The following is a 144,179-nucleotide window of genomic DNA, read 5'->3' as shown; positions in this document are numbered from 1 at the left end:
GATTAAAACTGAATGAAAGAGTAGGGCTTCCCTGGTGGCGCAGTGGTTGAGAGTCCACCTGCCGGTGCCGGGGACACGGGTTCGTCCTCCAGTCCGGGAGGATCCCACATGCCGCGGAGCGGCTGGGCCCGTGAGCCATGGCCGCTGAGCCTGTGCGTCCGAGCCCGTGCTCTGCAACGGCAGAGGCCACAACAGTGAGAGGCCCGTGTACTGCAAAAAAAAAAAAAAAAAACTGAACGAAAGAGGAAAGCTCTATATGACCATTTTGATAGATGCAGAAAAACATTTGGTAACATTCACCACCCATTCATGATAAGACTCTTAGTAAATTAGGAATAGAAGGAAATTTCCTTAACTCAGTAAGCAACATCAATTAAGAATTTAAAATAGACACCACTCTGAATGCAAAACCGCAAGAAGCATTCTCTTTAAAGTTAAGAATGAGAGAAAAATGTATTCTGTTATCATATCTGGGCAACCCTAAATTGAAGAGTTTAGCCAGTGCAGTAAGACCAGAAAAAATGAATAGTTTAGAGAAATATAGAAAGTTGGAAATAAAACTGTCATTTACCAATAAATGATTAGAAGTAGCAAAAGAGTTTAGCAAGGTGACTGTGCACAAGATCGATATAAAAATTTCAACTGCTATTCTAAACACAAGCTGAAACATATTGAAAACAGTTAAAGAGAAGGCACTATGTAAGCTACAACTGTCAAAAGAAGTTCAAGACCACTATAAAGAAAATTTTAAACATTTACAAAGAGATAATAAAAGAAACATATATAAATGGATAAATATATTCATGAGTAGACAGTTTTAATACTGTCAGTTCTCCCCAGTCAATCCACAGAGTCAATCAAAATCCCTACAGGGATTTTTTAAATGAATTATAAGAAGCTGATATATATGAAAGAGTTAAAGGCTTAAAGTAGCCAGGATACTTCTAAAAAAGAACAAGGATAAGGAACTTGTTTTCCCAAGTAGCAGGAACTCCATAGGGTCACCATAAGGGCAGCCCCAAGTTGATGAACTTCACATTCCTCATACACATGCACATCTGGCAATCCATCTTTTCATGCCCCATTCTTAAATTCAAGTGGAGAGCTTGAGTAGCACCACTGTCTTGTACATTTCAGCTTTGATGAACTTTCAACATTCTAATCAGCTTATGCCTCCTTCTAGCCTAATCAGACTTACATAGAAACAAACATTTAAACGACCAACTACTGTAGTAGAGTACATACAGGTCAAGTGTCGATAGAACAAAATCAGGAGGCAAGAACCATTTTTGCATCTGACATCACAGTTAAGACCCTCTGCATCTTAATGATGAATGAGATTGGTGGTCTGGGGCACTGTACTGAGCTGTCATTCAGACGTTGTGCCCTTGTGCAATCTCTAAAGGAAAAGATTGCCATAAAAAGAAACGAAATTGAGCTATTTGTAATGAGGTGGATAGACCTAGAGTCTGTCATACAGAGTGAAGTAAGTCAGAAAGAGAAAGACAAATACCGTATGCTAACACATATATATGGAATTTAAGGAAAAAAAATGTCATGAAGAACCTAGGGGTAAGACAGGAATAAAGATACAGACCTACTGGAGAAGGGACTTGAGGCTATGGGGAGGGGGAAGGGTGAGCTGTGACAAAGCGAGAGAGAGGCATGGACATATGTACACTACCAAACATAAGGTAGATAGCTAGTGGGAAGCAGCCGCTTAGCACAGGGATATCAGCTCGGTGCTTTGTGACCGCCTGGAGGGGTGGGATAGGGAGGGTGGGAGGGAGGGAGACGCAAGAGGGAAGAGATATGGGAACATATGTATATGTATAACTGATTCACTTTGCTATAAAGCAGAAACTAATACCATTGTAAAGCAATTGTACCCCAATAAAGATGTTAAAAAATAATAAAATAAAAAATAAGAGGAGGACCTAGTAATTTGTATGAGTACTTTGTATTAGGAGCAACTTCATAATTTATAAAACAACTGTTAACTACAGGAAGGGGGGATAATGGAGAGAACGGTCCCCCAAACTGCCCCTTACCCATCACAGTCAGTCTGTACACACTAATTCCTTTGGGTCTGTTGATCACAGGCTCTCTAGTGCCTGTGTTTATGTCTGATGTCTGTTGTGAGCAATCCTGGAGTGATGATGAACTCCTGCTGCTACTCCAGCCTCTTCATAGCTCAGTGGCGGGGGGAGACCAGAGTTGTCTGGAGGAGATGGGGAAAGTAGACAGGAGGACAGGTTAAGCCGTCACTGATCTCCTGTTCCGCTCCACCTGCCCCTGTTTGCCCTTGCACAGACAGAGAGGCTCTCTCCGCTTCCCTCCTGTGTGTTTTCCCCAAATAACCAACCAGACTTGTTTCATCAATATCCAAAATGGATCGAGTCGTAGTCTACACACGTCCTCTCTATTCGGAGCTCTTTCTCAAACAAAGCTTGGTGTGGTCTGCAAGGGTGGAGAGTGTGTGATAGGCCACAGACACATTTCATGAGCTCGACGAGGCCCAAGCTTTCGGATGACGTGTTGTGACTCCAGAGAAGCCTTAGGTATGTAATGGGCTTCTCTTTTCTTGGCTTCTAAAAGCTCCTAAGCGTAAGTATTGCAAGTCAGCTTAGCTCTAAAGGAAAAATATGGGTTAAAAGACAGAAAGCCTGCTCCCCACGTGGTACCAGGGAGTTAGTGGTGTGGGATCAGGCAAGTCCCACCCCCTTTAGATTTCACTTTTCTCATCTGTGGCATGGGAGTGTCTTGAAATCTTGTCTCTTTCTAGTGTTCTGTGATTCTAAGGAGGGTCCTTGAGAAAACTGAGATCCAGGCACAGAATGGCCACCAGGAAGGCAGGCCAGAAGGTGTCTGCCTGATGACCCTTTGGAAATTGGCAACAATGCATTTCTCCTTTTATACTTTCCAAGAATTCTAATGGACCATCAAGTATCAAATCAGGACCATTGGAACGTCCCTAAATGAGTTATCTTTAATCTTCCTCCATTCGTAAGTCTGGCTCATTTCAGTTCAGTTGAAATTGCATCCTACCCTGTGGTTTGAAGAAAAAGTCCACAGTGGTTTTGTCTCCTGGTTTCAATTTAGGGTCCACTCTCCACTAATCACTAGATGCCTGTATGTTTTCTAATAATTCCTGTTTTGCCAGGTTTTGAGTTAACATGCTTCCTCTGCCCTGGGTCTGAAGCTCTACCACATCAGTGGTAGCAGAGACACTTCAGCCTTCATTATAAGCTATGTTCCTAAGCCACGAATAAAGCCAAAATAACAATTAGCTTCATGTAAATATTGAGCCACACCGTTTCCTTCTTATGTTCTAGAGAAGGCCTGAGCTTGTCCTGGTGAAATGTCTGGATGTGATGGATTTAATCTCTTGTGGATAGTTGAATCTTATATCCTAATCAGGCTCCTGAAGAGGGTTCCCTGGGACTCTTGTGGGCTTACGGAGGGTCAGTTTAGTGGCTGGTCTCCCCACACCATTTGTGTTGGGCATCTTGTGGTGGCAGTAGGTCTCCCTCTAAGACAGTACCACTCCCACTCACCATCACATCTAGTGATGTTTGTGCAATATGGTGCCACAGTCTATGACCACATCTGTTTCAACGGTTTCCAAGCAGAACAAAACATTCCCCACGTTCACCAACGTCCCTAAAATTCAACACAAGGGCTCCTTTATTGTACAGGATCTTGTTGCTAATTGTTGCTAATCAGACAGGGCAAAACAAGAAGGAAATAGAGTGTCCCAGCCTGGGTACCCCAGCAGAGGACGCTGAGAGGGAGTCTGGCAAAATGTCTATTAGGGATGGATGCCTGTGAAGGGAAAGAGAGGCTGCAAGACTGGGCGGAGGGAGAAGCTGAGCCGGGATGCAGGCTGGGCAAAGCCTCCACCATCCAGTAGGGGACCTCTAGAGAGAGGGCTGTCCCTTGGAGGTCCCACATGGTGGGGGCACGACTGGGCCTCTGTGCTTCTCTTGGTTGGCCAATCAGCTGATACAGGCTGCCCCCAGAGGGTGTGGCCTCGCACGAGACAGCTCCCCGTGGCTGCCGTGGCTGCTGACGTCACTCCCGATGGCTGGGGCAACAGGTCCTTTCTCGAAGGGGGTCTGCCTTCGATAGGGATGTGCACTTGCGGTGCTACGTACTCACGGTCCCTGGGCCATGGCTCTTCATTCCACTAAAGCCTCAACTGGGCGTCCAGGGATGGAGTGCAACCAATCTTCCCTCTCCGTCAGACTGGGCTTCAAACCTGATGGAGGAGGCCAGCCAGAACAATGCTCCCTTCCTGGATGATATCTCCAGGGGGCAGGTTGCATCTGCGAACATGGTAAGCCGGCTCACCGCTCAGTCACCTGGGCCTCTGGCCAGTCCCAGAACAAACTTGGAGCACCTACACCCAGCACCACGCTGCGTACATCTCTTCGTTCAGCTCGTCTCTTTGCCTCTAACAGCCAACACTGCAGTGATCTTATAAAGAGGCAAACTTCTCTGCCTTAATTAGACATGACTCTTATTGCAAAACGCACTTGGAAATGAGCACGTTTTCAGTATCTACCAGTAGGCATTGTGTGATATGAAACGGATGACATTTGCTTTCCTTAGACTCCTACAAAAGTGTTTATTTTTACAGAGAGAGTCCGTCAAACTGCAAATTAGCACGCACGCGTCCCTTCCTGTTCTCCCCTCCCATCTGGCTTCCTCACAGAAATTACATTCTTCTCAGTTTGCCCAAACTGTTAGCACACAATTCGGCTCCCATTTGCTTGGTGTCAGTTTAATATTGCATTAATTAGACAGTTAGAGAAGGGCCCAAGAAGATTCCCAGCTAACACGCTTAAGGAGGGGGTCAGGTTGATTGGAAACGGCTCTTTTTAAAATTTGTTTGGTTCTGCCTTAGCACAAAAATGCAACTTGATTAAAATCGCAGGAGCTGCTGATAAATTGACTCCATGTGATTAAAGTATCGCCGTGGAATCAGAACTGGATTGGATCCAAGAAAAGGATCCAACCCTCCTGGCAGGTACCCTGTGCCACCTTGAAGAAAAGAGTAACTCGTAGCTTTACTGATACCACGCAAACTGCCGGATGAAACGTGAAAAATGCAGTCTGCTATGGGAGAGAAGGCAACTGTCGTTAGTTCCCACATAAAAACACCCACCTGGCTTTAGTCAAGGTGTGGGGGGATGGGTCCGTCAGCACGGCACGGTGGTCTACACTCTGATCCCCAGCCCTGCAGTGCCCGGCTGTGAGATTGGGAGCTGACTGCTTTCCTCCCCGGCCTCGATTTCCTCACCTGGGAAAAATGATGCTTAGGCCAACTTTGCAGGGTCAATACAAGGAACTCACAGAGAGGTTAGGTTAGACTGACATGGACCATTCCGATGAAACCGAATAATCTGAAAATGACATGGAACTTTATCAAAACAGGCTCCGGCGATGAAGTCTTTTCTTTCTGTTTTTATTCAAATACTTGGCAACCTGGGGACTATTATATTTAGTAATGATAATTAAACTATTCCATGTGTTCTGGTACTCTCATAATATCATGAAACATTCATTCTGGAACAGATCTTAAAGCTAATCTGTTCTAATAGCACCATTTTCTAAAGGCTCAAAGAGTTTGAGAAATTTAGGCATTCATATTTGGTATGTTAGGACACTAGCCTGGGTCCCGGAGTCCACAACCAGGGTTCTGGCCTCTGTGCTAGGCCTTCTCCAAACCTGTCTATGCTCAGACAAGCTTCACTAACCAGAGCTTTGCTCTAGGAATTCCTTCAAGGAGATGTCATGGAATTACCAAAGTTGAACATAGATCAGATTGAAAGATCTCCTGGACTGGTTTGGGATCTACTACTCCCTGGTCAGGGACCCCCATGCTGCCTTCCTGGGTCTCTCTCCCAAAGGACACTTCACCTTCTCTGGCTTCTTCTCAAACCCTTAGTCTGTTGAGATTTCAAAAACTGTAGCAGAATTTAGGTCACTCTCAAGCCCTGGGTTTTCCAAAGAAGTGAGTTGATTTGAAGGGTTTCCTGGTGTGAGTTGACATAGAGTTCAGCCTATTTTAGTGTCAGCTCATTACTCTGCTCGAGCCTGGAATGGGGTCAGATGCATGACTGACTCCCTGTGCCCCAAGAGCGGTGAGTGGCCCGCCCTGGTGAAGGCCGGCAGGGATGGCGTCTGAAATGGAAACCACCTTCAGGCAGGTGGGACCAGGCAGGCATGCCCAGCATCCATCAGAGGGTCCCTGCTGGAATAATGCTGATTTTCCACTTCAACTCCCACTCTTAAAGCAAAGAATATCAACTCTTCCCTTTCTCTGTGTTGGAGTCATTAATGATACAAAACATGCCAGAGAGAAAATGGATTAGATTCTGACGAGGGTCTCACCAGTGCCCAGTGTCTAAAATGTAACTACAGAGAGTCAAAAAAGGGTTGGGGGGGCTTCCCTGGTGGCGCAGTGGTTGAGAGTCTGCCTGCTGATGCAGGGGACACGGGTTCGTGCCCCAGTCCGGGAAGATCCCACATGCCGCGGAGCGGCTGGGCCCGTGAGCCATGGCCGCTGAGCCTGCGCGTCCGGAGCCTGTGCTCAGCAACGGGAGAGGCCACAACAGTGAGAGGCCCGCGTACCGCAAAAAAAAAAAAAGGGTTGGGTATTGACATTTATTTGGTATTTGTCAGGTATTTCTACCACATAACAGTGGCCCTTATAGGGGCCCCCAAGGGCCCCATGAGGCAGGAATTTTGCTGTTCTCTCCACCGACCACAAAGAATGTTAGAAACTTACAGTATTCATAAAACCAGTGCACAGGAGCACCCCGCATCCAATCCACAGGTGGCCTGGCAGCCCCTCCTCTTGCACGTGCATCCTGGGACGGGCACTGTGGTCTGAGGGGTCTGCAAAGTCCTCAGCGGTCAGCGCCTCACAGATGGTGGGATCCCCCTGACCACTCGCACCCTCACCTTCGGCAGCGTGGAGGAACGGAACTGCTTCCCGGTGCCCGACGCAGGCGCGCGCTGCTCTTCGGAGCCCGTGTATCCGAGCGCCCGCCCTGCCCCCTCCAGCCCTGCCACGTGGCCCATTCCTGATCACAAGCTCTCTGTCTGCAGACAGCACTCTCTCTCCTTCTCTGTCTCTCCTGTCTCCTTCCCCCTTTCTCCTCTCCGGTGTAGCCACGGGGCCTGGGGGCTCTCCGAGCACGCACTGTCTCGCAATTAGGGGCACAAACATCTTGCGTCCCTCTCACCCTCTGGCCCCCAGCGTCTGCCCACTGGTTTGGCTTCGTAGAGGTTTCCAACTCTAGGCATACGTACTCCATTAGAAATAAATTCATTTCCTTACATTCAACTGTGCTATTTATTGCCTTATTTTCTTGAAGAGAAGCACAGAGATCTGGGTCACATCTGACTGTCCCGGGAGCGTGAAGCCCTGGCTTATGAGCCCAGCTCTGCCGCAAGCTCCCTGAATGACATTGGGCCGGTCACTCGCCTTTTCTGGGCTTGGACTCGGGCTACAACACGAGGAGGTGAGACTAAAGGGTTACTCGGAGTCTCTTCTGACTGGAACACTCTGGGATTCAGAGATGGGAGGGTAGGGGAGCAACATTCCTGGGGAGTGACACAATTCCAAACAGGGAGATCAAAGGGGCTCCGCGGAGGGAGGCCCCAGCCAGGAGCTCGCAGGCCCACGTCTGGGGTCAGTGATTGGCTCCTGCCACCACCTTCCTCTCGATGCGCTCGGGGCGGCAGGGTGGGCCAGACTGTGGGCCCAGCAGCAGAGTTCCCCCCAGAGCAGAGGCAGGAGGGTGGCGGTGGGGTGGAGGGGAGCCGTGACATCTGTGTGGGACTTTCTGTTAGACAGATGCAAAGTTTAAACACTTTAACCAAAAGCAGTCCACTCCGGGCTTTCTCAGCACCAGTGTGAGAACCGCGCTGTGCGGATACCTCTTAAAGTATTTGATGAGCGGCTGAAAGGCTGACAGGCTAACACTTCACTTCCTTCCAATTAGGGGCCTTTAACATCAAAGGCCCAGGGCCCACTCAGCCTGGCTCACTTGAATGAATTAGGGAAGAGAATGGATCCAGGAGTTGCTTCCTTCTCTCCCTCGCAGAGACGTGGGGCTCTGGGGGCTTTAATAAGATGTTGGAGGTCACCAGGGTCAGGCTCTGACTGGGGGCAGCGGGAAACTGCCTGAGTGTTTCAATATGTGCGGTGTTTGTCCTGCAATCAGACCCCCACTGGAGCCTCCCCTGGTGGGGCCCGTCTTGTGAGGACCCTTCCGGAGACGGAGCATTCAGGCAGGCTGGGCCCTGGGTCCCACTCGGGTGGGTGTTCTAGGCCTGGGTGCAGAGAGCGCCAGGCCTGTTGGTTTCGCAGCGGCTTCTTCTGGAGACCCCAGACCTGCGATCGTGGTGGCGAGGTGGCCAGGAACACACCCACATCAAGGGCCCGTCCGTCATCTTCAGAGGTTCGTTGTGGCAACATGAGGCGGAATGAGGGCAGGAGAGATTCTCAGCACGGGGCTGGCTGGCCCTTGGCATCAATCAGAGAGAGAATGCAACTGTGTAAACAGTCAGAACCAGAGGAGAAAAGAGAGCTTCTTTTTCTATTTCATTTCACTTTGCTTGCAAGAGACCCGAATCTCCTTTACGGAAGCTCTGGCCAATCATTTTCAGCTCCTGCCTGTGAATCCCTGTGTCAGGCAACTCTCCATCCTAAAAGGCTACATCCATTCCACGATGAGCAGCTCTCAAGGTTAGCAAGAGCATCCTTCTGTCGAGTTAGAGGATGCAACGTCCACTCAACCAACCCCGTCCTGCTTCGCACAGTTGAACAGAGTAGGATCTCTGGAGCCAGATGAACCTGGATTCAAAGCCTGGCTCCAGCCTTCCACCGTCTATATACAGGGGAGTTAACTTTGACTTTAAGCTTCTGCTTCCTCTTCGGCAAATGGAGGGTTTCGCAGTATATGTAAATGTTTATAAAGCGCCTATTACTATGTAACTAAGTACATAGTCAGTACTTAGTGAGAGGTTCTTATTATCTATCACCTCTTATGCCCAATGAGGTTTCTCTTCTTCATAACATCCTCCACTCCACCCCCACTTCATTGCAGGATGAGAAATGCCTGGTGGGGTCCACAAAGAGAGAGGTCTCTGGTGACAGAGGAAGAAAGATGACCTTCTACACTGAGGATGGATTGAGCAGGTTCCACGTCCAGATGAAGTCTAGTAAAGTGGGGGGGCACGTGGCACAGAAAGGACCAACAAGCTCACAGAAGAGGAGTCTGAAATGAGCGAGAGACATTTAGAGGACAGTGGGGTAGTGCGATTCGTCTGGAACGTTGGATAAAAGACAGAGAGAAGGCTGTAGAGCCAGGGCAGGGCTCTTGTGGGAAGAGCTTTGAGAGTCATGCTGAGTCACTTCGGGAAGAACTACGAAACCCATAAGTTGGACTTTTGCAATAAACCCATGATCATTTTTGATCCTTACAACGAAGCAAAGAAGTAAGTATTTTTGTGCCCATTTTACGGATGTGGATACTGAGGCTAAGGGAGCTCCAGTGACTTATCTGAGAAGAAATCTCTAGAACCTAGATCTTCTAACATCAAATCCAGATTCACGAGATCTGTGGTCTTGCTGAAAACACAAAAGCAATACAAACAGATAAGAAAACGGTGATGGGGAGAGCTCAGGGTGGGCTGGACCAGTAAGAGAAACTTCCTGAAGGAGGTGGGCCTTACTTTAAGTCTCTTCCACATTGAACTCCATCAGCTCCTTAAAATCCTGCAAATATGCCATCAATCATCCAGTTCTAAGAAGAGACAGCTAGTGATGTGTTTAGAATCCAGCGTCTGTCTTTATAAATATTTGAGGGATCCACAAAATCCTGGAAATGATATTATGTACGTGTTGGTGATGGTAGTGGCTTTGGGGTGTGGACTAACATGTATAAGCACCTGCTGTTTGCAAGGAGCATTTTCCAAAGCTCTCTGTGTTCATCTTCACCCAACCCTGAGTGGTGGGCATTTTAATCTCCATTTTCCAGGTGAGGAAACTGAAATGACAAAGGTTAAGTGACACTCAGTCTAAGAAATAGGTCTTTCTGGCTCCAAATCGTGGATTCTTTCCACTCCATTTATTTTACTTCTAAACTAAAAACGGATGCTCTGTCTGGCATCACACATCCTGTGTCCGATGATCTCAAGGCCTCAAAGTCACAGATGGGAGACTGAGGGAATATAACCTATGTTTCCACCTCCTAGAGCAGAAGCTGAGAGCCGAATCTAGCTAACCAACCATGCCCGTTTTTAATTTGTGCTTTGAGTGAAAAAGGTCCTCAGGACATCTGCAGGATCTGTGTTATAATTCACCATTGATGAGCTGGGTCATTATTTTTAAGACTCCATCAATATCTCCCTGTGGCAAAGTCAGCTTTAAGCCACAGATATTTACATACAATTTGCAATGCATGCCTACACCTTAGTCACTTCCACTAGTAGGGGCCACTGCAATCATTTTTCTCCGTCCCCTTCTGCAGCAGCAGCAGTGAAAGAGGACTCCAACCAGAGTGTATGGAGCACGAACCGTGTCAGGATTCCGGGGCCCACGGGGGAGACAGGTCCCGTGTACGTTGACGTTCCAGCCCCCAAAGGGCTGTAGGTCTCACTGAAGTGGCAACGATCATAAGGGAACAGAAAGCAGAAGAGGACAAGCCGTGACTGTTTTCCTGTATTAAGTACGCCGATCCTAGCAGTTTCCCAGAATTCCATGAAGCAGGATTGCTTGAATAAGCTACAGCTTCCATCTCTGAGGCCCCATTAGACTGGAACAATCAGACAGCAAGGGAAGGACCGATTCCATAACTTTCTGCAGTTGACATAAAGCGCATTGCAATGATATCAAGCCACCAAGGCAAGAAGTGTGGTCAGCTTCCCTTCTCCTTTTCTCTGGTCTTCAAAGCGTCATCCACAGATCTAGGCCTTGTGTTGTATGCATGAATATAGCAGAGATTTCACATTTAGAAAATAAGAATGGTGTGAAGCCGTAAGAGAAGAAAGCATTTTCTGTACAAATTACATGTCATATATAAATTGGTACACGCTCTTATTATGAGCCTCGGTACATATTGGAAAAAGAGAAGAGGCTGTTTGGATTTGGCCATTGATTGTGTGGAGGTCTCAGAGATGTGGCAATCCAGATGGACTTCCTGGAGGCGTCGGGGCTTGGATTAGGCCCTGAAGGTGAGGCAAGAAGGAAGGGTAAGAGGAAGAGGGTGTCTTAAGACACAGAGGAAGGAATGAGCTGCTACGTGTGGGCAATGAGACCTGGCCACATGGCCCAGCAAGGGAAGTGTCTGCAGAGAGAGAAGCTGTGAGCAGACGACAGCCCAACCCTCGTCATGAGGAGGCGGAAGAAACCCCTGTTTCTTAGGGGTGCATCTGAGAGCGCCCCACGAAGGTGACTTTATGAGACCCTGAGATTCTTGGTGCGGTACTCCAGGCTCGAGTGCCCCATGGGACCACGGAAACCATGGGTTCCAGCCAAAGAGCTCCATCTCTGGCCCCTGCACACCTCAGGTGTCTGCTGCCCATGCCTATGTCACTGCGCTGCCTGCTTGTAACACCCTCACCCTCCCTTCTAAGCTCACCCAAAGCCCGTCACCTCTCCAAGGTTGGTTCACGGCATCCCCTCTACACCAAGGCTTATGTGATCCCATTCACCTCACCAAACCTCCACTTCTTCATCTGTGAAATGGGAGGCATGACCTGCCTCTTCCCTGTGTGAGAGGGCTGTTCTGAGCATGAGAAAAACGGCTCATGCCCTGTTTTGGGAGTAGCAGAGCTGAGGAAAGAGCTGGAAAGACCTGGACTGGAATCCCAGCTCTAGCTCTTCTCAGGACAGCCCTGGGAAAGTGAAATCAGCTCTTCCAAACTCATGCCCATCATCTGGCAAAGGGTGCTCTGGTGACCACTTGAAGAGTTATTGGCCAGTGAGGCGAGGTAAACAGTGAACTGACTTAGCTGCGTTCCAAGCAAGTCAGAGGTACCACTCTGTGTTGGTTTGCTCCCTGTTGCTGTCTGTTGTTACCTCTTTCTCTCTTCCTTTCTTTTACTCCCCGAGAACTGAGCCAGCCCTGTCTCCTGGTCTCCCAGCCCAGATGATCACACTGTTTCACAGATTACAGAGCGAGAGTGGCAGCTCCCAGTTTTTCCCAAACTCTGGGTGCAAACAGATGATTCACTGGGATGTTGGACTAATTACAAGATGTTGCTGAGTCTCTCTGTTCCCCTTCCCACACCCCACACCCAGTGAGGATGTGCTGGCCTCTATGGCAACCATCAACAGAGAGCTCATAAAGCGGGCTCGTCTTCCAGGGAGCGGGGCAGCTCCGGGAGCCATACTGCAAGTGTGTGACCTCCAGGTACCTCCAGGTCACGGGGATTTATTAGTTGGAGTCTGTGGTTCAGCAGATGACATTTTAAAAGGCGTTTTATTGCTTCATGACCTGTGTGCATTACAGGGTAATTCTGAGGCTTTGCGTCTGAGCAACTGTCCCCAAGGCAATGGCTCCCACCGAGCTGCTGCACTGCCTGCCCAGCTCGGGAAATCCAGGTGTGACCACTCCCACCCCCGTCCTCAGACCCAGTGTCCGAAATCCCAGGTTGCCCTCTCCTCCCAAGCTGGGGTTTGATGGCCAGCCCAGCGAGGGAGCTTTCCTGTAGAAAGAAGATTCTAATCAAGTCTCCCCAAAGGCCATAGAAGTCAGACTCTGCTATGCATATGGGGAAACTGAGGCTCAGAGAGGTGAGGGAGACTTAATCAAAGTTGGACAGCTCGTATATGGCAAAGTGTACACTGGAATCCCAGGGTAGACCCCATCATCATTCTATTCCACAAGCTACGTCTGCAAAATGCTTCCATTTGCTTTTAAAGCAATGATCCACAGAGCATGCCTTGAAGGGTGATTCCTGGATTAGCATCACCAGTGATGTGCTGCAGAAACTGGCCTGGAGACCAGGCTCTTAGGGAAATTCAGAGACCACTGGAAGATATGAACCCCTCTCTGAATGCACGGGGCAGCCTGGGCTGTCTGTGGCCTCTCAAGGCATCAGCGTGGCACACGTCATACAGCCTGATTCTAGCAGCCCTTTGAACATGAGTGCAGGAGCCCCTCCTCTAGACGACACAGTCTGACTCGGAGGCTTCCTGCCACCTCTCGGATTTTCCTTGATCACGGCACTAATGCCAAGTACAGGCAGACCTTGGAGATATTGCAGGTTCAGATTCAGACCATAGCAGTAAGGCAAATAGCACAGTAAAGCAAGTCACGCAAATTTTTTGGCTTCTCAGTGCGTATAAAATGTATGTTTACACTACACTGTAGTCTATTAAGTGTGCAATAGCATAATGTCAAAAAAGGCAATGTACGTACCTTAACTAGAAGTACTCTATTGCTGAAAAATGCTAGCAATCATCTGAGCCTAATCTTTGTGCTGGTGGCGGGTCTTGCCCCGGTGTTGATGGAGGCTGGCTGATCAGGTTGGCGACTGGAGCGATTTCTTAAAGTAAGACAGCAGTGAAGTCTGTTACCTCGATTGACTCTTGCTTTCATGAATGATTTTTCCATAGCATGCAATGCTGTTCGATAGCATCTTATCCACAGTAGAGCTTCTTTCAAAATTGGAGTCAATCCTCTCAAACCCTGTCGCTGCTTTATCAACTGAGTTTACATAATATTCTCAGTCTTTTGTTGTCTTTGCAACAATCTTCACAGCATCTTCACCAGCAGCAGATTCCATCTCAAGAAACCACTTTCATTGTTCATTCATAGGAAGCAACTCCTCATTAGTTCAAGTTTTAGCATGAGACGCAGGACTTCAGTCACATCTTCAGGCCCCATTTCTAATTCTAGTTGTCTTCCTATTTCCACCACATCTGCAGTTACAATGACGATATCAGAGATCACTGATCATAGATCACCATACAAATATAATAAAAGTAAAAAGTTTGAAATATTATGAGAATTACGAAAATGTGACACAGAGACACGAAGAGAGCAAATGTCGTTGGAAAAATGACACCAACAGACTTGCTCGATGCACGGCTGCCACAGACCTTCAATTTGTAAAAAAAAAAAAACCAAACAAACCAAGAAACAAAAACAACAGAACAAAACCTCAATATCTGCCAAACAGAATAAAACGAAGTATATCTGCATTATAATTATCTATACCATCTTCCAACCTGGTTCCTAAACAGTGAACTTCTATGGACAGAGACCAGGATGACTCACTCCCGTCTCCCCAGGACCTTCCCCAGTGCCTGGCTCAAAGTAGCAGCTCATTATATGTAGATTTTGTTGAGTTGAGCTCCAAAGCTGCTACCCTGGGGAAAGCTGTCTCTTCCTTTCATCATTTCTCTGGTGAGTATGGAAGCATTGAAAATATGCTTCTGGCCCTGGTACATGCATTTAATGCAGGTCATGCAAATTTTGCAAGACTCAGCCCATTCTTGGTTGGATGAGGTTTGGATGATAAAAGCCACACACACACACACACACACACACACACACACACACACACACACTGCTATTTTGTTAAACACCAGCCTTCTGGGAGCAGAGATGTGTGAACTCCTTTATCGGTTTCGTATGCAAGATCAATGAAACACATAGTTGAGCCTGAAACGATAAGGATCTTTTCCCCAGACTTCCAGCTGTTCCTTTTTCCCTGAGCCAACTCAGTCTTGGCTCAGTCCAACAGACTTCTACTGAGTGTCTACTCTGAGCCAATAATAGAGTGAGACATTAGAACAACAAAAACAAACAAGGTAGAGTGCCTACTCTCAGAAGTCCATTGTCTGGGGCTTCCCTGGTGGCGCAGTGGTTAAGAACCTGCCTCCCAACGCAGGGGACACGGATTCAAGCCCTGGTCCAGGAAGCTCCCACATGCCGCGGAGCAACTAAGCCTGTGTGCCACAACTACTGAGCCCATGTGTCACAACTACTGAAGCCCGTGCACCTAGAGCCCATGCTCCACAACAAGAGAAGCCACTGCAATGAGAAGCCCGCGCACCACAATAAAGAGTAGCCCCTGCTCACCACAGCTAGAGAAAGCCCACGCGCAGCAATGAAGACCCAACGCAGCCAAAAATAAAATAAATAAATTTATAAAAAAAAAAAAAAGAAGAAGAAGTCCACTGACTGCGGGAGGAGGAAAATGAGAAATCAGATCATTAGGGCATAAAATGACGTGTGCTGCGTAAGAGGCCCACAGTATATGGAAGCGTAGAAGTGGGTTCGTGAACTTGGGTGACCATGAGGTCAACATCCATTGGAGGTGATATCAGAGCTAGGCATTAGAGAGTAAATAGAAGTGGTGGTGTGAAGAGCTTGGGAGGACATCATAGGCAGAGTGGACAGCATCAGCGAATATATGGAGGTGAGAAAGTGTTTGGTGGCCACAGGGAACTTGATACTATTCAGAAGTTACAGAATGGCAGATTGGGGAAAATAGGACCCCATGACAGAGATTTTGTATGCCAGCTTAAGGAGATTTAACTCTATGCTGTGGGCAACAGGGAGCTATTAAATGACGTTAAGTGTGGTAGTAAAGACCCATCTATCTGCCTTAGGGAGATCCCTTTGGTGACCACATATAAGATGGCTTGACGTTACAGCTGATGGAGGAAAGGAGATTAGTTACAAGACACATGTAACATTCCAGAGGGAAGATGATGAGTCTTAGTTGAGGGCAGAGGAGATGGGATGGAAAGAAAGGAAAGTTTCCTGAGATTCAGGGGATATAGGACCACCAGGCTTCAATGAGCAATTAGATGTGCAGAACGTAACCTTCCTCATTGGAGCTGCCACTCTGGGGCCATGAGCTTATCCTGGCCTGAGGGGTACTAGGGGCCTGTGGGTGGGCTCACGGGCTTAACAGAGACCAGTTGGAAATACGTCAGGTGGAGCCGTAGCTTTGTCCCTTGGATTGGGCAGGACACAGGGCATCAAGCATTGAGGGGAAGTAGCCGACATCTTGGGAGAAGAACAGTAGATTCATAAAGCGCCCATGTGCTGGGCAGTCGGTGACTACCTCTGCAACCACCCGGCTCTCCAGAGGTGCACTTTAGTTATGGCCATGGCCGGATTCATTTAACTGGTAGTTTTTGAAATTTTTTTTGCTCTCCAATCTTCATAAAAAGGAAACTAGCGCTGTGGTGGGTGGCCAAGCTTTTCTAGCTACAAGGAGAGGGACTGGGCCTTTGATGAACCCCGTTAATAATCAGTAGCACGTGTTCGTGCTACCCTGCCTGACTCACATGACTGCTAGGTAAGGCAGTGAGGACAGGCAAGGGGGAAGACAAGGGCAGGTGGCTGATATAGTTTGCCAGTATCAACAGTGATCAACAGGGCTGGTGTACGGCAGTAAGATAGGAGAGCACGTGCCCTTGAATTTGCGGGGAGAGCAACATTGAAGTCCTGTCCCTACCGTTATTGTTGTTTGTTTGTTTGTTTTTTGCGGTACGCGGGCCCCTCACTGCTATGGCCTCTCCCACTGCAGAGCACAGGCTCCGGATGCGCAGGTTCAGCGGCCATGGCTCACGGGCCCAGCCGCTCCACGGCATGTGAGATCCTCCCGGACCGGGGCATGAACCCGCGTCCCCTGCGTCGGCAGGCGGACCCTCAACCGCTGTGCCACCAGGGAAGCCCCTGTCCCTACTGTTGAGTAGCCATTGGGCCCTGTGTAAAACCCTGCCTCTCTCTTGTCCACTCATCTCCTTAAGTGGGGACACTAGTACCTACTTCACAGATTTTCATTGACAATCCAGTGTGTGGCAGTAAAGAACAGCGGTTAAAGAAAAAGCGTAAGTTTGGGGTGACTATCTCCACTCAACTTCCAGTTCCATCACCTATAAGCAGTGTACCTTTGGCACGTCCCCTGAGCTCTCTGCATCTGTCTATCCTTCTAAAAAGTGGAGTGACAATGGTACTCAATCATAGGATGATATTAGGATTAAAGATGACACACGTGATGTTGGCACCTAGAAGGAGCCCATTAAATGGGAACGTGAGCATGATGTAACTGAGCTGAGCCCTTTATTCAAAGAGCGAGGACGCTTAGGGTACTCTGGACACCGACAGAGCAGGAGGGCGATAATTAACCACTGATCCAGTGGCAAGTATCTTCTAAGTGTGTACTCTTCTTGTCATTCCCGTAGGCCCAGCTCCATCACTTATTATTCCCATCTTACAGACAAGACTGGAGGTATGAAGAAATTCAGTGACTTGCCCAGGAGGATTTGAACCCTATATAATTCCTCCATGGGTTAAGAGCCCCTGCTCTTAACCACTACTTGGCATACCTCTTCCCGTCGTGGTGGCCCCTGGCTCCTGCACTGAACTGTCCTTTCAATGGCCTGGCATTTGTCGAGGACCTACCGTAGGCCAGGCAGGTGCCAGACACTTGACACAGTCTCATTGCATTGCCGTAACCATGTGAGCTGGCTACCTTTGCCCGTATTTCACAGGCTAGATGACAAACTTGAGAGGTCTTCACCCACTTCCTTGGGCCATGATGTGGACCTGGGTCTGCTAGCCTTTTGCTCTTGCCCTGACACCACCGTGTTCCTGCCACTGGGAAGAGATAGAGCAGAAGGGTAGGGGTGAAAATCCGTACCTTGCATCTTTGTTCATGGCCCTTTCACAGACCTTTTCTTTTCTCTTCAAAGAAGGTATTGTCATCCCGGTTATACATGGGGAACCTGAGGATGAAACAGATTAAGCAACTTGTCCAAGGTCACAAAGCAAGCCTGCAGCACCTATAGCTCATCACCTTCCCATCAGATGACACAGAGGGAGCGGCATTTAATTCACAGCTCGTTTCAGAAAACGAAGACGTTTTTCTGGGTCAGATCCCGGACAACCAGCCCTCATTTCAGAATTTGGGGAAGGGCCTTGGGAGGGGCAGGCCACGCACCTCCCGGTGACTAGGAGCTGCACGCACGGCCCCTACCTATGGGCTGGCGGCATTGGATGCTGCTTTAATTAGATCGCCATGGTAACGAGCTACAGGAGAACAATAGACAGTTGTGTACTTGTGAAAATCATCAGCAGAAAAGGCCCCGCTAAACTGTAATTATTCTGGAGCAGAAGCAGATCTTCATTTCGTTGAGAGAAATAAACCGCCGTCCTCACCTCGTTACTTTCGGATGGTATTTGAACATCAGAGTCTGGGATTCCAAACGGGCTTATTGTTTGAATGTATATTTTGAGCGTGTTAAAACCTCATATCAAGATGATCATCTTTACACCCTGGGCTCTGAGCTGTGTGCTCCCAGAGGGGAGCTGAAAGCGAGGTGAGGAAGGTAATAATAATCACATAGGTGGCATTTACTGAGTACAGAAGCGCCGAATGTCTTAGACGGTCTCCCCCTAATCATCACTGTAAGTGCCTGCCGGGGGTGTGTTAAGCCCCACTTTACAAGGCAGAAAGCCGGCTGAGGGTCCTTACTGGGGTCTTGACTCTGAGGCCCAGATGCTTTCCTTGAGCCACGTCGCTGTTCAAGGACAAAAGGAGATGTCCCCTTCCAGCTGCACTGCTAAGCAGCCCCGAGTCCCCCTTTGGATGAAATGTGTGGGTTTCCCCTTAATCCGGTTAGTTTTGCTAGTCTGATAAGATGCAGTTCACCCTGACCATCAGAGTCACCAAGACCCATAAATAACAGAAAGATCATTTAAAAATAAATTACAGACTGAAAGCAGGGAAAAACGCGATCCTTGCATTGTTGCTCTCCAGGCCCACCATAAATCTGCTGTCTTTTCGGCTCTGCAGTGGCCAGGGTCACAGACCGTAAAGAGCTTCCACAAAGAAATCTGAAAAATCCCAGCAAGATGGGGCATGTGGGAGTCATAGGAAAGGCATTTGTATTCTCCGCCATCAGCCCGGGTTGAAGGATGCAGCCTGCAGGCTGACCGGGCGGGATGGGAGGGTACATACGCAGAGGAGCCAGCTGCTGCCCTGCCTGCTGGGACTTTGGGGCACCACGAGAAGACCCCAGCCCTGAAAACGCCTGACCTACTTTCACAGAGAGGAACGAAATTTCCAGTGTCGCTGTAGCAGGAAGCTACATTTCCCTTTGGAAATGGGACCCAGTGACCTCAATTCATCAGACAGAGGATGAGTCTGATTTTAGATTTTGTTTTTCCGGAGAGATCATAGTTGTGTTGGCGGAGAGGGGAGGTAGAATGGGTCAATAGAGAGATCACAGGCCAGGGCTGAGGAGCAGCCCCGGGCGAAGAGTGGCCGAGGAGAGCGAACAGGGGGAGCTCCCCTGGCCCTGAAGCTGACCCTCGTTCTCTCACAGGACAGCAGGGTCGGGTGGTGGCCTCAGGGAGCCTTTGCACAGTTGACAAAGCAGTGTCAATGGCTGTCTCTGCATCTGTCACCTCTGGTTGTTGCGATGCTCCAGCAGACTGGTGTCCTCCAGGCTCCAGCATTTTCTCTGCACCTGTGCTTGGGGCAGCTCCTGGGGAATAGCTGTCTGCCTCCGGGATTGTGTCAGGACACCCTCCTCTTCCTCATTCACTTTTCACAGCCAGCGGGAAAATTCTAAGAATTTATGACTCCCTGGAGAGGCACAAGAACATCAAATCATTGGCAAGTTCAGCTGCAAGTACATTTCGAGATGGTCCAGATAGTGGTTTTAAACTCTGGAATTCTTCACATCTCAGAGAACGTGGTGAAAGCCGGGGACCCTTTGCCCTGTAGGACACGGGTATATGTGAACATACGTCCAACCATTTGTGAACAGTCTCAGAGGCTCTGCAACCCCCAACACCCACCCATGGACCCTTCTCAAGAGCTCATACCCCAGCTGAAGAATCCTTGCTCTGGTCTAACCTCCTCATTTTATAGATGGTTGACCAGAAAGACGGGATGACCAACTCCAGGTCACAAAGTGGATGACCTCATACAAAGGCGCATTCCTCTCTCTTTTTTCTTCCTAGAAAAACTGCTGCAACCACCTCCTAACTGGTTTCTTATTTCCACTTGGCCTCTCTCCAGTGAATTCTCCACACCCCAATAAAATAGCCAAATACAAATCACATTATGTACCTTGGCTCCTTAAAATCCTTTAATGATTCTCCATTACCCCCGAGATAATACCCAACACCTTTTAGATGGCCTACAAGCCAGGACACCACATGACATCCCTGGAGGAGAGGGGGGTTCACATCATGGCAACCCCTGGGAGAAGCCTGCGCCCTGCCTGCAAGACCCTCACAATATGGCCTCAGCAGCCCCTCTAGCCTCATCAGGCTCCACGCTCACTCCAGCTGTGTCAGTCTTCTCTCAACATCTCCAGCACTCCAGGGCCTTTGCACACGCTTTTCCATCTTCTGACACACTCTTCCTTCCTCTCTTCACCCCCCCTACCTTGTATTCATTCTCCCCTTATCTGCTTTGTCACTTTCAAGGCCTTCCCTGAGTTAAGCTTCCTTGAATCAGTCAGGGTCCAGCCAGGACCTGGAACCATGATAGGTTATTCCAAACAGAGGGAATTTAATCCAGGGGATTTGTTACACAGGTGATGAAAGGCTGAAAAAGTTTTTAAGGATTGACACTGAGTTAACTCAGAGATTCCTGTCTTCAGGGGGCCATCATTGGCCTTGCCTGTTCCTGGAACCTAATAGGAAGCCAGCTGGCAAGGGCGTCTGGGAAAGGTGGTCCACAGACTCCCAGCGGCAGCATCACAGAGCAGATTATGGAACAGTTTTGGCTGAGAGACCAAAGTAAACACCCGGCACAAACCCACGGCACATTGTTTATCTGTTGACCTTTGCATTCAACTATAGGCCCTATGAAGGGCGGCCCAACCACCTCGATCCCAGTGCTGGCACGAAGCCTCTGCAGCCAGCACTCAGTACAGTCCTTCTGAGCCTCAGCTTCCACAGCAGCAAAGTGGGGCTAAATCCCTCTCCCTAGAATTGTCGCGATGACTGCTAAGTTGAGGGACGTGAGTGGGCCGGGAGCTGTTCGGACTCAGGTCATGACAAGACATGAGAGCCCTCCATGGACAGTGTCTGGCTTCACCAGGAGCCATCTTCTGAGCTTGTTTTTAACAGTGTGCGAGGATGCTGAGGAAAGAGTGTGAAGCCCACGTACTGCCTATCTTCCCCTAAAGAATTTCCAAAGCCCCTTCTGCCTATTTTTGTCCTGTGGTGCTTGAGTGGTTATGTGGGTTATCACCTGTGACAAACATTTTTATATGAGTGTTGACGTTTCTGGTGTTTCCTGATAGGAAAACATCACCTAGGGAGCCCTGTGGAAAGAAGTCAGCAAACATTCTGATCACAGGGTGTTAGGGGTGGGGATGGCGGGCAGAGAGAGGACGACCTGGGGCTAGAATTCTTAGCTGGTGTCCAGAAAGCTAGGAACACAGTGAATTCCTTCTGCAAAGGCCACCGGGCAACTTGTGTCACAAAACATCTCAGAGATGAGAGCGTTTCGCACACACTGAGACACCTGATCAAAGATGGGTCTGAACGTGCCCTGTGGGTGTGGAATTCCTCAGGAGCCAGTTCAAGAGGCTGGCTGTCACCTTGTCATCTTCCTCAAGGAAAGGCCCCTGGACCAGGGAGTTTGGAGACTTGAGTCCTGACCTTTTCTTACTGGCTTCCTCCGAGAGCTTGAGCAAATCGCTCCTCCTGCATTTGTCTTGATTGGTTCTCAGTTGAGCTGTGCATTTGAATCATCTGGGTCACTTACTCCTAGAGATCTGATGAAATTGCTTGGGGGTGGGTCCTGGACATCACTTAGTTTTCAGAACTTTTGTGCCTCCATGGGTGAGAACCACTGTTCCAACACATTTCAGCATTCATCAGAATCACCTAGAGGATCTGTCAAAACACAGGTTGCTCAGCCCCACCCACCGAGTTTCGGATTCAGTGGGTCTGGGGTGAAGTCTAAGAATCTGCATTCCTAATAAGTTTCCAGGTGTTACTAATGCTGTCCATCTAGAACCACATTTTGAGGAGCTGTACCCTAGTCCAGTGGTCTCAATGGTGGGGTGATTTTTGCCTCACAGGGGACATTTAGAGGGTGTCTGGAGACATGTTTGCTTTTCACAACTGTGGAGGTAGTGCTACTGGGACATAGTGGGCAGAGGCCAGGGATGCCACTAAACATTCTACAAGGCACAGGGCATCTCCCCAAAACAAAGAATTATCCAGTCCAAATTGTCAATAGCGTCAATGCATCTGCAATATTAATGTGCCCATGAATCACCTGGAGGTTGTGTTGGATTGCAGATTCTGATAGAGCCGGTCTAGGAAATGGCCCATATTTTGCATTCTATAAACTCTCAGGTGAGTGATTCCCAAACAACTGATCTTTCAAAGCTCAGTTTCCTCCAGCTCTATAAAGATATCCTCCCACAGCCTGGAATATGCAAGTAACTATGCTATTCACTGCTATATCCTCTGAGACTACAATGATTGGATGACCACTGACATAGGAAGCCCTCAAGAAGTATCAGAAAGATTTAAGACACTCACCATGTATAGGCTGAGCTGGCTTCCCCCACGTACCACCATGCTTGGTCAAGGAGCCCTTGGGAGTGAGGATCTTGGCTGGTGCTTTTGTATTCCTCCGAAGCTGGATGCAGAGCTTGGCACAGGTCAGAAACTCTGTATATGTCTGTTGTACAAAATTAGATGGATGTAGCATTCTTGCAATGGCAGATTATCATTTTCCAAGCTACTGCTCTTGACCTCTCCTTCCAAACAAACCCTTTTCCCGGTCACAGTGCTTGTCATTTGCAAGATATTTCACTTGTATAATCTTGCCGGATCCCCCTCACAAAGTTATGAGGAGAACAGGGTCCATTCCCACTTACAGATGGGAAAACTGAAGTGCAGGAAGGTGTGGAACCTAGGCTAGAGGAAGAGTCTGTGTCCTGGCTATGACGTGCCACCCCATGCCCAGGTCACGCAGGCAGCTCTCTGCTCTGGTCCTCCTCCACACCCTTGACGCCTTCTCCCCTTTATTGTCCCATCTCTTCTGCCTTTCATTTCTTCCTACCCCACATACCAGACAACTATCTCCCCTGCCTAACTGGCTTTCTTTTCAACCTTTCTGTCTGGGACTGCTCAAGATGCCTAAGGGCGTCCTAAAATGCCAACCTGAGACATAGGACCTCTTCAGCTGGTGGAGGAAAGTCAAGATCCTACCTTATTTGCTGCCCTCTTTCCACCCGGTTCCACCAGGAACTTTGGGTGTCACCACTGGAGAGGATCCAGCCTACATGGTACTTTGTCTGGGATCCTTCTTACCATAATGCAGGTGTGGTACGTGACTGACATCTGCTCTGTGCTGGCCCTGGGATAGCCAGACAAGAGGCAGAAATTTATAATCCTCAGTTCTTCCTCTCAATATGGTGTTGAAAAGAAGTTTAGATTCAGAAAGATTTTGATCAAATCTCTGACACTTGGTCCTCCAACCAGTAGCTGCTCCTTCTGTCTCTTTTGCTGGTTTCTCATCCTTTCTCCTGACTGCTAGATACTGGAGAGCTCCAGGGCTCCATCCGCTGACCTCCTCTTTTCCATCTACGCTCACTTCACAGATGATCTCATCCTGTCCCCACTGATGATTTACTGATTTATATCTAAAACAACAACCTCTCTTGTGAACTCCAGAGTGATATATCCAACACTTACTCAACATCACAACTTTGATGTCCAGTAGGGAAAAAATATGTGTCTATATCCAAAACCAAAATCTTGATTACTCCCCACTTTCCCACACATGCTCCTCCAACAGTTATTCTCATCTCTGTTAATGTCAATTTCCTTCTATCTTTGTAGAAATCCCTGTCTCCACTCCTTCCTCCACAAGTCTCATTCAAACTTGGCTCTATGTTTGAAATACAAGCATCTACTTCTATCACCTCCACTTCACCATCCTGGCTCAAGCCATAGCATCTCTCACCTGGATAACTGCATGTGCATCCTATCTGGTCTCCCTGCCTCCATCCTTGTCTTCCTACAAACTATTCTCCACGAACAGAGAATGTAATTTGTTTACCATGTGTAGTGGCTTAATGGTCACCCTCTAAAAGATATGTCTATGTCCTAATAATACCCAGACCCTGTAAAGGTTACCTTATTTTGGAAAGGGGTCTTTGCTGATGAAATTAAAGAGCTTAAAATGAGATCATCCTGGGTTAATCAAGCGGGTCCTACATCCAATGACAAGTGTCCTTAGAAGACACAGAATAGAAGACACAGACACGCAGAGGAGGGGTGATATAAAGACAGATGCAGAGATGAGAGTGATGAGGTCACAAGCCAAAGAACTCCTGGAGCCCCCAGAAGCTGAGAGAGGGAAGGAAAGATTCTTCCCTAGAGCCTCTAGAAGGAGTGTGGCCCTGCTGACTCCGTAATTTTGGACTTCTGGACTCCAGAACTGTGAGAGAATACATTTCTGTTCCTTTAAACCACCAAGCTTGGCAGCCCTCAGAATGTGATACACTACATAAGTCAGACCACATTCATTTTCTGATCTGAATCCTCCAACATTATTCCATTTCATTTTGAGTAAAATCAGATTCTTTGCTATAAGGTCCTATGTGAGCTGACCCCCCCAATCTTCTGACTACACCTCCTGCCACACTTCCTCTCATCCTCCTATTTCAGCAACACTGGTCTCCTTGCTGTATCTTGACAACTAAACATAGGTCCCCACCTCAGAGACATTGTGGTTCTAGTTTCCTGCACCCTGGACAGCTTTTCTCAGACATCCATGGCTCACTGCCTCACTTCCCTCTGGCCTCTGTTAGAGAGGCCCTCTCCCATCACCTGATGCCCCATAGTACACCCTTCCCCACTTGCTTTATCCACCTTACACTGATGCCCTTCATAGCACATAGCACCATTTAATACGATACTTATCCGTCTGGTTGGTCATCTCTTCCTACTAGAAGGAAAGAGGCATGACAGTAAGGAAGTTGTTTTTCTTCATTTGTGCCCCCAATGCAAGCAAGCGCCTGGCACAAACAAGGCCCTGAGGAAACATCTGCTGAATGGATGCCTCTTGCCATCTGCGAGATCATGCGATTCACTCACCCTCTCTCAGCCTTAGTGGCAGAACAGGAGCCAGCAGAAGAAAGAACACATACAAAAGCACCGAAGTCCACAAGAGCCTGCAGCATCTCAGAAATGGCACAGAGCTCCCTGTTCCTGGAGCACAGGGTACAAATGGTGAACAAAAGGGTGGAGATGAGCAGAAGGGCCTGGCAAGAGGCGGGGCCAGAGAGGAAGCTTGGGCAGGTTCTCAGCATGTTATGATTCATGTCGAGGACTTTGAATTCCCTCATTATCTTTGAAAAATATGTTCCTGAAAAAAGTCACTTTTTAAAAAAAAAAAAGCAAGGACGTTAAATATTTCTTAAAATGTCAAGGCTATAGAAAACCTTTCTGATCATCTTGGGCTCCAGGTCAATTCCCTCATTTTGCAGATTCAAATTTTGAAACCCCAAGAGAAAAGGATCATATGTAAAATCAAGCAAAAAGCTTATGAAAGAGCCACTATCTGCTGACTTCTGGTCTAAGATTACTTCTTGTTCTAGGTGATAGTCTCTAAAAAGCAAGAAACATCCAACATAGGAAGAGCAGGAAGAATTGTCTGCCGATGACCACTTTCAGATCTAGGACAGGATGGCTCTGCTTAAAAGTCTCCTTAGTGCCTGGACTCCAGGCTGAAAAGACCCACAAATGGGACCTGGGTTTGACCCCTCCCTCCTCTGAGTTCTCAGAATGTGGTCAGAACTGTGGTCCAGTGTAGGCATCTCCCTGTCTGCACCTTCCCATCTCTTTATTTTATTTAATTTCCTGTATTGAGGTATAATTATGTACAATAAATGTCTAAGAGTAATGGGCACAGTTCAGTTACTCAGACTCTTTGATGACTTTGGCTCTAGACCTGCAAAGAACATTTCCGTCATCCCTCAAAGTTTCCTCCTCCTTCTTAATGATCCATCCTTTCCTTCACCTGAGGCCCGAGAAAACCATTGATTGGATTTTTGTCACTTTTAACCACATAGAATAATTTACATTTTCTAGAAAGTTATATAAATGGCATCATCCAGAACACATTTACTTTTTTGCCTGACAGTTTTTACTCAGCACGTTATTTTGAGACTCATCCAAATTGTTTCGTGTATCAGTAGTTTATTCTTTGTCACTGTGGAAGAAACATTCTTTTGTAAGGATGTACACAGTTTGTTTCTCATTCACCCATGGATGGACATTTGGGTTGTTTCCAGTTTTCAGCTATTACAAACAAAGCCGCTTTGAACATTTGAATATAAGTCTTTTTGGAAACACGTTTTTATTTCTCTTGGGGAAATACCTAAGAGTGGGTGTTATGGCATATGTTTAACTTTTTAAAAAAACTGCTACCATGTTTTCCACAATGAGGATATAATTTACATTCTCACCAGCAATGTCTGAGTATTCCAGTTACTCCACACCCTTATCAACAGTTGTTATTGTCAGTCTTGTTCACTCTTGCCAATGTAGAGTATGTGTAGTGGTATCTTATTGTTTTTAATTTGCAATTTCCTGATGGCCAGTGAGGTGGAACATCCCGGCATTTGTTTTTTGTCAAGTTTCTTTTCTTCTTTTGTGAAGTAAGTTTTCAAGCCTTCTGTCTATAGTTGTTTGTTCTCTTATTTTTTAATTATAAGAGTTTGTTATATATTCTGGATTCAAGTCCTTTGTCAAATACAGGTTTGCAAATGTTTTCCCATTCTGTGGTTTACATTTTATCTAACTTATCTTTCCAGATTTGGAACAGTTCCTAGTTCATAGAAGGTGCTTAGTAAAATGTACTGAATGGGGTTATGAATCTAGACGATACCATCTAAAATCAACGTGAATCCTTTTCATTGCCCAATGTTCATAAAAGCACTATTTACGATAGTCAAGACATGGAAGCAACCTAAGTGTCCACTGACAGATGAATGGATAAAGAAGATATGGTATAGATATACAATGGAATATTACTCAGCCATAAAAGAGAATGAAATAATGCCATTTGCAGCAACATGGATGGATATAGAGATTATCATACTAAGTAAAGTAAGCCAGCCAGAGAAAGACAAATATCATATGATATCGCTTATATGTGGAATCTAAAAGAAGATACAATTGAACTTATTTACAAAATAGAAATAGACTCGCAGACATAGAAAAAAACTTATGGTTACCAAAGGGAAAGACGGGGAGGGATAAATTAGGAGTTGGGGATAAATTATACATGCTACTATATATAAAATAGATAATCATCAAGGACCTACTGAATAGAGGAGGGAACTATACTCAATATCTTGTAATAACCTATAATGGAAAAGAATCTAAACTAGTGTGTGTGTGTATGTGTGTGTATATATATATATATATATATATATACATAAAAAAACTGAATCACTTTACTGTACACCTGAAACTAACACAGCATTGTAAATCAACTATATTTCAATAAAATTGAAGAAAAAAGAAGAGGATAAGAACACCTCTCTATCCCACACCTGAAGATAACAGATCTGAAAGCAGACAGACCTGAACTTAAATTTCAGCGTCACACTTTTTTAGCTGCATGACCTTGAACTGGGTTTTTTTTTTTTTTTTTTTTTTTTTTGCGATACGCGGGCCTCTCACCGTTGTGGCCTCTCCCGTTGCAGAGCACAGGCTCCGGACACGCAGGCTCAGCGGCCATGGCTCACGGGCCCAGCCGCTCCGCGGTATGTGGGATCTTCCCGGACCGGGGCACGAACCCGTGTCCCCTTAATCGGCAGGCGGACTGTCAACCACTGTGCCACCAAGGAAGTCCTGAACTGGGTTCTTTATGTCCCTGAACCTCAATTTTTTCTCATGGATAATGAAGATAAAACATTGTATTATAAGATATCAGGATTACAGCATAATTATAAATATAAAGGGCACCTGGAAGTGGGCAGAGCAAATAGCTGACCATGAAGGCGGGGAGGGTCTCCTATACTCTGTAAGATATCAGGGTTTTGTGTGTGTGCTGTTTTATTTGTTTCTTTTTAATATATAGTATATATAAGTACTTAACACAATGCAGGTGGTCAAAAAACTAGTCGCTGTTCATCGACATTATAATAATACAAAAAACAGTGTGCACCTCCATAGATATAACAGAGGCATGTGTGACAGAAGAGGAAAAGGTCCTGAGATTGCCGGTAAAAATTTGAACTTTGGTTTCAATGAAACTGCACTCTTGGTTTGCTGTGTTCAAAGACCCAACCACTCAACAGCCCTGTAAGGGGACTGGAGTGAAGCTTCTGCAAAGGCTTTTATAAGCTTAAAAACAAAACAAGGGCTTCCCTGGTGGCGCAGTGGTTGAGAGTCCGCCTGCCAATGCAGGGGACACGGAGCGGCTGGGCCCGTGAGCCATGGCCACTGAGCCTGCGCGTCCGGAGCCTGTGCTCCGCAACGGGAGAGGCCACAACAGTGAGAGGCCCGTGTACCTCAAAACAAACAAAAACACCAAACAAACAAAAAAAAACTGATGCCATCCATTGTCAAGTGTCCCAACGTACACCCCACTTCACATACACTGCCCCGGATCCCTGACTCAAAGAGAGCAGGATTCAAAACAGGGCCAAGGGGTCAAAGAGAAGCCATGGTTGGTTTTGCACCCATGAGAATCAAACATTCCAAGCCTCCCTCTTTCTGCTGCTGTTCTTTGAACCAGAGAAGATTTCACAGTTCTGCTGTGATTCTGCAGATTTAAATAAATTTAAATTTATTTAAAATAAATTTTTATAAATTTAATTTATAAAAATTTAAATAAAATAAGCTGAGGAAACATAATATGAAACTTGCTTTAATTCAAATAAAATAAGCTGAGGAAACATAATATGAAATTGCTTTCATCCATTCACTTACTCATCAGCTAATTCATCTCTGTATCTTATATTAGTTGTTACATTCTTCCATCCATCAATCCCTCTATCTAGTTAACATGTACTGAGAACTTGTTATTGTCTAGACAATGTGGGTACAGATATGCACAAGCCCAAATCCCTGAGCTGAATTTCTCACCACACTAAAACAGCAAATACTAATTTACTTTTTATAAAATAATTATTGAGAACCAATTATATTTTAGGTATGGCATTATTCTCTGGAATACAACATCAGTTATGATAGACCTGGAACTTGACCTCATGGAAGTAATATTTTAGTAAGAGAGGGAGATTACAAAAACATCAACAAAAAAGTACTAAATACCAGTTTGTTAATCTCCATGCACAAACATGACCATGCCATGGAAAACAAAAGTAACCGGAGAATAATAGAAGAGGGGTTTCTTTAGATCAATGTCTAGGCAGGCCTCTTTGAGAAAGTGAGTGCATTAGGCTGAATATTGAAGGATGAGTAGTTGCCAGACATGCAAAAAATGGGAAGAAAGCTCATTTTGGGTAGAAGAAGAGCAACAATGTCTCTAATGCAAATATCTCAGTGTGTCCTAGAAACTGGGAGCAAACAAAGCAAAAGGACAAGATGTGTGCAAAGTAAGGAGGAAAGGGAGCATAGGCAGGGGTCAGGTCATGCATTCTCCTACAAGCCATAGTAAAGGCACTACAGTTATTCTGGGCGCTGAGGGGACTTTATGAAAGGTTTTAAGCAGGGAAGTGACATAGCTTTGCTGTTGCTGTTTAGAGAATAGATTAGAAGGATACAAGAATAAAAGTTGGTAAACCTGTTAGGATGTGATAACAAAAGTTTAAGTGAGAGATGATATTGGCCTGAAGATAGAGCAGTGGCCCTAGAAACTGAGAAAAGTGTACAGATTCAAGATTATTTTAGAGATAGAACTAGCAGGAATTCACAGGACAGAGAAGCAAACTCTCTAATTCCTTTCTATCAAGAGTATCACAGGGTGAGCTGTGACAAAGCGAGAGAGAGGCATGGACATATGCACACTATCAAACGTAAGGTAGATAGCTAGTGGGAAGCAGCTGCATAGCACAGGGAGATCAGCTCGGTGCTTTGTGACCGCCTGGAGAGGTGGGATAGGGAGGGTGGGAGGGGGGGAGACGCAAGAGGGAAGAGATATGGGAACATATGTATATGTATAAGTGATTCACTTTATTATAAAGCAGACACGAACACACCATTGTAAAGCAATTATACCCCAATAAAGATGTAAAAAAAAAAAAAAAAACTCATAAAAATTGCACCAAAACAAAAGAGAGGTCAATTTCACTTAAGAATATCAAATAAAGCATTACCAAACAGAATCCACCAGCATAAACTGACAAACAATTTAAAAATACAAAAAGTGGTGTTTATTCCAGGAATTCAAGGATGGCTCAATATTAAGAAATCTATGAATGGAATTCATGGTATAAATATAGCTTAGGAGAAAAAATAACAACATGTTTCTCTTCCATTTATATATCTCAAATTTGCCACTCATTCATGGGGAAATAACTCAATAAATTAAGAGATGGAATATAATTTTGAGTATGATTATATTATGATTACACACACACACACACACACACACACACACACACACACACACACACACACACATACACATCTCAGTCCAAAAGCCAGCATTTTAACTTAGTGGGAAAATACAGAAATACTAGAAGCTTTCTCCCTAAACTCAAAAACAATACATGATATCCACCTCTCCACTAGTTTTTACAATTGTTTAAGTAATCAACAAATGTAAACAGACAATATAAAAAATTAGAAATTAAGAATTGGATCATATGAACAAAACCTTATCAATTACATTGAAAACCGGAAGAATCGATTCAAAACTACTATGAGAGAATTTAATAATTAATAACTCAACATAACAAAATTAATTACTTCATATATTAAAAGAAAAAGCTAGTTAAGACACAATAAAATAGAAGACTCCTTTTAGAATAGCAAATAATATGTGTTATAATATAAAATATTATATAATTATAGCATTACATACATAACGTAGGCACAAACTTAAGAAATATGAAAAAATCTATGAGGAAAAACCTTCTGAAAGATATAAAATTTGACTTAAACAAATGAAAGACATATTGGGTTGTCCAAAAATTTCGTTCAGGTTTTTCCATAAGATCTTTCCATAAGATTGGCCAACCCAATACTATATACTTTAACATGAAGAAAGTTATTTCTAAATTTGAGTCAACAAAAAATAACGTGAGATTTGTTTTTTTCCTGGACATAACTAAGTTGATTGTAAAGTTCATTTGAAAGGACAAGTAAGCAATAACAGCAAGAAACCCTGTAAAGGAGGAGCGATATACGAAACATACTGCTAGACTCCCTACAATAAAACCAGTGCAGTGTGAAACATGCCTAGATAGACAGTCCAATGAAACAGAACAGAAATCCAGAAGCAGACCCATTGCATATGGAAATGTAATACATGATAAAGGTGTCATTTTAAATTTATGGGGAAAAGACAGACTTATAAGTATTGTTGGGATAAGTAAATAGTCATATGGAGACAGATAAAATAAGATCTTCCCCTTACACTGTACACTGAGAATGTATTTAAATGTACAAAAAAAATTTTTTTAATAAATAAATAAATAAAATGGAAACACAAAAATGCTAGAAGAAAACATAAATGAATTCCTCTATATCTTGGTAGTTGGAAAAACTTTCCTAACTATATCCCAAAATCTGGAGGCAATAAGGGAAATACTAGATACATCTGACTACACAAATATTTTTTAAATGTCAAAAAAAAAACCTGATTGCACGGCAAAAACAACAATATAAGAGGTAAAAAGACAAATGCCAATTGGAAAAAATTATTTGAAACTTACACCACAGATAAGAGGTTCATATCCCTAATATATAAAAAGCTTTTACAAATAGAGAAGAAAAAACAGCCAATAGAAAAATTGGCTAGATATGAACAGAGAGTTTGCAAAGAACAGAAGGTATATTGCCCTTAAGCATATGAACAAATGCTCATCCTCATTTAGAATTAGAGAAGTGTAAATTAAAAGTACATTGATATATCAACTCTAAAATTCAAAAGTTGTTGAATCTGCGTGGAACGTGCATTTCCAGAACTTGCAGGTGGGAAAGGAAGTGGCAGAACCCCTCTGGAAAACAAGATGGCAAACTTTCAAAATTACATATATGTGTAATTTTACCCTTTGACCCAGTATCCTACTTATAGGAATCTATCCCAAATATATGATATACTGCAAAAAATTATATTTATTTTATATACACATATATGTGTATATGTACATAAATACAGGTCACAGAAAGAGCATTTAAATAAGAAGTCATGTAAGTTTGTTAGGATTTTAAGCATAAAAAAGAGATACAAACATAATATGAAAGAATTAACTATCCAGGAATTCCGAATTTGAATTTGAAGTAATAGTATGATTTCACGATATATTTCCAAGCTCTGCACACCAGAAAGGTCTTGGAAAAAATGGCAGACCCAGTAGCAGTGATCATCCAAACTGTGGTCTATGAATAACATTTCCCAGTAAAGGGAACCAGGATTCCTTGAAAAAAAGGCTCATCCCAGAAAATGTACAAGATAAACCTGGGGTATCTGATCATACAAAAAAAGCAAGGGCGTTATCACTGAGGCTCTGTCCATAAGGCAGAGGAGTCATTGAGATACTTTGAGCATCAAAAAGAATATTGATAGAAACATCAAATTAATAAAAATAGAGTCAGTGTGTCAGTTTCCTACTGCTGCTGTAACAAATTATCACAATCTAAAAAAACCCACAAATTTATTACCATGCAGTTCTGCAGTTCAGAAGTCCAAAATGAGTCTTCAGGGCTCTGTTCCTTCTGGAGACTCTAAGGGAAATTTGACTTCCAGCCTTTTCCAGCTCTGAGAGCCTGCCCACACTCCTTGGTTTCTGTCCCTGCACTGTTTCTGTCATGTTGTCTTCTCTGACTCTGGCCCTCCTGCCTCCCTATTATACTGTCTCTTGTGATTACATTGGGCCCAGCAGAATAATTTAGAATAATCTCCCCATCTCAAGATCCTTAATCACATATGCAAAGTCCCTTCTGCCACGTGAGATAGCATATTCATAGTTTCCCGGAGTTCGGACATCAGGGGCTCGTTATTCTAGCAACCACTCTTGATTGTGGGGTGCAAGGGAACAAACTCATTACTAGGAAAGCTGGTAGATAAAGGATTAAGTATTTATCCTGTCTTTTCTCTACAAACTGTACCTCAGACTAGCCAAAGGGCTGATAAAGAAAAGTTTCTTTTTAAAGAAATAGTCCAACAAATAAATTCTGAAGGAACAATAGATGAGACTATCACCATTATTCAACCCCTAGTAAAGTAATGCACCTCGGCAACGATCATCAATGACCTGAATGCACTGATCAATTTTAACATGATGAAAGGAGAGACAACGGAAGTATACAACGTGACGTTTGAGGTTATCCCTCCGAAAAATCAAACCTAGATCTAAAAAGGTCCCCTGACCTAACAACCAGTGTATAGGTAGTACGGGGTGGGGAGCATAGAAACAGGTCAAACGATAGCAGAGATATAAAGGAGCAAAATATAACATGTGGGAAACTATAGTACAAACCACTCAGTAGATTGCAAGGAAAAACAAGACAAAGAAGGGGGACTAAAAAGTTAAGAGACTTAAGAGGCCTGTCCACCTAACGAAATGTGTAGATCTTGTTTGAATACATATTGAACAAACCCAACATAAAGACTATTTATGAGATAAGCAGAGAGTTTTGAACACTGACAAAACACTTGATGATATTAAGGGATTGTGATTTTTTTAATATGGTAATAGTATTATGACTATTTTATAAACTCCACCTCTTTTAAAGATATACACTGACATAATTATGGAAGAAATCTTATGAATGATCTGATGCCTTGGACTTGCTTCAAAATAATCTAGCTGGGAAGGGGTTGCAAGGAATAGTTAAAACAACGTTGGCCATGAATTGAGAATTATTGAAGCTGGAGGCTGGGTCCATGGGAGTTCATTATTTTCTTCTATTCTTGTATGGGTTAGGAATTTCCCAGACGGACAAGTTTTTAAAAAGAAATAAATGTTCATTGCACCACTATTTACAATAGCCAGGTCACGGAAGCCACCTAAATGCCCATCGACAGACGAATGGATAAAGAAGATGTGGCACATATACACAATGGAATATTACTCAGCCATAAAAAGGAACGAAACTGGGTCATTTGTAGAGACGTGGATGGACCTAGAGACTGTCATACAGAGTGAAGTAAGTCAGAAAGAGAAAAACAAATATCGTATATTAACGCATATATGTGGAACCTAGAAAATGGAACAGATGAACCGATTTGCAGAACAGAAATTGAGACACAGAAGTAGAGAAAAAAACGTATGGACACCAAGGGGGGAAAGCGGCTGGGGGTGGAGGTGGTGGTGGGATGAATTGGGAGATTGGGATTGACATAAATACACTGATATGTATAAAATGGATAACTAATAAGAAAATAAATAAATAAACATTTTTTAATAAAAAAGAAAGAAACAATATGCTCCCAGAAGTAAAACTACTTGTTTCTAAGGCATTTAAAATTTACTGTCAAGTTGCTTTCCACTAAAGTGTAGTAATTATAGCCCCACAGGAGAGTGCTGAGGATATGATATTTTTAAGAGAATATATCATCGCTTGGGTAAATGCAGGAACATGTATTTCTCAGTTTGCCATGCATTTTAGAAAGACTAATGGCCTAGTATAGATATTTTGGCCCATTCATGACCACACACCTGGAAGCCTTGTTCCTGAACAGTAGGGGAAAAAAAATCAAGGACTAAGTAAAGTTCAGCATGAGAGTCTTGCAAGCACAGTTACATGCAAATCCAAATTCTCCTAAGGAGGAGCTTCTGTTATTTCTGACAGCATTGCAGCAGATCTTTTGGAATGTCCGCTGAGGTATTTGTTTAATGGGAAAATCTGCAATTGTATCTTCTCAGTGAAATCTGATTACCTTCAAGAGATTTCCTCATATAAAGATGAAAAAGAAAAAAAAAATCAATGCCCAGGTTTCTCTGCCTAGCATGAAAGAGAATGATCTGCTATAAGGTAATTTTGAGCTCCTGTAATCTTCCAATTATGTTTGATTGCACTGCCTCTTTTCCTGTCTCAGTATTAAAGGATAGTCAGCGCTTTTTTGCAACCAAAACCAACTTTCAGATGAAGCAGCCACTTATTTCAATGGCTCGTTTATAAGCGGCAGCTCCTGGGCCATGTGAAATATCACTGCCTTCAAGGAGGAACCCACCCCAGGGCTTCTGCCTGACCATTAGTCAGCTGACACGTAGCAGGTATCCAATGACCTGCCACATGTAGGTGACCCTTCAGCCACTGTGGATACCAAGAAAAGTGAGTGGTGATGCATGCCCTCTAGGAGGTCCCTGTGCTAGTGGGACAGTTATAGGTATATGAGTAAAAAGTCACATAACGATTCAGCCACTCATTCATTCCCCAGATGCTAAATGTCAGATGCTCTACTAGACACTGGTAGAGAGATGAATAAGTCAGAATCCTAAAGGGAGGCAGACATATGAGCAAATAATTAAAATACCACTTTGGTAAGTGTAGTGCTAGAGAAATCTACCAAGAAGATTTATGGCACAAAGGAGAGATAAACTCTGACTAGTTTAAGGATACTTCCTGGAGGATAAGAAGGTTGGGCTGTCTTTACGGCTTAAAAGATGAACAAGGAGGAAAGGGGCTTTCCAGGCAGAAAGAAGAGTATCTGGAAAGACCTAGAGACTTGAAAGAGTGTAGAGGTCTGGGTGGAAGGATAATTCATTTGGTCTGAATCAGAGATAGTGCGTGGGTGGGGAAGTGAGCGAAAATGAGAGTGGGAAGGTGGTAATGGCAGCTAACAGAGGGTCTTGTCTGCACGCAGAGGCAAGAGATTTGTTACATAAGCGCTGTTAAATTATCACGAGAGGTTATAGAGCTGGATAACTGAGCATAAGGGGCGGGCAGAGATGACCAGGGAGGCCCAACTGCTCTATGGAGCCAAGCATCTTGATTGAATCGGGCAGGGACGTCACACTGAGAATGATCCCGGAACATGGCAAATCAGGAGGAGAAGGAACAGATCTGTGCAGAAGAATCAACTGATACAAACCATGAATACAAATCGCTGATGTAGACCCTCTACGCTCAAGGAGCTGAAGCATAACTCCCTACTCTTTTGGTGTGTGTTGCATACAGTGACTTCTTTCCAAAGAGGACAGTATGGAAAGGGGGAGTGGTGAAAAATGTAACTTTAAAATTGAGAAACCTGGCTTCCCTGGTGGCGCAGTGGTTGAGAGTCCGCCTGCCGATGCAGGGGACACGAGTTCGTGCCCGGGTCCGGGAAGATCTCACATGCCTCGGAGCGGCTGGGCCCGTGAGCCATGGCCGCTGAGCCTGCGCGTCCGGAGCCTGTGCTCCGCAGCGGGAAAGGCCACAACGGTGAAAGGCCCGCGTACCGCAAAAAAAAGAAAAAAAATTGAGAAACCTGACAAACACTAACTCAAGGTCAACATCAACAGTGATAAGGCATATTGATAGCATGTACCCCTTGATACGATGTGATAAAAATGGTACTTCTCCTCTGTGGTCTTCCTCTCGATAGCCCATGACTGTAGTTCAATCATGAGAAAAAACATCAGACAAATCCCATTAGAAGGACCTTCCACAAAACATCTGACCAATGTTTCCAAAACTGTCAAGATCATCAGAAACAAGGAAAGTCAGAAACCGTCACCGTCAAGAAGAGCCTGAAGACATGTGACAACTAAATGTAATGTGCTATCCTGGAGGGCATTCTGGGAGAAAAAAGTCATTAGGCGACAACAAAGGAAGTCTGAGTAAATTATAGACTTTAGTTAATAATAATGTACCAATATTGGTTCATTAATTGTAAGATGTTGATGGTAAAGGAAAGTCTGTTCAAGGTATGTGGGAACTCTTGAAAATTTTTAGTAGACTTCAAACTGTTCTTAAAAAATTAAGTATGTTAATTAAAAAAATATAAAGCCAGAAGAACAGTGATTGAACAGTGAGGTTCAATCCATGAACGTGATCCCACGTGGACTTGCTGGGAGGAGCAGCAAGGTAACAGAAAGATAGAGTGTGAGGGAAGAGTTTGCAAGAATGGAAGAAGCACAGATGCAGGACCAGTGAGCAGGGGAGGGTCCAGAGCCAGAGAAGACTGCAGGCGGCTGGGTACTTGAGATGAGCTTTAAAGCATGGAAAGAATTTGAGCCGTTAAAAGGGGAGGTAGGCCACCTAGGAACTTCAAGAAATACCAGTGGTGTAAGTTCTGGAAAGGAGTGTGCCGTTTGACAGGAAGGATCCATAGCTTCACTGTGCTCTGTGAGGCTGTTTTATGTTGAATTGAGCTGGGGGCAAACGTTTTGGGTCACAGGGATGGCAGAAAGGGTCAGAAAGTGGAGTAGCAGAAGGAGGAGATATCATCCCACAAAGCTTTTCAACACACTCAGGACCTCGTTTCAAAATACTAACATTGGGTTTCCCTGGTGGCGCAGTGGTTGAGAGTCTGCCTGCTGACGCAGGGGACATGGGTTCGTGCCCCGGTCCGGGAAGATCCCACATGCCGCAGAGCGGCTGGGCCCATGAGCCATGGCCACTGAACCTGCGCGTCCGGAGCCTGTGCTCCGCAACGGGAGAGGCCACAACGGTGAGAGGCCCGCGTACCGCAAAAAACAAAACCACTAATATTGTAGAGGAGATAATTACTGGCAGCATGTTAATGTGAACAAATGAATTCTAAACTCTCATGGGGACTTCTGAAATCAGAATACCTTTTTTTCTTACTGGTGAAGTTTGAGAGATAGTCAGTCTTGGAAGAGGGAAAGGGAAAACTGGAAGAGGGAAAACTGTCTTGACATATGGTGGTCAAGTCTCGCTCTAGAGTTTTATAAGTAGAAACTGTTTGTTGAATGAATTAATGAAATAATAGCAATTGTCCGAAGCCCTAACTTTCCTTGACAGAGGCTTTGTAATTGGTGGTTACATCAAAACAGATCTACTTTATTCATTTATAAAAATCTGGGTCTAAAAGTTGGTACACGGAAATGTCTTATCAAAGGCAATAAAGAAAACAGTTCATTAAAACGATGCTACTATGTCTTTTTGCTAAGAGAAATAATTTTTGTTAAAAGAGAGTAATTACCACCGAAAACAATCTGTCTAATATGATCAAATTAGTGGTTTGCCTGTTTTTTCACTAAGCGGGTCCATCATAGATATTCTAGCCAAGAATCCATTCCTCTTTACATCACTGCAATTGGCTATTTAAATGCACCCAAAAGTTCAGCAGGTATGATTCGCAAATGCAACTCATCCATTTGACTTTTATGCTTCGTATGAACACTTATGTATTGAGACAGACAGAGTGGGATGCAGTGATTGTTATTCAGAACTGAATAAGGCTTCTAACCATCTAGAACTTCAGATTGTTTTTATTCCAATCTGAAATGATTAGCTCTAAGCAGTCCTGACATTTATCGGGTGGTTATGAAAAGAAAGCAAGATCGGTCATGACTAAAAGGCCCGTTTCTACATAACTTTACCACTCAGCACAACCCCGTCGGCAGCCCCCCTGGAGGAGAGGAAAAAGGAGGTCGGTGATGCAGTGGCCACTGGGTGATCAGACCGGTCGGAGGGCTGCTGGAGCTGAGCTGGTGTCCAGATAAATGTGGCATTCATGCTAGCCATCTGTCCACAGGTCAGCGGGGACAGAAACTCAAAATCATTATCTCTAATGAATGAATATACAATGACAGTCTTGTGTGCGGCCAAGGATCATCGCATAGGAGCATGGTTGGGGAAATCAGGCATTGGGCAAAGCGTCACTAATCTTGCGAGCGGAACAGCAGTTGTGTGTGTGTGTGTGTGTGTGTGTGTGTGTGTGTTCCTTGATACCCCCTAATATCTGAGCTCAACTTGCAAGTGTGGTGTTTCCACCCTTGTTTTTTCCTTGCCCAGAACAGCGCCGATATTTTGCAGAGACAGTTTCAGGTGAGAGGTTTCTGAATAGCATGCACTTTCTCCTCCAACATGCCTGTCCATCTTGTCGCCTCATTCTTGGTTTTGCTCTTGTGGGGCAGGAAGCTGTTTCACTTCCTCCTCTTTCTCTGCATGGTACCACACGTACTTAAAAAGTTAGAGCTTCTGATACTAGCTATACCACGCCTTTAACTGAAACAGCAACTCCCTCTTCTGTACTCACGTTCATCGTTTTCCAAGGTGAGTTCATAAAAGACACACATAATATATATAAAAAATATCACTTGAGAAATTCCACTTCCACTAAACAGATATTTACTGAGCACCTACTCCAGACCAGGCACAGAGGGGACTCAGGAGATGAAGAAAATGTTTCCTGACCTTATAAACTTCACAGCTTAATGCAGAAGATGAATTTGCATATCAATAAGAAAATTCAATTAGAGCCAATACAGAAGTAAAGTCAACATCCTGAAGGAATCAGAGAAAGGAAGGGGGGTGGGTGATGCATTAGGCAGATTATCTGTGCAAAGCACTTGATCTGAAGACGTCATTGCCTTTATTTTTTGACAACTTCCTTCCATGGTAGGAAGCACTGCCCTGCTTTGCAGATGGGAAAGTTAAACCACAGAAGGGTTAAGTGAGAAATGGAAGGTCACATGATAAGGACGAGGCAGATCTGGAATTTGAACTCAAGTCTCTGACTTCAAAACCCAGGCTGGTAAGAATCTCTCCATAGATGGTGTTTAGAAGATGGTGCTTAGCTGGGACAGCCAGCAAAGGCACATTTATTCCAGAAGGAGGAGCCAGATGATTTTGGAGACAAAGGATTAATCTCCAAAATATACAAGCAGCTCATGCAGCTCAAAATCAAAAAAAAACAAACAACCCAATCCAAAAACGGGCAGAAGATCTAAATAGACATTTCTCCAAAGAAGATATACAGATGGCCAACAAACACATGAAAGGATGCTCAACATCACTAATCATTAGAGAAATGCAAATCAAAACTACAGTGAGGTATCACCTCACACCAGTCAGAATGGCCATCATCAAAAATTCTACAAACATTAAATGCTGGAGAGGGTGTGGAGAAAAGGGAACCCTCTTGCACTGTTGGTGGGAATGTAAATTGATACAGCCACTATGGAGAACAGTATGGAGGTTCCTTAAAAAACTAAAAATAGAACTATCATACAACCCAGCAATCCCACTACTGGGCGTATACCCTGAGAAAACCATAATTCAAAAAGAGTCATGTACCACAATGTTCATTGCAGCTCTATTTACAATAGCCAGGACATGGAAGCAACATAAGTGTCCATCGACTGATGAATGGATAAAGAAGATGTGGCACATATATACAATGGAATATTACTCAGCCATAAAGAGAAATGAAATTGAGTTATTTGTAGTGAGATGGATGGAACTAGAGTCTGTCATACAGAGTGAAGTAAGTCAGAAAGAGAAAAACAAATACCGTGTGCTAACACATATATATGGAATCTAAAAAAAAACAAAAAACAAAAACACGTTCTGAAGAACCTAGCGGCAGGACAGGAATAAAGACGCAGACATAGAGAATGGACTTGAGGACACGGGGAGGGGGAAGGGTAAGCTGGGACTTAGGGAGAATGGCATGGACATACATACACTACCAAATGTAAAATAGATAGCTAAGCAGCCGCATAGCACAGGGAGATCAGCTCGGTGCTTTGCGACCACCTAGAGGGGTGGGATAGGGAGAGTGGGAGGGAGGGAGATGCAAGAGGGAGGAGATATGGGGATATATGTATACATATAGCTGATTCACTTTGTTATACAGCAGGAATTAATACAACAATGTAAAGCAATTATACTCCAGTAAAGATGTTAAATAAATAAAAAACTAAATTCCCCTATAAAAAGGTTAGGAGACTTGAAAGCACATCACATCTGCATAGGAATCAGAGGTTGGGTGTGCTGGACACAGGCCCAGTGCTGGGAAGTGTAGAGGCACGATGCCAGCAGACTAGTTGCCACCCATTGTAGATGCCTGGAGTGTGACGCTGAGGACTCTGGGCCTGATTCTGTGAGCACTGGAGACCCGCTGGAGAGGAATCTCAGAGCTCAGGACTAAGTCAGGTCCTCGTTGCAAATTCGGTCACGTCCAGAGATATCTGGACAGATGATGGAATAGACTCAGAGGGGTTTATGTGCATGTGGGACCAAAGAACCTCTCAGGATGGATGACAATGAAACTCGCAGAGGCTGACCCCTCGGCTAAGAGCATAAGGAGAGAAGACCACCTGCTAGCCCCCTAGCAGTGGATGGGGCTGCAGAAGGAGACCTTCCTGGGGGCAGATGAGACAGGTACGTAACTCAGATGGAGAGAACACTCAGGATTAGAGAGAGGGACCATTAAGTGCATCACAAAGTTCTGACATGCAGCATTTCTTCTGGCCCAGACCCCTGGGCTAAAATCAGCCTTGGGGAAGGGGCTGTGATGGAAGCCAGTGGCTTTCAGCACCTGGGGCATCAGAGTCTCCCTGTGAGTATGAAGGCAGGAGGCTGTCCTGCTCTTAGCCTTGCAGTGGGTTCCTCCCAGATGGGAAACATATATTCATCGTATACTCGCATGTGGGGCAGTGGGAATGGGAAAGGGGAAAACACGTCATGTGAGGAAAAGGTATGCACAGAATACCCAGACATATTCAAAGAATTGGGGAAGGTCCTCACAGCAGCCTTGTCATGGAAAGGCTGAAGATGGCTGAGGAGGAAAACATTGCCAGCCAGGGGGAACCCAGGGACTGCACATTTGAGCTTGATGATGCCACATGGGAAGGATGTGGTTCCACGTAACTCAGGATTTCTCCAAGTGTGGTCCGTAGGTCCCTGAGGTTTCCCAGTGGTCTTCCAAAATGGTCTACAGGTGGGGGTCATGGTTTTAACAGAAAAACCTGTTGAAACAACCATGTTCACATACAATTCACAAATTTGAAATAAAAGATTGCGATTTTTCAAATGAAAAAAATTATGTGACTTTAGGTAATCATTATCTCCTCAAAGGTTTTACATAGGCTGTGTGGATTATGTTGTCAGTTCAGCTAAGATATCATTCTATTAGTAAGATATCTTAGAAACTGTATCTTCACCTCATTGCATGCTATTGCCCATTTTGTGACGTGTATATATGTTACTGTTCGATTGTATTATTCTCCAAATCCCCAAAGTATGAATCAATGGTGCAAAATTAGTTTATAGAGGTATAAAAGTTGTGATGGTAACAGCAAATATTACAGCTCAGGGCAAGATCCTCAATGAATGACTGAATGTGACTCTGGAACATGATTCCATATGTGGTAGAGCATGGACGAGTTTTGCTCAAGCAGCCAAAAAGAGAAAATATGGCTAATAATTAAAATGATATATTCAAAAATTAGAGTTTGGGGATAAGGAATCCATTCATCCTTAGTTCCTAGCACACTGTAATAAGAAATTAGCCACAGAGTGTCATATAGTCAGATATGATCAAAGTTTGTTGATACTTCTACTAAGCCGATCTGAACATTTCAGAACACATTGAATGAAATACTTCCCTATAGGAAATTAATGAACTGTATCACTAAATGCAGAATAAAAAAAAAATTTTAAATACGAAAACCAAAGGAACATTATTCAAAGTTAAATTTTCATAGCACAAAAACAGGTACAATTACACGGTTGCCAAGGAGCTTGTAAAACCACCCACAAAGTTAATGACAAATATTGTGCTGAGGGAGAGAGCAGCAGACTTACCTTAGGGACTAATACTGATGGATGATAGACAGTATCAGCAGCTTATAATGCGAAGGAACTATTATTATCACTATCACCACGGAGAGGAAGGTAATGAATGAGCTCTCAGCATACTTATAGCACAGAGATGCAGTGCCCTATGACTTGTGTTTGTCGCTGAAAACCATGCTACAGGCAAAACGATTTTTTTCTCCTCTTGGGTTTTTTCCTGTTGCTGCGATGTAGACATCAAGCCGACAGAGGACTGACCATGGGTGCCACAAGAAAAGGCATGACCGCATCAAAATAAAAGTTTACACCTGTCAACCCAGCCATTGTTTATCCACAGCTGGAGGTCAGTGGTCTCCTGACCTCAATTTGGGATTTAAGGAAATAGTGAAAACTGGTCATTCTGCTTTTTCATATGTGATAAGAATCTGGTTGTGTAGGAAAGAGGTACTCATTCAAGCTTTGAAATAAGTGATCCGATTAAAATGGTTCTTCAGAGTACAGATAGTACAATTAAGGTCATTCCCATTATTTCAGATAGCTCCCTCAAGTGAATTATATCTTGGAAATATTTTGAAATCTTCAACCTATCACTTCAGGGACAGCATATCATGTGTGTATGTGTATGTCTTCATACTGAGAATAAGATACCAAGATTTCTTATAAGGCTGAATTTTGGTGTAAGTTTGGATGATTTCTTAATGATTTTCTTTATTTGTCTGAAAAAGTAACCAATGCTATGATATTTTAAAACTACATCTTAACCAACAAGGACCTACTGTATAGCACAGGGAACTATTCTTGATATCTTGTAATAACCTATAAGGAAAAAGAATCTGAAAAAGAATATATATATATATATATATATATATATATATATATAACTGAATCTATTTGCTGTACACCTGAAACTAACACAACATTGTAAATCAACTATACTTCAACAAAAAAATTTAAAAATAAAACTACATCTTAATACAATGCAGTGGAATGAATACCTTTCAAAGCCAAATACTATCAAAGAGTTGTTGAGAAATGTTTTTGCAAGTTGCAACACTGAGCCTACCAGAAACATTGATCTAACTGGTATGAAAAAAGGGGCCGGGTACAAAATTACTGTTTATCACTGTTTCTTGTTCTACATTGAGACTAGTTGCCAGGGAAACACCTGTTAGAGAAGGCTGTTCTGTAGCCTCTATGTTCCACACAGTACTTGGTATACAATAGTCACTCAGACACACATCATTAAATGCACAAATGAATGGACCATCTAAAGGACCCATAATATTCTGTGATAACAGAATCACAAATTAAAATAGTCTCCATCTTTATAACATTTCTTGTCACCAGGTCCTATATAAAATCTCTCCACTGCCCTCCCTTCTCTCTGACTTCCTGGGCTCACTTCCAAAACAAGATTATCCAGCATCTCTCAGGTACCAAGTGGGGCAAGCAAAGAATTTCCCCGCTGAGAGTCCTCCTGCCAGTTGTGCCTTCTGCGGACCACTCCTGACATGTCTCAGAACTGGCATCTACTCCATGCCCAACACACGACAGGCTCACGATAGATACTCATCTGTTTGTTTGTGCTGTTGCAAGCTAAGAAGGTGGGTTCTTCAGATTTTTATCCCTAGATCTAATCTCTTTAGAGTTTGGGCGATAGAAAGGCAGATCTTATTCTTGAGGAACTGATGAATGGATACTTGTAATTATTGAACGCTTCTCAAAACAGTAACAATCTGCTTTGTAACCTGTTCTAGAATTCTACAGCAAATCAACACCAGTCCCCTTCAACTATAGCTTCCAGAATTCTTGATTTTGTACATTGTGAAAAACAGACCATTTCCCAGTATTTAGACAGACCTCTAGCACTTGGAAATTTTGGACAGATTACAACATGGGCTCCAGAACAAACTTTCTAGCACCTTTTAAACCTCCAGTACAGAATGCACTTGGGCCGGGGTTCTTTAAATCATTCGCAGTGTTTGTGAGTGCTTATATCAGGGCCCATCCCGGCGACCTAAACTAGAAAATGATGTGGGCCTCATTAATCTGGAGAGGCCAGGGGTCTAAGGGAGAAGCCCATTCATGTTAACTAAACATACGAGACAAGGTGTTCTCTGGAGGGGTGCTGTGAAATGTGCTAGTCTCGAGGGAAAAGAGCATCTCAGTGATAACATTTTCCCAAGGAAGCTATCGTCTCATCTGGAATTCTTCTAATTTGACTTCAGTTCTAATCCCTTCCATCCAACTTCAATAGGTCCATACGACCTTCTAAAGCACAGACTGATAATTCTAATTCTTATTTAAAATGTTTTGATGGCTTGTCATTATTGAGCAAATAGGTAAATCCCTTGCCTGGCATAAAACATCCTCCATGATCGGACAGCGGTATTCCTCTCCAGATTCCCAGCCTCACGCTTTACGTTCTCTTAATGCAGAACCGAGCATGCCTCTGTGTGTTTATTCCTGTGATTTCCTCCGTCCTTGCCAACAGTCATCTGGCTGTGATCCCTCAAAACTGAACAGGGGGTCTTTCCTCCAGGAGGGTCTTCTCTGACTCACCCAGCTTGGTGACCTGCCCTCCGCTGGGCTCCCCAGGGACCCTGTACTCACCTGGACAGCAGAGCCCAGACATTCCCGAGGACTAGATCTGAGACCATCACAACCTCCCAAATTTGTAACTATCATTAGAGCGTATCATTTTCCCCCTTAAAATGCAGAAAATGCAGTGAAATGACTCTGCAGGTGTTACCACATACACGATGACCTATGGGGCTGTACCACTTAGGGGCACTCAGATGTCTGGCGTTGACCTGGTCCCTTGCTACCCTGGTGACATACCCTCTCACTATCATCATGTGCAGGATTCAGACTGAGCCCTGGACTAGGTTCCTTTTGCTGCTGTAACAAATTAATACAAACTTTGTGGCCTAAAATGACACAAAGATTTCGGTTTTGGAGGTCAGAAGTCCGAAATGGTTGTCACCGGACTAAAATCAAGGTGCCAGCAGGTCCATGTTCCTTGTGCAGGCTCCAGGAGAAAAACCTTTTTCCTTGCCTTTTCCACCTTCTAGAAGCTTCCTCCATGACTTGGTACATGGCCCTGCACTCACCCTGACTCCTGTTCCATCATCACATTTCCTTTTCTGACTTTGACATTCTTCCCTTTCTCTTCCACTTATAAGGACCCTTGTGATAACACTGAGATGACTCAGATAATCCAGAATAATCTCTCCTTCTGAAGTTAGCTTAAGTACACGTGCAAAGTCCTTTTTGCCACGTAAGGTAACATATTCACAGGATTTGGTATTAGTAGGTGGGGCCGTCATTCTGCCTACCACATGGCCCAATAAATTACAAGGAAGTACATATCATGAACCTTTGGGTTTTCTTATAATAATTTAAACCATGACAAAGCCAAGACTTTGGGAAGGGTGATCTCTCACCTGTTTGTCCCTCTCGATTACGAGCTCCCCAGTGGGGGGAGGACGATTCCTGGCACGTGGTTGTCTGCTCCATGAACACGCATTGAACTGAAAATGCTGGCTTTTCCTGGGAACGAGAGCTCTACCAGGTCGTTCAGGAAAACACTGCAAACGTTTGGCTAAGAAATGACCTGTATGATCTTTTCCCAAACACATGACATAATGAAATATACTTTAATTTCTAATACCATATTCAGCACTCTCTCTCTCATTCTGATCAGACCAGAATCTCTATTCTAGTTGCTCAGCGGGACCACGTTTCAAGCCTTCAGCTCTGTTCCTGGACAGAGCAAGACACACATGGCCATTCAAAATAACAGCTTCAGTCGGGGACTCAGCACCACTCGGAAGTGCCTGCCATCTGGAGATGTCTTGGGCTTGCCACGAAGGCTGCTTCACGGTGGCTTGGTCAGAACCAGCCCAGCTCTTCTCAGTGCCTCCAGCCTCAGAGCCCTCTCTACCTGCAGGGGAGTAGGACCACGTACCCTGGCCGGGCTCCCTGTTGGTGTCTAGAGCAAGGCTTTGTTTTATGAAGCCGCTCAATTAGTGTGCCCCCATGCCCTCGACATCTCAGCTTAGTTAACCCCTCACTGCAGCGACGTGGAGCCTTGTGCAGGGAGGAAGGCGCCAGGAATCACATCTCCCACGGACTCCAGCTGTACCGGAGAGGGTACAGCGCACTGTGCTAGGCCTGCCCGTCCCACTCTCTGCGGTCCTGGACTCTCCGAAGTGTAAGCAGACACGCTCCCATGTAGGCCACTGTCCCCAGGCATCACTTCCTTTGTGTCTGCTTCCCAAGCATTAGCCCCTCCTCTGTTTTATCTGTCAGCATCTCTCTTCCACGGGGGCCAGAACTGGGCATATGAATGCAGGAGCGGGATCTGACCTGCCCAGAGACTGGAGGGACCGTCACCATCTGGGGACCCACAATCGCATCTCAGACACCTATTTTCCTAAACTGCAAAATGGAGACAATTAATCCCTGAAAGGACCAGGGCACAGGATAAATAAAATAGTAGAAATGAATAACCTCACGTGTCACTTAAGACATAGCAGGTGATTGATACGTGGTAGGTTTATTATTATCCCTGTCCTTGTTATTATTCATATCAGCAGCATTTTACTCCAGTATCTCTTTGGGAGATAGGAGTCTGGATCATTAGGAATTCATCGCAGGGCCGGTCCTCCACCGTCGCTTCCTGGGCAGCACTCTGGCCACAGTGGCAACTTTCTTCACTTATTATTTGTCGGAGCTAATCTCTGGAAGAGAGAGATTAGCTGCGTCCATGCCCTCTCACCGCTGGGCCATATGCTCTTGAATGACAGATGTTTGATAGCCTATGCTGGGAGAACGCAGTCCTTTCAACCCAAATTTGATAAACATACATTTCTTCTGTCTGTCCTACTTTGGGCCATCTGTCAGTGTGGCATGGTGCCTTTGCTGGACTGGCAAGATGCTGAAATCAGACCACCAAGGAAGGTTCAAGGACAGTGCTGTCACCAGAGAGAGTTGGGTGTGTGGGCGAGATCCTCAGAATCTGAGAGAGCCGGGGCTCCGGCTGCCCAGCCCTCACCTGCAGGCACGAGAACCTTGTTCTCGCAACAAGAACCTGGCCTCCTCGGCTAGATCAGTCCCCAGATGGAGCCCTCTTGAACAAAAGAGATCGTCACAAAGTGTTATAAAGCAGTGCTTTTCCAAGTGCATAAACTTCCGAGTTGCCTGGAGGTCCTGTTCAAATGCAGATTATGATTCAGTGGGTCTGGGGTGGGGCCGGAGTTTCTGCATTCCTAATAGGCTCCAAAATGATTCTGAGGCTGCTGGTCTGAGGACCACAGTGGCAAGCTTATAAAGGACACCTGATTCAAGGTCAGGAGACATGGGTCCTTTCGATAGCGTACCGCCAAGAGGATGCTTCGTGAATGAGATTTCATAATGACAGAGATAAAAGGAGACTCGGAGGCCAAGCAAGCAAAGAGCCTCCTGAGTGAGCTTTCCCAGACTCCTGGAGCTGTCCCTACCATGGGGTATAAGCACTGCTAAATCAACCAGCTGGAAACAAAGAGCCTCATGGCCATATTCTCTTTGATAGCATCAACTACAGGCTCAGAAGAGGCACACAAGCTACAGGAAGTTAAGAGAAGAATAAGATGCTACAACACCCCTATCTGCTCAATGCCTGCAGATGTAGAGGGTGATGGGGGAGGGCACCAGGTTGTGAGAACAGAGGCTGGAGAGGCCAGACACTACAAAGCAGAAGCCCCAGAACCCTGAAGACAGAGCTTACCCCCTCCGACCCCGCCTAGCCTCAGGCTCCGGAGGACCGGGAAGTGCTTCCTTTCAAGGCGGTAGGAAAGTGTAAGTACTTGCCTGGAAGCAGCATATTATGAACAATTTCCCCAGTCCCCTTTGGCAGCCCAGAATTTCGGCAGAGATGTCAGATGGTGACATCCATCCACCTAAATTGGTCTTGAAGATGGATGCCAGAGACCTCATAATTCTTCTTTAATTGTTAAGGAACTAATTAAACCCATAGCATCTCTGTTAACTGAGCTTTATGATGTGAATTTCACTACTAGACAAGCAAAGTCAGGCATCTGTGGGCTCCACTGTGGGCTTCTGGCTCCTGACAAAAGACGTTAATGATATTTTCAACGAACACCGCACCCATACCTGCAGAATCCCAAGCGATTTACCAGCAGTCTCTTGCCAGTTCCCACGGGGCCGAGACCCGGCAGCTGGGCATCACCTTCTTGGCCTGGTCCAATGCAGCCTTTCCCATGGAGCACAGAAGCACACACGTGTGCCTCATGGGACAAAACAAACACGGACCACCAGCCTGGATGGAGATAAAGAAAAATTTGGATATCCTGGATGGAGATAATGTACAATCTGGAATTGTTTCGATGTCTCTTTAAATTGGCGATAATTCCTTTATTTTAATTGAGATCTGAGCCTTAATTATGGCCATTAGTGAGCCTCAGCCCCTGATCATATCCATCCCACTGGGTGTGTCTGCCTGCCCTGCATTTCCCCAGTACGATGGAGGCCCAGGCACCCACTTTGTCTCCCAGCATTGCACGTCCTACAAGCCCGGAAGCAGAGGGTAAGGTAAGACTCCTGCACATCCCTGCCCCCCTGCACCATTCTGAAGCACAAGGGCTCTGTGATGACACTCTTCAAACTCATGAACCCTGTAAGAGCCAGAAGGGTTACCTGACTTACAGGGGAGAGCAGAGTCAGAAAAAAAAAACCCATATCACTTAACCCCTAGGATCCTAGAATAATGGGATGGGGTGGAGCTTGTAACTCTTGACAACATTCCATACCTACTCTCTCCTTGAAGAAGAAGAAACTGTCATCTGCAGAGGGGAGGTGCTTGCTTAAGAACACATAGAGCGTTGGTTCCTGGTGACTCTGGAATCCGGTTGCCTCCCTGCCAGTCCAGAGTTTGTTCAGCAAATATCCCCAAATAAATATTAAGTGCACTTCCCGGAATTTAAAGCCACCCCTGGCCTCTCCTGTTTGGGGGCAGTTGGATTTCTCCAAGCTAGAAACGAGCCCAAACCCTGTCCTCACTGACAGTGAGCCCTGAGGGCAGGGCAATGAGCCCGCTGCAGCTGGGGGTGAGGTGGGCAAGGGTGGCTCCTGAGATCTGCTCAGGGGACAGGCCTCAGAGAGCAAAGGCCACATAGTCAGAGAAACCCTTTGTATTTCCCTCAGAGAGAAAAAACCACTAAGCACACACCCCGTCTCACATCCTCTTTATTGCTTTTTTTCAACCCCAATAAAACCCCCCAAAGTATCCAAAACTCTTAGAGCCTCTGAAACTTGACCACCCATTTGTTTTTCTGAAGCCTGCTTCTTTGCCTCAAAAATAAAAACAATAACAAAAAGAAGAAAGAAAGGAAAAAGGAAAATGTGCCGTGGACCTCATCTGTTCACGCCCTTGCTTCCTGATGGAACAGGTCCCTCATGAATTATGTACTTTCAGCGGCTGCCACCCAAGGCCCTCTGGTCTCTGAGCCACGGTGGGCAAGTCCCCGGGCTCCGGATGTGATCTCGGCTCTGGGAAAGCCACCAATACCATCCTGAGGGAAGGAGACTGGGTCCAGCCACAACCCACCCCTGACTCTGCCTGCAGCTTTGCAGAGAGATGCCCATACCCAGGGGGACCCGGCCTAGTCATCAGCTGTTCAGAAGAGACGAACCAAACCAAGAGTCAACATTGGCCCGAGGGATAAAAAAGGGAGTAAACTCACCACCAGAAGGTGGCGCTACACCTTAAGACAGGCCAGCCGGAAAGGAGGACCGCTGCGGAGACGGTAGGATTTCAGAGCTGGAAGGGTGTCTAGACATGAAATGCAATGAAATGAAATAAAGTCAGAGCCGGAAAGACCCTGGAATATCATTCTGGAATAATCCCATGTCACTGATGGGGAAACTGAGGCCCGCTGAGATTGGCTCACAGTCGTACACACCAGGGGGTGGAACTCACAGTCTATCACTTTTGCGTGCTGCCTGCTCTTTGGCAAATCTGAGATCAGAGAATAAAACACAACGATTGGCTGGACATAGAGAAGCCAGGTTTTGTAACTGAGTCTCCAACAAGGGAAAAGGACCCACAGTCCCCTCCTGGGGAATGACCATGATGCCCTCCTAGAACAGAGTAGAGGCAACAGGGGGGCTCGTCTCACAGGCCCTGCCAGCATCCCTGCTCGGACTCGTGAGTCTTGACAGGATAACAAAAGAAAGACCACGGGCTCCACCACTTACCAGCTGTGCAATGTGGATATTTCACTCAACGTCCCTGAACCTTCATATTTTCATCAGCAAGATGGCATAAAAATGTCTCCCACTCAAAATCCCGTCTGAGAATTAAAGGTCCTCATGTAGAGTGACCAGCACAATACCTGGTGCAGAGTAAGTTCTCATGATAGAAATTTTCCTTCTCTTTGTGACAGCACCTCTAGGAGTCTTCTCCTGGTAAGTATCACAAACTTGGATCTGAAACGCCCACCCGAAGTGCACTGTAGATGGAAGGCCTTGCTCTTATGACATGGCTCATGCCCAAGGACCCCAGGCATGGAAGGGTGGGGTCACAGGACCGATGGCAGGAAGAGGAGGGGGAAGGGCAGAGGCCACCTTACATGGGGCAGAGAGACACTGGCAAAGTTGTCAAGCTTTCCTGTCTCTGTTCAAAGGCCATTTGTAGAGAAATAATTCCCTGGTCTACAGACACCTGCACACACGTGCACGTGCACACAAGTCCAGAGCTGCAGAGGAGGGCACCATGTGGTGGCCAGAGGGCTGGGTCAGGACAGCCAGGCTTTCACGGCAGCTCAGGTCCAGCAGGGAACGACATTGCCACCGCTTTCCCACCCGAGCGGCTGCCTGATTCTCATTCAGGGCCCCCAGGAGCCGGGCTGCATTATGAACATCCTCTCCGCAAGCAAAAGGCCCAGGCCTTGAAAGTGTTTCCTTCGGAGCGCACGGCAAGGCAGCCCACTGAGGAGGTGAAGCCCACCGCCAGTGGACAAGGCCCAGGCCCCGCCCAGCTTCTCCTCCTGGTTCCAGAAAGAGCTCCGTGTGGCGTCTGAGCCTCAACTCCTAGAGAAGAGGTGACAGGGCAGAAGAAGGACCCTGCTGAGGTCACTCCCAGCCCTATGATCGTATGTGGACTCAGTCCCACCGGCCCCCTCGCCTCTCCCAAGGAAACACATTCTCCAGATCTCCAAAGGGCCCCTATCTAATCTAGAACACGTCTCATAGAGGCAGGACTTTCTGGGCCATCTTTCAGGGACACCAGGTGAGGAAGAGATGAGGTGACCCACAAGAGGGGGAGAAAACTGCTTCCTACCCCTCCCGCCCGCATCCGTAGCCTCCCGCCCGTCTGTCCACGCTGTCACGGTCACGTGTGCCCCGTGCTCCCGCTGTTGTAATTGGCCGATAAACAGTACACGGCTCGTGACACTCCCAGCCTTGCCCCAGTTATGTAGTCAGAGAAATACGGGCTCCCTGGGGATGAGCCTTTGTGTGATGCGGGTCTGTGCTCCAGAGTGTTCCACCCACAGCCGGCTGAACAGGGCGGTGATGAAGAGGACAAATCCTGATTCGAATCCTGTTTTGCCAACTGCGAGCTGCGTCAACGTAGGCAGGCAATCCTGTGCCCCCGGGACTTCGGTTTCCTCCGCGATAAACTGAGGGTGAAGAGAGACATCAACATCGATCTTGTAGACACATGACCCACGCGAAGGGCTTGCAGTGACTGGTTTGCAGTGAGAGCTTAATAAGTGCTAACGAAGATTAGCAGTGCTTTTGGCATGCACTCACTTGACAGTTACGGGGTGCCTAACGCGCACAGGTGCTGTGGAGGCTCTTCGAGCTGTGCCCACCCACCCCCAGGCTGTGTGACTGAGGAAGATGTAAGGTTGGCAGAGAGAAGCTGAGCAAAGGCAGACCCTAGTCTCTCCTCCCTCAGCCCCGTCGAGGATGCTCTCCGGACCTGCAGTCTCCACAGGTGGGAAAATTTTGTGAGGTCTCCGTAGTTTGTCCCTGGGATTCTCCAAACTCTCATTTCTATGCCCACTGCCTCTTCTATTCCTGAAGGTACAGGCTCCTCCTGAAGCCACTTGAGACCCATCCTAGTTCTATGTTCTGGGAAGAGTCCTCTTTTTTTTTTTTAGAATACTCCATTGCCACAAGGTGGAACTGTATTAAAGCATTATAAGGTGTAATAGTCCCTTTAAAACTATAAATTCTTAGATAATTGCACAATCAGAGAAAATTCAGTTGGTCAAGTTATGGTAGCACTTTTCAGTGTTTTATAATACATTTATATTTTAGCCAGCAGACAGTTAGTACTATAGGGAGATAACAGAAAGCTTAGGTTGACTTGTACAAAAGGGAACATTTATTATAAGATGAAGGGTGTCTTATGGGACTGGGGAAGAACCCTCCTCCTGAATCCTGCTTTCAAAAACCTTTTAGAGGGTTCCCGCTGCATGACAACAGGGTGGCAGACTTTGAAGGCGGAATAGAGACAACGGACACATGGTCCCTGCCCTTGAAAAGTCCTCATCCCTCTACACATTCATTCTCTCAAAATGTATTTACTGAGCATTTACTGGGTGCCAGACATGTGGCCAGGATGGCTGGTGTGTCTTTCCTCTCAGAGCTTACAATCAACTGGGAGACACCCTTCCAGCCAAGCATGATAACTGTGGTGGGGAGAGAGTTTCAGGTTCATGAGAGTGTAGGTGAGACAACAGATGATAACAACTAAGAGAGAGAAGGGAAGGTTGTGAGAGAGGGAAGCGTGGAGGCTGCTAGAACACACAGGAAGAGGCCAGCTCTTCTGTGCAGGAAGGGTCCACAGATAAGAGGAACAATATAGCATCGATGTGGAAACCACAGGTTCTAGAGTCATGCATCTGGCTTCAAAATCCAGTTCTGACATGTACTAGCTGCCAGAGTTAACTTGGGCAAGAACTCAATCTTTCTAAGCCTCTGTTTTCCCATCTGCTAAAATGGGCACAATATCAGGTCCCGATGTATAACGTTGATACAGGGACTGAATGAGATGATTCATGGGAAATGGATGGCTCTGTGCCTGCTGGTACAGAAAAGCACTCGATGTGTTCATCTTTATCACTCTCACTGAGTAAGATGTGAGCTGATACAAAACTGAGTAAGATGTGAGCTGATACATTGCCAGCAAGTGATAATGCAGAAAGGCATCCCCTACTCTGCCCTGAATGGGATCCCTGGCCTTCGGCAAGGCGCTTCTTCTCCTGGACCTTAGTTTACCCATCTATGAAATAAATGGGTTCATTACTGATGGTTTAGGTTTCTTTCTACAATAAAATGCTGTCACTAGGATGAGTTCTGGCCCTTTGGTTTTTTTTTTTTTTTTTTTTTTTTGGTCATGCCACATGGCATGTGGGATCTTAGTTCCCTGACCAGGGATTGAACCCATGTTCCCTGCATTGGAAGCACAGAGTCTTAACCGCTGGACTGCCAGGGAAGTCCCTTGCCCTTTGAAGTCCGTGACCACACAGAATAACCACTCTTACATGACTGCTTACTACCTACATTCAGGCAGACGATGGCCAAAACCATATCCTTAGTAATATAGCAAAGTTACCCATGTGAAAGATTTGACATGATGTGGTAAGGGTGCTATATTCCATATAAACCAGTACCCAAAACTGGTGTACTCCCAAAACACTCCTTTCTATGTTCAGTCTCAGCCTGAATCTTCACAACCAATTCATTCACCACTAAACACACAGGTGCACAGCAGAGGTGATGACAGAGCCATCATAACATGCATTTAGATCCAGGAGGCATGTGGTTTCAATATGCCCCGTTGTGCTCATGACATTGTGGTTGATACTTTATTGTCTGCCTTTCAACAGAATCCTTTCTCTTGAGGTCTGGCCAAGTGGCCGAAACCATACAAATTCAACTACATGTTGAATTTTCGTCCTCTGGCTTATTTTTGGTTCCAGGAAAAAGCCTCTTACCTTGTTTTCTACCTTGTAAAGTAGCATCAACAACCACCTAAGACAGGAGCTGGGAGACATCCCACACGTCTCGTCCTCATAGTCAATCATTAACCAGTGACCACCCACTGTAAGTTCTACCGCCTTGACATGTGTCAGATGAGTCCAATGTGTTTTAGCCCCATTGCCACATCCTGGCTCACACACTCAGCGTGCCCTTGCTCAGAATTTTGCAATCCAGTTGGTTTGCTATCCTCCACTGGCTCCAACATCTCTCCTGTTTCAGGCGAGCCCTTTCTAAAACACAACTATGAAAATGTTTTTTCTTTCATTTTTATTGGAGTATAGTTGCTTTACAATGTTGTATTAGTTTCTACTGTACAGCAAACTGAATCATCTATATGTAGACATATATCCCCTCTTTTTTGGATTTCCTTCCCATTTCGGTCACCACAGAGCACTCAGTAGAGTTCCCTGTGCTATACAGTAGTTCTCATTAGTTATCTATTTTACACATAGTATCAAAAGTGTATATATGTCAATCCTCATCTCCCAATTCATCCCACCCACCTCTTCCCCCTTGGTATCCAGACATTTGTTTTCCATGCCTGTGTTTCTATTTCTTTTGTAAATAAGATCGTCTATACTAATTTTTTCAGATTCCACATATACGCGTTAATATGCGATATTTGTTTTCCTCCTTCTGACTTCACTCTGTATGACAGTCTCTAGGTCACTCTACAGCCTAAGGTCACTTTTCAATTAGCTCTCCATTCCCCACACCAGTGGTTCTCAAACTTGACCATGCGTCTGATTCACCTGGAGGAGTTTCAAAAACATACATTGATGAGCCTGTGCCCAGAGTTTCTGATACAATAGGTCTAGGATGGAGCCTGGGAATTCACGTTTGTAGCAATTGCCAGGTCATGCTGATGCTGCTGTTCTAGGGACCACACTTTAAGTACCACTGACCTACACTCTAAGGTGTAAACCCCTTAGCCAGGCTCTCAAGCCTCCGCGATCTGCACCCGGTATAGTTCTTTCATACAATTTCAAGCGATTCCTCACACACACATACACCTAATATATGTGACCACCAAAGCCAAACAGCCTGGTAAGACAGAGACTTTCTAGTTCGAGCAGACGATCCAGACTGTAGGTCTGAAGCTCACACCCTTAAAGGCTAGTGGTAGAAACAAGGCAGAATTCAAAAGGGAGCCTAGGGCTCAGCCCTCAGGCAGGTGCTGACAGGCATTGACACCCAAGCTTTGTCGCTGTGCTTCAGTGTCACTGCATCCCCAAGGCTGTCTTCTCCTGTTGCCTCTAACCCACGTGGCAAAATAAACAGCACAGCCAATTCATCATTTACGCCAAACATAAACAAGACCTAAAACAGAATAGGAGGGATGTGGGCCAAATGGAAAGGTAGTTTAAGGTTATGAGATCTGGATTGGAAATCACGTTGTCTGAACTTGTAAACATCAAAGGGTCAGACTGGAAAATTGTAATAATGTAATAATAATTATAAATAATAAAATCATGCCTTCCCCACTGTTACCCCAGGATATAAAATCATTAAAAAAATTAAGATGTTATAGGCCTATTAAGTCATTGACTCTGTCTCCTGAGAGGGGAGATCTGCACCATTTATACGGTCGGAAAAACCTTCTCTTCTAAGGGGGACTGACAAATGCCTCAAGGACAGAGGGAGCTTCAGAAGAGGCAAGATTACGAAAACCCTGCTAACAAGCCATACAGCATCCTCCATTTATCCAACCTTTGGAATTCTGGGTTGCTGATGAAGGAAAAAGGCCTATTCTCACCTCCTTGGAAGGAAAAGGGAAGCCCTAACCCCCCCCCCCCAGCATCCCTCACTGGGTCATCTCCCACTGCCATACCCAGGAGGTTCATTTGGCTGTGACCTTGACTCCTACATATGTGTTGCTGGGGAGATGGAGTTGAAATGAGGTTGCTCACCCTGAACAATTCCAGAGAACTGGCCAGAATTTATTTTCAGTGTTTGGTAGATATGTGTGCATTTGCCTGTTTCTTTTAGAGCTCATGATCAAAACAATCTGACCATTCCGTTACCCATGTAACAAAGTATTCTCATGCAATGTGATGACAGTACTCAAATCATTCTTTTGAGATAAACTTTCCCCCCAAATGGAGTAAACATTAATTTATCTTTATATTTCTTAAGAATAATTTCCTCCTGATCCCCCAAAAAACAGCAACAACAAAACCCCCCACCTAGCAGATGGAATCACCCAAAAGGGCTTTGGAATAAAACTGTTTGGATAGAATTTATTTGGGATAAATAGCTATCTTTTCTACTATCATAATGGATTTTCTCATGTTGTCTCATCCATCATAAAATAAGCTCACTTGATCCAATCGGTGCTTTGCTCATCTGTAAGAGGCGTTTCTGCTATCTTATAGTTTTTGAGTAGCTCCTGAGCAAAGGGATTTATAGTGTTTAAAGTTTCTCTGGGAACATCATAATTTCTTTTTAGAAAGGTGTCATCCAATATGGCAGTGACTAGCCACACATAAACATTTAAGTTTAAATTTAAATTTACCAAAATTAAGTAAAGTAAAACTGCGGTCCAAAATTTCAGTAAAATATGTGATTAATTCACACAAACCACATATTAAGTATTTCATAGTCAGATGTAGGTGGTGGCTACCGTATTGGATAACAGATACAGAAACTTTCCATTCTCACAGAAAGTTGTATTGCTTAGACCTGTTTTAGAAGTTTAACTTCTCCCCAAGCCTTTGTTATAGAGGTTTATTCCATGACCCTCTCTCATTCCACAACCCTACTCTCAGACCAACCTTCACTATAATTTCTCATCCTCTGCTCATCATATGCGGCTACACCCCCACTTGGGCTCATAGACTCTGGCCTGTCCAACCCTGAGAACTGGCCTCCATCCTGGCAGAGGATAGAGAAGAGATTCCTGCTTAAGGCAATTGATAATTCAGAACCAGGCTCAAATTCCAACAGTCTCATTATTGGTGTCTGATCCCATTAATGGTTTTGGACATTAAATCTCTTTTGTCCTCAGATACATGCCTGTCCCTTACCTACCTGAATGTCCATCACCCTGCCTGCTCTGACCTCAAATACTCCAAGCTGCAATTGTTTGAGAATTACTCCACATTTAGGCATATCCTTGGGGTCTTTGGCTTATGGCTGGTCATGGGCTCAGTGTCACATGGGAAAGTTGGGATTCAGGCTATGAGCATCCACTAGTTTTCCTCTCAACAGCCCTATGTCTGCTCAAATTAGAACATGGTAAAGTAGAAAGGACACTCCCAGAAATGGAATTCTGGCTCCACGCTTGCATTTCTTTGTTTCTGGCTCTGGGAACTTGGGCAAAAGCAACAGAACATCTCTGAGCCTCACGGTCCTTTCCTATGGGAATAATAATAACAATCACGAGTTTGTGGTGAGGTTTATACGGCATAAGGATATCAAACAGCTAGCTCAGTGGTGAGTTATAGACATCTAGAACTCAGGGCAATCGTTCCCTTTCAATGTTTCTCTTTAGAAATTTTTGAATTAGTGGTAATAGAATAATGCAAGCAGTAGTTTTGTTTAAAGCCGTTAAAAGACTACAGCTCTTAAAAGTAACTATTTAATTAACATCTTGCTTTTGTTTATATTACTACAAATAATTGTATTATCCATGCTCTGCAAAGTTAATTGTTTAGAACAAATGGGTATCACTTGAAATCTTACTGGGAAAGCAATCCCCTTAAAAGGCCAGCACTTTCAGAGCTAACTTCAAATTAAGGAGACACATGTTTTCTCCGTCCAAGTTAGATTTCTAATCACTAAGCTTATTCTAGTTCCAAACTTGCCCACAAATACAAAAGCAAGAAGAGGCAGCATAGCATGGTGGGTAAATCGCGTTGGCTCTGGAGCTAAACGCCTGAGATAGAACCTTGACCTGGATACTTCCTAGCTGAGGATTAAATGAACCAATACACTAGAACAGTATCTGGCATGTGACAAGTGCTCTCTCCCTAAGTCTGTGTAAGAAATTATCCCAAGGCTCCAAAGACCCCAGCAGATGCACCTGAAATATTATGATCACTGGGAAAAGAGTGGGAATGTTAGCAATTCTTACTAACAAGAGGTATTGATCACACATTTGGGCCAGGCCCTGTGCTGAGTACTTTACCTACATCATTTCATTTTATTTAATCTTCTCGATATGAGGTCTTGGCCACTTCCAGTACATGGCAAAGCCAGAATTCAGTACAGGAAAATCGAACTCAGACAGAAAATCAAACCCAGACCCTTCACTCCAGTGTGTTTCTGCTTCTCCAGGTAAGCAGATGAACGAGGCCTCCTGGCTGCAGCCTTACACACCGAGCTCAGGTCCTGGTTCCACAGCTCACTATCTCCATGAACTTAACATTTAACCTGAGTGATCTGTTCCCTCAAGGGTGAAATGAGGACGATAAGACTCTCTTGAGGGTCTTCAAATGAGAATTAAAGTGTGCAGACACAGAGCCGCGTGCAGCAAATAGAGTTTGAACGCAGGACAAGCGTGCCTACAATTTGCAGAGGGAAGCAAAGCCCCTGGGCACCCCAAGAGCTGACAACAGCCTGGGACCTCACTGGAGCAGTTAAGTGGGTAACTGTTTTAGCAAAAAAGGAATGCTAATTATAAATGTGGAAGACCTGGAAAACCAAACTTGCACATACCTGTCTTGCTTAGTGTAATCAGGGGTCTCTGGGCCTCTGACCTGCTGGGTTTTCTATAGAGGTCCTAAGGCGTTTAGGACATTAGCACAGAGAGGTCATGCAGTTTACAAACTGCTCTTTGTAAATCAGACTTAATTTTTGCAACAGCTCTGTCCTGGAAACCTTGGTGCTGACATTCACTGAGGTCACCTGTTCTGCCAGGATGCCTGCTCGGCCATTGCAAATGGATTTCTTGGTTCTAGAAATAAAGTCCCACAAAAGGATTTTGTTGCTTCAGGCCATATCTTCACTCCCTGAGCTCTGTAATCACTCCAGAAGATGCCTCAATCTGCTCTAAGGGATGCCGCCGGCCAGGAGACACACTGGAACGTTCCTACTCTGTAAATTCTTCTCCCTCCCTCCGATAGATCTGCCAAACAAGCAGTTCCAGGGATCTGTTCAGCAAATCAGACGTCATCCCTCCCTTGCTTAATTGGTCCCCCATCATCTATAGAATAAGATCCAGTTCCTTCCGTGGTCTGTTCCTACCCATGACTTCTCCCGCCAATATGGCATCCAACCCCTCGGACCAGTCATAATGACCTTCTGTGGCTCCTTGAGGTTTCATGCTTTGTTGCCTCTATGCCTTGGTCCACACTCTCCCTTTTGTCAGGACACCCTCCTCCCTCTATCTGCTTCTGACTATATCTAACCAATGAATACCTCCCAGCTTGGCTCACTTCCACCCCGAGGTGGGTTAGAACCCTGTCCTTGGTGCTCCCGCAGGATATGGTGGCCCCGTTTTTGCAGCTTTAATGACATCAGCTGAGAATTGTTTCTGCCTCCTGCATGAGAGTATAAGATCCTCAAGGGCAAGCACCCTGTATTATTCAAAGAAGGAAAGAAGAAAAGCCACTGGGCTTGAAGAGCCCTTCTTGGCTGCTCTGGGCCTCCGGCGTTTTGGAGCACGTGCCTTCCAGACTCACCTAGCACTGCATGCCAGGTTAGGGTCTCCAAATGAACCAGCTCAGTCTGAATGCTGTTATCTTACTTGTGCACGTAGAGCTTTCTGCCTTTCGAAACAAAACCACGGATATACAATCAGCATCACTTATCAAGCGTTCAGATTCCTGGCCAGCCACCCATGTGGAGCACAGCCACCAATTCAGAAGTGGACACACAGCATCCTATTGGGCAGCGGTCACAAGACTCCTGTACCTGACATCTCGTGAGCAGCTGGCGTTCTCCTCGCAATCCAGGGCTTTAAAGTGTTCAGGTATCCCCCAAAACTCTTGTGGGTCAGCCCCCACTGCAACTTCCCTAAGGAGGTAGGCTTATTCTTTCTTCTTTCATTAAGAGCCGTCTCTACTCTCTCCCACGCTCATCCTTGGCATTCATACCCATTTATTCCAAAGAATGACTACAGAATAAGCCGTCTCACCAACTTCATGTTTCTCACTATCTCTAGAACAAATGTTTGGAATCATTGTCATTTGGGGAATATTAAAGGATGCCCGGTATAGTGAAAGACCATTGTTAGCTTAACATCAGTCAGACCTGGGTCTGCATTCTAGCTCCAGCAGTTATTGGACAAGCAACTCAATGGCTCTAAGAGTCAGTTTCCTTGCATGTTATGTGGGAGGGCAAGAGTGTGGATAACAGCCTCCGGACAAACCTTAACTGACAAAAATAACTAATAAGAAGATGTTACAAAGATTTACAAATCTGACAGTCTCCTCAGGATTGCTGATCGTAAATTTGTCACAGACTCTCTACAAGGCTGTGAATACGCCTCTAGTTTGGTCCTGTCTTCGTAGATCTTCACCCTTGATTCTCACCAAGTCATAGCATCCTCAATCCCTTACCCTTCCACAGGGCTGAAGATCCACTTCATCCAGAGAGCTCCCCCTTTCAAGCACATAAATCTAAAAGCACCACTAAATCAATATATGTTTATACACATACATATTTAACAAGCTTATATGTGATTTCTCAATAATATCCAGGTCTCTAGTAAATTTTAGTGGACTGGAGGTGAAAATTTGCATAATGTTCATAGATAAGGCAAAAGGAAAAGGAGTTGGGAAGTCTTGGGGGATGGGAGGTGGTGACATAACCACCAACAAGTGGCAGCCAACATTCAGAAGGGAGGCAGAGGAAACACCAGCAAGACAGACAACACTCTGCGGTCATTTAGTGCCAGGGCAAGAGGTGGGGCAAATCTCACGACCACCCTCACCACACTCCTCACCTCCATCCCCACCCTGACCAAGAATAAAATGTGCAGCAGCCCAGTGAAATAAAGGATGCTGTGGCCATTGCTGGGCAGGTGCAACACATGGCGTGTCCAGGTTGTAAGGGTCCTTTGAGTTTCTTAAGTCCAAAGTCTCATAGCTCAGACGAACAAAATAAGACCCAAGAAGGTCCACAAACTCTTGTTTCCCGCCCAAGTAAAATCACTTAGAACTGGGCAAATTGGGTTCAGTACCTTGTGCTAGTTGTGTATAATGAAGATGACGGTGGTGAGATACCTAATGTGTCAAAAATGCTTGCTAACGGCCAGGCTCTGCTCTACATTTCTTAACTCATTTCTGATTCAAACCCTCTCTTGGAGGTCGAGACGATTTAGTCCTATTTTTCTGAGAATGAAAGTGTTGCAGAGAGAGGTTAAATTACTCACCAAGGTAACAGAGCTGAGAAGTGGTGGAGCTTGGAGAGGACATGTGTTATTGATTGTTAGCATGATTTCCATCAAAGATTTTAGAGCAAGGATGATATTTCCACCTTTGTTACCTGGATCCATTTCTATGCTATATCTGGCTCCCTAAAGATAATAATAAATGACAGGCTGAGGTGTTACCTCCAGTACCTTGGACTGATAACCTCTCTCATCAAGCCAAACATTGGTGTTCTCTGAAGGGGGAGTCGTTGACTCTGCCCAACGCCGCTGGAGCAGTGGCAGTTGGGTTCAGTCTGAAACTACTGTCGTCCTGTTTAATTCAATAGCCATTAATTCCCTGACTTGACTCCCTAATCCCAGCACATCTGTTTCTTCAAATGCCTGTTTTCAGCTCACAGGGGGTTTGGTGACTTCTGTTAAGCATTTACTTCTCGCCTTCTGTCTTGTGCTAAAATCTTTACAGCAAATGATAATCAGAGATTTACCTGAATTTTTTTTCCTTTTTAAAATGTTTTATTTACTTTTTAATAAAAATTATACATATTTAAAGTGTATAATGTGATTACACATTATACTCACATATATAGTGATATATATAGTGCTATATTCTATTTTATATATATATATATATAGTGAACTAATTACACCGTAAGGTGATTAGTGAAGCTGGTTATCATTTCCAAATGGCATACTTACCAACCATTTGGGTGTGTGTGGTAAGAGCACCTGATTCTACTCCCTTAGCAAATTTCCAGTGTAATTTAAAAAATTCGATAATCCCCAATGCTGGTAAAGTTAAGTGTGACTAGTGCACTCATATTCTGATAACATTATATGTTTTAGAAAATTATATTACAACATGTAGAAAAAGTCACCAAAATAATCATGCCCTTTATGTCACTTTTTCTTTTCTAAAAATGTACATTAAAGATAAAATTTAGTAAAAATTTTATTTAAATTTTAAATGCTCCCTAAACAGAAGATGGCCACCCATGTATTTGAATATTGTGCAGTCATCAGAAATAGTAATTATGGGCTTCTCTGGTGGTGCAGTGGTTGAGAGTCCGCCTGCCGATGCAGGGGACACGGGTTCGTGCCCCGGTCCGGGAAGATCCCACATGCCGCGGAGCCGCTGGGCCCGTGAGCCGTGGCCGCTGAGCCTGCACGTCCGGAGCCTGTGCTCCGCAACGGGAGAGGCCACAACAGTGAGAGGGCCGCGTACCACACACACAAAAAAAAGTAATTATGACACCATTAAAATATTTCTAGTATAATGTTAAGAACAAAAAAATCAAGACACCAAATGCATCTTTTATCATGGTTAGAGTTTTGTAAAGGTATATATGTACTGGACAAAGTTGGACACTTTCACAGAAAACGTTTTTTAAAATTGTGCTAGAGAATGGGACGAGTTTCTTTCAATTTAAAAACGTATCTTTTATATCATTAACTTGTTTAACCAGAAAGGTCAGCTATCCCTATTTGATGTTGCTATGGACTCTTCTTATGTCTACAAGAGGATTCTAAACATCCTCATGGGAGCTGCTGTCCAGGAAGCCAAGGATCAGGGTTTCATGAACATGAGCCCAGGGTGCCTGGATGAACCATCCCTGAGTAACTTTCTGATCGTCTTTAAAGCAAATCCCAAAGGTTGCAGCATGTCAGGCTGCATGGTAAGTATTATTTTGGACTTCTTGAAATAAAAAAGCCCCAAATAATCTTATTTTAGATTGTATCAGTACTCAGTGTAAAAGGCATTGATACATTACCTGTCCTCCGGAGGACAAAACACTCATTCAACATTTTGGCACCAGCAAAGCTGATTTTGGCCACCTCAGCGTATGATCTCAGCGGTCACAGTAGATGATTCAGACTTGAGGGCGGGGTTCTAGCCACTCTTTGACCCAAGAACAATAAATAGCAATTAATTGAGGCAATTGATTTGCCAGTTTTTGGGCCAACTGGAAACTGGAATCTAGCAGAATAATTTGGTATTTCAGTGCAAGTTAAACTCTCAGAGGTGCCTGCTCTCGCCTAACTGATAACTCATGCTCTTTGAAATTCAACAGCATGGGTAATTTTCCAAGCACAGAACTTCCCCCTGGACTCTTATTCACTAGCTTGTCAATCAGATGTTCAACCTTCCTTTAAAGTTTAAGCCTTATTAACCTACACACTGGATTTGACTGGTGATAGGGCACTGTAGACAATGGAAACCCCTCCCAGGTTCCAAATCCTGTCGTCCTGGTTCAGCTCCCCACAAATTCCCTGGAAAGGATGAAAGAATCACTCACATGTCTGATGCTTCGAACATAGGCTGTGAGAGGATGTTTAAAAAAAAAAAAAGTCGTGGAGGCCCTGCTGATTGAGACATCTTGGAGGAAAACTAGCTCTGCTCCAAACCAAACTCTGCCTGGAGCAGGAAGGAGTGCCCAGCTCGGCCTTCACAGGCTCTGTCGGGGACTTGCCGTGTGTGCCATATGCAAGATCCCAACCAAACGTAGAGCTGGCAACAGTCCTTATGTCAGAGGCAGGCATGCCAGGGTTGCCCAGATACTGGTAGAAAGTCAGCTCCAGAGTTGGGAGTGCCTAGTTGAGAAGATGCTAGCTGGAAAGTCAGTGAAATTATTAGTGGAGGCAGCTTGGATGTCAAAAATATGGTCTTTACGACTGAGGCAGGGCAAAGGGCAATCCCGGGCGCCCCAGGGATCCCACCATCCTTTGATTTCTTTCTTTTGTTCCATCACAGCAGAACATTACTTCAGTTCTGAACAGCTTTTCCATGAGCTTCCAAGAGGCTTGGCACCTCTGTCACTTTCCACAAACACCAGCTTAAAAACAAAATAATGTACACATCCCTAAGGAGTGGAAACTGACGGGAAGAAACCGAGATACCCTACCTGGTGTCACAGACATGAAATAGACAAAGGAGGGTCCATTTGTCACTTCCCAGAGCATTGCTACTTTCCAGAGCAAGGTGCAGCTGGTGGAGAGAAAAGGAGCTTAGAGTTTCACTGAGTTGTCCAGACATTTATTTTACTTGCCTTTTAAAAATACCAGAATCACCTCACATTCCCGAGATTCCTAATTATCTGAAGAACAGAAATAAACATGGAGGAGGTTGCTGGGAGTCCATTCCTACACCAGTAGATGGAAGGCCATGAAGTCCTCCATCAGCCGGCCCGGGGACTCTTCTGCACAGACGGAAACAGGAAGGGTCTGCATCTCACCCCGGGACCTCCATGGCCTCAGAACTCCACTCCATGCCAAACTCTGTGCAGGAGGAAAGGGGAGAAGTCGGGCTTTCACATTTTATTCTATTTACTCTATTCATATTTCTTCTTTTTGACTTTGTATTAACTTACATCACTTGTGCAATTGTAAAAAATAAAAGGGGTGGATCTAGAAATTGATTATGTTGCTGCATCACCTAACTGGTAGCCTATGAGCAAGAATGGCAGCTCCTTCACACTGAATGTCATCTGTAGGTGCACCCGCCAAGCTGGGGGGACCGGCACTGGGGAAGCCGAGGGCTCCTGTCCAGCCAGGATGTCCCGGTCTGACAGCATGGGCTGTCAACATATCGAGGTGCCAAGCACTGGCTGACAATAAACCCTGCTGCCCTGGATCCCCCAAGTCTCTTGAAAGATGTGTGCAGGGTGACATGGCTAGTTAAAGAGTTTTTAGCTCACTGCTGCTCAGACCTCTGGTTCCACCAGCTCCCACAGCTTAGGCCCTGCCCGTCCCCCAGCCCACATGACTGAGGCCCCTGTGCCTTGGGGAGGAGCTGATGCGGTTCCCGACCGTAGACAACCTCCACAGTTGCTCGTAACTAAGTCTGGAATTACACAGTGAATCCTTGTCTCACACCCGTTTCCCAAAAGTCACGGGGTTGAGTAAATATTCCAAATCTATAATCAGTCAAAAAAGTTGACTTTATTCTCTGAATCTCTATTAAAGGCGCCATAGTGATTTATTCTGTAAGAGAAAAACAGCAAAACATAAGTCATATTTTCTGTTTCAAGAGACATAGGTTCAGAGAGGCTGTTGTTAGTTTCTCTATGGTATCTCCCTTTACTTTTTCAGGGATGTGGTAAAAATAAGTCAGAATAACCTGAAGACTGTTATTCATTTAGTGTTTACTGAAGGTACAACGGTTATTATGGATTTTTTTTCAAAAAGAAGTTTATGAAAAGAGGAAGAAAAAAATTCCCTCTAAGTCTGTACATGTTGTTAGCTTATTACATAAGTTCATAGGGATGACTGGGACACCTTCCCAGGAAACACACATTTTTACGTCTGTTGCCCATTTAAAATGTCGTTGCTGTTTGTTGTTGTTACTATTGACTTACAAGTGTTCTTGACATTAAAAACATTAATGCACGTGTACATACAACGTTGCAAATTTGGCATTTTCTCCTAATTTCTTTATCATTTTATCGATTTTCTCTCCAGGTGTGGCCAAGCCCAGAAGAGCATAACGGCCAAATGATGTCCTTTATGGAACTCGGGCATTGCAGGAAATCATTCCCTGCCTCTCCAGCTTCTTCTCTCCCAAACCTGGAGCTTGGCATGGTGGATGGATATGAGGCTGGAAGGGCAGTGGGGGAACAGCTAAGGATTTCACAAAGCATCTGAAGGTCAAGGCTGTAGCTGTCCTTCCACTCTGCAGGCTCCATATTTATCAGAGTAATTTAGTAGCAGGTGAAATGTCTGACTCCCATCAGAGGCCCCCATGCTCCTTCGAGGACATGCTTACAGGAAAGTGTACTGACTTCAGAGAACTTGGGGTCTCCACAGGGGAGCTGCTGACATGGCAGAGCTGAGTAGAGGAGATTAGGTGTGATTTTGCAGGATTAACTTTTAGTCTTTCTGATTGGGGATCTACTTCTGAAAGTATGACCAACCTCTCAGCCTCTACACGTATGTAGATCAACTGCTCAACAGAAGTGACTCAAGTAATTCAGAATATTGTAGGATAAAGGAGGCAGCCTGATTTAGCAGAAGGAGCGTGGAGTTCTGAGGTCAAACGCAAAATCTTACTCGTGAGCTATCTAACTTAAGACTCTATGAATCTCATTTTTCCTTACCTGAAAAACAGGGATAAAACCTCCATATCTGAAGAGCTATAACCTTGGAGGTGGAGAAGGCCTTTCTGAGCACAAAATCAAAGGACAGAGACATAAATGGAGGATTAGGGTGACTGTATAGTCTTTAAAAATGATAAAGAAATTAAGAGAAAACACCAAATTTGCAACTTTATATGTACCCATGGAATAATATTTTTAATACAAAGAGAACTTGTAAGTCAATAGTAACAATAACAAACAACAACAAAATTTTAAATGGGCAACAGACATAAAAAGAAAATTCATAAAGATACATAAATGGTCAATAAACACATGAAAAAATACTCAACTTCACTAAGTATCAAAGAATTACAAATTATACCAAAATGAAATTCCATATTTGATCTATCAAATTAGAAAAGACTTTTTAAAAATGCCAAGGATTGGCTGAGATGAAAGAAAATGTGCGTTGTCTGATACTGTAGGTGGGAATGCAAACTGGCATAACCTTTTTGGAGATGATCCAAAAGTTTTAAAGATGGTCATACTCTTTAACCAAACAATTCCACTCTTGAGGATTGATCTTAAGGAAATAGTTACGGACATGTTAATGATTTAGCTAAGAGGATGTTTGCTCCAGTGCTGTTTGTAACAGCAAATATTTAGAAACACAACCTAACTATTCAGCATTCTTTCAAGTAAGTCATTCAACAAATATTTACTAAGCACTTAGTAAGCTTGGGCCTTGGACACAGTAGACCAAGTAAATCAAGGCAGTGCAATGTAATGAAATACTCTGCAGCACTAAAATGAGATAGAATCTTTAATGACAGAGAAAAAGTCATATCGTTAACTGGAAAAAAAAGCTTGTTAAAAACAGGATGTGTAATATAATCCCATTTGAGGAAAAACATACATATTTTCATAAAATTTTGGAACCATGCAACAGATTTTCAAAGTGGCGATTGCTGGGTGATGAGAAATGATTGTTTAAAATCTCCTTCCTTTTCCTTTCTCTACATTACAAGTTTTTCTCTATTAACGTGAATTGGTTTGGGGGTTTTAAGTCACTAATTTATTAAAAGCACATACACTGTGTTTTGAAGATAAAATAAGAAAAATGTCTGGTATATAATAAACACCCCAAACACTCCATTTGTCTCTCTGTTTCTGAATTATCCCCAGCACTTTCAGTGGCCAATTTTTTGAAAAGCTAAGTCACTTGAGTGCTAGTTCGAGCTTCTGGTTAGGAGCTGGATGTTGGAAATGGCATCCTTGGTCACAGAGTCCTTGAAGTCATCAAAGCAGTTCACAAAAATGCCAGCTCTCTCCTCCTTTGGGAAAGATCCTCCTGCCTTACTATTCTTTTCATTCCAATTTTTTTGTTCCTTCCAATGCTTGTCTCTGCAATAGTTTTACCTTCTCTCTGTTTCTTTCTTGAGCTCTGTTCACTAATGCAGTGTTTGCAGTGACGTTATAGAATGTATTTGCCACGAATGATAAGAATCAACTTTGTTGTCACGTCCTTTCCTCCAGTGACACGATTCAGGGCCATCCTCAGCCCCGCGTCCTCTTTGCCATCCCTTCCCTTGTGCCAAGAACACACCATCCCATGGTGTGTTCTTGGCACAAGTTAGGAAGTCCTATAGGCCTGGCTTGGAGTTCCAGTTTGATCACTTACCAGTATGAGACCAGAGACCAGTTACCACTCTCAGCTTCCATTTCCTCATCTGCTTAAAAGTAATCTACACGGGGTTCTTGTGAGGGCTGAATCAGGTAAAGCAGGGTGAGCATGGTGGCTGGTTTGAAAGTAAATGCTGGATAAATGTTTATCCTCATTCTGCGTCCCTGGATCTGCGACCCCGTGCACCGCATCCAGGCTGAGCACAGTGAATTTCATGTTCCTTTCATTTGAGTCTGGGCTATCCCCAGTCAGACTGCATCTCCCAAGGATGAGATCACACATTCACCTCCGGACTCCTTACCACGTTAGTGTGGGAATTTTCGGAAAGTGAGAGAGACAGGGGATAATGAAATGAGAAAAAATTGTGCAGACTGGCTTTGGGCAGGAAGATAGTCTAAATCTACTTCTCAAAAGTATTCAGTGCTGGGCTTCCCTGGTGGCGCAGTGGTTGAGACCCAGGGGACACGGGTTCGTGCCCCGGTCCGGGAAGATCCCACATGCCGTGGAGCGGCTGTGCCCGTGAGCCATGGCCGCTGAGCCTGCACGTCGGAGCCTGTGCTCCGCAACGGGAGAGGCCACGACAGTGACAGGCCCGCGCACCGCAAAAAAAAAAAAAAAAAAAAATGTATTCAGTGCTTGAGAAATCTCCTCCCAGAAGAAAGGGCCCAAAGGAACACAGGCGGGCTCAGCCCAGCCCATGGTGAGGTTTCTCAAGCAGCAAGACAGGACTGTGGTGGGCTCCCGGGCCTTGAACCAGAGCAGCCTGGACCTCTGAGAGGCCTGTGTCCTCTGCTCTGAGCACAACTTGGATGCCACCGGCCACGAGAGCTCAGAGAGGAGACACACCACATTCACTTTCGTTCCCAATGGCTTGCAACCCAGACTCATTCCAAGGATTTCTAAGAATATGGGGGCCCTGCCGTAACTATTAGCCCATATGAAAAAGGGAAAAGAAGAAAGAAAAGAAATCCTCAAGAAAACGTTGCCCCTGGAGTATTTTTCAATCTGGTGGAAATACTTCTCTCCAGATGTGTTTTCCCGGTGGGGTGACCCTCTGTGGCGGCGCTGGTGGTGCCCGTGAGGAGCCTTCCCAGGGCCCAGGACACAAAGCTGCCGTTGTTGAAATGAGAGCCGTGTAATCAGCTCAAGAATTCCTGAGCAGAACCAAGGGCAGCAGATACTCAAACCTTGAACTTCTTTGCCTCCCTGCATTTTTCAAGGGCTTCCTGGAGAAAGGAGCACCCAGGGGCTTGGATCTTCTTCTAACTTAATTAGGGGCGTGCAGGAACCGAGCGGATACTGAAGAAGGTCTCCGGAGGCCCAGGGCTCTGACGATCCCAATGCGGACGCAGCAAGATTCTAGGTGGGTTGTTTGTTTCCTGAGTTGCTGTGGACTTTTCCAGTGTCCTGACTCAGAATGACAGGGAAATGGCAATCTCCTTGCCCAGTGGGTGGTCTCACGCCCTCTCCAGATCTTCCCCACAAGAGGTTCACATCTCTCAGTGGGGCCGGGACCCACATGGCCCACAGAAAGAAAGAGCCGGGAACCAGCATTTGCTGTTCAGCACCGACCCTGAGCCAGGCCCCGGCGAGGTGCTGAGTGCACAGAGAGACCAAGCACACAGGCTCTGACGCCAGACTGCCTGGTGGGTTTGCATCCTGTCTCTGTCGCTTCTTAGCTGTGTGGCCTCGGACAAGTCATGCAGCCCCTCTGTGTCTCGGTTTCCTCATTTGTAAAGTAGGGATAGTCATAGTAAACAACTCATAAAATTGTGGTGATGATTAAAACAAATTCTGCATCTAAAGTGATTAGAATAGCGCCTAGCAGAAGGTGCCCAGTGAAGGTGAGCCATTATTATTGCAAACGCGGCGTGGCTCTGGTAGGTGCGCTCACACCCTTTTTATAAGGGAGGATCCCAAGAGGCAGGATGTTGAAGAAACAGGTCTACAGTCTCATGGGAAATAACTCATGATGCAAGTGTTTGACCCTCTCAGGCTCTGCTCTAAAATAGGACCCCTTGCGCCTGCCTGGGAAACAAACTCAATCCCATACAACAAACATTGCAGGAGGAACCCTTTATCCTGTGCAGACGGGTGCAGACAGGAGGGGCTGGGAACAGAAACATTCCCTGCCCTCCAGCTGCAGCGGATGTGTCGATGGTTACAGTGTAACCAGCGAAGCAACCACTGTGCTATGGACAGGTAAAGGAACCAAAATGAAACCAAGTGAGAGACACTGAGAAACTCATCACCCCTGATTCCCAGCGTTTTTGGAGATGAAGCAGGAGTGTTAGAAAGAATATCTTTTAATCTGTTTATGAATAGGAACTGCCGTTCATCAGGTTGTCCAATAAATAGGTGTTGAGTTTGTTTCCACTGTGTTCCATTTTCTGTCGCTGCCATTCTCTGGCCATGTGCTCATCCTCTTTAAGGCCTCCCCTGGCATTCCAGCCACCAAGGGGCAGTCCTGGGAGGCCCTTAGGTCTGGTCCAGGCTGGTGGTGGCTGTTCTCTCTGCCTGTCGCTCCCCACTTACTCCCAGCATCCTCGTCTCCGGCGTGTCTGTGCTGTGCTTCCCAGAGAGGCTCCCTGATGCCCTGCAGCCTTTTGTTGAGGAGTCACCATTGAAAGCTCTTGCTAAAGCCGAACGTTCAATCGCACAGACCCAAAGGTGACTGTGAATTTGAGCGTTTGTGGGAATCCCTCACAATCACCAGCTTCGCCTCCACAACGTTACAGAGGGACAAAAGCGAGATCCGAGTGGGAAAGGGAAACTTCTCCAAAGTGGATCTGATCAAGGGCACAGCAGAGCTGGAACTTGAGCACAGGAGCTCCTGACCCCATCCCCTGCTACCGTCTCTGCCCCAGGCTGTCCCTCGTGGCTGCACTGAGAACACGTGGCCTGTCGCACTGACTCTTGCCTGCTCCCACCTGGCTGCCTGCTCCTCGGGGAAACCCCCAGCTTGGCAGCGAGTCTCAGATGTGGCCTCTGGGTGTGGCTGCGGGCTGGTCAGGCCTGAGCAGGCCAGGGCAGGGCCACAGGATGGAGTTACGGCTGAAGGCAGATGACCTCGCCTCCACCTTGCGACAGCCCACAGCCGGGGTGCCGAGGGGGACTGGCCAAGACCCCAAGTTCTAGCACCACTGGGATACCACAGACTGAGTGACCCTGGGCCTCAGTTTCTCCATCCAGAAAAATGAGCAGGATAGCCTAGCTGCTCTGAGCGTTCTTGCAGCTGGGCACAGCTGGAATCCCACCTCCCTCCACAGCCCCACCCATCCCAACAAGGCATCCCCCCTCTCCAAGGTGGATGGGGCAGAGAATATGCAAACATGCCTAATTAAAGCTGGAAGTCAAAACAGCCCTCCCCCGTGTGGTTCAGCCAATCCCCACAGCGCTGCAGAAAGTGGGGCAAAGTAAGTTGCATCGCGCGCCAGATGGAAACGTGGGCAGCCGAGGTAACAGAACAATTTTCTCTTGTTCCAAACATGTTCTGGGGGGTGCCACATACCACTGTCAGCTCGCCTGGCCGTCTCCCTCCCCATCTCCAGGCACTTGATTACCCCCTGCCCCCAGAAGCATTCAGTCTTGAACTTTCTAATCACGGCCTGCCTTTGTCTGGGCACTTGGGATCGTATGGCATCGATTGAAAGCGTAACCTGACGCAGGTTTGGTATTTAACATACCTGCTGCAGAGGAAGTGTCTTTGAAGGAGAGGCCATGTGTGGTGGCCCTCGACCCTCCCTTCACCGAGGCCCAACCCTTCACCTCTTAATCAGGCTCCCAGCTAACCACGGAGGTCTCACAATGGAAGGGCAATTACCAGGGCGAGGAGATGAAAGAGGCAGGCCCAATGGTCCAAAAGGTTCTTTTGCTTTTAAATTATCCATGATTTACCTGCATAAAAGGAGAGGAAGTGCCTGAAGATTATTCTAATTGAGCCAGACTTTTCAAATCATGGAAATACCAGCATTTCCAAGGGGAAATCCAATCCGTTCAAATTGCCCCTGTGAGTAACTCATACAAACAGAAGGAAAGAGGAGGCTTTCATTTGCCAATGTGGGTCTGATCAGTGTCAATTGGATAAATGGGAGGGCCAGGAGGGCATGAAGCTCCCAGAGTCCTCTGCCCGTGTTTTCTTAGCCAGGTTCGTAAAAGGGATCATTCTGGAGCAGAGGATGCTGGAAGAAATGCCTCCATTTCAGCACCAAGCCTCTTCCTCGAGTTATTGAAAACAGGCGGGGAGCGTGTTTTCTCCTGGTCTGATGTACGTCCTTCCAACCTCTCCGCCCCAAAGGTCTGCAGATAACAGGCGTCTTTAAAGGATGTACATGGGTTGTGTGGGACGAACACTGGGCGTGATTGCGTGGCCTGGGAGAGGGTGAAATCATCTGGATGAATGGACACTTCTGTCAATGGGACAAGTCCGGAGGGAGGAATTTGGGGCAGAGAAATTAAGTACCTTACATGAGGTCAGAGTTCGAGTCCTTGGAAAAGCTGGGGCGAGACCTTCCTGCCTTTGGGTTCCCCGCTACGCCTCCTTGAGACAATGAGCCTTTTCTTTGGAGCATGCAAAGCCATACATGTGGAGGAACATTTGTCTTAAAACTCCACGTGTATTCACAGGGGCTGCCTACCTAGTTGAAAGTTTGGATCAAGAATTTACACAGGCCTAAAAATAAGCGCCGTTTTTTAATATGTATATATTCCATGTTGGTTGTTCTTAATATACAAAACAGAACACACACGTATAGGCACAGTGTGTGTGCATTTATGTATAAAGCCCTATCTACCACACATTTGTACATCCCTGCATCACACTGACCACAATTTAAAAATAAAGTCCAGATAACACTTGATAAATTAACCTATCTATTAGTGTTCGCAATTTTATTTGTTAATCAAAGAACAGAACCTACTTTTGCTAAGCTATGATGTTGTTCCTTTTGTCATTTTCCAAAAAGATAACCTCGGTTTTGCTAGACCTAGGAACTAGACTTTTGTTTAACAGACAAAACAGTGCAGGACTTTGCATCCTACAAGATGCTCTCACATACCTGGTTCAATTCTGTAACCCTCAGGACAGTGCTGGAAGGAAGACAGGGTGGTGTTTCACCCCCCCCACCACCACCACCACCCCCTTTTGTAGAAGAGGGAACAAGGCCAGAGAGTTGGGGAGCCCATATTTGGGATGAAAGGTGACCCAGAATCCCACAGCCTTCCTGCCCGGAAAGAAAAATGAGGCTGCAAGCACAGTTACACCACCTGTCCCCGCACAACCCCACCCATGAATCGTTGGCTATAAATTGAATGAGAGTCAGGCAAAATGTCACTTATTCTCCTGTGCTGAAGTACAAGAAGACGAGGTCAGGGATTCCTTGAAATATTTCCAAAAATTTAAGGACATCAAGAAGCGGGTCTACAAAGAAAAGTAGGAGCAGTTATATTCAGTGGTCATGATAGTCTACTGACCCAGAGTTTATTTGAAACAGCAGCAGTTAGTGGAAACCACAGCTCTGATGCTGGGATATTTATGGGACACAAATCAATTCTCTCCCCAAGAACAATAATATAGATGCTCGTGCTTTAGTCCATTCGTGTAGGGAACACACAGCCCCAGCTAATCAGAGTTTAGAACACAGAGCTGTGGCCCCTATTTTTTTTTCTTTTCTACAAGTTCATCTTTACTGAACTCCCCTTTCTATGCAAGTGGAAACAATTTCACATTTAAGGCATCACTTTGACTAAATATTTGAGACATGGAGATGAGTTGGAAAGAAGCCTGACATCGCTCTCAGGAGTGTGGCCACTCACTTCCCCTGAGCCTCAGTTTCCATTCCTTCTAGTGAGGGTAACCCTTTCCCAGGCCGCCTCTTGTGGCTGCTGAGAAAATCTAAACACGGAGCGCAGGGCAAGCTGCTTTGGATGGAGACCGGCGTGTGAATCCCATCCATTGATTGGGGCAGCTTCTACGGGCACATGGGGGGCTTCCAGGGGCAGGATATCAGACTCTCACTCCCAGTACCTTTGGAGGTTAGATGGCCCAGGACCACTGTGAAGCAGCCTCTGCGTTCCTGGGAGAGAATTCCTGAAACCCAGCTGACTATACTCCATCCTCATTACTCACAGATTCCATGAATGCGAACTCACTTACTCGAGACATTTATACTCACAGCACTTTCACGGTCACTTGTGGACATGCACAGAGCAGCGAAATGAAACCTTTGGTTCCCCCGAATCCACGTTCTCATGTTGTCAACAAGGGTCCTTTCTGCGGTCTGTTTAGTGGCAAGTTTTTCATGTTTTTGTACTTTTTGCTGGTGATGGCACGGTTTAAAATGGCCCTCCTCCTTAGTGCTGAGTGCTGTCTAGTGTTCCTAAGCGTGGGAAGGCTATGATGTGCCTTACGGAGAAAATACCTGTGTTAGAAGAGCTTCCTTCAGGCGTGAGTTACAGCACTGGTGGCTGTGAGTTCCACGTTAATAAATCAATGGTATCTATTAAGCAAGATGTCTTTAAACAGAAACATACAAAAAACAAGGTTTCGTATTGATTGGTTGGTGAACATCTTGTGACCAGAGGCTCAAAGGGAGCCATTCCTGTGTTCCCTCTGGCAACGATGGTCCTGTATGCCCTAATCCCATGTTTGCGGTGACTTTACAGAACACAGCTACCGCAAATAAGGATAACCAACTGTACTTACCCAACGTCTCATTCCTGATGGGCAAGGTACAAATCCCCGGGCAGGCAGGTGGGGCTCTGCTCACCTAGCCCTGGTACCTTCGCCAACAGTATTTGCAGCTGTGCGTCGAGCGGGTCCGGCCTCGGGGGGCCGGACGCTGACCCACGCACAGCTCCCTCCTGCGCCCCCCGGAGCCCTTCCCAAGCCTCTCCGGCTTCCAGACCCAGCTCATTGCCACCTTCTGCAAACTTGCCGCAGCCCCTTCAGCCCAATCAGGGTCTCCCATCTCCGTGCCCCTGTGTGTCTACGCGGCAGCCATTGCGAGGATCATGTTTCCTCGGAAGCAAGAGAGTGGAGTGCCGAAGTGATGATCGTAAGTGTGCTCACCACTGAGGGTTTTGCAAGAACTACGCGGTGTAAGGCCCGCTCGGCGAGAACGGAGCCTGGCCTGCCGTAAGAGCCCAGCAAGGTCTACTGTCCGTCACCCTGTACCCTCCTCCCACAGGCTCCGGGATACACCTGAGGACGAGCAGTTCTGCTGACTGTTCCACCCCCAGGGGGCGAGTGTCAGAGAGTGAACAGGCTCAGCGTCTTCACTGTAACAATTAGAAACACAGAAAATTTAAAAAGAAACACCTTTTTCTGCCCTGAAGATGCGGACACGTTTCAGAAGCCAGGCGCTACAGGCTGGGGGAGACTGAGAGGAAAGGGATGAATAGCGTCTCTGGCACACGTGACACTGTCGAGCTGAGGGAGTTTGTTGCCTTGTTTCTGGGACCCCTCCGGCCGGGAAAGTGGTGAGGAAAGAAGGGGTGAATTGGGTTGCAATGACCAGTAGGCCACAGAAGGTTCGGGAAGGCGGAAGGAGAAGAGAGCGAAGGAGATGGGCAGGAACACGGACATGGGGGGCAGGGGAGCAGGACCAAAGGGCAGCCCCACACTCAGGGGGGGCTGGATGTGACGCTCGATTTGCCTAATTGAACTGTGGCCCGTGGGCAGCTGGGTCCCAGCTCAGGCCCCGGTTCACATCTAGAACATACAGGCCATAATTCCCACCTGATAGCGTGGCATCCTCCTCAGATCAAATCAGGAATATTAGGGGCCCAGGCTGTCTCCAGCACAGCAGCTGGCTAGCATGCGTTTCCCTCCTGTCGTCATAGGCTCCAAGTGATGTGAGGGAGGGGTCAGCTGACACTTCCTCGCAGCTGCCTTGCAGGGAGTCCTCCCTAAAGAAGAAAGCGTTACCTACGGTCAGAAGAAACAGGGCCTCCAAATCGTAGAGCCCCAGGGATGCAGGGCCAGCCCGCAGGCGGAAGGGCAGCCCAGAGTTGCCCTCGGACTGACCTGACCCGGCCCCTCCAGCTCGACCTCAGGCCCCTCCTACTCACTCAAGGCACTGGGAGGCCTGGAGTAGAGGGAGAACATGAAAGCAGGTGGATATCCCAAGGCCCTGGAGACTGGAGCTCTCACCTACCCGTCCCAGCGAACTTCTGGTGTCCCCGGTGGTGATAACACCCTCTGTTGTTACAGCAACTTTCCCAAAGGAGCGCAAAGCCAGGAGGAGACATGATCTCATTAACCCTCAGTCTGGCGGGGAGAAGGCAGTCCGTTCCAGCAAGTCTAGTCCATGGGGAGGAAGATGAGGCCCTGTGAGTCACCGGTGGGGCTGGACACAGACTTTTCTGGACCAGAACCCCGAGGTTCCTCCACCGCCTCTATGTCCTCTCCCACCAGGCCCACTGAGATCCATCCACCAGTGATCCTGCAGCACCGAGCCTGCCGGCCCTGTCCCGGGACTCTGAGAGCACCTACCCCACTGCTGCCTCTGAGCTGCCTCCGTGCGGGTTGGAAACACTCCTCGTCCATGTCTGGGCTTGCTCTGCTGGAACTGAGGGCCTGTCTCACTGCCAAAATGGACAGCCTGTTCTAGACAGCCTAGATTATCCTGTGCCTATGGTGACAGCCCAAATAAGAGCTATTTATTACCTGGGTGCTGAAGAAGATTCTAGGAATAAATATAGACTGGATGCCTGTTCCTAAACAATGCATGGTTTCATGATGGACTTGTTTCCGTACTTAGGTTTTGAAGACGGATTTTTCTCAGGACACACACATTACACACAAACCCATACTGCATAGAAAACGTACATCTCTCTTATAAGAACACTCCCCTGGAAAGACAAGCACATGTGCAGACATCCATGATTTCCTCCACATGGGCATGTACATAAGAGCCCACAGCACTCGGTCACATGTGTGTGCTCCGTGCCCATATGGACGCGCTCTGATACTATGTGAAGACACCCAGAGGACACACACGCTTTTTTTGTTGTTTGTTTACCTTTTTGTCTTTGTTTTTTTTTGAAGTATAGTTGATTGACAATACTGTGTTAATTTCAGGTGCACAGCAAAGTGATTCGGTTATACATATATATGTATATATCTCTATGCCTTTTTTTTTTTTTTTTTTTTTTGGCGACCTCGCACTGTTGCGGCCTCTCCCATTGCAGAGCACAGGTTCCGGACGCGCAGGCTCAGCGGCCATGGCTCACGTGGGATCTTCCCGGACCGGGGCATGAACCCGCGTCCCCTGCATCGGCAGGCGGACTCTCAACTACTGCGCCACCAGGGAAGCCCTCTATGCCTTTTTTGATTCTATTCCATTACAGTTTATTACAAGATACTGAATATGGTTCCTTATGCTATACAGTAAATCCTTTTTTTTATCTACATATACGCTCCTTTTATGTTTTTTCGTACTTAAGCTCTAGCTCCTCCCTTTGGACGTCTAGATAACATTTAATGCTCCAAAACCTAACTGCAGGGGTGTTCTGACTGGACCCAGGTCTCTGTTTCCCCAACACAAGCCCTGCCCCCCCTCCCACGTGAGGGCCTGGAGGGTTCTCTGACTCAGAGTCCAGAATTCCCCGTAGGAACTTTGCAGCCTCTTCTGGCTGTCCAGTCGGGCAACTCCTGCAAGAGGCAGCCTTCACTTGGGGCCATGGCATCTCCCAGAGTGGGTGGCCTGACTGTGCAGCCAGGCTGGCTCTGGACCGGCAGGTACCGCGGACAGCAGAGGGCTCTGGGGCTCCCTGGAGCTACGCCCAGGGCTCCGCCAGCACGGAAGCTCATTGTGCTGAGCAGATAACCCGAAAAAGGGAGCCAGACCGTCAGAGATATCCAAGACCAGAATGACAGAACTAGTCCCGGCTGAGAGGCAGAGAACTCACCCCAGCTCTTCTGCTCCGCGCACCACTGCCGACAATTCTGCCCGTTCTTTAATCTCTTTGGACTTGTTTTCTTATCTCTAAGACAATGAAAATGGTAACAACTACCTAAGAGATGTCTGTGCTGGCTGGACGAAGTCCTGGGTGGAAAGCCTTTAGCGCCTTGCCTGGTACATAGGAAATGCTCAGTAAATACTATGCTTTTTCTTTCCTGAAAACCAACTACCTACATGGCCAGTGCGGTGGGATCTTTCCATCTTAGACAGTAAAGCCAGGAGGGATAGAGCCCCCGGATCATCTTGTCCCACCCAGTCCTCATACAGATGGGAAAATGAGGGAAGAAGAAAGGAAGTGACCTGTTCAAGGTCACACAGCTGTGAAATGACAGCTTGGAGCTGAGACCCCAAGCTGAGAAGGGGTCTCTAGACTCCTTCATTTGATCACAGGTGAAAAGATGTGTTCAGAAAACCCAGCTTTCCTTTGAGGGGACACCCTCGGAGGCTAAGAGGAAGCCTGGAAGGAAGCACAGCCCTTCACCCCCATCAACCATGTCACTCTTCTCATCAAATGACAAAATACTGCTGACATCGTCCACGATGACAGCTCTCAGTTAAAGGTGAGTCAACCGAAGCCCTGATAGTGGAAGGGAGGACCGGTCTCTAACTCGGGCGCTCTCCCCTCTCTGTGACATCGTACTAAAGAGAGCAGTGTCATTAACACATTCCTGGTGTTCAGAATCAAGTCACCCAGGAAGCGTGGTTAAGGCTTTGTGAACAGAGTGCATGTGTCTGATCATAACGCAACACACTCAGATTCCTCTACCACTGGTTTGCTTCTGATGTTGACTTTGAGAACGCAGTTTGTGGTTCAGACACCACTTCCTCCAGGGAACCTCTTCTAGCCACCTCCAGCCAGGGAGCATTGATGCTTTCTCCACTGTGTCTCAGCCTCACCTCCCCAGATTTTTCCACGGTACCCATAACTCTGCTTTGTACTGATTGACTTGCACGCCATCTTCTTCACTAGCATCTTATCGATCTTCGTTCCCTGAGAAGAGGAGGGACAGAGAATCTGGAACAGAGTGGACGCTGAGTCAACGTTTGAATGAATTTGAATCAAATAAACCATCAGTGAATCTGCTCCCCTAATGTACGATCCCCAAAGCTGATCTTCTGTCCATAGTCACTTCTCATTGCTTAGCAGCTAAGCACAGGGAAGGCATTCCCTGCCCGGTGACGCTCAGTGCCAATCGGTCCCAAAAGAAACCAGTGCCAAGCCCGGCACTAGAGCCCCAAGCACTCGGACGCCCTGCCTCAGGGTAGCTCATGGAAGGGCAATGCCACCCACACTGTATGCAGAGGGTGCAAATGCTTTGCCCCCATTAATAATGGGCCCATTTCTCATCTGACTTCAGAGCCTCTGAAGCTGATCCAGGCATGGAGACTTCAAAGGGAGCTTGGCACTGGAACTGGCCCCAGAGGGTACAGAGCAAAGACAAAACACAGGCTGCAGTTTTTACACTGTGGATGGTATATAGGGGGTCATTGTTACCAAGAGCTGGGCCTGCCAAGCCGAGCAGATTGGAGCCCAGTAGCCGGCATCCCTGTGGAACTCAGTACTTAGTGCACAAACTGTTTTGGCTCCGAGACCCACCAGGCTTAAATGCGAATTGCAACCTGTTTCGGTTTTTTTTTTTTTCCTCATAGAAAACTCCATCCACCCCTAAAAAAACACAGACCCTAAAATCAAATCTATCCAACGTGACCTTGCAAACAAAATAGTGAACCAGAGGTATTTAAGATAAAGAGGAAAAATCTGTCTTCACTGGGTAACTGACCAAGGCCTGATCCCCGAGGGGGGCCCCTCTTCCCCTTCCCTAGGCCTTTGCCCCCCCAAGACCTCCCAGCCTCCTCCCAGCCTCAGTTTCAGCTTTGACCTTCCCAGATGGGAACTCTGGGATTGAATGAATCTCCCACCAGACTGTAAAAGACTGGCAGAACGTTACCTCTTTTGTCTCCGAACCCCTTGATACCTTGCACGGTGCTTGATGCCCCAAAATGGCCTGAAATTATTATTCTTACATGTTGGTTTGCTTGTCTATTACTTGTCTTCCCTACCGCTAGACTTCAAGGCCCATGAGATAAGAGATGTCCTATTTTGCTTATCTCTACACCCCCCAAAGGCTGGAGAAGAAGTGGACATGTAGTAGGCACTGAATGAATATTTGTTGAATGACCATTGGATACTGGCATCTGTATGCACTGATGAATGGATGGATGAGTGAATGAGTGAATGAAGTGTGCTTCCATGTGGAGGATACCAGTAATGAGACAAGAGAAAACAAAGCCAGGTTATTCAAGACATAGTTGAAGGGTGTGGGGTGATTTTAACGAAGAAACCAAGACCAGAGGGAACATGTTGACTATTTTCAAATCCTTAAGGGTTTCCCTTGGGAAAGAGGGACTGGATGTATTCTGTGGGACTTGAGGTGTCCAGAACAGGATTCATGGTGGCAGGTAAAAGGGAGGTGGAGGAAGGGGCAGAAGTAATGGCCACAGGGTGCCCACGGTGGAAGGGGCTACCCCTGGAGCAGTCTGATGTGACCATCAATTACAAGGGTCCTTAACATAACTGCGGTATCATGGGTCAGTTAGCAGTGCCCTCACTAGCCTACAGGGAGCTTTCATGCACATTAGGAAAAGGTGCTCCCTCTGCGTGGACGCAGCCCTGCAGGCACCCCTCACCAGCTGACCGTCATCCAAAGAAAAAGGTATCCTTCTTCTAGAGCTCAGGCTGGATTTCAGCCCCCACGTGCTTCCTTAGATGTGTGCAGAGCCGAAATGACACAGCGATTGTTGGTCGTCCTGTCAGGTAGACCAGAAGCTCCAGAGGTCCCCAGACAAACTGCTACAGTAACAACAGAGAATGTTCTTTATAAACAGAGCGCCAGGCCCTCCTTCAGAGATTCTGACCCATTGGTTCTGCAGCTGCTGCTTGTACATGGTTCCGTCCATCTCTGAAGTTCCCACCTGATTCTGGTGATGGATCAGGTCTGAGGGCCACTGCGCTGGATGGCTTCTGGAAACTCTTTCAACTTCAAGATCTTGGTTGTTGAGGACTCACCGTGCGGGCCTCACAGCTCTTCCAAAAGGGGATTTCATTTAGAATCCAACGTGTCACTTCTTCTTGGAGAAAAAGTCAATAAAAGCTTTTCAAAGAAAAATTCCCTAAAGCAATCCAATTTGAGAGACAAGAAAAGAGATCATTGATTTAATCCAGCTTGGAATCTCTGCAAAGAGCCGCTCAGGGCAAATTGAATCGATTGTTGACTGAATGAAGCCAGATACTCAAATTTTTAGGGTCATCTAAACAAAAAGAAAAAGTAAAGATGTCACTTAGCAACTTTTTATGATATTTGCAAGAGTCCAATAGATAAGGAAACCTCTAGAAGAATGGCTGCTTTCTTTCCACACACTCTTCAGATGTGTGGGGTCTGAACACACAAGCCTCACCAGGGACCGTTATGACTCTCCAAACTAACATATGGTCTGGTCGCTGACAATTGTTTGAAGCCAGCCTTGTTCAAGGCCGGTTTGCAAGAGCATGGCTGTGTCCTGCACAAGAAAGGAGGCAAGATCCGTGTTCCTAGAAGGCCCGTCCTCGTCCCCCACCGTTCCCTGGGGGCTGCAGACTCCTCCGCAGGCTGCACGCCCTCACCTCCAGGACTGGACCTCTCCCCTCCCTTCACCTTCCTCTGCTCTGGTCACACCAAGCCCCTCACTAACTGCCCAGTCCCATGCGATACCCTCTCGCTCCCACCAGTGGCCTTTGTTTATAAAGGGCATGAGAGGTTTAAATCCTACTTCCACCATTTATTAACTCTGTCAACTTGGGCTGAAGTCTTCCCCATCTGTGTAATGGGAATAATAAAGGCATCTACTGCAAAGTGGGATACTAAATGTGAGAGTTAAACGGAGTAATACCTTTAAAGCTCCTAGAAGAATGCAGAGTGCATAGCGTGATAGGAGCGTTGGCTCTAGTTACTTTATTTTATTTTTTTGAAGTATAGTTGATCTGCAATGTCATGTTAGTTTCAGGTATACAGCACAGATATATATGTACAGATATATATTCTTTTTCAGATTCTTTTCCCTTATCGTAGGCTATTACCATATGGAGTATAGTTCCCTATGATACAGCAGGTGCTTCTATTTTATATATAGTAGTGTGTATATGTTAACCCCTGCTCTAGTTACTTTAAATCATGTGAGTTTCACGTTTGAACCCACTGTCCCCCAGTTCCCGTGGCACCCTGTGCTGGTTCTCCCATCATCTGCTTCACGTGTGTGATAATAATTCCATGACTGTTACCCACTCTGTGCTTGCTGTGGGAAAGGTCGAATTAAATCTGAATCCCTGGCATGAACACAGGGCCTGGCTCCCAGAGCAGGTTCTTAGTCAGTGAATGGATGAATCAACAGAAAGTCAGAGGTAAGGCATTTAAACATTTATTTGAACCTCAAACTACTCTGTGAGATGAAATGAGCAATTCTTATGATTCTCATTTTATAGTTTTGGAAACCGAGGCCTAGAGAGATTGAGTGATTTGTTCAAGGTCCCATGGGCCGTGAAGGGGAAAAACGATGTTGGTGCATCTGTCTGTCTCCACAAGATCTCTGGCGGGTTTGTATGACTCCATAGCCTTTTGCTCATGGGAGACGTAGATGGCTTCAGAAAGAAGTGCTTCAGCCAGGTCTTAAGACTGATGAAGTATTTTCTAGCTAGAGAACGGGAAGAATGCCATTCTAGGTGGAGGACACTGCCTGGTCATAGGCAGTGGGCATCACGTTGAGGGAATAAGAGACGTTTCTTACCAGACTCTAAGTTCCACAAAGCCGGGGGCTGTGTTATTCACCACAGTGTTCCTACCACAGAGCCCAAGCGTCTGGTACAGAGCGAGTAAGCAATTAACTGTGGAAAGAATGTGTAAATGGGTGGCTGGATGGCTGGATGAATGGGTAGATGGGTGGACAGATGTGAATGCTGGAGAAAAAGAAGTTCCTCCGCTTACAGAAAAGTTGGTTCAAGGGTTTTTCTTCAATCCATTTGCTCTGCAGCCCGAAGCGTTGCTTTACAAGTGCCTGATAACACTCTCTGGTGATGATGGCAAGAGTCGAGGCACTAGATTCTGATGCCTGTCTTGGCTTCTACTTTAACTTGAAAGTACAAATAGAAGAAATTTTATCCTTGAAAGTGAAGCAAGAAAGAAACACAGCGGTCCATTCGTATGAGGGCTTGGCGCTATCGTACTTAGAGACGATTTCCGCAGGCAGTGAGACGTCAGGCTCTTGGAAGCAGGGTTCTGACTTGTCTGCGCTCTGTTGCAGAAAGACTTCCCAGGCGGCAGTGGAAAGGGTGGAGTGTCAGGACACAGACTAGAGATAGAAGCCCAGGTCAGAAACGACTGCCACGGCGTGAGACATGGATGGAAATTGGGTCCGAATACCTCTCCAACACTCCAGGACACCTTGTCCACAATCCACACTACCACTCTTTCTACAAAGATGCTACCAAGAATGGATGCGATGATGTCTTCAGGGCCTCTGACTAACATTCTCAAGAGCCCTGAGGCGACTTATCCACACAGGCCGCCCTTCAAGTCGTTTTTATTTCCATCAACCCCAAAGGATGGGAGTTGGACAGCAAAAGAGAGTTCAAACCATTTGAGTGTCCAAAATTGGCAAATCACGTGCTTTGAAAGTTTAGCAATCCCCCAGTGGACAATGTTATGGTTCACTTAATACTTTAGAGCAATTTACCTAATGACAAGTTCATGTAGGAAGATTGGATATGGAGTTTTATGGAAAAATGCCTGGAGGGACTTGCACTTGACCTATGACATCCCGGCAACATCCTCTACCTCCCCGCTCCCAAGACTGCTTGGAGCGTCTATCTCTGGCAAGACTGATCAACCTGCTCCTACAGGTTCCTTTTATTTTCCTGAAAGTTGAAAGGATGTGCCGCTGGATTTGTGAATAGAAAATCTTCCCAGTAGAGAGACACCGAGAGGAAAGAGGGCATCATTCCTGCACTTGTGATGGTTTCTCGAGGGCTCTCTCACAGCAGTCTTGAACTATCCATGGTTCCGCTCCAACGGGTCAGCGACACATTGTTTAGAACCTGGTATTAATTAAAAACGGCTTTTGTAGTAGCAGAGGGACAAGTTGAAAAAAAAACGACTCAGCTATATGCATAGGATGACTGGATCATTTATTGTCCAAACTAGAACACCACTGAGAAAGGAAGCACCGTTAATAACTTTGCTGGGACAAGAGGCGTAAACTTGGACTGTCCCCCGCAAACGAGAAAATATGGTCATCACAAATGAACTTATCTGCAAAGCAGAAACAGACTCGCAGACATAGAAAACAGACTTGTGGGGAGAAAGGAGGGGGAGGGATGTTTTGGGAGTTTGGGATTAGCAGATGCAAACTATTATGTATAGAATGGATAAACAGCAAGGTCCTACTGTATAGCACAGCGAGCTCTATTCAATATCCTGTGACAAAGCTTAATGGAAAAGAATATTAGAAAAGAACGTATACATATGTATAACTGAATCACTTTGCTGTACAGCAGAAACTAATACAACATTGTAAATCAACTATATGTGAATTTAAAAAATCAAAATAATTTAAAAATATTTTTAAAAGAAAATATGGTCATCATTTTGTATGGCCATGTCATAAAATGGGGCATTTTGTAAAGGTAAACTTTCCAGGTAACTGAAATTTATCTTCTATGAGCTATTTTTTGCTTTTCATTCTTGCTCTTAACGAAAATATTTCTCAAGAATTAGACAACAAATCCACATATTTTTCCTTTCCTTTAATGGTTTAAAATCATCTTTTTGCCTGACACATATTCGACTTGCACAGTAGTTGAATGAATGATGAAGAAGACTTTATAAACAATTCTTACGGTGTGTTGTAGAATTAACTGTGATCGCCCATGAGGTAATCTAAGTTATTTTCTCTCTCTAGGTCTGATTTTTTCAGACCTACATTAGGGGTTAAAACTAAGGGATCGTTCGGGTCCTTTCAAGTTCTAATTTAATAATTTGCTCCCAGGAGTGATTGTTATTTTAATAAAGCTACCTGTAAAAAAAATCAAGAGAGGAATAGAAGACATTTCATGCCATTTATAAGGGGCCCAAATGGCCCGAGTGTAGTTTTCTACTTGGAAGGGCCTTAGCTGTGCCCTTATGCCAAAAATAGTGACTTAGTAAAAAGATAGACAGCATTTTCTCACCTTTGTAGATTCTTTCCTTCACCATTCCTCCAACAGGCACTCTCTGCTCACCTGCTCTCCAAGGAGACATAAGTGTGAATCACAGAGTCTCAGAGCTCCAGGAGGTCGGTTCTAGCAACAGAAAATGGATGTGGATACGAATGGCTTTAAACTAAGACAGGAAGAATGGGGTCATAAGAGAGGACAGAGGATCCCAGTGGGAGTTCAGGGAAAGCCCCCGATCAATTCCAGCATGGCAGAGTCGGACAGGGGATCAGGGACGGCTTCAAGAAGGAGGCATCAGCGTGGCCTTGAACAAGGAATAAAAGTTGGATACTCAGAAATGTAGAGAGGGCTTTCCAGGTAGAAAAAATAATGTGCACAAAAGGATAGAGGTAGGAAAATATTTTGGCAATAGCAAACAATCAGATTTGCCTGTGATGCCCAGTGCTCAAAAGCAGAGTCTGTGTCTTATATATCTTTGGGTCCCCAGAACCTAGCATATAATAAATGCTAAATGCTGACTGACTGATTATATGAATGAATGAATAGATACTAGTAGAAGACGAATTTGGGATGGTCATATTTCACTTGGTAGAGTGCCTGCTTGACATATAGTAGGCACTCAATATTTATTGAGTACATATTGAACAAATGGATGGACGGATGGGTGGATGGATGGATGGATGGATGGATGGATGGATGGATGGGTGGATGGGTGGATGGATGGATGGGTGGATGGATGGATGGATGGGTGGATGGAAGGATGCATGCCTAAGATTTGGCAGATCTTGAATGCCATACTAAAAAGCCCAGAGTCGATCTATAGGTAATGAGATCTACTGAAGATTTCTAGCAGAGGACTGTCCACATGGTAACTAGATTCGAGAAGGCAAATCAGCCAGCATGCAGGATATACCAAAGGGGGAAATGGGCAGTAGGAGACATTTGCTTTTCACTCTTGTGCTGACAAATCTTAATTGTATTTTTCACAAGTGTGCTGGGATAATGAACTGAAAATGATGTACAAAGAGAGAATTTAAAGAGCTCATTAGTGGTTATAAAATTTTTTGACTAGGATTAAAAAGATGTCTCCAATCTTATGTTCTGCATGAGGAAATTTGTTGTGGTATATATACCCAAGTCTTCATGAGCCAGGAGTGACTGCGGCCAGTTTCTTGTACGGGAGGAGTTGGAAGCAAGAATGGGAGGCCGGCTGGTAAGGGAGGAGCCGCGAGTGGCCAGGGCTCATCACGCACCTCATCCTATGTAGCCGTCAGGACAACTCCCGCCCCATTGGGTCCCTTCTCTAAGACGTCACAGGTTGGGTTGCCCAGGGATTGAGCAAGGAGGCCCAGGAGCCAGGTTTGCTGGGCACACGTCTTGACCGTCACTCACTGCGTGAGCGTGGACGAGCTCCTTGACATCCGCTGGTGCGTGGGAGCCAGCTCACGGGCCAACTACGTGTATCTCCTCCCAGCTCCATGTCCAGTGATGTCACATACGTCGCTTGAAATTGAGCACAGAGGGCATATGGACCCCACGGAAACTGGCAAAGGCTCCACATCGGGGCTCGTTTTTATTTTTATTTGTTTTCCAGAGACCAGTTGTTAACAGTGTATGACCCACCACTGTCTACGCTTCATGTGTTCCCATCTTTAAGATGGAGACATAATCATAACAATAATACTGATTCTAAAGGAATCTTATGATGATTAAATGAGTCCGTGTGAATAACAAGATTACAACAGGGCCTGGCATGTAGTAAGTGCTCAGTGAATATTAATTATTATTATGCCAGCATTCTGTCTAAGTGTCTGTTCTTGAGAGCAGGTAGGGGAGGCCTCTTTCACGCATGGTTGTTCCTCCCATGCCACCAACCAACACCAAACCCAACGCCTGGCACCCAGTGGCTGGTCCAGGAGAGTGGAAGGAACTGAAATCCTCCTCAGGGGAGTTTGAGAAGCTCCAGCGTCCCCTGCCGGCATCGGCCTTCGCATTGGAGGCCTCTCTCCTTTAATTAACAGACCCGGCGTAACTTTTACTCCGTGGCCTTGCCCTCTCCTGCCTCTCCTCCTCTTTAGCTGCAGTTCTTTAACAAATCCCTCTTTTCAGGAATGGGCAGCTGAGCTGTTTTGGGGACGTGCCAGTGGAGCGGTGTGCATTGGCACCACCAGCCGCTGTCATTCTCAGGAGACAATGGGATCCGAGTGCCAAGGGGGAGAGCTCTCCGTGCAGCACTTCCCTGCTTAATCCGCTCTTGTGGCTGGTACCAAGTCAGCAGAGGAAAGGAACCAAATTACCGGGCGGCTTTGGCAGGCGGCACCGCTGTCAGCAGGCCAAAAGTTAATTCCCTCATCTTCCCCCGTGCCCCCAACCCAGGGGGCAGGTCTGGCGAGGTTGGCTTTCTGTGTGTCTGTCAGGTGGCGTGAAGGGCAGAGAACAGGCAAGCAGAGGGTGGCCCCGGCACCCGTGCAGCTCCACAGACAGACGGATGGACAGATGCCCTGTTCCAGTCCTGTGCCCTACCCCACCTTCGCCACTGCTACCGGCACAAGCCTCGGCCCCAGGCTCTGCCTGGTGTGTGGGGAAGGATGGAAGGCGCCCCAGCCCGCTGTGTCCACAGCCCCTTGTGGAAATGGAGGGGATCATAACCACTGTGGGTCCAGGGTCCAGGGTCCTCTAACGGAGTCCTTGCCAGCTTGGCCTGGAACCCAGAGAAGCTGCCGTGGGAGCAGAGGCAGCCTGAGTTACTGGTGGAGCAAAGGGAGGGACTGGAGCCTGATCTGCTCCGCCAGGAGCCACCGCCTCCCCGCCCGCAGTCTGGGTAGGGGAAGGGGCCAGGGAGCGGACGTTCAGTGAGACTCGGCCGTGCACGCTGCGAGGGCTTTATCTCGTGTGACCCTCACGCCGCCCTCTCAGGCACATGGGGTTGGCCTCATGGAACAGATGTAGAAGCCACTTGCCCAGGGGCCAGGAGTCGCCCTCTGAACCCAGTTCTGCCTGAGCCAGGAATGAGCCTATTTCAGAGACTGAAGCAGCACAGCAGAGATTTAAACGTTTTCTTAATCAGACCCTAAGAAACAAGTGTTGTGTCAGATCCCCCTACAGATCTAGATTCATGCAAGTTTACTGCAATAACACGGTCCTTACTATGTGCAACGCACTCTATTTTCTATTCTATTAGACACCACTCTGGATTTTGAAATGCAGATCCTGACCTATCAAATTGACATGAGGACCCACTAATGAGTCACAACTACCATCTGACAAAGCCTGTGCGGCCTGCCCAGGATACATCCTCTGCGGAGGGTCTTCCTCCTGCCAAGAGCCCCCAGGACCCACTCAGCTCCCAGAACTGCAGCCTGGCTTCCTCCTGGAAGGCAGGGTCAGAACACCACTTGTGACGTAACTGGGGGGACCACTTCCAGGGTTTGTTTCTAGACCCTCGTCAACACCTAAAAACCCTTTCTCCCTCCTTCCTGTGGTTTCTCAAGTCCACCTGGTGGCCTCCAGCTATCTCCATTACCCTTCCCGCATGAACTCCGGTCTCACGAGGAACTTGCAGTCCTGCACGTGTGTGTGTGTGCTCGTAGCGTGCAGGGGACGCGGGGTACAAGCACACACATACACACACATGCACACGCATGCACACGCCTCTTCAGGGTCCCTGTCTGCCGAGATCTTTCAGTGGGGTGTAGGGATGTGTTGTTTGGGGGTCCGCCATATACCCCGCTTTGCTCTTTCACTCTGAATGTTAGGCTGTGGCTTGCTGGTAAAGGCACGGGCTTTACACATTTAAAGGGGACCCTTCACGGGCTTCCCTGGTGGTGCAGTGGTCGAGAGTCCGCCTGCCGATGCAAGGGACATGGGTTCATGCCCCAGTCCAGGAAGATCCCACATGCCACGGAGTGGCTGGACCCGTGAGCCATGGACGCTGAGCCTGTGCGTCCGGAGCCTGTGCTCCGCAACGGGAGAGGCCACAACAGTGAGAGGCCTGCGTACCGCAAAAAAAAAAAAAAAAAAAAAAAGGGGACCCTTCACATAAGATCCTCTGGGGGACAACCCCGGGGCACCACCCAGGTAGAATGCGGTGGGGAACTCTGGTGGGCATATAGCCACCCTGGGTGAGAAAGGGTGAGACCATCCGGGCTTCCAGAGAGCTGGGTGGAGACTGCATCTCCCCAGAAGCGCCACAAGGAGCCCCACACAGCAGAGAGCAGACCCTGAGCTCACAGCCTCTGCAGCCCCCAGGGCCCACCAAGCTCTGGAGACGGAGGGCTCAGCTCAAAAGTATGGATTCCTGCACTGGCTCAGAGCAGCCCCCGGGGCGGAGAAGCCCAGCTCCGGAAAGGAGTCAGGTCTGATTCGCTTCAGGGCCCAGCCTTCCACGAGTGAGGCTGCCTGGGATCCCCTGGGAACTCTGTGGTCGTTCAGAGCACCCCACTCACCTCCCCGGCAGCATTTCCCCTCAGAAGACACGCGGTGTAGGGCAGGGCCCAGCTCCGTCACGCCGGCTGTGTGAGTGCGGGGACGTCAGCTTTCTCTACTCTTCAAGCCTCAGTCTGCTTATCTTTTAAATGGGCAGATTTGATTAACCCCTGCCATGGTAGGACCAGACTGGAGCACAGATGCTCACATGATTTATAAACCATGGCTCACTATCTAAGCTACTGAAGGTAAACCTAATGCTCGCAGACAGTGACAAGATACCAGACGTATTCGGATTCTCTTCTTATTCTCATAACTCCCATTAATATTCTGATGTTACTGAGGCCCAGGTTAAATGACTCACACAAGATCACCAAGCCCACAAGCAGCAGGGCTGGGATTCAAACCCGGGACGTTTAACTCTAGAGCCACGGCCTCCCGGCTCTGCTGCACTGCCTCTTGGCCTATGTCTGTCCACAGGAGACACTCTGCGTTAGAGCTTGTGTTCTACCTCTACCTCCTGCCCTGGACTCTAAAAATCTCAAGGACGGGGTCTTCTTCACCTCCAAAGGAAGAAGCAGTAGGAGTAGTGCAGAGCATGGCGCCTAAGAGGGGCCACCAGCCTGTGTTAAATGACACCGAATTCTTAATGTGCCACTAAATGGCTCATTCACAAGGAACCACTGGTGTGCCCAGAGATACGCCCCCTCTTACCACTTGCTCTGCTTCTCTGGAATCGCCACCCTCTGAAGAGATCTCTGTGCTTCAGGAAGACTGCCTGCTTAACGGGGTCGCTCTGGTTTCCAGCTCCGAGCGCACATTCTCAAGAAGGGTGGTCCTTGCGGTGTGGGGACCAGAATCAGCCACATCGCTGCACCCTGGAGGGTCCCACTCTCCCCTCTGCCTATCAGAGAATGACCTTTCCCCCCAGGACGCCTTCTCTGAGCAGCCCGGCCACGCCCATCCCCCCTCTCTGGCCCCGGAGCCCTGACGTCCCCCTGACACGCAGGGTACAGACTGTCCTTGGCCGCACCGCCGCGGGCCAGCGTGTCCCCCAGGGTGGACGGTCCTGCCCGGCCGGAGTGTGAATCGCCAGCAATGCAACTGCGACCTGCGCGGTCTCAAGCTTCTGGACCATCCGGCCCCATGGAGCTGTCACATCTGGAGTCTGCCCTCAGCTCTTTACTCCCGTGCTGTGGCCTCTGCCGTCGGGCGGGCTAGCGGGTTGAGGCGGATGCTGGGCGAATCCTCTGCTCAGACAGCAGGCCCTCATCTCTTCCCCAGGGGCGGCTGACTCTGGTAACCCCGCCCCCAAACACAGACCTTTCAGCAGCACCGAGGCTCTAAGCTCCTCTCCCCTCAGCCGAGAGCCATTGTATCAGCTGTGATTTATGTAAAGGCTTTTGTGGGATGCCTGGTTTTGACAGTCCCTGTGTTGTCGGAATGGTAATAATTACGGGTCCTTTCATCCTTTATTTACGGGATCGCTCTTGGGGGAGAGAGGCCTGGTGTAGGGGGAAGGCTTCTGGGGGAGGGCGGACTCGCTTTTCTGAGCCTCCGTACAGAACCAAAGAAGTAGGGGTCCTTTGGAAGTTATAAATAGCACCTCCCAAGTATAAAGAAGTCACCTCTCCAGGCTTCAGGAGCTCACAGAGGACAAAGGACACGGCAAGCTGGGAGCACCGAGCTTCTCCGGGGCTGACAGCGCTAAACGGAGTTTCCAGGGCCCAGCTCCGTGTTTTCAAAACGATGATTTTTGTCTGAACGCAAGTCTCTGGCAGTGGTGAGAGGAAGCAAGTTTATTTCTGTCAGCTAACCAGTCCTAAGACTCTTGGGCCGGGAAGCCTCCTCGTGTCATCCCAAACGCTCTGATTGTTAGGAAGTTCTCCCTGAAACTGAGCAGAAGCCCACCTCTCGAAGCTGCATCAGAGGGGCTGCCTGCCCCTTAAGGTCTCACATGCTCCTGGATATTTCCCAGCCTCCCTTGCAGCGGGGGTGGGACTCGTGGCTGGGTTTAGATCACAGTGGGTAGAAGCGATGTGCACCACTCCTGGTCTGGCTCTCCATGCCAGCCCGTGGGATCACCTGGAAGGCAGGAGGCCGTGTGTCCCTGATGCCACCGCCACGGGCAAGGAGCCACGGTCCCCCAGGCAATGCTGAAAGGCACACGGCGGGGAGAGCTGCGTGTCTAGCACCAAACGTCAATGAGAGGGAGACGTCCCGCGCTGCGCTAAGACATTGAGATTTCAGGGTTTATTTGTTCCTGCAGCCTAGCCGGTCCTGCTGGACTAGTCACAGCTGTTATTCAAAGAATAGGCTGATCACGTGGATGACTAAGGCCTTTGCCCTCAGAGAGCTCACAGTCTGACGGTGGAGAGTCACGTGACACCATCCCAGGGGTTGCACAAGCCCATGTGCGTGGCAGCACAGAGAAAGGGCACCTTATCAGACTTGAGGTGACAAGGGAGAGGGGGTGTGTGAAGTGACCTGGAGGATGGAGCAAGACATGGCTGGAGGAGCAGGTGTGAAGGGGATTTGAGACAGGCGAGCAGGGCAGGAAAGGAGCCGTGCCGAGCTCACGGGAGCGCCGCTCCCTGCTCAAGGCTGGGCTTCATTCAGCCTCTCAGGTGACCAGGGTTGAATCCAGCCTCAAGTGCCCACAAGGCTTGTGTCTAGGGAAGGAGTGACTACCCGTCTGCCGTGGCTGGGGCTGACTTTCGTGCAGAGCTAGAGCTTGGTCTGGGACTGGGGAGGAGTAGGTCACGTGGAGGACACGGGTCACAGGAAAATGCGGCTCTCGGGGAGGACGTGGATTACGGTGAAAACCTACGAGACATGGCAGGTGGTAAACTGAGCTGGCATTGGCCCCAGGAAGCTGAGTTCTTGCTAACGTGGACCCAAGGACCTCATCCAGGAAGACAACAAGTCAATCATAAGGTGTGCCTGAGATCAGAGAGTAAAGCGTTTCAATCCACCCCTGCACGGGTCCTCTATCCCTGCCCCTCCTTTACCTGAGAAAGACGGCGCGGCACTACCAGAGAGCAGAGGCTGGAGGAAAGCCAGACGTGGACCAAGTTCCAGCCTCACCTGGCGTGAGCAGCTGGACTTCCGGTAAGTCCCTCAGCAACTTTGTTTATCCGGAAGCTCCGCGTCTTCATCTGCAAAATGGAGTTAATGAGATCTACTCCGGAGTTTGTTGCAAACCCCTCTGAGTCCATTTCCTCCATCCTTTCAGATAGTGACATGCTTAGTGCCATGGCCGGCACGTGGTAAGTTTCAATATTTGTTAATTATTATTATCACTTTATCTCTGTTAATATCGAATACCCAACTCATAGAGCAGATGTGAGGCTCCCACAAAATAAAAGGAATTGTCTGGAAGGTGTTCTCCAAAGACGCAGCCTTACACAGTAGGCGACCTCTACCAGCAAACCAGGTGCTACTTCTAGCTACATCATCCTTGAGAAGCCAAGTTCCTCAGACCCTGGGGTCCTCCTGGGTGGAACAAATGATCTGAGGGGCCACAGAAACGCAGCGGCCCTGGAGGAAGATTCTCACTGGAGGACCTTTCCAGGACACGGCAGCACTGGTTGGTGGGATACAGTTGTCCCTCTGTATCCAAGGGAGACCGGTTCCGGGATGCCCCACAGATACCAAAATCTGTGGCTACTCAAGTCCTCTACGTAAAAGGGAGTAGTGTTTGGATGTAACCTACACACATCATCCCGTATACTTTAAATCATCTCTAGATTATTTATAAAACCTAATACAATATAAGTGCCATGTAAATAGTTGTAAACACAACGTAATGCTATGTAAAGAGTTGCCAGTACATGGCAAATTCAAGGTTTGATTTTGGAACTTTCTGGATTTTTTTTCCTGAATACTTTGATGCGCAGTTGGTTGACTCTGAGGCTATGGAACCAACTGCATTTACAACCCCCTGTGCTCTACGGAGCAGGCGTCGAGCCTCTGGACAGAGAGGAGAGGGGAATGTCCGCTTTGTGTCAAGCCCCCAACTTAGATGATCTCATTTACTCCTCACAGCAAACCTGTGAGAAAGGTGGCATTATCCCCTCTCACCACTGGGGAAGCTTAGGCTCAGAGAGGGTAAGTAACTTGTCTATGATCACACAGCCGGTATGGATTTCAACTTCCACCTTAGTGTGCCTCCGGGGCCCTTGCCATCCTCTCTTCAGGCTTCTGGAGAGAGAGAACACATGTGGGCTCCAGACCCTGAACGTGGTCTTTGGGGGACCCCACTTTGCATGTGCAGAATTGAACATGGTGAGTACAGGGTGAGAAAGCTGCCACACTTCGCCTTGCACTTAATAGTAATAATGAGGAGAAGGAGGGGAAGAGGGAGAGGAGGGCGCAGTGGGAGAAGAGGGGAGGGAAAGAGCAGAGTGGGAGGAGGGGCGAGGGAGGGTCCCTTCCTTAGCACCGACTGACGCTGGCACCTGCTCAGGACTCTACCTGCATCCCCTCATCAATCTTCACCGCAGCTCCCATCCAGGAAGCATTCTCATTATCTCTCCTTTACAAATGAGGAAACTGAGGCTCAGAGAGATTAAGCAACTTTTCCCAGATTTAACTTGTAACTAAGTAGCAAAGCTGGATTTGAGCCAATATCTGCCTGACACCAGAGCTCCAGCTTTTATCCACTCTTAGCTTTTTTTTTTTTGCGGTACGCAGGCCTCTCACTGTTGTGGCCTCTTCTGTTATGGAGCACAGGCTCCGGACGCGCAGGCTCAGCGACCGTGGCTCACGGGCGCAGCCACTCTGCGACATGTGGGATCTTCCCGGACCGGGGCACGAACCCGTGTCCCCTGCATCGGCAGGCGGACCCCCAACCACTGCGCCACCAGGGAAGCCCCCACTCTTAGCTTTTAACCACTGGGGGAAGAGGTCAAATACACCCACAAAATCTAGTGGGAAAACTTAGGAGGAGCCGATTAGGGAAAACGTCTGGCAGAGGACACTTGGTAGAGGGCACAGGGCTTCACAGAGGCTCCCTGCTGGCCGGACTGTTGGGGAAAGGATAGGGAAAGATTTAGGCTGACATGGCCTAGAGAAAGCCAGGAACTTTGGAGAAAGCCCCATGGCCCTCTTCAAGTCCGTTAAATACTCACTGAGTTCCTCACACAATACCAGGGGCTGAAAAAACTAGGTTCCTCACTCCCTGCAACTTTGTGAAGCACAGTGCAAGTTATTGCCATTCCATTTCAAAGATTAGGACACTGAGGCCCCAAATTCTTTAAATGACGTACTCAGGGCCACTCAGTTAGTTGCTCTGTCTCCTCTGTTCCCACAGGTCCCCGTATACATCTCTATCAGAGCATTTATCTCCCATTTTTATTAGTTTCATTGCCATGTGTCTGTTTTCTCTAGAAGATGGTGAGCCCCTCATGACTGTCATCTCTAAATCCCAAGCTCTGGACCCAGTGCTAGAAACAGTGGACGAGCAAATGCAAGGATCAGAGAGAATGGAACTGTGGTCCTGCCCGCCTCGGCTACCCTCCTCCCTAGCCCTCTGTGGGGAATAAGACATGCAGTTTTCACTCCCAGAAAAAAAAAAAAAAAAAAAAAAAAACGAGTGCTTTCATGGTATGTTAATAAAAGGTATCTAGCGTTCACACAGTCCCTGCCTTCTCATTTTACATATGGGACAACTGCGACTTGGAGAGGGGAAGGGGCTTGTCTTAAATGTCAGTGGTCCACTTGGAGCGTAGGGACATCCTCTGACCCTGCCACTCAGTAGTCGTATGACCCTGTGCCCGTTGCCTGATCTCACTGTGTCATGGTAGCTTCATCTCTAAAATGAGGGCTACCTTCCCACCTCTGGAGCCGTTGTAAGGTATAAATGAGGTGATTTACAGGACAGAACCCTGCTGATTTCCTGGTAGGATCCTGTCTCTGGGAAGAACCCACCCCCTAAATCCCGGGGACTCCATCTCTGGGTGGTACCCTCACTTCTCCTTCACAGCAGCCCCGAGAAGATGATGACATGGTCCCAGGATGGAGACGTCTGGACTCTCGAACCGAAGGAAGATAAAGCCTGTTCAGTTCTGCTTCTTACTTCTTTCCTTGAAATTCAGATGACGAGCTTCCTCCTGGCTTTTTCTCAGAGACGACTGGGTGATTGGGCTGCATATGTGGATTTGCTAAGATGTTTTAAGATTTTCCCATAAAAACCTACAAGAGCTTGAGATACAGTTGTTAGGCGAGAAGTGAAGCGGCTCATTTCCTTCTGTCCTGAATGGGATCAGAGGGCTTTACTGATCTCCAGGTAAAAAGGTACACTTTGCCAGAAAGCTGGGAGTGAGTCATGGATAAAATGGACGTCTCTGATGAATTTGCTAAAAAACAAATTATCCATCTTGAAGCAATGAAGACATCATTGGAATGCATCCCTGCTTCTCCCGCTGGAGCGATTTTTCCTGCCTTGTGTGGGAGCACAGTTGTCCCCGATCAGACAGCCTCTGCCTGTGAGATCAGAATTCATTAAACTGTGCTTAGTTCATGCTTTTCGTGCCATTAGAGTCGGAGAGATGTTTGAAATAGGATTCCCGCTGATGGATGGGCCTGGACAATGATCGGTGACGGTACAGAGCAGACCCTCCATGCCGGGCTGAGCAGGGAGGCTCCTCCCAGCAGAGAGGCCGGCCAGGCCTCCGGACAGGACCCTGGCCCCAGAAAACCAGTATTCTCCCCAAAGATGACACTTTTTTCCCCTAAAGCCGAGCCCTTTGCTTTTCAAGAGCAGGAAAGATGGCTGCGGTTTTCTGTTGGTATGAATGGCAGTGAGTCAAGTGCTCTGAGAAATTTGACTCATGCCAATCAGGGCTCAGATCCTGTCTTTTCTGAGTATGTAGCTCTGAGATGTCTCGCAACCGTCTGAGCCTCAGTTTCCTTTTCTGTAAAATGGGGATAACGGCACCTATGAGGCACGCTATCCCAGGGACTAAAAATTACACCAGAGAAGCATCTAGCGCCGGCCTGAGGCTCGTGCAGCTCAGGCGGGCCCCCGGCTTGTTTTGACATCTCTGATTTGAAGTTGTCAAGGTCTAAGTGTCTGCTCCACCGCATCGGACTAGAGAAGCAGTTCGGAGAATTCCCTTCCTGCTTAATGAATGAAGACAGATTCTAACAGCTGGGGCCAGACAGAGAAACATGTGTCAGGCTCCGAAAGCCAGTTTCCCAAAGAGCCCAGGGAGCAGGGAAGAATCTGGGTGAAGGGCAGGGTGGAGCGGGCCAGTCCGTGGCCCAATGCTGCTTGCTTCCGCTTCCCAGAATACCTAGGGCCCTGTCCCTTCTGCCTGATTCCTCCCTTTTCGAGGGCTGTTCTGAACCAAAATAGAAGAATGTACAAAGCTCCCTTTTCCAAGCAGAAAAAGAGACTCCCAGCTTCATGAATAGCTTTCTTCACTCCATCACTTGAAGGGATACTGGGAACTCCTTCAGATAGTTCACTCCAAGATAGTTGAAACTCTTGATACAATAACCACACCTAGCAATGCAGCAAAGATGTTCAAGGTATCAAGAGGAAAGAGAATGAGAGTTTTCTTAGGAAATTTGTCTGTGATATCCAGAAGATGATTAAAGATGTCCAAAATACCCATGGCTCTCCAAAAGAGAAAATCAGGAATTCAAATAGGTTACATCAGAAAAACTCCCTGGCATCAGAAAGAAGCCAGACAGGTGTTTTCCTCACTCACTAGCAGTATGATTTTGTAAAAAAAGAAAAAAAAAAGTATTTAGCTTCTCTGGGCCACAGTTTTTACATCTCTAAAATGAGTTCTAAGTGGGACTTCCCTGGTGGGCCAGTGGTTAAGACTCTGAGTTTCCACTGCAGGGGGCAGGGGGCACGGGTTCGATCCCTTGTCGAAGAACTAAGATCCTGCATGCCGCACGGCCCCCCCCCCCAAAAAAAGAGCTCTAAGTGAGGATAAAATGCAAATAAATAAGTAAAATGAGCAGCATTCTATCTGATATAGTGTTCTTTTAATATTCTTCTGGTAACAGATTCATCTTTACCACCACCAACAAACATTTGTTGTGCTTATGAATAGGGAGGTTGCAATTCTTTTAGGTAAAATCTAACCAAGCAAAAGAGATCTAGAGAAATAGAGAGGGATAGTAAAGGATGGTAAGAGTGGAATCCACCCAACAGCTCCGGATGGACCGTTTGTCTAGTGAACTTCTGAAAGTGGGTGCATCGTACGGATTTTTCTTCCGTAATCAAAATAAATGGCCCAGTCTGTTGGCCAGGACAGCCAGTAGCATACAAAGACAGCCAAGTTCTGTTGCTGCCTTTGTTGCTGGCTGTCTGGACACAGCACATGCAAGGCTGGCCACATACTTTGCAGGACCCACTGCAAAATGAAAATGTGGGACCCTTGTTCAGATAAGAAGAATTTCAAGATGGCAACAACAGAACACTAAACAAAGCACAGGGACCTTCTGTGCTAGGGCAAATAAGCACGTGAAAAGATCATCCACATCATTAGCCATTAAAGAAATGCAAATTAAAATCATGAAGAGGTAACATCACATACCTACTCGTATGGCTAAAATACAAACTTCTGACAATATCAAGTGCTGACAAGAATGTGGTGCAAATGACTCTCTCATCCATTGCTAATAGGAATGTAAAATAATGCAGATACTCCAGAAAATAGTTTGACAGCTTCTTATAATCAAACATATACTTTATGTTTATATAGTCAAACCAGAAATCCTACCCCTAGATATTTACCCTATGAAATAAAAACTTAAAATCACACAAAAATCTTCACATGAATGTTTTTAGTAGCTCTATTCATAATCACCAAAAACTGAAAACAACTCAAACATCCTACAATATTTAAATGGAAAACTTAACTGCTATGCATTCATACAGCAAAACAATACTCAGGAATGAAAAGGAATGAGCTTTTGATTCACACAGCAACATGGACGAATGCTAAATGCATTTTCCTGAGTGAAAGAAGCCAGTCTCAAAAAATTACATACTGTATGATTCCATTTATATGACATTTTCAAAAAGGCAAAACTGTAGTGTTGGAGAACAGATCAGTGATGGTCAGGTAGGTTGGGCTGCAGGGAGGGTGTGGCTACAATGAGACAGCACAAGGGAGTTCTCTGGGGTGAAGGAACCATGCTGGATCCATTTGCTGATGGCTACACAAATCTATACACCCATTAAAATTCTTTAAACTTGATACTCCCCAAAAGATGAAATTTACTGTATATTAATTTGAAAATAAAATGAAAAATAGAAAAAAGGGTAAAAGTTTATTTTTCTCTCTTGTAAAGAAAATCCAGGTATAGGCACCTAGGGCTGGTATAAAGGTAACACAATCAGGAAAGACGTAGACTTTCTCCATCTTCCTCCTTCATCCTCTATAAGATATGGACCTCATCCTCTTGATCCAAGATGACTGCTAGAGCACCAGCCATCACAGACAGGTTCCAAACATGAGGATAGAGGAAGAGGAAAGATAGTGAGTCATCTCCTCTTTGAGGATCATTCTCTGTGATTATGTTTCAATGGCCAAAACAGCCATGCTGTGATCCTGAGAGATGTCATCTATATTCTGAGAGTAGTCCTTTGTACCAAGAAATAAGGGAAATGACTATTGAAAAGCAAATTGCCTTCCCTGCTATAGGGTCCTCATACCTTTCTCCAGCTCAGAGCCCTCTCTTAAGCTTCTGGCATATATATTTAACTGTGTGACTGATGTCTACCCTTGGATAGCCAGTAGGCATCTCAAATGAAACATGCTCTTGAATCAAAAGTATTTATCGCCTCCGCTTCCAACAGCAAAGCTGCTCTTACTCCAATCTCTCCCATTTTAATCAACACACCCCTGTCTCCTGCAGGGGAGGAGAAAGTTCTCCTCGACCTTCTTAGGGTCTTTGGCTGGGTCTGAAAATTAAATGGACTAAGATGGATTAACAGGAGAAATGCATACGAATTTATTTGATATAAGTTTCATATGACAGAGGAGACTTCATAAGGAACTGAAGACTCAGAGAATTGGTTAGACCTAAGTATTTTTATGCTTTGTTTGACAAAAAGTGGACAATTGTGGAGGAATGGGATAGGTTAAGGAGTATGATAAGTGTAGTAAACTGGCGGAAACTTAACAAATCCTGTTTGTTAAGATTCTTCTTGGTGTTCCTTTGTCTTTGGAGATAAGAATGCTCCTTTCCTCCTAGGAGAGGGAGGGCCCCTCTCTCATGAGGGTCTTATGACCTGCTTCAAGGGAGAAAAGCGGGGGAAGGTCAGCCTGACTCACCAGCTTCTGCTGTTTTCCCAACGTCCTTCAGCCTAAAATATTGCATAGCCGAAGGTGCCCTATGGAGGGGTAGCGTGTCTTGAACCCCATCACCACCCAAACTCTCCAGCCAAAAGGCCAGTCATTGTGATCCTTTCCCTTCCCCCATCTCCACCTCCTTCCTTCAAGTCTTCTCAGCTCTGATCCCAAGATACCGCAGGTCTGTTGGTTTGTCTAGCCCCCCACCTCTTAGCTGGGCAACTGCAAGAGCCTCCCATGGACAACTGACTCTGCTCCCCACAAAGGAGTTGGATTCTTTTAAAATATCATTTCTGTTCTCAAAACCTCCAATAACTATGCACTACATTTAAAATCAAAATCCAAGCTCATCCCATTGGCCTACAAAGCCCCACCTGATCCAGCCCCTTCCTGCTTCTCAACCTTGACCTCCTGACTCTCTCTCCCTTATTCACTAAGCTCCACCCACACTACCAGAAGATGCCAGGCTCCTTCCTGGCTCAGAGTATTTACCTGTGCTCGTTCCTCTACCTGGAACATTCTTCTCAGCTCCTTACCTGACCTACCTGCACTCCTCCTCCAGGCTTTACCTCAAAGGTCTCCTCAGAGTTTCCTTTATGGACGGTCTGTTTCTTGGAGCAGGTCTCTGCCCCCTGAGCCCCCTCATGCCCCATCATTGTACAGCAATCTGGGTATTTTTTTTTAAAGAACTCACAACCTGTTTTCTATCCATCTCTCATCTCCAGAATTGAAGTCCATGAAGCCAGCACCATGAGTCTGTGTTCTCCTCTATAGGTTCTCAGTAACCGTTTCTTGAACAAATGAATGAATGACTAAGTCATGTCTCCTTCCTAAGACTGAGTTTTCCCAGGTGTACAGAGGCTCCGTGACCTCCAAGCCCTGACATCTACCCTTCTAAGCATCAAAGAATAATCCCAGAGAGTCCCTTAGGCCCACTCAATCAGAAGACCAGCAATGTTCAGAACTTTTCCATGAGTTGTATCTTCCCACAAAGTTCCCAGAAGGAGGTATCCCGGGAACCCCCTTTCAAGGCTCAGATGCCCGAGCTATACCCCCTGATAAAACCATTCTGATGTTTTCAAGTTCAACCTTCAGATCACGTTCACAATGAAGCTGGAAGAGAAACATAAGTTATGCAACCAAATAAAATCAATCAAATCATGAGGCCCATTGAGCATCCATTATGAACCAAGTTTTCTGGAAGGTCCTTGGAAGAGTGGGGGGGACGGAGACTTAATACAATTAGGCCCCTGCCCTCAGGGAGCATCGTGAGATCTGAGCTGGGCTACCCAGGTGACACGGTGGTCCAGCAAAAAGGAAGCAGAACCAGGATCAAGGAGGAAGGAAGCAAAACTTCTGTCAGGTGGATTTGAATAACAGGTAGAGTGCTGACAGGGCGATTGTGGGCAAGAAGGTGCGAGAGGGAAGACAGTGGAGGATCCTGAATGTGAAGGTGAGATGTGTGGCGTTTTCTATTTTGGTTAAGTTCACAAACTCACTGCCTCCTACAGGTTAAATCTGATCTGAGCAATTGTCTCATATCCAAGTGCTACCCAAAAAAGAAAAGAAAAGAAAAGAAAAAGACAGTGAATGTGAAGACTTCAGGGCGTTTCATTAGACCTCACCCCTCCCTATTGTCCTAGGGCCACTTCACACCTATATGTATTTGAGTTCATGACCTCTCCAGGCAATTTCTTGGTACTTCTAGCAAATTGGAGAGCAGCGTGCATATAGCTGAATTTCAAGGGCAATAATCCAGCCACTGTGCAAAAATGGTGCAGAAGAAGAAACCTTCGGTGGGTCCTGGTACTCACACAATAAGGGGTGTCGTAGATGGGTCCATACCAGCGAGGGTTCCTGAAGGCTCAGATCCTAGGCTCCACGCCAGATGTGCTGACAGTGCCACAAAATCACATCTCTGGCCACTGCCCCCTTCTTTCCCAGGCCCAAGCATGGGGGTTACTCCATGGATAACGGTTCTCACCATCCAGTCGACATATTTCTATAGACTTGGAAAGCAAACCAGCCCTAAATCAAGGGAATCACAATGTCAGACTCACAACTCATTTGCAGGGTATTTTCACACCCACAGCCATGGGTTATTTGACAGGAAGCTGCCAGGGAGAAGGCAAGGCCATGGTTTGCCCAAACCATGAGTGAGCTCCCCACGCCTGGTGCCTGCTGTGGCCGGAAGGACACAGGTGGCCATCCCAACAACTCCTTTTGAGAAAATGTATGTCTCTTTTGCAGCATAAGATTTGGGCCTTATTTAAATAGGAATGTGTTGTTTTTCAAATAAAAATTACTCAATTCAAAGAATATGTGTGGCTTCTAAGAAGCGGCAACAGCTGAGAAACCCACACTGGTTGGGGATGAAATTCAATCCGGGCCAACCTAATCGCCATGACGGGGACTTTGGAATGAGTCTGAAATGCCTCCCCAGTATTGGACAAACGGCTCTCCCGCCTTCCCAAGCCGGCCGGGCGTTCCCCGTGAAAGCCCTTTGATAAGAAGGAGCAGGATCCTGGGAGGCGAGCCACCCACCACTTTCTTAGGCCCCATTGTCCCGCCACGGGGGATTGTGATGTGGGGCTCTGGCCCTCAAGCTGCCCTGTCAGGTCCACGGGGCGGCAGGCACACAATGGGGCACGTCCTGCAATGGGCCATTCATGGCAGCCTCAAGGTTCCCTGATGGGAGCCCATTGACCCCGGGATAATAGATGAAAGTGTTTTCTCACTTGCTTTCGCCTCCTGACCCCTTGCCACCATTTTTCATGCACTGTCTCCTCCAGCCAGACAGAGGAATTCTTCCTCTGATGATAAAGGCCCGATGACCCTCTCCTGGATCCCCTAAGCTGGCTGCTGGCTAGAGGGCTGAGCAAAGGCGGGGTCCCTGCATAATGCACCCAAGCCAGGCACAGGTCGTTTCCTCCCCACCTCCACTCCTGCACACGCGCGCGCACACACATACACGCGCGCACACACCAAATCACGGGAGCCCTACTCCTTTCACAAAACTTTAAAGGAGGACATTTGCTCATTGGCTTGCTTCCTGACTTGTCCGTTTTCTCGCGTTTGACTTTTGGGGGTGAATCCATCCCGCCTTCCCGCCACAAGAAGAGCTCCAAGTTCAATGCCCCAAATCTTCTCCATTCCCGCTGACCTCTCAGAAGGGTCAAGTGACCAATCGCGTAGGCGCAGCAGAGCAAAGCTGCAAGGCCTGTCCATGGACGTGACTCCTGGAAAGACCCCAGACCAACCGGCGAAGCCCAAGCGCTTCGCTGAGGCCCCAGAGTCTCGTGGCCGGGGGCCAATACCTCTACAGTAGCACCCGGCCCTCCAGGCTCCACTCCAGGGCTCTGTCCGCTCCAGGATGCCTCTTTGGGAGGGCTATTCTCGTAGTAGTAACAGGCAGGCAACAATAGGGTCTTGGCAGGGATATTTTATTATAGCTCAGAATCACGGAACCCACACATCCTTCTTTGTGTGGCCCTCAAACTAGAGGCAGTAGCACTCAGCAAGGAGCAAACCGACAAGACCTCAGATGAAGAAACCAAAAGCAGGGCCGGCCTGGCATCCTTCAGCCCGTTGACAGCTCCTTGGGTAAGAATTCTCTCCACCCTGCCCCGTGCTCCTTCATTAACTCACACTGCATGGGCCGTGGGCCATGGGAGACACGGAGGACAAGCCCGGAGACCCTAACCTTTCACTATCTGAAGAAGGGGCACAGAGGCTGGGAGGCATGAGTGACGGCCACACAGCCAGTGTGCGTGTTGGAGCCCTGTACCCACAGTCCGAGCTGGGAAGAGCCCAGAGATCATCTGGACCAACCTCCCACCACGTCATGCAGAGAAAGCTGAGGGCCAGAGCAGGGATGGCTCACAGGGAGAATTTTACAGTGAACCTAATGATCCTTAAGCAACAGGGCCGCTTGGACCCTTCCAGGGTCCTTGTATTACTTGGGGTTCTCCAGAGAAATAGAAGCAACAGGGTGTATGTGTGTGTGTGTGTGTGTGTGAGAGAGAGAGAGAGAGAGAGAGATGCATTTCAAGAAATTGAATCACATAACTGTTGGAGCTTGGTAAGTACAAAACGTGCAGGGTAGACCAGCAGGCTGGAGACCCAGAGAAGGGCTGCAATTCGAGACTGAAGGCCATCTGCTAGCAGAATCGTTTCTTCCTCCAGAGAGGTCAGCCTTTTTTTTTTCTGTTCAGACCTTCTATTGCTTGAATGAGGCCCATTCACATTACAGAGGACAATCTGTTTTATGCCAAGTCCACGGATTTAAATATTAAATCTCATCCCCAAAAAATAAAAACCACCTTCACAGAAACAGCCAGAATCGTGCTTGACCAGATAACCTGGGCACCAGGACCCGGCCAAGCTGACACAGAAAATTAACCATCACAGCCCTGTTACCTAATGAAACATTTATAATTTTTATTCTCTTTTTAAGAAAAAGCTCCCCAGATTACAAAAGCTTCAGGCCCCACAATGCCTAATCACACAGCAGTGTAGAGGCCCTGATGGATTAGAACTTAGGCTCCTGCCTCCCCTGGGGAACCCTGCCTAGGGATTCATGGGAGAATCCCCAACCTCCCAGGGTAAAGAGCTGCCCAGAGAAGGCCTTGGCCGATCAAGGAGGTTGAAGCACGCTAACATCTGTCCAGATGTGCGTTGCCTCTCATCCAGTTTCCTGCAAAGGAAGGTGTGCCGGAGTCCTTATCATCACCCAGAATATTGCTAAGTAAACGATCTGAAGCCCGAAGAGGCAGGTTCGGGGCAGAATAATCCAAGGCTCTTTGCTTTTCCAAATTCCTGCCAAGTCAGGGGAGCTGTGAGATCTCCTTGTGGGAACAGAAGTCCTGGGCAGGGCAAGCAGTGGAAAGCACAGCTGCTCTGAGGTGGCATCAGTGCTGTGACAGCTGCAGGGCTGGTGTCCCGCAAGGAGCAACCTTTTGCTGGACAGGTCTGGAAGGACACACACAGACATGGGTTCAGCTCTGTGCAGAAGACGGTCTCGTGGGCAGGGGAGCGTGGGGTTGCCTTATGCAGCCAGTGTCTGGAGCAAGGGTGCTCTTGGCTGGCTGTTACGATGGGGAAGGGCAGGTCAAAGTATTTCAGCAAGTCGTACCTGGAAAGACTAGTGCTGGCACACACCCCACGAAACACAAGGCCCTCAGAGATCTTCCAGCCCAACTCTAGGCCCAGAGAAGGAAAATGACTTAGCTGCCGTCAGTGGCTGGGCAGACAGCGTTGGTTGCCTACTCGATAATCATCACCCCCAATACCACGCTGCCAGGAGCCCAACTCCATTCAGGGTTCAGGGGAAGAGGGTCCTGACCCAAGGGTCTAATCCGTCATAGTGACTCGATTTCCCTTTCCCACTGCTAGGCTGGACATGAGACTTAGTTCTGGCCAAGGTCATATACAGGGAATCACCTGACGGTTCTGGGAGACAGTTTCTTCCTTGATTTAAAGTAAAGGAGGAAGACAGCTGTCCCCTCGCTCAGCAAGTGTCCATTCTTCTGCTCCCCCCATTAGGGCAGGGTGCATATGTCGGCATCACTGGACCAGACCGCATCAGATGCCTTGCGTTGGCTAATGGAAGGTGAACCGGCACGATGCAGAGACTTTAAATGTTCATACAGTTGGACTTATCTCTTGCACCCCTGTGATCTGCTGTGGGATGAACATGCCAAGGTAGCTGGTGGGTACAGGAAAATTAGGATGCTCGTGGAGCAGACCTGAACCTGACCTGAAGTCTCAGAGCCCAGCCCAGCCTTCTCGCCTCAGCCTGAAGCAGAGTGGCCCTGTCTGACCCAGACATCCCTACAAAAGAAAAACAAATGCTTGTATTCGTGGTTGCCAGTCACTGAGATTGGGGGTGGTTTTTTACACAGTGTTATCATGACAATAGCTACCCACCCGCAGGTCTTGACAACCAAACATGACATTGCCAGACATCCCCAGGGAGGCAAAGTTGTCCTCTATTGAGAACCCATGGGTGAACAAAAATTCAAGCAAAATGAAGATGAACCCGTATCCTCTTTCAAGACTCTGTGTGAAGGTGGCTCTTTTTTTTCTTGTAAAGCTTTCCCTAACTCTCTCTCAGGTCAGAACAGTCAATTGCTCCTCTGATCTTATCTCTATCATAGGGTTTATCCTGTTATATTATTATAGTTCTTTTTTTTTTTTTTTTTTTAATCTGCCACAACTAATCTGTAGGCTGAGGACAGGACTGTGAATTTTTTCGCTTTGGAATCCCTAACACGTGGGACAGAACCTGGCACATGAGGGAGGCGTGAGTGAGTGGATTAATTCCACACCCACAGGCCCTTCTAGAAGTATGTATGTTTCCGGTTCCATCCCCCCTGCAGCCCCCTAAAGGGTCACCCCTCCAGCCCACCCAGAAGGCCTAACATTCACCCCGTGTGCTCTGGCCGTCCCCAGTCTTTGCCTCGTGGATACTTTCCTCCTCTTGAACTGTCCTTCACACCCACCTTGCCCCTGTCTACCTACTGAAATCCTGGCATCTTTCAAGGCCCATCTCAAATGCTTCTTCCCCTAGGAAGACTTTTCCAAACCTTCTAATTAAAAATAATCAACCACCCACGCCTCCCCCATTACCGCAGCCACTGCTCCCAAAGTGCTTTTTAATTCTGTTATAACCATTTCCGGATACAGCCTGTGTCCCTTACTAGACAGCGAATTCCCCACAGGCAGGCACTGTCATGATTTATTTCAATATCTTCCTCTGAGCCTAGCAGAGGCCTGGCATACAGCAAACATCGCTCAAATTTAATTCACGTCTCAGAAAGGGGACTGGCCAGCGTAGATGTTGAACGTGTGACAGACTGCTTTTTTCCCTCAGTGCCGCCAAGATAAAGATCATAGTGTTTTGAAAACACTGTTGATAATACTGTTTGCAGAGGGAAACTGCCTTACAAAACTATTATTCTTAATGAAAAATGGGTCTTTTTTAAAATTTGGAATTGATATCAATTCTGGGGGGGCAGAAGGTCAGAAGCAGCCCTCCAAAGCCTTTGAGATCCGTTGCCACACAGGCCCAGAAATGTCCAGAAAGATGCAAGTCTTTGGTTCTTAAAGAACTTCAGAAAATGAGTTTCGTGGTCTCCTCCGCCGGCCGGCCCACTCCAGCCTCCTGCAGCATGTCATCGGGCAATTGCATCTGTAGTTTAGAACTTGTCATTCAACATTTTGTTAATAATTTGAGCTGTTTTTTTGGGTAGTTCTTCTAAAGGGGAAGAGCTTAAAATGACTGGATTGTGTGACCAGTAATGGTGCTAATTTTGCACCGGGCTTTAAAAATGATAAAGCATTCGCACACCTAGCAACGTCTCTGCCTGCTCTTCGTATAGCCCAACAAGAAAGGCGGACATTCACACCACAACCGCTACGGCAGCTGCTGGGAAGCTGGGCTCCGGCTCAGCGGGAAAGAAGCCTGGAGAGGGACAAAGCCCGAACTTCTTTATTCAGACAAACGGGCTCCGGGAAAGTCCTGAGGCTGCAGGAAAAGAGTCACTGGAACTGAGAGACTGGGAGTAAGGTTCAGGGGGTTCTGAGGCTGCCGGTCCTGCTGGGGTGAGGGTGAGAGCTGGGGTTAGGGTTAGGACCCAGAAAGCAGCAGCTAAAAGTCATGTTCCCCTCACCTCCCTAAAGGAAATAAATAGCAACATCTCAAACGTTGCCAACATTGTTCCAGATTAAGATGACAGCTGCACGCCTGCTAAAGGAAATCCCTCACACAATTCAGAGTCTCTGAATAATTCCTCTCATGTGCATAACATGTCAGTTTACACACTGCTTTGGGCTTCATCACTCGTTCTGATTCTCTCAACACCCTCTCCAGGTAGACAAGTTAGGATTTATCATCCCCATTTTACAGAATAGGCAACTGAGGCTCAGAGAGGAAAAGGGATAAGTTCCCTTGGCCATTAGAAGTGAGCCCGGCTGGTATCCTGATTCTCAGCCCAATACCCTTTCCACTCTATCTTCTGGAAGATATGAGAATATGGTAGGTGTTTATGAGCAGTTTTCACTGTCACATAAAGGATTTTAGAGGGAGTCCTGGAGCAATGTTTTGTTGCTTTTTCCTGTGCCATTTCCAATCCTCTCAGCGACTGCAATGTAAAGATCGACTTCAAATGAAGTGTAAACCTCTAATTAAGCCAAAGTCAGCTCATGTCTATTTCACCCATGTGGAAACTGTATCCCAAGTTCAGAGTGAGAGAATTCACATCCATCCGGAAGCACGAGAATGGGCACAGGCTTTGGAGTCAGATCAAGAGGCTGGAACAGCGGCTTCACGACTTCATAGCTGTAAGACCTTGGGCAAGTTGCTTTCCCTCTCTGAGCCTCAAACCCTCTCCTTCTGCGACAGGAATGACGACGCCTACCCTACAAGGTGTGTGTAAATGAAATGAGATGTTATAAGGGAAGTGCTGATCATAGCAAGCCCAGGCTAGAAGCTCAATGGACAATTTAACAGTACACATGAGACTGTGCCCTTCAACAATCCCTTTGCCGAGGATCAAAAAATGCTTTTTCGGGCTTCCCTGGTGGCGCAGTGGTTGAGAGTCCGCCTGCCGATGCAGGGGACATGGGTTCGTGCCCAGGTCCGGGAAGATCCCACATGCCGCGGAGCGGCTGGGCCCGTGAGCCATGGCCGCTGAGCCTGCGCGTCTGCAGCCTGTGCTCCGCAACGGGAGAGGCCACAACAGTGAGAGGCCCGCGTACCGCAAAAAAAAAAATGCTTTTTGCAGCAGGCGGTGAGGTGAAGGAGGGCTCTCTACACGGCGCACACACACACACACACACACACACACACACACACACACACGCTGTCCAATTACCTTCCACCTTTCCCACCTTGAGAGTGAAGTCCACAGCCCAGAGAGCTAGGGGTCAAGGGCTACCTGGAATTCTGAGGGGTTGGCACAGAATCACCCAACTGGATCCTTCAACCTCCATGGCAACCTCCCCCTAAATCTGAAGGATCAATGGTGGGCATTTCCTTACAACCAGGCTGAAATGTTCTCTTCCCTTAAAGAAGCTAATGCTTAAAGGTCTCTTTCTGGTCCCAGGGGCAACATCTTCATGGATTTAGGAACCAAACATTTTGATTTCCTACATTCTGACCTATAGTGGGTATTTCAGAAAAATAAAACCTCAAGTCAGGACAGACAGAATAGCCACAGCTGTCTTTTATCAAGTACATCCAACAAGCTGGGCTCCACACCAAGTATGCCCTTTTGCCAGTCTCGGTGGGGCCTCATGACCCTGTGAGATTGTAAAGCAAACCCATTTCACAGGAGAAAAACTGAGGTTTCAAAAAAGTTAAGCCTCATCAAAGTCACAGGAGTAATGAGAGGCAGAGTCTCTTTAAAGTTCTGTTCTCCTCGTGGTACTGACTGCACTTTGATACTCGGATGGGGAAATGCAGCTGCTGCACCCACCCAGGGAAAGGGGTCTGGGCTCTGCCGGTCCTGCTGTGTGTGACGCCTGCTCTGGGTCCTTATGACGGCTTCTCACTCCGTCCTGCTGGGTGGCACCAGGCCCTATGTGCCTGGAGCTGCGGCAGGAAACCTTGCTGAGCAGGAGATGGCTTCCATCACGACTCCTCTGCTTCCCTTGTTGCCTCCCTCCGAGCTGGCTCATTTGGCCTCCACTCATCAGGGGTGGCCAAGAAGCCTCCCATCCCTCCGATGGCTGAGCCTCTCTGACCCAGATGTGGAGCGTGGTCAAGATGGGGACGTGGAGGCAGGGAGGTCAGGGAGGAGGCTGCTCACCTGACCTTTCACTCATCCTTTCACCTGTTGGTTCTGTGAAGATCTCTGATGCTTACCTGTCAGCAGAGGAGCTAAGTGGAGGGGCACAGGGACCAGAAATGGATGCATCTACTGCCGATTACAGACCAGACAAGGCGAGGCCGGAACCAAAGACACAAGGAGAGCACGGGTTCAGAAGGCGTTTCAAGGGAGAATCACCGAAACTTGGAGGTCTACCGGATACAGAGCTGAGGAGAATTCATCTCAGACACCTAGACTCCCAAGTCAGGTGACCAGGAAGCTCTGATCTCAGATCGTTCCTTCTCTCACCTCCTCCAGGGACCTCACATTCCCACCAGGCAGCACCTCCGCGAGCATTTTCCTTCCCCGTTTACATGAGGCCCAAACTCTCAAGGAAAGAATGGAAGGGCTGACTTAGAGCACCTGCTATATTTAAGGCATCATGGCAGGCTCTTTGCACATACTGCATTGCATTAATCTTTTTAACAACACCAAAATGACACTATTGTCATTTTATAGAGAGATAAATTGTAGGGGCAAAATGCTATGTTTGCAACTTACCTTTAAATAGTTTAGCAAAGAGAAGGTATACATTTATATAAAAGCATGTACACATATCATATATACATACATACATATAAACATATACATATATATGTATATATATATAGAGAGATGGAACAATGTTAACAACTGATGGATTTAGGTACAAGGTATGCAAGTTTCATTGTACATTCTTTCAACTTTTATGTAGTATGAAATTTTTTTAAATAAAAACTTGGGGAGAAAAAAGTCCCAATTTGAACAATAACCTACAGGGCCGCCCCCTCTCCCCAGGCCCCCCGCTCCATATGAGCGCTCTGCCTCTGCACAGCTGTTCCCTCCGCTACAACACCTTCCCTCCTTGGCCAGTGGAGGAACCCAGCGCTCAGGTCTGCTCGTGGCCTCTTCGGGGAAGCCGCCCTGAGCCGAGCGAGGCCTGACCCCGAGCCCCAGGGCCCTGTTCACTTGCTGGAGCCCGGGACTTAGCTCACCGTGTTGCCTGCGTCGTCTCCGTAATTCCCTCTCCCAACTACCATTGTGCGAGCCGCAGCCCTATCATCACGCAGGGTATCTCTGCATGCCCCTTCCGCCCCTCCCCACCCGCTGCACTCCAGCAGACCCCCCAGAAAGTCTGGTCGACAAGTGAATTCGTAAATTCTACAGCCAATGCATCCATCCCAAAACCCTTCTCACAGGCAAGGGCAGTGATTCCGCCTCTTCATCCCAACTCCAAGTCTGGACGAGAGGAGGCGGATTGGCAGCACCCGCTCACTAGCTCTTGGGATAGAACGAAAGCGCCCTGCAGTCACAGGTTCGAATCCCTGTGCCGCCACTTGCTGGCTCAGCGTAAATCGGTGCCTGTCGCTTAACGTCTCCGTACCTCGGTTTTCCATCAGCAAAAAGGGAGATGGAGGTAGCACATTCTTGACTTGCATAATACTACTAACTTAGATGATGATGCATGTCAAGTACTAGGCACAGAGTAATGCTCAGTAGATAGTGCCGTTGGTGTCACCAGACACAGGAGAGATGACGGGGGGGGGATGCTTGGGTCCCCCTGCGGAAGGCACCAGGAACCCCGGCCTTTGTGCAGGGTTGCTGGGCTCCTCCAGGAGTCCCCACGTGCTCACAAGGAGGGGCTGAAGACACGGAGAAGGGCTGCGCAGCTGGGTGTGCGTTCACGCGTGTGCACGTATGTGTGTGTATGTGTGCACGTGTGCATGTGCGAGGAGGAGGGAAGAGACACTTTCTTTCTCTGCAAGCCTTGCAAGGTCAACAGAACCAACCCAAGCCATCCCAACCACCTGACGGGAGGCTCCGCGGCTCCCAACAGGGTTATATATCATTTATACCGTCATGCATTCGAGGAGCTCTTGCGTGTTTGAAGTGGAATTTGAAGCAGAAAGAAAAGGGCAGATTAATGGAGCTTGAAGAAAGCTAAGTGTCACTTGCCACTCCTGCCAGAGTGCACAGTCAGCTGCCAGGCAAGCCACGTTTGAAAAACACGGCCCTCAATTAAAAGCACTTTCTCGTGTGTGCTTCACTTGAATTCATTGCAAGGACATCTGAAGCCACCCACCAGCGTTCCATCTTGCAGAGCGGTCCCTGGATGTCCAGGTCTCTCCCGGTGCAGATCCACATGATTCCAATGGCATCCAAGTCCCACCGACAGGTCCTGCCCATCTCCTGTCAGTCCTACCTCAATCAGCCCCACGGAGCCACTGAACACACAATACTCTTCTGTGCCTCTTTTCTCTGGCACGTGCTGTCCCCTGTGCCGGGCATCTCACTCACTTCCCTTCTCTGCCAGGAAAATTTCTGCTCAGCCTCTGCTCTGTGAAGGTGTCCCCACACCCCTCTGGGGAGGATGGGGGATGAGTTAGATGCCCCATCCTCTCTGCCCACCTTGTGGTGTGTATTACCTGAGCACCCTGCCTCCATCTAAACTCTAAGTTCCAGGAGAGCAGGGGCTGTGTCACCTGTGTGCCCTGCAAATAACGGCCAGTTCATAAATGTTTGTTGATTGACTGAGTGATAAACAGAGATGTCTGGTCTCTAGGCTGATAGGTTCAAAGATCTCAAATATGTTTGTCCAAAGTTTTCTAAGCCTGAGAAATACTGGTGAAACATATTTTTCTTACCTCTCTCCCTAAACTGTTTTGTCTGGATTTCTAAACCCTGCCCTCCAGTCCACCACAGAGCCACCCTGACACAGCTCTCACCTCTGTTCTCCCCTTTTTGTCTGAATTCCAGGCTTTCAAAACATGTCTGGTACACATTCAGCCTTCTCGGTTCCTCCTCGACTGCAGCCCCGGGCACGCTCCCCTCCCAATGGAAGTGAAGCCAGGTCAGGTCAGCTCCAGAAAGCCAAACTCAGAATCTCAGACACACTCAGAGAGGACCAAGGATGCTGAGGCAGGGCGGCAAACTAAGGAGATGAAGCTGCTTGTGATGACTGGGCATGTGCTGGAGAAGTGGAAGCTCAGAGCCGGCCAGACCCTGGTCTCCAAACGTCAGAAGGGCTGATGTGGACTCCGAGGCCAACCAAGCACCCAGGACGCGGATTGTAGGTTGAGGGTGCGCATCCCTGTTTTGCAGAGACAGGCCCAGTTTAAAAGTGTTTATAGCATAATCGTTATAACAGACTCCGTTCGCTCTCAACAGCATCCTCGTTTGGACAATAATTATATGATCACTTTAGTTACATGGAGATCTTTTCCAGTTCAGTAAAGGCAGAGTTTTCTAGCAATCAGAGCTGTTCAAGGACCTAACACGTTGGGCTCTGGTCTGCAAGTCCCTCAGCAGAAGGAACTGTGATGTATTCATCCCTATGGCCCAGCATTGAGCGCCAGGCCTGGCACTTAGATGGGGCTTATCTATGTTTGTCGAGTGAATGAATGACTGATTGCCCTCCAAGGGAAGAAATTTCCCATCACCAGGAATATCACCAAGCTGGATAACCACCAGCCAGCCAGGCTTGCAGGAGATTTGAGCATCACAAAGGAAGTTTGACCAGAAGAAATCTGAGGCTCTCCTTTGTGACCAAGAGGGTCTATGTAAGTCAGGCTCAGGGATTAAAAACAAACAACTTTGGAAGCAGACAGCTCAGGCTGGAATCATGGTCCATCACTTACCAGCTGTAAAATCTTAACCTATCTGTGCCTCAGTTTCCTGATCAGTAAAGTGGGTATAAATATATCAACTTCAGAGTGTGTTTGAAAGAATTCTTTTTTAATATATATGAAATGCTTGGCCCACAGGAAGCACTTTATAACTACTTTCTATTATTTGTATGATAACGGTGTTGGTGCTCACCTTGGATTCATTCTGTAAACAAGAGGGACGTTACTAAGTGTGATGGATGGAGAATCACACCATTGCAGTGCTGCCTGGGAACGCTTCATCAGACGGCCAGCCCAGTAACCAAGATTAGGAGAAAGAAAATCCCTCCAACCTCTTTGAATTTCGGTTATGTGTGTGTTTTCTTTGAACTGGTTATCCAACTCTTTCTCTTGGAGAGAAGAAAGTAAGTGATGTGGAGCTCAAGTCTCATTTACAACTTCATTTTGAAACGGAGGAGATCTGCAATATTGGAAACGCAAGGGAGCAGGAAATAAGCTTTAGAGTAATTGCTCCATCGTCTTTTAAACTGAAGGTGTTGCACTGCTATTTCTATCGTGGTATTCAAATGAGAGGATGCCACAGCTGCGGGGGATCTAAGGGATCATTGATGGCGGGGCCTCGGCTTGGCCGAGGAAGTGACCACAGGCCAGAGAGGGAAGGCTCTGTCTCCTGCCCACAGAAAGACAAAGACAAGACCAGAAGCAGGTCGCAGGTCCCAGGCCCACTGGACAGGCCTCTGCGGAATGCAGAAAACCACAAGAGTCAAATAATAGCCGGAGACAGCAGCCTCACTACCCCACCGTAGAAGAAGAGGCGGGCAGGTGAGCTCTGGACATTTACGAAGACACCCCTCAAGAAACGCCCCTTAGCGAAAGGCCATCACTTTCCAGGAGTGATGAGCACAGGCCTGGAACTAGCCATTGTGTATTGGTTCTTAAAGCTCATGAGGCTGGGAGGCCACGTAGAATTTTTATGTCCATTACGTGAACAAGTAAATTGAGGCAGGGGAATACCCTCTGTTTCCAACCTCAGAAATTCCCATTTCTACAGGCATGGGAACATGAGGATGGGAAAGCTGTGTGGTCCTGAGACGTCCAACACCAGACAGCCCAGATACAACCCACAGTTCCAGTGCCCCTCGGGGGGCCTTAAGGCACGGGTTTTCAAACTGTGCTCCAGCCACATAGCAAACAGTGGCCACGGGGAATGTTGCCCCCATCCCAGCTCCGACTCTAATCAAAGTGCCCCCACTATTAACTGGCTTATATTTTGAGAATTTGATGTAAGATTTTACTGCCGCAAAGCATTCCGATGTCAAAACCTCTGCCTAAGAGTATTCATATGATGTATCTACGAGATCTTTCATCACTGCCAGTTAACTGGGGCACGGTGGCTTCTACAAAACCTGGCTGTGAGCTCTAAGGGGTTCTTCAAAGGGTCCCTTCTGCACACCCCCCAACCCCTTTCCACCTGCCCTTGCGCCCACCAAGGGCAGCCCATGGTTCGAGAGAGCTGAAAAAACAGACACCAAAAAGTAGGCAGAGGTGAGACCTGGGAGCTTCCGCTGGACCCCAGGGACCGGGCCGGTTGGAGAAGGGTCCATCTTAACTCTCTTCGCCCGCTGCTCTGCTCACCCAGTGGCTGCCAGGGCCATTCCGATTAACCCTTCACAGCCACTCCACTTGGGACATGCATGTGCTCTGTTCTTTTTGCTGATTTAATTAACATAATATAATGGAAATAAAATAATTGAAGGGACCGCCACTTCAGAAAAGATCATCGCGGGGCCACTCTGGAGGCATTGTTGCATGGTTTCCAGGCAACGCCGGGAGGCCCCAGCGGGGCTGGCGGTCCCCGAAGCAGCCAGCTGGCCCAGCCTCACCCGGCGACAGCGCCAGCCAAGGCCGCCCAGGCCAGGATACGTGGGCCTGCGGGCATAGGCGGTGTTCCTTCATGCCTTCTTTCTTCATGTCTGTGTACCTTTGAGTCTCAAAATGCAATCCCACCATTTGGAATAACTGCGAAAAATCAAACAGAGGCAATCAACACATAAGAAATTCAACCATACACAGTGCACTAAAAAAAAAAATTGATAATAGTTATTTGCAAGCCCAGGATCAGTCTTGCTTTCTGAAGTTGATCTTCAACCAAAAATTGGGATTATGTAGACACTGCTGCCAATGGACCCTCCGGGTACTTATTTTCAGATGATGGTTTTGCACTGGAGGAGGCTTGGGTTCTTCCCAAGGATCTGTCCCCGATTGCTGGGGGACCTCAGACTGGTCCTTTTCCTCTCTGCACCTCAGTTTCTCCCCCCTCCATCCCTACCAGGAGGCTCAACACCAGCAGGGAGGAAGCGAGGAGGGGAAACAATTGAGGGACTTTATCAGATGGCGACAGGCAGGCAGCTAAGCGCAGGTTCTGATTCCCTCTGCATGAAGGTCTGTGCCCGGCGCTGCACCTCCGTGTGATGCTGCAGTGTGCAAAGTGCTACCAGCAAGGGCAGCGCCACTCGGGGTTCCTAGCCTGGGTTCGCCAGCACAGTGCCAGCACGGGGCAGCCGCCTCCGGAGGAGCGGGAGGTGGCAGGACAGCGGGGTGACAAAGAGATTGACACTCGCTTGGCAACCTGCGTAGGCACATTCCTGGCTCCACCGCACAAGGCTGCAAATCCTCCATTACAAATACCTCTAAAAACGATCCAGCCCCAAGGAAAAACCATTATTGCACCACCGAGCTGGTAGAGGGCATTTTTATGCCAGTGATGCCAAATGATGGGCACGCTGGAAAGTAAAATACTACAGCTTTATCCGATTTTGTCAAGTCACAAAGCAGAAGAAGAAGAAGAAAAACCTACAGAAGCTCTGCTCGCACAGGAAGCGTTCGGGAGCGTGTTGGCGGTGGTGGAGCTGGAGTTTCTCTTTCCGTGATAGAAACACAAGGCAATGGGAACGAATTGCGGAAGGTTTGAATTGCTCTGTACCTTGTTAATGTTCCTACCATATTGATTCCTATTAATTAATCCAGTGTAATGGAAAAGTCAATTATGCTATATTAATGCCACTTGTAGAAAAGACTAAATTAATGAATGCAAATGGACAGCAGATCCATTATGACAACCATTTGATGGGTTCCCATGTCGGCCTCCAAGAGTAATTTGGCTTGAGGTATCCAAAACATAGTCCCCCTCCCCATGGGAAAGGACAAGCCAACTACAGATTGGAAAAGAGTGGGATGATAAGATGTTCATTTACCAAAAAAAAAGTACGGTGAAGTTGAAAAACCTGTTACTTCATAAATTTGACCACCTCAAACATCACACTGCAACCCCACCACACGACCCCCAGACCCACCTGATGCTCAGCGAGGAGCCCTGGGCTAGGAGTCAGTGGCCTCGAGCTCTAGCTCTGATCTGAACCCCAACTCAGAGTTTGTATCTCCTCCCAGAACTCCGCTGGGCTCTAAATCGAGCTCTCTTATCATGCCTTCAGCAAACACTCCTAGACCACATCTAGGAATGAGGTTCAGACCTTATCCCCAACTCTCTCTCAGGTATTTCAACCTGGGTGTGCCACAGGCAGAGTCCGTGAAGTCCATCACATCCTCCCTCTTCCTGAGCTCCCCGGACCCCCTGAGGTCTCCAGCATCTCCCTAGTGGCCAAGCCAGAAACCTATAAGCCATCTTGGGGTCGCCGATCCCTCCCCAGCCTCCCTTACTCCATCAACCTGCAGCCTTTGAGTCCTGCAAAGGGCAGCATCTAGATATTAAATTATTGATACTACATTCATGGAATGAAAAAAAACAAATATAGAACCGCAAAAAATTTTAAAACAACTATAAAGAGTTTGCATGCTTAATACATAAAGCCTTTTTCTAAGTAATGAAGGAAAATGATCCCATAAAAACTGGGCAAAGGAAATGAACAATTTCAGCAGAAACTGGCAACACACAAAAGGCAAATAAACATCCAAATTTCTTTTCTCCAAGTATCAAGGAAAACCCAATGAATGTAGCTGACTATTTTTTTTTCCTCTCAAAACATCGATTTTTTTCCAAATGATCATTCTCATTGCCCATGAGGGTTACGAGACAGGCATTCTGATGTCTTGTGGGTAGGAAATATAAAATGTGCACAACATTTTGGGGAAGCAGTTTAACAAGTATCAAGAGCTTTAAAAATATCCATACCTGGGGCTTCCCTGGTGGCGCAGTGGTTGAGAATCTGCCTGCTAGTGCAGGGGACACAGGTTCGAGCCCTGCTCTGGGAGGATCCCACATGCCGCGGAGCAACTAGGCCCGTGAGCCACAACTACTGAGCCTGCGCGTCTGGAGCCTGTGCTCCGCAACAAGAGAGGCCGCGACAGTGAAAGGCCCGCCCACCGCGATGAAGAGTGGCCCCCGCTTGCCACAACTAGAGAAAGCCCTCGCACAGAAACGAAGACCCAACACAGACAAAAATAAATAAGTTAATTAATAAAAACTTTAAAAAAATATATCCATACCTTATCATCCAGGAACTTCCCTTCTAAGAATCAATCAGTTCTATGGAAATAATTAGAGATGTAAATCAAAGACATAAGCATAGGGTGTTTATTACCACTTTATTTTTAGTATTAAAAAATGAAAACAACCTAAATATCCAAAAATAAGGAAATGGTAAACACACTTTGATGTATCCATTGGATGGACTATTCTACGGTCACAAAAACGTTCGTGACAGGTTTGTTGATAATAAGTGAAAACGCTCACCGTGTCATGTTGAATGAAAAAGCCCTTAGAAAAGTAAATACAGCAAGATGCTTACTTTGGCTTTGTTTTTTAAATTTGTACTTGATACACAACATCATATCAGAAAAAAAAAAATGACCTTCAGGGTGTCCCATTGACATCTGAACTTATTACACAAGACCAGCCTGTCACCACTCCAGTCTGCATCTTCTCCACGTTCCCTACCTGCCCACTCTTGGATTTTAGCTGCCCTCCAATCTGTGGCTCTCCCTTACCATGCTTTGCTGTTTGATTCGTCCACAGTTTGCACAAGCAATGGGCACACAGTGATTCCTCGGAGCGCCTGAGCTGCCACCACCTCCCCCTGCTGACTGCCTTCCAGACATCTGCTGACTCAGGACTCAGCCCAGCAAAGCCTCCCGCAGCTGGATCGGGCTTTTCGCTTTGAGCTCCCACTGTACCCAGCAGACAATGGGCAGCCATTGATGGATTGTGAACAGGAGAGCAGCACGTTCTGTTCCTTAAGAAGAGCCCTCTGGCAGCCACGTCCTCCGCAGGGATGAGATGCAGACAGGAAACTCTCAGAAGCCAATGAGGAGTCTGACTGGGGCTGGGGCTGGGGCCTCGGGACCCCACTCACTCCTGGGTCGGGGATTTCCGGCCCACCCCGAGGCCTGGCCTAGGCCCTTCCTGCTGCCCAGACTTCCCCAGCATTGTTGCCTTTGCTCTCAACCCTCCCGAAGGGAGCTCCCATCCCTGCCAGTCCTGTCTGGGGATACCTCCTGGGGAATTCTACCCCATCCCAGACACCCAACTGCAATCTCCCTTCATTCTCCTTTCCAGCCACAGTGTGGGAGAGGAGGCTGAAGGGTCCCTCTCCATCCAGAATGCTGCCATTCAGAACACGAACCCAGTCCCCTAGACCAGGCCACACTTGGCTTCCCCGCACTGGGCAGCCTCGTGGAGAACCAGGGCATCACAGACCCTTACACCTGGGAGCCAGGCCCCACGATCTCTCACTAATAGACAATGATTTACAGCGACAGGGCGTGCTGGGTGCACCCCCAGTTGCTGAGCCCCTCTCTGTGCCCAGCACTGGGCTTGTGTGCCTGAGCTGCCCCAGGAAACTCAAAGTCTAGCAGGAGAGACGAGCAATAGAAGGACGTGAACAGACTCGTGTGCAGCCAGCCCTGTGGAGCCCAGAGGTCCCCTACACTGCCTGCAAGTCTTTGCAGAAACCTTCAGGAAAGAGGTTATTTATTCCAAGAGTCCTTTAGAGAGAGAAGGCAGAGGAGGGCTGTAAGCAGAAGAAACAGAGTCTGTAAAGATTAGAAACGCCCAAGTAAGGAAACAGGATTCTCCATGCCCTGGTTCCTCTTCTTTGGAAATCCTGGTGGAAGATCAGAGCCCAGACTCACGGTCAAGGAGATCAAAGTCAGCTCAGTTCCACCACCTACCAACCCCATGGCAGGAGCCAGCTCTCTTAACCCATCTTTATCATCTGGTCCCAAATGCTCTTCCTTCATGCAGATTTCTTGGATCTTAAATTGTTCAAAATTCTCCAAAATTGTACCAAAGATGCTAAACCAGTCATTTAACAATTATTTTTGGTCATGTATGCCAATCACGTTGGAGAGGGCTCAGCCCACGGCAGGGACTCGATAAATGTTTCTAGAACATCTTGCTTACCCAACAAGAGAGCAAATCAAGGGCAGTCAAGTATGCCTTTTAGCTCCTCGAATATTCTTTAGAACCCAGTACGTAGCAGGCGCTCAGGGAGGCCCCGTGAATGCTGACGGATTTGTCTTTCTTAATCTGTCTCCCACCAGAGTTGATCCTTTCATGGCTTTGCTTCTATAAGGCAATTTTCAAAATTCAAAGGCTTCTGCAGGTCTGAAGGTGACGTAGGTAACAGGGAGGGGGAACCTGACTCATAACCAGGCAGACAGAGAGCATTCGTCTGGAAGATTCCCTTGAAGATCGCAGAAACAGGTGTCTGCTGCCTTTTAAGCCCTGAGAGAAGGCTGATTCCCAGACTGTAGGAACAATTGCACAGCCTCGTAAATGTGTGAAATACCACTGAATTGTTCACTTTCAAATAGTTAAAATACTATGAATGGCATCTCAATTTTAAAAAGAAAGGGAGGCAAAAGGAGCAGTAGCCAGTGCTGAGGGCCTGCAAATGCTCCAACTTGGAACCTCTTGACTAGTTGAGATGGTTGAACCTCTTGACCTAGGATGGTTACAGATGTGGAAAGAGATCGATCTCCTTAGTTCCTGGGGTAGCCAGGAAGGGCCATACATGACCAGAGCCCACCAGCTAGTCCCTCAGGTCTGCAGAGCCTTGTCTGTATCCCCAAGGTCATGATAGTGATCATTTACCTTGTGAGTCAAGATGTGGGATGGCTGGGAGATGCTGTTTTTTGTGTCCCCCCACCCACTGCAGTTGCCCCTGATTGCCAGGCACAGAGGAGGTTCTGGGCAGGATGCTCACCATGGAGCTCTGACATCTGTTGTGGGCAGCAGGGTCCTGGCAAGCCAGGGGTACTGCAGAGGCTGTGGGAGCCACAGAGGGTCCCCTGATGGCCTTGATTCTCTGCATGGTGCTGATGCTGGAGACCCCTGTGCCAGGCAGTAGCTGTACTGCCAGGGGAGCTTAGCCCAGGCCCAGATCCCCTAAAACCGTGGGGAAGATGGGGACTTCTGCAGTCACGGGGGAGTTTTTAATGCTTAAGATTTTGTATTACTCTGCAGGGACAAAGAACTGGCCTTTGGAGTTTCTGGAGGAAAGATATCAAATTTCTGCAAGAGTTAGCCACATAGGAAGGGAATGCAGAGACCTTAAATCAACTCTCTTCGAAGCCAGACTCAAGAAGGAACTGTCAGAAATAGCAAATATGAAAGCCATGAACGATGAGCTGGAAAGCAGCAATTCTCTACTTGGTTTCATAAGAGATTCTTACAGAAAAGCATGAAAAGAAGATAAATTCTAATGCTTCCAACAAGTTTGGCTGATGACCGACATTCCAAGCAAGTCTCAGTCCTTAAAAGACTCAACTAAGCAAATCCAGTAAGTGGCGGCAACCAAAACATCCTTCACAACCCACAAAAGTAGGGAGAATAGCTTTAAGGACAATGACAGAGATGTTGGAGGAAACTTTCAATCTTCCTGGAAGTATAAAGCTGCTTCTGCCAGAGTCTCAAAGATGGATGGGAAGAGTGGACACACTTATTAAAGAAAACGAAATCTCAGAAAACTCTACACTGCCTATGGAGCAAGTTCTTAACAGTGAAGAGAATCAGATCGAACCTCCACGTGAGCACCTGCTAAAAATGCGCTATTGGGCTGCTGTTGGTGGCAGTCAACGGGGAACGTGAGAACTTGGAATTGATATATTGGAGGCAACTCACGGAGATCTCTTACAAGATGAATCAGACGAGTTGGGAAGAAATTAATTTATGTAGCAGAATTCAATACTTATTCAAAAACTCTCCAAGATGGGTTTCCCTGGTGGTGCAGTGGTTAAGAATCCGCCTGCCAATGTAGGGGACACGGGTTCGAGCCCTAGTCCGAGAAGATCCCACATGCCGCGGAGCAACTAAGCCCGGGCGCCACAACTACTGAGCCTGCGCTCTAGAGCCCACGAGCCACAAGTACTGGGCCCACACGCCTAGAGCCCGTGCTCCGTAACAAGAGAAGGCACCGCAATGAGAAGCCTGCGCACCACAATGAAGACCCAATGCAGCCAAAAGTAAAACAAAAACAAAAACTCTCCAAGAAAAAGAAACCCAGTGAATGCAAAATTATATAAAAGAAGAAGCTAAAATAACCAATGCACTTAAAGATCACATGGAAACTCTCTGAACCAAAAAGCTTCACTGTAGCCAGAAAACAACCCAGTCAGAAAGGGGCATGCACGCTCCCTCAGAAACACCAAGTCCTTTGTGAACCGCATCAACAAAAAGAAATTTTTACCCCATGTCTGATTTACAGAGAATTCACACTGTAAAGATAGAGGAGACCCTTTCCAGTGTAGATGAAAGCATCAGCAATGCATGCGAAGAGTGACATACCTATAACATTCAAGCCAAAATTATTTCAGAAAATTTCAGAAGAATCACTGGCTATTATCAAAGCCACCTACTTCTCAAAAGAGAAAATTTCATAATATTGGGATGAGAACTCTGTTAGCTGAGAGAAACCTCTGTAATGTAAGAAAATGGATATACAACACTAAAAATTGATTGAGGAAGAATGTAAAGGTTTGGAAAAGTATCCTACTGTTTTTTGTTTGTTTGTTTGTTTTTTGTGGTACGCGGGCCTCTCACTCTCCCGTTGCGGCCTCTCACTCTCCCGTTGCGGGGCACAGGCTCTGGACGCGCAGGCTCAGCAGCCATGGCTCATGGGCCCAGCCGCTCCACGGCATGTGGGATCTTCCCGGACCGGGGCACGAACCCGTGTCCCCTGCATCAGCAGGCGGACTCTCAACCACTGCGCCACCAGGGAAGCCCGGAAAAGTATTCTACTGTTTTTGATGTTCCAAATGAGGCATTTCGCAAAGGCCAGAGAGCATAACTGGGAATCTCCCCAACAAACAGATCTCCAAGGAAGGGAAAGGATCTAGCTGTGATGGCCGGGCATGCAGGGCCCGTTGCCCAGTGTTGACCAGTTGCTGTATGCGGGTTGCCCCAGTCTGGCCAACTCCATCCTGAGTCAGCAGGATGTCTTCTCCTCCACAAGAAGAAGATAGAGCTTCTCTTCGTCCTCCCACCAGAGGTCAGATGCTGACGACATTTCCCAGGAGGAGGGTCCCGAGACGAGGACACCCTGTGCTTCCCCTTATTCTGAGAACACAGACAAGCCCCCCAAGAGTCCCCCGCAAGGTTCCTCCCTGACCCAGCACTGGTCTCTCCTGGCAACAAGGAACATCTCACCACCACCACGTGATTTGTTCTCCTGTCCACGAAACTTGCAAACAGAAGGGGGTCACCTTCCTAATTGATCCACCCTCCACTGAATCTACTTGAAGATCTCAAATAACAGCAAGATATTTTTGTCTCTCAAAATATTTTTGATTTGTCTCTTTTAGTATTATTCTATGGAGGGATTATACAATGGCTCAAAGGAAACGTGACAGGCTATCATTGTTAGCATAAATGGGTTGAAACTGTGGAATCTATAATATAAACCTTACAAGTTAGCTGCTTCCATTTTATTCCATGTGTAGGTAGTGTATTCAGAGTATTTTTGTTATTGTTAACTAAAATTATCCAGAAACGGGCTTCTCTGGTGGCGCAGTGGTTGGGAATCCACCTGCCAATGCAGGGGACGCGGGTTCGTGCCCCGGTCCGGGAGGATCCCACGTGCCACAGAGCAGCTGAGCCCATGAGTCATGGCCGCTGAGCCTGCACGTCCGGAGCCTGTGCTCTGCAGAGGGAGAGGCTGTGACGGTGAGAGGCCTGCGTACCGCAAAAAAAAAAAAAAAATTATCCAGAAACACAGAATATTGGTTCTTGCTATTTAACATGCGCCCCCGTAACATGAACTGTGATAAGTTTTACAGGAGAAGTTTCACCAGTGGAAATATTTGAAACCCAAGGTTTATTTCTGTATAAGGAGTGCTCAATACCGACTGGTTATAGGATTAATATTATTTACCATTATACATTTGGGTTAATCAAAAAAACTTTAAAAAAAAAAAACCAACAAAAAGAGACATGGAGCAAAGCAGAGCCCTGGTAAACCTGCTGTCCTGTCAAGGGCAGCTTGAGTGAGTGGTAAGTCTTGGCTGGTACAAGCCCCTGGGATTGGGGGAAGGTGCGGCGTTTGTCTCTAATGTGTTACGTAGGGAAAGTCAACAACCACAACGTGCTCCACACCACAGTGAAGGAAGTTCTCACAACTACCATGCTGAGACATCTTTTTTAATTGAAGTATAGTTGATTTACAACGTTGTGGTAGTTTCTGGTGTACAGCAAAGTGATTCAGAGATATATATATATATATATTCTTTTTTGTGATAGGTTGTTACAAGATACTGAGCCCTGTGTTATACAGTAGGAACTTGTTGTTTATCTATTTTATGTATAGTAGTTTGTATCTGCTAATCCCAAACTCCTAATTTATCTAAACCCACTCCTTTCCCTTTTGGTAACCATAAGTTTGTTCTCTGTGTCTGTGAATCTGTTTCTGTTTTGTAAATAGTTCATCTGTATCATATTTTAGATTCCACATATGTGACATCATATGATATTTGTCTTTCTCTTACTTACTTCACTTAGTATGATAATCTCTAAGTCCATCCATGTTGCTGCAAATGGCATTATTTCATTCTTTTTTATGGCTGAGTAATATTCCATTGTATATATAGAGTGCATGTTCTTTATCCATTCATCTGTCCATGGACACTTAGGTTGCATCCATGTCTTGGCTACTGCCGCAATGAACACTGGGGTGCATGTATCTTTTTGAATTAGCGTTTTCTCCAGATATATATCCAGGAGTGGGATTGCTGGGTCATATGATAACTCTATTTTTCACTTTTAAGGGAACCTCCATACTGTTTTCTGAGACACTTTTAAATGTTAAGGATAATAAGCTTCTTTTTCCCCTCCCAAGACTCCTACACCCAGTCACACCACATCTTAGCCAGGAATGGGCACAAAATCTCTCTCCAGTGAGTGATTCCACCTGTAATCCCAGAGGACAGGGGTGCAGGTTAAGAGAGGGGAAGCAGAGCAGAAGGTCAGATATTCAGCTTCCCCTCGCCCTCATCACTGGAGAGCCACTCACATACTGGTTTCCTGGAGTAAGTCTTTAGGAGAAGTGAATGGAAGTGAGAGCACGCAAACTTTTCCAGCTAATCTCCTCTCCTGGATATCTCCCTTTCCCCCACTTCCCTCACCGTTCTAAGATCCTTCCATGTTACAGCAATCCGTGAAGAAGCTTCCACTTTACAGATGCATCACCCAAGGCATAGGAGCCCCTGTACCTAGTAAGTGATTCACCCTTTGCTTGACCACCAAGCCAAGGCTGTTGGCAGCCCCGCCCAGCCCACATGCTCCTCTTACCTTGAGCACCGCTCAGAGTTTCAGTGACACCCACCTCTTTTATTCTCACAAGAGCTCTGACGCATTGGTGTTATTCTCTTAGGAAACTGAGCCCCAGCGCAGTTCAATGGCTCACTCGAGGGTCCACAGCTCGAAAGGGGTGTAGCAAGGAGTCAATTGCAGGTGTGCCGTATGCCAAAGCCCACCACTCTTTCCACTAGTCGTGGCTTCCTGTTTAAGGTTGACACCTGCCATGAATTCATCCAAGGTGCACCCAGGGCCCAATGAAGCACCTGTGAGCAAGGAGGCTTTTCTCCTCCATTTGGGAAGGACAGACATTCTCGGCAAGGAGACCCTCGAAGTGAGGCGTGACCCTTCATGCAGGTGTGTTCACATTTCCAAGAAGGAGGGATTCCAAAGTAACATAAACATCCTTTCTCCACTTAAAGGTGCCAAATACCCTTTCCATCGTGACCTTAAGTTCTGATAGACATACCAAGTCTCATAATTCACACACACGTGCACGCACACACACAGAACCAAACACCAAGTGTGAAATGATAAGTTAAAACCAGATATAAAAGGCTGATATAACTCCAGTACACATGAGGTACCAAATGACCAGACACTGGCTTAGGATCTAGAAGGAATGAGGATTCACCAAGTTCATTATTCAAGCTTCTGTTACATTTCTGACTTAACACCTGCCATGTGCTTCTTTTTAACATAGCATCAGGTTTGAAAACCATTCATGACCCTAGGTACGTGAAAATAATTTTGAAGTTTCATTAGGCTGAATTTCATACAGGAACTTGGGCTCTGTAACTGCTCATAACTATTAAACGTTTTTTGGATGATTGATTTTCCCAAGGAAAAAATAGAAAAAGAATAAATATCTCACATTCGTAAAATGTACTTGCAGTTTCAAAACCAAGTTTGCAATGATCATCTTACTCGGTTTTTCTCAGAGGAGAAAGCAGAATAGGGCACTGGTCATCCACACAGGTGTTTACAAAGCACACACTGGGCACCATCTGCCCTGGGGGGATGCCCTGTGGAAACTCCTAGCTGCCTCACCCAAACAGCAGACCGCTCAGCGCACTGCAGGCGAGAACCGAAACTCCGAGGAGCCAAGTGACTCTTATAAAACTGTCAGCCAGCTGGTGACAGGCTCGAACCCAGATCTCCTGACTTGTAGCCTAAAGCTCGTTCACTCCCACGTCTCTGAAGACATTTCCCAAATGAACGGGGAACACGCAGGGCAGCTACTGGGACGTGGATTAGGACAACGTACATTTAAAAAGCAAATCGTGTTCCCAGGAACTGAGCAAATTAGGTCCCTTTCTGTTTCTCAGTCACCTTCATCACCTGCTAGAAACCCACTCTTTCGGGGTTGCAAACAGCGCCACTAGCATCCCTCATCTTTAAAAAAAGAACAAAAAACAAACAAACAGAAAACCTCTTAAAAAGATGAAGGTGACATATGTTCAAACATCCCCACATTCAAACTTCTGATGCACCCCATGTGTCTGGGCTGACAACAGATACTCAGCAGCCCAAACGTCCGTCGTTCCTATCCGAGAATGTGGGGTGAGTTTATTAGGTTAAAATTGGCTTTGTTTGGGTTTACGCCGCCCTTGTTCCCCGGGGGCTCCACGTGGGGCGCCAACCTGGCCTGGCCGAGGGACGTGTCAAGTGCCCCCCATCACGCATTGTCACTGCGCAGTGAACTGGAGTCTCAGAGGGGAAGGGAAAAAAGGTAATTCCTCGTTTTCATCCTGACCAGGGCTCCCCTCTTCTTTGGCGGCGCAGAGCCGCAGTAATCCGTATTCAAGGCGCCCAGCCCCGGACTCCTCTCCGAGTTCCCTCCGGCTCCCCGTCATTGTCTTTCTATCTGGCCCGCCTCTTCCAATACTGCTCCTTGAAAGCTCTGTCTCCGACAAAAAAGCACCAGCTCTATAATAGCCAACTTGGGCCCTTTCTTCTCCCTCTCTCTCACTCTTTTTTTTTTTTAAGCTTTCCGACGGAGCCGGGCTATTTAATCTTCTTGAGGCGTTCAAGATGTCACTTACCTCTGATGGTGGAGACAATGGAGAAATCTTTGCAGCCTGAAAGCTGGGCCTTGCTGAATGCCTCTGAGCGCTTTGAAGAGGGTTCTTGGAAGTCTCTGTTTCAGCCGCTGTCCCGGTGGCCCGAGCTCAGGTCTTTCTGTGAGATTGCATGCATGCCTCCAGGCCAGTTGCACTAGAGGTAGCTTAGCATAAAGCAAAGCGGAAGGCTTTCTCATCAGAAAGACCCAGGTTCAAATCCCAGCTCAGACTTGAGCGCATCATCCTTCTAACCCTCTGGGCCTCAGTTTTCCCATCTGTGGAATTAAAGCGACAACGGTTCCCACGTGAGTTTGTGATGACAAGAATTGCATTTTTATGAAAAGTACACCTTCTGCTTCCCGTTCTGAAAATATACGTGTGTGCAATTAATAGACTGATTGACTTTATAAGTTGCTGGCAACTGAGCCAGCGTGTGGCATTCTGACGTTCCTCTTGGATAGAAAGAAATCAGGAGAGTTTCATTAATGAATGGATTGGGGCAGAAGGAACCAAAGGCTCACAACCTCCGTCACCTTTGACCTCTCCCCCTGCATCCAAGTCCGGTTGACCCTGCTTTCCGCAGGCCACTCCTGCCTCACTGCAGCGCCCCAGGCAGGCCCGCATCCTCAGAGGACCCTTCCCAGTCAGGTGGTATTCCCTTGCTCCAGAACATTCCATCACGCCCACTGTCTACGGGGTAAAAGGCAAATGTTCTCTTTGCTTTCAAGACCCTTGATGAACAGGCTGTTTTTCCAGCCTCCACTCCTACCTTTCCCTTCAGAGAAGCCCACACTCCAGCTACCGGCGGGACGCCGCCCCTCTTCCCAGCCTCTGCCGGGGTTGTTTATGCAAATTGGAATGAGGCCCCTCTCAAATCCCATCACCCCTGGAGGCTCAGCTCAAATGCTTCATCCTCCTTGGGCCATGTCCCTCTCCCATAGCACTGGGCTCACCCCAGCTCAACAAACACCGTGGAACTCCCACTCTGGGCTAAGAAACCAGAGACTCAAAAGAGAAGAAGCTACAGCCCTGCCCTTGAAAAGTTTAAAACAGCCTGTTAGGTACCAAGCTAACCTCTATTGAGGTCACTGAGTGGGGATTCTCCGAGGACTCAGATGGCGGAGGGATATTTGGTCAGAGACAGATACCACGTGGGGATGACCTGACCTGACGTGCAGGGCCGCGCCCGTCCGTGTGCTGCCCCGGGCAGCATGCGGGCCACTCCCGCCGTGGGTATGAAATATACATTCTGCACCTTCACGGAGGCCCTGCGTGCGGTGAGGGCGCACAGAGCCTGCCCCGAGCCGTGTACAACTTTTCATTTCCCATATCAATCATGAGAACAAGTTGAAGTTCAGATAATGGCAGCTTGGTTTCCCCTAATTGTTCGGGATTTAGACTGACTGTTTGCACTGCAGACTGCGGCCACTGGGTTCCCGGCGGGGGGCTGTGGCCCGCGCTTTCTCTAACAAACCCGTGTTCATGCGTCCATTCAGATCCATCACCCTGAGATAAACTGTGAATATTGCCCTTTGTCGCCGCTGCATTCTTCCCGGCATTGTGAGGGCACTATTTACGGATTTAAAGGTTCATTTGCACAATTCTTTTGTCAGCAGCCCAGGCGCGGAATGGCCAAGTGAGGGCTGCCTCTTCTTTCTGGGTTACTGCCCCGGAGCTCTCCCCGAGCAGAATGGACATGCCTGCCCCCGGGCTTAGCATGAAGAATGTCAATGCGAAAATTACATTTTTTAAATGACCTGTCTGCTTCCGTGGCCAGGAAGGTCAGCGGTTCACAGAGGGCGGGATTATGTGTCGCCACCCACCCCTTGGGCGGAGTTCAGACTTGCAGCTTTGAAAACTCAGCCCAGGGTGAGACGTGGCGCAATGCGCTGCCCTGAGCACTTTGTGTATGCACCGTGCCACTCAAGCCTCCCACTCCCAGGTGAGGGTTATGAGGCTCTGTGAGTTTCCAGGAGGTACTTGAGGCCACAAGGCAAGGAGACCGCAAAGCTGAACTTCTAACCCAGCGCTCCCGGACCCCTAGTCCTGGGCTCCTTTGGGTCTTCTCTGCAGCTTTCTGAAGTTTTGATCAGAAGACCCTGGGCCGGGCTTCTGAATGAGGTGGTAAGAATTTTGTGTTTGAACCGATGCAGCCCGGAGGCGCAAGTGACCAGAGATGTCAGAGAACACAACTGCTCTTCTGTGTCTGGGATTCCCACAACTTCTGAGACCTCCCGCAGGTACCACCCACTTCCTTCAGGATCTCACCCTGATTTCCTCTGCCCTGGGCAGCCCTGTGCCAGCTTCCTATCCCATTTGTGGCGATTCCCAATCACAAGCTTCTCTGCTTCCTGCTAGATTGCAGGCTCCCTGATGGCACGACTGATCTTTCGTATTTGTATTTCAGTGCCCAGACTGGACCCTAGCCAACAGCATATCCATACTAAACATTCTTGAAAGAATGAAAGGTTGAATGACTTTTGTGCAACATGAGGGATGTATATTTTGGAAATTTCTCTGAGAAAAATAATTCCTTGGCACACACCCATGTAGTCCTGAAGCCCTACTTGGAAGACATCACAAGGGGACAAAGGGGACACTATCACGGCCCCACTTGCTGGGGAGGGGAAGAAAAACTAAAGGAAAAATGAAAGTTCTCATCCAGTTTCAGATTCAGAGCCCCACAAAGTGCCAATCTGTTCTAGAGGAAAAATCGGCTTTTATCTCTTTTTTTTGAGAAATTAGCCCAAATTTTGTGTCAGTCAGAATGCCGCCTGTGCCCTCAGGAGTCCATGGTTTTATCACAACGGATGGAAGAAAAGGAAGGGAAAAAAGGGAAAGTTAAAGAAGTAGAGTGAAAGAATTCGGGGGTTTGGAAGTCATGAAGATGATGAGGAAGATTAAAAAAGAAAGACAAGAGCACAGAAACTATATTTTTAGCATTATTATAAAGAATAGCTACATCGTCCAATGTTCCCAGGGCATCTCAGAATGAATAATCCCAGATTTGTGTAATCTGGTAATGAATGTGATCCTTCCCAAGTATAAGGAATGTGTTTCTCACTATTACTGCTGGACAAAGGTTAAATATACATATTATATATATTAAATCTTATATATATCATACATTATATATATACTATAAGATATATATCTTTTCTTGAAGGCCAGTTTCACTTCACTTAGCAAATAAATGTTGGGTCCATATTATGACCAAAAACATAGTTTTGCTGAGTATGATTCACACAGCAGTAACATGACTAGCATTTGCAGAAAGAGTTTAAAATCCATCATGTCCAGGGGCTTCCCTGGTGGCGCAGTGGTTGAGAGTCCGCCTGCCGATGCAGGGGACGCGGTTCATGCCCCGGTCTGGGAAGACCCCACATGCCGCGTAGCGGCTGGGCCCGTGAGCCCTGGCCGCTGAGCCTGCGCGTCTGGAGCCTGTGCTCCGCAAGGGGAGAGGCCACGACAGTGAGAGGCCTGCGTACCACAAAACAAACAAACAAACAAAAAATCCATCACGTCCTTTGCTCCTGTCATCCAAGAACGCAGTCTGAAAGAGGGACATGTTTTTATGCATAAGGATGTTTATCACAGTGTTACTTGTAAGTAAAAAGTAGATAAATAATACATTAATTGAAAATAGAAATTGCATTGGTCCATTCATATGGGAATGGCTCCATAAATATAGAATTATATATGCTTTGTAAACCCAGTCATAAATATTCCTAGAAAAAAGACTGGAAGAAAATTAGAAAAATTCTTATCTTTGGTTAATGATTTGGTTGACTTGGAGGCATGATGGAAGCAAAAGCCACGCTGGAGCAGCTAGACAAGCAAATGAAAGGGAGGATCATATCAAACATGAAAAACTGTGCATCAAGGTCTGCAATTCAGCCACACTTAAGGGAGACGGTGCTGCCATTCTGGGCACAAAGTCCATGGAGCCCACACCAGCGAGCTCGGCCCCTACAGAAGGCCGTGTTACATTCTTCATGACTCTGCAGATCTAGCAACAGTGCACAGAAATGACTCGTCTTTGAGCACACTGGATAAGAGATCTGCAGGCAATGGAGCCTTCCTTCTTTGTCTCCCTTTTCTCTTGTTCATTCACTTCACATGAATTACCTGGCTTACCTGGAAGCATCAGAGCAGCCCGTGGTTATATTTCTCCCTAGATTTTGATATCTAGGTATATTCGTTTCTTAGGGCTGCCATAAGAAATCCACCAACTGGGTGGTTGAAAACAGCAGAAACGTATTGTCTCGCAGTTCTGGAGGAGAGAGTTGGTAGGGCCACACTTCCTCCAAAGCCTCTGGGGGAGGATCCGTCCTTCCCACTCCCAGCCCCAGGCATAGCCCCACGTGTTCCTTGGCTTGTGGCAGCACCACTCCCATCTCTGCCTATGTCTTCCTATGGCCATCTTCCGTGTGAGTCTCCAGGTCCGAATGTCCCTTTTCTCAGAAGGATACCAGTCATATTGGATTACAGAGCCAGCCTACTCCAGTATGACCTCATGTTAACTTAATCATATCTGCAATGACCTTATTTTCAAATAAGGTTGCATTCCGAGGTACTAGGGCTTCAGCATGTCTTGGCAAGTGAGAGGTACAAACCTTAATCCGTAACACTAAGTATAAATCCTTAAGAAATTTTACTCTTATGGTGTGTTTGCGTGAATTATGAGTCCTCGGTGGTCCTCCCACAGACAACACAGTAACATTTCCCCTTTACACATACTCTCTATTAATGAGTTCTAACCAATACATGCTACTGAGGGGTAGAGGCAACAGATGCCTGGCTACAGTGTACATTAGAAAAGATGCTGGGGCCTTCCCTGGTGGTCCAGTGGTTAAGACTCCACGCTTCCACTGCAGGGGGCAAGGGTTTCATTTCTGGTCAGGAAGCTAAGATCCTGCATGCCATGTGGCACGGCCAAAAACAAAAAGAAAAGAAGTGATGCTGTAGGGTGCAGTGGAAGCGCCACAAGCTCTGGAGTGTCACTTACCTCGATGTTCATTCCTATGGGTTTGTTAATAACTGCAGATCCTTATATACATGTTAGTAAGTTTCTCTGAGACTCAGTTTACTCCTCTGTGCCCAGTGAACTAATATTACCTAGTATTTTTGGCAAATAAAAGATTTTTAAATTTATTTATTTTTACACAGCAGGTTCTTATTAGTTATCTATTTTTTACATATTGGTGTATATATATCAATCCCAATCTCCCAATTCATCCCACCACCACCCCCCCGAGAATAAAAGATTAAAAATGTGAAAGAGACCTCACAGACAATAGATGCTCAACAAATATGCCTCGTCTTCGCTCTTACCTTTGTCCAAGTTTCACCAAGTCACAAGCAATTATTGAACACCTGCCCTACACTAGCCTCTGTTTTAGGCATGGGTGGTACCGAAGCGAATAAAACAAACCTGCTTTCTCAGCACTTACATTCCAGTGGGAGAAAAAAGACAACGAAGAAAGTATGTTTCAAGGGAGGATAAGTGCTCTATAGAAAGAAAGGACAGGGTAATCTTATAAGAGCGCCTGGAACAAGATGAGATGCGGGGTTACTCCCAACAGCGTGGTCAGGGAAGGCCACTCTGAGAAGGTCACAGAGGTCTGCGTGTTCAGGAGGACCCAGCCCTGCAGTGATCTAGGGACAGCTCATGGCAGGCCAGTGAAAGCCTGGGGATGAGATGGGCGCACTCCAGGAGCTGCAGTGCAGGGGGCAGTAAGCTAGGAGTCAAGAGGTGGAAGGTGAGGATGCCAGGTAGACAGAGGCTAGATCATGGGGTACTTCACAGGCCCCAGCAAGAGGTTGGGTTTTCTTTTAAACGTGATGGGAAGCCACTGCCAGGTGTTAAACAAGAGGGTGACATGGAAAATAGCTCTGGCTGATGCGTGGAGAATAGATGGACTGAGGAAGAGGGGAGCAGGTGGACTCCTGGGAAGGCTCCTGGGCAAGAAATAATGGAGGCTCGGACCAGCTGGATGTGGTGAGAAGTGGGTAGATACGAAGATAACTTGGAGGTGGATTCGAGAAGATGTGAAGAATTCAAGTTAAACGTCCAGACGTCATCTTCCACATGTCCAGGAACAACACTCTTTAGTCAGTTAATAACACTTACTCAAGTGTATTGAGAACTTGACAGGCACCAATAACTATGATCATGCTAAGAAAACAGCTTAAGTAAGTAAGTAAGTAAATAAATAAATAAACAGCTAAAATATACCCGGTACTTTACAGAGTAGGAGTCATCTTCACCTGCTTTATTTCAGATAAATAAAAACTACACAGCAGTGGACTTCTGGATGTTTCTCCATCTTGATAAAACCTACCCCCTCCCACATTCCTTACACAGCTTGTGGGTCCTGCTGCTGCTAGGCAGTCCCCTCTTTTTATCTTTCCTATTTCCATAACATGTCATCGATGTGTTTGTTTTTCAATACTAACTAGCAACAAGTTTTCCCTGTGAAGAAAAAGATGTCCTTACACATTGGGAGGTCAATCTTTTAACTTTTTAACTGGTGTTGAGCATCAGGAGTCATCAGTAGATCAAATGGGGCCAGAGGATGTCCAGAGAATGCATACATGTCCTGCGAAAGTCAAATGTGGTCCGTTGATCATGGTAGAGAAGTTATAAGCCAGCGTTTTACATTTTCACCACGGAAGGGGTACAGTTTTAGACCGAAGGAGTTGACACACCTTTTGGAATGAGCTGTGGACTAGAAACCAGAGCATCCTTGAGACCAAGTTCTGCCACTGACTGTGTGTTTTCAGGCAAGTCACTTCACCTCTCTGATCCTCAGTTTGCCCATTCAGTAATAATGGTATTTGTTTGTGCACCACACAGCCTTATTGTAAAGATCAAGTGAGCTTTCAAGTTTGGAAGTACTTTGAAAACAGTGACACGCTAAGTTCAAGGACGGGGTTGTTTACTCTCGTGTCTTTTGGAGTCACCATCTGACGGTACTCACTCTGGACCATGACTTCACTCTGATGAGCAGTACCCATGACTTCCTGCCAGCATCCTGTCTGGAAACGATGCCCGCTGGACTGGATGATGGACTCTCCCACGACTAAGAGGCAACCTACAGGAGCACCAAGCTCCCCTCGCCACAGCCCACTTTAAAGGTTTCGTGATTAAGAAGTTTGGAGACAAGGGGAGTGCGAAAAGTTAGCACCTTAATTGTTGAAAACCCCCAAAGATTCCAAACTTGTAAATCACGAAAGGCCACTGTTTAGCAGGCTGGAATGCTTTTGAAAAAGGCCAGCGATCAGAGATTGGCCTCGTTAATAACCACAGTAAAACCAGCTCTTGAAGCTCAAAGACGCAGCTAATTAGGGCAGAAAAATTCAACCTCAAATTAAGAGTGTGTGCCTGTGTGTGTGTGTGTGTGTGTGTGTGTGTGTGTGTGTGTGTGTGTGTTTCTGAAGTGTTAAAGCTTTTCTCCCAGAGAAGTATGTCTAAGTATATTTTGGACATGCTCCAAGATCCACTGTAAGACAAAGCCAGGACTGCAAAAATGTCAGGGTGGGGTTAATGAACTCCCCAGAGCATCTGTGTGCCCATCTGTCCAGTAAAAAGGGATAATCAACTTCCTCACCTAGAAGATTTCCTGATCCTAAACTTTCAAATGAGAGGCTCAAAAGATTGAGATTCTCTGAGGCTGTGTTAAAATGCCTTCCTGGTTTTTTTCAAAGTAACAATGTATGTGCATGGCCCAGCACAGTTGGTACTTGAGAGTTTATTGAATCTGTCTACATGTTCTAGATCATGGGGATTTAGATATAGATATCAGCTGGTGTCTGCCCCCAAGGAGCTTGTATCTGCTGCAGACCAGAGCCTGGGCCAGGGAAGTCTTCCACGTACATCTATGTTTTTCATTTTTGGAGAAGAGATCTTTCCCTAAGTCAAGGTCAGCTGCAGCTGACTCAGAATTTGCCAGTGATGAAGATTATGTGAAAGCTTACATCCCACTGTCTGTTTGTCAGCTGTCTTATCAATTGAAACTTACAGTCCAGCCCAAAAGACTGAAAGCACGGCCTTATCAATAATAGTGGAAGATTATATCGGCCAGTGAAGTGTCCCCACAGAAAAGGAATGGAGTATTAAGATATTCAGGGCAGCTGCGCACCCCAATGCCTACTTTCCCACTGCTGATTCTGGCTACATTTGGCAAAAGGTCAATGATAAAACAATAAATAAATTCAGAGTCACTGTGGGTCCAACCCAGTGTGGGCCAAGCCCACGGAGAAGCCTTTGAGATCACAGGCCACTTTAGTGGAAAGAGCTGTGACCAGTGCCCCAGAGGGGAGCAGATCCCTGAGGATACATTCAGGAGGGAAGAGGCACTTCCAGCAGGAGATGTCCAGAAATCTTCCTGGGTGCCGGGATCATCGTTGGCCTGTATTTTAAAGGACAGCTGGGGTTCTGCAGTATGGAAACAGAGCAGAATGGCTCTTAGGATTCAAAGTGTATTCTGTGGAGCAGCAACTGGGCATTCCCTAGAAACCTGTTAGAAATGCAGAATCTCATGGTATATATATATGAATATATACATACACACACACAATGGAATACTATTCAGCCATAAAAAAGAATTAAATAATGCCGTTTACAGCAACATGGACAGACCTGGAGATTATCATACTAAGTGAAGTAAGTCAGAGAAAGACAAATATCATATGATATCGCTTATATGTAGAATCTAAGAGAATGATACAAATGAACTTACAAAGCAGAAGCAGACTCACAGACACAGAAAACAAACTTATGGTTACCAAAGAGGAAAGGAGGAGAGGGGTAAATTAAGAGTTTGGGATTAACAGATACAAACTACTATATATAAAATAGATAAACAATAAGGACCTACTGTATAGCAGGGGGAAAGATATTCAATAGCTTGTAATAATGCATAATGGAAAAAATCTTAAAAAGGACATATATATATATATGTATAACTGAATCACTTTGCCGTACACCTGAAATGCTGTAAGTCAACTATACTTCAATTAAAAATTTAAAAAATTTTATAAAGAAAGAAATACAGAACCTTAGGAACCACCCCAGACCTACAGAATCAGAATTTGCAAGTGAGTAAGATCCCTAGGTGGTTTGCACACGGAAGCACTACTCCAGACTAGACCACATGGAGTTTTATGGTGCAGAACATAATCTAGGGACAGCCACGGGGTGGGAGGCTGGGGGGAAACAAAATCAGAAAACCCTCACTCCTCTAGTCATAGCTCTGAGACGCTAGGAAGAGTGCTTTCTCTCTCTGAATCTTGGTGTCTTCATCTATAAAACTTGTCCATACGTTCCATCCTGCCTACTTCACAAGTCTGTTTTTTGAGAGGCAGCGAGATAACACATGTGAAAGCACGTCCGTTCTGAGTGCCTAGTTTTGCTGACCTATGGCCGGCACATTTCTCTCTCGATGTGCCCTTGTTGAAAATGTAGATTCTGTGCACCTACAGCTCCCAACATTGGCTCTGCCAGGCTCTGTCCAGGGCAGACAGCCAGCAAATCTCCCAGGGAATGGCCTCCCTCACAGGAACCAACTCCAGAGGGGGTTGGGCACGGGCAGAACAGAGCCCAGGAAGGAATATGCTGAGGGCTGGGGTCCAGTCCGTCTTACAATATCTGGATGTCTAAGGGATGCAGGGACAAATAAAGCACCAGGCCTGCCTTCAAGGAACCCACAGTCTAGCGAGGATTGGGACCTTCAGCAGATGCTCTAAAGTACAGACCCAGCCAGCGGGGCCTCTTCTTATGGTAGATTGGGCCACCCCAAAGTGATGTACCTCAGCTTGGGAAAGACGCAATGGACTTGGGGTCAAAGCCCAGCCATGGCTCTTACTAAGTGGGATCCCGGGAAAATCCCATCACCTCTCTGAGACTTGACCTCCTCACATGGAAAATGGGGATGCGGGTAACACTGTCCCCAAGGGTTGTCGTGAAGAAAGATTGAGTTGGAAGTAAAAAGCCATTTTTTTGAAATTTGTTCATTCTCTGTCTCTCTCACTGAAACGTAAAATCCCTGAAATCAGGAACTTTGAATGTCTTGCTAATCATGGTACTTTCAGCACCTAGAACAGTGACTGGCACAAAGGATGTGCTTAATAAGAGCCTCTTGAATGAAGGAAGAAATGTTAATGTTTCTTGTACCCAGATATGGATCTCTCTAGAGTGAATTTACATTTGTATGTTTGCAATTAGAGTTCCAACCACGAGTGCTACTTCCTGGTATTCACCCCTTATGCTTTGAACCAGCTTTGGTCTGCATGACCAGTAGAACATGGCAGACATGATGGTAAGTCACTTCCAATATTAGGTTGTAAGAGGCTGCACTTTCCATTCTTGTTGCTCCATTGCTCTGCCACTCTCTTGTTCTGATATCACTTGCTCTTGGGGAAGCCAGGTCATGAGGAGCCCTAAGCAAAGACCCACATGGTAAGGACTGGATTCTCCTGCCAACAGTCATGTAAGTGACCTTGGAAGTGGATTCTCAGACCCACCCAAGGCTTCAGAGACTTCAGCCCCAGCTCGACTGCAATTTCATGAGAGATCTTGAGCCAGAAACATCCAGCTAAGACACTCAGAAACTGTGGGAGATGATAAATGGTGGTTGTTCTAAACAGCTAAGTTTGGGGGTAATTTGTTACACAGTAATAGATAACTAATACGCTCCTACTGAGGTGACTGTAAACCCCAGCCGTGATCTCTGAGACCTTTGGCTAGAAGAAAATGACCTTGTAGGAGCAGACTAAGATGCTGAGTGTATATAAGATGCCTCTAAGAGGATTTCTATCATTCCTTCAAAAAAGTAGCACCCAGAGTATCCACATTGGACAGCGGAAGGTCCTACTGGACTGTGGGCTTTCCCTCTGCTGCAGACATTTCACAGTGCGTTTGTGGGGGGACGGGGGTGGAGGGCAGTTATCTTCTTTCATTGATTCTTAGTGCTTTTTGTTACTCGGCACTCTGCTTTTAACACTCTACCAAGCACAGCGGAGACCTGACTAGAGAAGTGCCACAAAACTTTACTAAAGTCTTTGGGAAAACAACAAAAAATATAGAATACCACTCCCTGAGAAAATTTTCTTTACAAAGAAAGACATATTTTTCTTCACACTGGGAGGAGTGTTTCGTTCTCACCATCCTATCTGCCTCCTTGTACCTTCCAGAACACAGAATCTTAGAGGACCAGGGTAGAGCTCTCAATTCCTCAAAATTATGATCGAGAAAAATGCTCCCTGAGTCCCATCTCCTGCCTACGTAGATACCTACTGCTAACTAAGCACCCACAGCTTCCTTTACTCATCAACACTAAAAATGACCAGCCCATAAGGCAAGACTTGCATCCCACAGGCTGCAGCTTATAGATATCAGCCATCCTCGATACCCCAATATCACCCTAACATGCTTTTGAGGGCTGCATTCTTGTGGTAACAGAAAATGGACCATGTTCCCCATAACCTCTGTATCAGCCAGCTCTACTCAGGAGAAGCAACTCCTCACCTCTGTCCAAGGCTTTTGCCTCCACCATTCATTTAGAAAGGCCAAAGGTTAGCCGGTACTCCTGATCAGAGCTGATGGCCAAGCCAGTCCTGGAGTTACCTCTAGGACCTCTCCCTGGTGGGCCTGAAACGTTCATCTCTAGTCACAAAGCACACTAATGTCTCCCAAGAATAGCTGTGTTGTGTGCTCTGTCCCACGACTGTACAACCTCAGGACGGGGACCTCAGAGGTTGTCCAGTCCAGCTCCCACCACACTGCAAAATCTTTTTGGACACTGCAAGTGACAGGCGGCCTACTACCTCCCAAGGCCACCAATCCCATTACAGGACACCTCCAACATTAGACAACTCTGGTTCATACTGAGCTAAAAGTATCCCCCCACGTGACACATGGTCCCAGTACCTTCCAGTATTGGGCGTGACTCTGCCTTTGGGCCCCAGGTGACAAATCTTCTCCCTCTGCTTCATGACAGCCCATCAAAGATGAAATGAGTGAGTTGCTGCCCCTACATTGTCTCTTCACCAACCACTCCTTATAGGAACTGAAAGTGTCAGTGCTCTCATCAAACTATTCACTGTCATTGTATTCTATTCTGACAATATCCCTCATAATATGACAAATCTAGACCTGAAGGTCTGGCCAGGGCAAAATAAAGCTGGACTCCAACAGATGAATGGATAAAGAAGATGTGGTACATATATACAATGAAATATTACTTGGCCATAAAAAAGAAAGAAAGAATGCCATTTGCAGCAACATGGATGGACTTAGAGGGCATTATTCTAAGTAAAATAAGCCAGACAGAGAAAGACAAATACTGTATGATATCACTTATATGTGGAATCTAAAAAATACAACAAACTAGTGAATAAAACAAAAAAGAAGCAGATTCACAAATATAGAGAACAAACTAGTGGTTACCGGTGGGGAGAGGGAAGGGGGGAGGGGCAATATCGGGGTATGGGATAAAAAGAGGGGTTATTAGGGGATTATATGAAATCATGTGTGTGAAACTTTTGAAAATTATAAAGCACTGTAGAACTTAAAGAATCTTTCATTCAATTTAAAAAAGAAAAATAAATAAAGCTGGACTCTCATTTCCTTTAAATTTATCACTGTAATTCTATTGTTACAACCCAGGTTACGCCTACTTATTTGGAAATTACATCACCTTGTTGGTTTACAATAATCTCCTGGTAAAAATAAAACAAAACCCCTCTGGCTTCTTTTCATATAAACTACTGTTAGTCTATGTACCACCACCAGACTTTAGAAAACTTACAATGGGGAAATGATTCAGGACCATATATTCATCTGTGTCAACTTCACTTAAATAAGCCCATAATCTCAGTCTCAAGAAATGTTTTAATGAAATACTTCAGACGTATAAACAAGTATATATAATTATATAACGGCCACCCATTTCCTCACACTCCTTTTTTAAGAAAGAAAATAATTTAAGTCTGATTGGAGCCCCCTGTGGACACTTCCCCCTCTCCATTTCCTTAAAGGAAGCCACCATTTTAAACATATTGTTTATCCTCCCAATGCATTTCTTTACATTTTTACTACATCATACTCCTTGTGTTTTTAAACTTCATATGAAAATTTATATATCCCTCTGAAACTTGCTTTTTTTTTCACTCTAAATTCTTCTTTTGATATTTAATTATGTTAATAAATGTAGCCGTAATTTATTCATTGGACCAAAGTCTGGAGAGGTGATTTATTGGTTTTCAAGGTGATGGTCGTTAGGGTTTGTTTCCAACTTCCTTTATTAGAAAAATGCTACCATGAACATTTTCATATATGTTGCTCTCCGTATGTGTACAAGAGTGTCTCTAGGTATTTGCCGAAGAGGAGAATTGTTAGATGATGGATTATGTGCATCTTGTGCACTACCAGATGCTGCCAACTTGTTCCCCAAAGTGATGGAGCAAGTTTGACCTCCACATACCCCTGGAAGCATAGGAGAGGTCCCAAGACTCCACATCTTCACCAAAGGTCAGTGTGTATCAGCCTTGATTATTAGCCCATCAAATGGGAGTGGAAAAGTTTCTCATTATTCTTTTACTTTCCAGTTACCTGTCATTTGTCTCTAATCTTTATCTCGCCAACTGTTGACTCTACCTCTACTATTCACGTGGTACATTAATTAGGATGCTCCTGGCTTTGAGTAACAAAACACTCAACTAAAAGCAGCTTACACATATCATAAGAAGCCTGTTGATAAAGTGCTTCCAGATTTGGTCAACTTAGCGGTGCTAGGACCAGGGGCTTTCATTTTTCTTCTCTCTCATCTTCAGCTTTGGTCTTTAGCCTGTCTTCTCATCATGGTGGCAAGGTCACTGCCCCACGACATCACACAACAGCTTCCAGAGGCAGGCAGGTTGCTCCTCCTTCTGTGTCTCTTTTCTTCACTGAGCAATGCCTTTCCCAGAAGCCCCTTGACCAAATGCCCCCAATTTCCCTTTATACCATATTGGCGAGGATTATTTTATGTACCCATGACTGAAACGATGACAAAATAGGGGAATAGAATTTCCATGGTCAGTTTAGACAGTCACCCTTGGGGTAGACCAGTCCCCCTCCTCTAAGCACGTCAGAGGGTGACCCCCCCAAATGAATTCAGAGCTCTTCTAACAGTAAAGAAGAATAGGGACAATGGCTTTTGGGTGGCACAAACAAATGTCCAACAAAGTTGAGAAATGAAGTCTAGGAAATTCCCTGGTGGTCCACTGGTTAGGACTCTGAGGTTTCACTGCTGAGGGCACAGGTTCAATTCCTAGTCTGGGAACTAAGGTCCCACAAGACATGCAGCACAGCCAGAAAGAGAGAGAGAGAGATGAAGTCCTTTAAGGCTAAGTTCTAGAAACATCCTTTATTCTGGTGATGAAGGTGCACTTATCCCAGCATGAGGACATCAGTAGTTTCTTTGAATTCCAACTCAAGAAATTTTTACTACTCTTACTTTCTTTTCTTTTTTTTTTTTTTTTTAGCTGCACGCGGCATGCGGATCTTCATTCCCCAACCAGGGATTGAACCCACGCCCCGTGCAGTGGAAGCACGGAGTCTTAACCACTGGACCACAAGGGAAGTCCCTACTCTTACTTTTTAAACATGGAGTTCCATGAATTCTTCCCACCTCAAAATTTTTTCTCCTTTCTGAACCTACTCTTCATATTCAAAGTTTTTCTAACCTTTTCCTGCAACCTTCTCTTCACATCACACTCCAAATCTCCACTGGAAACATAAAGCCTTCCAATTTACCACCCTGAGCTCCACCCTTGTGCCTGTAAAGATATCTCTTCTGCATACACAGAACCTGTGTTTTCTTAGGATGTAAACTGACATAAATGCTTATTACTTTAGCCATCCAGCCAATTCTTCTCAAACTATGGTTATTTCCAATTTGCTTACGGTCTTTGTGGATGAGATTCTCTGATCCAGAGCCTCAGATGGGTACTAAGGCCATTTTTTGAGCCCTTACAAATATTAAACTTGGTGTAGAAATAGACTTGCCATTGGTCCCTCTGTCCTCTGAGACCATATCCAAAGATCCTTTAAAACTGGTACAAGAGACCAAAAGTTTTCCTGGTGCTGATTCATTACTCATCAGCCACATCCGTGATTAAATATTTAAGTGCCAAGGTGTCTGTGATAAAATATTAATTTCCAGCCAGTCTGCTATGAAATATTTAAGGGCCGGTGAGTCTGAAGTGTGCAGCTTTCAGCTCAGAGCAAGAAGAGCCCCGTCCAAGGTCAGACACTAGATGATGGAACAGATGCACAAAGATGAGTTGATGGGAAACGTGTCAGGTCCAAGTGCACCCAGACGCCCTGGCTACACAGCACTGAGGCTGTGCATGGTCACATCGGGCTGGTCTGTTTGTGAGTGACAATTCACCCCACGAGGAAGGCCAACCTGAACTTATTATGGGCGTTTCAGAGATGGCAAAACTGAGGCTCAGAGAAGTGGAAGGAATCACCCCCGGTTTCAGGGTCAGCAAGGAGCAAAGTTAACAAAGTTTTTCAGCTTTGAGCAGGAATTATTTTCTCTCCAGCCCCAGGAGAACCACGGACAAAAATTCTTATACAGTCTTTGTATAGGTAAGAAATCATTTACTCTGGTGTTTCAAGTGGAGGGAATTTAATACGGGAAATTGGTTACAAAAGAGTCAGAAGGGCTGGAAGGCCAAATAAGAGACAGAGGGGAAACTAAAAAAAGAGAAAGTTAGTGGAACTAAAAAGAACAGGGGGAGATTGGTTCAAGATGGCAGAGTAGAAGAACGTACACTCACTTCCTCTTGCGAGAGCACCGGATTCACAACTAATTGCT

The sequence above is a fragment of the Leucopleurus acutus genome (assembly GCF_964270905.1).
Source record: "Leucopleurus acutus genome assembly, chromosome: 12".
Classification (NCBI taxonomy): Eukaryota; Metazoa; Chordata; class Mammalia; order Artiodactyla; family Delphinidae; genus Leucopleurus; species Leucopleurus acutus.
Note: the sequence above shows the minus strand (reverse complement) of the source record.